We start from the raw sequence: 142,173 nt of genomic DNA, 5'->3' as shown, positions 1-142,173 counted from the left end.
GCCGACATTCTGTTAGCATCCTGGAGACAGAAGTGAGTTTCTTCTGCATTCTGTATGGCAGAATCCCTCTCCTGGCAATAAATCATGCCAAAAGCAAATATCAGTACAGCAGGGCAATCGCTTTGTAGCCGTAACTGGGTCCAAGACAAACTAGCAAGAGATGGCAGCATGTTATGAGGAATCCTCAATTTTGCAAAGAAAAAAGAACACAAAACAAGAATTGCAAACCTTTGAGTTGGTCGTTGATAAAAAAACCAAGGGCTGGAATCACTTGTAAGCTTATTAGGAGAAAACTCTAGGTCCAAATACATAACTTTTGCCAGGGTTAAAGATGCAGGAAAATGCTCAAATATTTCAAAACTGTGATCTGTAGTATTTTTTTTGCTTGAGAGAACACTTCTCTAGGCATTTTCTAATATAGTCCAATGTTCCCAAACTACTACTACTACTACTATTATTATTATTATTATTATTATTATTATTATTATTATTAAAGTCTAATATTCCAGAGAGCTAAGCATCTCATGGAACTATGAGTTCCAGAATCCCAAAGAATTGAGCCACTGCACTTAAAGTGGCATCCAAGTGTTATAATGGTGTAGTGTGGATGCACTCCTAGGCCCCATCTACACAGTCATACAATGTAGCTTGAAACTGTATTATACGGTAAGTGTAGACTCATATAATATAGTTCAAAATTGCATGTTTTTCATGGTGGCCTCTAGACCTGGGCAGCACTAAGACATGTGTGACCCATCTCATATTCTCATTACAGCTCCAAGAATGGTTTTGAATACCTACACTGTTGCTGGTTTTTTTTCCTTACTAAATATAGCCCTGATCAATTATTCAGGATGTATGTTTTTATGGCTGAATGCTCTTGCGCATAGCTGTTGAGCCCCAATTGCTTTAAAGAGTGTGCCTAAATGGAGGGCAAGGGGTGAATGGCTTCCTGGGGCCAGAGGGAACGGAATTGGCCCATAAAACTGGACAAAAACAATAATAATATTCGGCTTCGTTAAATGTGATATCGAGGGCACTGGAATGAATGCCGAGTTGACTTCTTTCACCACAGTTTGGGAGAAAGGAAATAGCGATTCAGATCAAAATTCCTGGAATTGCATTGTCGCAGTTCTTCAGCATGGCTGCATCTCATGTCAATGATTGAGCTCCTTCTCCATAAAGTTATCCATTGCAGTCCATAATAAGAATCCTTTGATGTCATACAGAAGTATGACATTGAAGGTGTTCATCCTATTATGTATCTGCTATCAGTGATAGCGGAACTGCAGTGAAGTAGTGTTGTGTGATAAAGTCCTTAGTCGCCAAATGCTCATTCGGGTAGAAATAAAGATTGTTGTTATTATTATTATTATTATTATTATTATTATTATTATTATTATTACTATTATTTAATGACAAATGGTTGCCCAATGTCAGACCAGAGTGCTGAACTAGATTGCCCTATTATTTATTTATTTATTTATTTATTTACAGTATTTATATTCCGCCCTTCTCACCCCGAAGGGGACTCAGGGCGGATTACAATGAACACATATATGGAAAACATTCAATGCCAACAGACAAACAACATATATAGACAGACACAGAGGCATTTAACATTTTTTTTCCAGCTTCACGATTCCGGCCACAGGGGGAGCTGTTGCTTCATTGTCCAGTAGTGGCTGTACTTCCTCATTCCTTTCCTCATGTTTTGCTGGCAGTTTTTATGATGTTGTAAATTAGTTAAATTAGCCTCCTGCATAAAGCATACCTAAATTTCCCTACTTGACAGATGCAACTGTCTTTCGGGGCTGCATAGGTCAACAGCAAGCTGGGCTATTTAATGGTCGGGGGCTTAACCTGACCCGGGCTTCGAACTCATGACCTCTCGGGCAGTAGTGATTTATTGCAGCTGGTTACTAGCCAGCTGCGCCACAGCCCGGACCATATACCGCCCTGAGTCCCCTCAGAGAGAGAGGGCTGGTTAAAAATAAAGTATTATAATAATGTTATTATTGTTGTTTTTGTGTTCCTCTAAGGCTGAAAGACGGACTAGACAAATGTATAATTATAAAGATCTAATGATGAGGGTTCATATGAGGTTAAATATCTATGTCCATAGCCAGGAAGGGATGGACCCAAGGACAACAAGCATCCATCCAGAATGTTCATAATCAAGTCGAAGCTGTTTTGATCTTTCTTACATCTGGAGAGAATTTTTTGGCCTCCTGGGACTCAAGAACAAAGCCAGAAATACTGCTAGATTGATAGGAAACGATAAACTGCAGATAATGATGCAGAGAAGCAAATAAGTGTCAACAACCTGCTGGTTGAAATCCAGCAGCACAGTAAATGTTAACGTCGTCTGCCTCTTCCAAGAGAACAGCCTGCTCAACTTTTTGAAAACAACAACATGGTTATCCAAGAATATCTGGCACCTGAAAATTGGAAAGTTGAAGCTTCTCAAGTACGAAATTGCAGGCTTGCTTTCTTGTTGTTCAGAAGACATCGGTTGTGTAGGATGAGCACTTCCTTATATCAGGACAGGTTGTTGATCATTTAGTCAGCATGAGCTATACTGGTGGTTGCTCTCCAAGGTCTCAGGAGAAGACTTTCCAATCTCCTGCTACTTGATGTTTTTGTAACTAAAGATGCTTGGGTCTTTGGCCTTTGCTTCCAGAGAGAGATGGTGCATCGCCAAACTACAAATCCCATTATTCCATAGCATTGAATCATGGCAATTCAAGTAGTGTCGAATGGCATTCCTTCTATAGGGAGCAGAAGAAACAGAGAGCTGGTATGACTGGAGGAAGAGAAAGATGTCAAGAAAGAGGCAAAGCATGCACGAATGTGTTGACTTGGAGGAGAGAGGATACTAAATATACTAAATATTCAGAAATTGGAGAAAACAGGACACTAGATGTGGATAGCAACAAGGCAGAGCACTGGAATCAAGCTAGCTCTTCGAACCCGCCTCCAAGCAGGGCCTTTCATTTGCAGCTGCAAAATGTTTTCCCACCATCCAAATGACCTCCCAAACGGAGCTGCTGTTGACTAATTACAACCTGTATTCATGCTTTGATTATTTGACTTCTCTGTTGTAAGTTCAAGCATTACCTTGGTGGCGTGCTGCATAAAAGCCATCAAAGAAGCAAGCCTGCGGAGTAAAAGCAGCAATTAAAAATACCCAGCCTATGTGACATTGAATTCTGGCTGTTTCGCAAATTGTCTTGTCCCGCCAATTTTGTCTTGTTCTGCTTTTGTCCCTCTTCCTTGCAATATATATATATATATATATATATATATATATATATATATATATATATATATATTGAAGCAGTTTCCAAATAATGTGGCCATTGCTATTGTGCAGAGAGTTGGACACTCTCTCTAAGGAAACACTTAACTGAAACAAGATGCTGAAGCATGTGGATGGACGGACTGCATTCCCCCCACCGCCGTGCTGCTTTCCTCTGACAGATTCCATTAAAGAGTGTCACTGAGAAGAAAAGGAAGGAGGCTGGGTCAGACAAGGTTAAGCAGGTCAGGTCATGTTTCTCTTTCTTCCTTCTTTCCCAAAGCCTCGGGATCATTGCATAGAAATTATGCCATTTAATCAGCTGTTAGCAATTGGAGCTTGGCACCGGAGTCAGCGAAATCAAAGGGAGAGGGATCTCACAAAGGATGAGAGGAAAGGACAAGGAGAGCCGTTGCATTCAGTGCGACACAGGTGGCTGGTCTGTCACAGGACTATATGGCAAACCCAGAAACCTGTTGCTTGCCTAGTATAGTGCTGTATCCGTAACTACGCAAGTGTTAGGGATTCATCTTCTTCAAAAGAGGAAGGGGAGCAGGAAAGTGTTCATGAATCCGAGGTTGAGTTGGAATCTGAGGAGGAGATTTTGCAAGTACCCACATTTCAGGAGAGGTGAAAGGAAACAGAGCAGAGACGTTGTTCAGCTAGATTAGCTTCCAGAAATGCAGCGGAGTAATTGGGAACTGCCCTAGCAGCTGTGAGGGGACTCCGGGCTATAAAGCAGAAGCAGGTGCAGCCAGCTCTTACTGGTAACAAACTGACTCTAATGCCTTCGCTCCCCTTGTGCCTGCTTCGAGTCTGCATATGGATTCATTGCTGTTTCTTTGTCTGAAGTAAGACTACTATTTGATTTGGGGATTTATCAGAGACTTAGAATTGTATTTGTCCTAAGACTTCCATGCTTCCTTTTGCATTATTCCACTGAGTGTGCTGTACTTTATGCTTTGCTGAAGTAAAGCAGTTTTCATTTACTTACCACAGTGTTTTATGGCTGTTCTTGAAAGACAAAACAGGACAACAAGGATAGTGATGGGACTGTAACTGTCTTGGTTCTTTCCTATGCAATCCTGGGATCTCTAATAATCTGGTGAAGCCCTCAACATTCTCCACCCTGGAGCTTTAATGCTTACTTCAAGTATTGTTTATACTCATGTATAAGTCTAGAAAGTTAAAAAAAATTGACACAAAACACTTGTGTTGATTTATCCATGAGTCAATGTGAGTACCTTAACCCTTATTAAAAAAGGAACTATTTTCTTCTCTAAACAGAGTGGTGAAATACAAGAGCAGATTCTGTCCTAGGAGAACCTAACATATATTGTTTCATGTTTCGTTGCGCACATGGCTCCTGATTTGGGTGCACAACCTTGCCATTCAGCGCAAGGGTTGCAAAGCACAATGGATAATACTAATACTAATAATAATAATAACTTTATTTTTGTAGCATGTGGTGGGGAGAATATATTATCCATTTTCTTTATAAAAGGAATGGAATGAAACACTGTGGTAAGAAGACGATTCCCCTCGCTTTCCCCACCTCATGGGATGAGGTCCATAAAGAGGAATAGTATGAGGATGATGAGAAGATCCTTGCTGACAGCATCTCATGATCTTCCACAGCAATGGTATGATTTTTGAAAGGAAGCCAGACAGAGGACAGATGTTTTGCTCCTACATAGGCACACTCAAATATGGGTTTTCACCAGTCCTCCAATTCACCAAGGCCCGGCAGCATCTCGCTGTAGTAGCTTAAAGACGTAGAAAGTAGGTCGTGGAAATTAATCCCGCCGGTTCCAGCAATTAGAGTATACAATTGGGTCGAAAGTTCACGCTGAGCCTGGGAATGCAGACAGAGAGAGAGATTCTGTTTCCTTAGAAGCAGATGCGGTTTAGTCTCTAAGCTACTACCGGGAGAAGATCTCATTTACATGGGGTCATTGTTGTTTTCGGGGGTTATTTCAGAGAGGCAGAAGAGGTGTAAAAGAGGTATGATGTAACGGAGGGCACAAGAGGTTCTTAGCCAGTGGATCTACTGGAGCTTGAGTTGATGAAATTGGAAAGGACCCAGACGGCAAACAGTGTTGTAATGTTGTGCCCTCAAACCAATGAAAGGGAAGGAACATCCAGGGAGAAAGCCATGTTCCAAGTGCCCAAATCCCTTACTACATACCCAATGTGTTTCAGAATGCACAATAAGTTTTTTTACGCATTTGCTCTGCGTTTAATTTGTACTGTGCCCTGTTTCTGTTAGTCTCCTTGAGTTCCTATATCAAGGGAAAGGCGGGCTAGAAAGTAAGTAAGTAAAGAATGAATGAATAAATACACGCAAGGAACTCTAAGCCATAAGCATGTCATAACTTTTGGACTCCCCACAATCATGACGGGAGATGCGGTGAACCAGATGTTCACCCTGCCTTGCGTTCAGCCTATTCAAGCTGCCTTCTCTCCCTTGCTTTTGCTACAAGTTAAGCTCGGTGTATTGTTGAAAGGTGATGACGAACCATTTTGAACTCCAGAGGAAGCTGCCAATAAACGGCAGTGTCTATAAAAAGAAACATGTGGTCAGGAAATGGTTTCCTACACGAAGTCAAAGCAGAGCAAGTGTGGACTCCGAGCAGAGAGGTCAGAAATGCTTCCAAGATGACAACCATATGGGGAGCAGCCATCTTCCAGGATGGGCTGTGTGAACCCAGTGCCGCCTGACTCCACCCCAGCCTGGATCTGGCTTGATGTCCATGGCGTTGCACTACGTTCAAGAGACTCAAGGAAAGAAACGTTGCTCCAGCCATTCTGTTAGTAATTATCAATGACGTCATGGATTGCTTCATTTGGCACAAACTTTGGAGAGGTCGGGGAATGAGTTGGGACTAAGTGGCTTTTTCTTTGGCCTTGTTTCTGAGAGTCACATCTTGATCTGCTCCAATCCTCCTCGCTGGGGCCATATTGGTGAGGAGCTCTCCAGTCGCAGAGGTGTGATTCTAAATTAATTTATATTCCTCTTGTCCTCCTGAACTGTCCCACAAAAACGGAAAACAAATAGAGATTTCAAACGATTCCGCCTTTGTCTCTGGACGGGGCAAAACAAAGGCCTGACCCAGGGTTGCTGTTTCAAAGTCTTCACTCGAGATTCCTGAGAATGACATTGGGGCGGTGGGTATGCCAAAGCGACCGGCCTCTCCCTCAAATACCTCGAGTCCATTTATTCCTGAACTCTCTTCAGCGCTATATTGGCAGTGACCCTTTAACATTTCCTAAAGAGCCGGCACACAATGAAAGAGAGGGCGGGCGGGGAGGTGCTCTTTGTTGGCCGTTGCACCGAGTAACTCATTAGTAATGCACTTCTAACAAATTACCTCCATGCCACATTCCCCAAAGTCACCCTGCTGTTTGAGTTCTTTCAGCTGGACGTACTCAGACCCTTTGCGTGCAGGCGGGACGATTGAGTTTATAGCCTCTCTCATGGAAATGTGTGGGCGAGTCGGGATCCTTCCGCAGATTTTCCTACCTATAACCCGGAGGCTGTGTTAAAAAGCGTCCGATCCCTTCTGTTGCATGTTTTAATTGCAATTCCAGTATTTCATCCTATCCCTGATAGTTTTTTTTTTAAAAAAAAAACAGTAGTTCCCAAACTTATTTGGCCTACCACCCCCTTTCCCGAAAAAAATATTACTCAGCGCCCCTTGGAAATTAATTTTTTAAATTTTTTAATAGCAATTAAACAGGAAGATATATGTATTAATGTTTCTACCTTTTTCATAAAATATAGTAAAGAAAGGTGTAAATTAGAAACATGGAAATTTGAAATTATGAAATGATTTTTGAACTCAGAATAGAAATGTAATACAGTTATTCATGGCCCCCAAATGCACCTGTGGCCATCACCGCCCCCCTGGATCACTGCAGCGCCCACCAGGGGGCGGTAGCGCCCACTTTGGGAATCACTGTTTTCAAAGCTAGAGATGTGGTTTGTACATGAGAACGATTGCTCCAAAGTGGTTTCTCTGGAGATTTTGTGTCCACCTTGTCGTTCCCACCTTGGCTCAGAATGAGACCCATTCCACAATGTGGCTTTCTCCATAATATGGTTTCCTCCTCTTTCCAGGATTTCCAACACACTGTTCTCTGACCTCAAAGTGCTGCCTGAATACACTTTCTGTGAAGTTTTGTGGGTTGTTGAATCACTCAAGCTTCCTCATGGTTGGCCTACTAAGGAGTTTTTTTAAGGCTTTCCCCAAAATACAGGGATATTTTTCCCTTGTAAAGAATGTCAACATTGGATCCTATGAATGCTTTGACACTGATATACTCATTTGATCATGTGCCGTTGGTGAATTGTGTCCATTTGGCTATCTGGAAAGTTCATGTTGAAGGTTCCCAAATATGTTTTCCATGAATTTCAAAATTTCTTGTTGGGTATTTCCAGTTTGTCTCACCTGGAGCTAGATCTTCTTGGTTCCTTTCTGGAATAATATGTATTTTTTGCACAACAAGGATACTGGCAAATGATTTCTGTCGAAGCTAGGATGCTTGCATCATTCCTAGTCATTTAGCACTAGTGCACATCTGGAAACTTTGTTATCTGGGATATTTTGTTGTTATTTTGTGGCCCCTTTTCTGGACTATGAATGCTTTGGTTGGAATGGAGACTCAAGTATGCTTTCTTTGTACATCCGATGGCTCCTTAAATTTCTCCCAGCTACTCAACGTAAGACTGGAATTGGTTTGTTTTGGCCTGCTTGGAAGTCAATCTTCTGTGCTATTTTCTGGTATACCGATTTTTGGGTTATTCATTTTTGACAGAAATGAGTTCTGAACGCTGCCTTTGTATACATTTGAGGCTTGCTGCATCATTCCCGAGCAGTCATGTGTGACCGGAGAATTTGGCTGGTTTACTCTCCTTGGAAGTTGATGTTCCAAGCTGTTTTCTCAAGCATGGAGTTCTGTATGGTAGCATACCTGGATGTGGTCATTCATCTCTTGTTGTTGGAACAGTGATGCAACTTAGCTTGCGGTCCTGTTGTATTTGTTTGTGACGTGAAGGGGATCTAGGTAGATAGACAGACAGACAGATAGAAGGAGAGAGCTTCTCAGTTGGAGTCTTCCTCATCTGAACAACCTACATTGGCCCTTATTCTGAACTGTTCTAGGTACCTGGTGATGCTTCGGTTAGGTATTTGATAATGTACTCAGTGTTTGTTTTTGGATTTTTAGGAATGATCCCATTAAAAATGCATAAAAATGTGGGTGAACTACAACTCCTAACATCGTGAGCGAATCCCCCCGCAAACCTCTTTAAATTTTATTTATTTTAAATTGGTCATGTTGTATGTAGACCAAATTTAGTCCAGAGCCATCGTTGGTGGGGTTCACAGTGCTCTTTGATTGTGGGTGAACTATAATTCCCAACATTGTGGATCAATTCCGCCCAAACTTCGCCAGTACTCAGAGTTAGTCATGATGGGTATATATGCCACGTTTGGTGCAGATCCATCATCGGTTGCGTTCACAGTGCTCTCTGGATGTGGGTGTACTATAACTCCCAACACCTAAGGTCAATTCCCTTGAAACCCCTCCAGTACTTAAAGTTGTTCATGTTGGGTTCGCACCAAGTTTGGTCGAGATCTATCATCCATGCTCTCTGGATGTTGGAGCCACCTTGGGAAATAGATATAAACATACATATATAGTATACAATATGTACATAATGCTTCGACTTTTATTATATACATTAACTAGACAAAAAGTATAAAATTTTGATTTTTCTTCAAGTCTTCAAGCTGCTACATTATTCCCATCCCAGTAAACTTGGTTGGTTTATACTATTCAGAGGTGCTTGCTTTAGGCTATTTTTCAGAATATGGATTTTTTTCTCTTATGCCTTTCAAAAAAATATAATATTTTTTTCCTGGAAGACTGGCTGCATCATTGCCAAATAGTCGTGTGTGTGTGTCGCTGGTGCATTTGGCTCCATGGAAAGATTGTGTTCCGTGCCACTTTGGAAAACCTTTAAGGGCTGTTTTCTGGAATATGGATTGGTTTTGGCCAGGACAGGTAGCCAAGTCTACTTTCTCTAGGAATGTTGTGGTTTGTGAGTCACTCCAAGCTAGCCCTGTGTGACTCATGGCTTTGCTACTCAGAAGTTGTGGTTCCAGTTTTCTTCCCTCCTCAAGGATGGAAAACTATTTCCTCTGGAATGTTTTAGGGCTTGTTCCACCATTTCTTTGTAGTTATATATGACTGGAAGGTTTGGTTGGTTTGTCCTACTCAGAAAGTAATAATAATAATAATAATAATAATAATAATAATAATAATAATAATAATACTTTATTTATATTCCGCCCTTCTCCATGAGGGGACTCAGAGTGTATTACAGTATATATAAACAGACACAGGCAAACATTCAATGCCTTGTTACAATACAATGAGATACACAAACAAAGGCAAAGGCTTCTCCTTTCATTTCCGGCTCTGGAGGCGATGCTCATCTCTGGCTCTTGGGGGAGGTGCTCTTCTCACATTTGCATGTTTTCGAACTGCTAGGTTGGCAGGAGCTAGGGCTGACATTGGGAGCTCACCCTGTCCCGCAGATTCGAACTGCCAACCTTCAGGTCAACAGTTCAGCAGCACATTGCGCCATTCTCTCCTGACGTTTCACCCACATCTATGGCAGGCATCCTCAGAGGTTGGGAGGTCTACGTTCAGTTGAAGTACTGAAACCATACTCCATTCCAGCCTCCCCCCAAAGAGGTGTGTTTTGTACATGCTCCAAAGTTTCTGCACTGAGATTGGCACCTGGTTGCGTTTCTTGTGTCTCTGCAACACTGAGAAGGTGGCACCTGTTCATTTGCATTGACTTTTTTGAAATTTCATGTTGGAGCAATGCTCTGCAGGTGTAAAGTCAACTTTTATTTCCTGGAAGAAATCTGATTTTTGCATCCGACTTTTTGTTCGTTGGGTTGGTCATAAAGACTGGGAGAAAACAGGCACCTGGTACCATTCGGCCTCCTTTGAAGTTGTCCTGGGAAAGCTGCATGGGTTGAGTGCCTGTTGCTGCACAGCTGTTGCTAAACGGGACCAAAAAAACAAAAAGAAAGGAAAAGAGACATTCTCGACTTGGTTTGCTCCTTCGATTGGTACGCAGAAGGGCTTTGGCAGGGTTCTCTTCTCCTGCACGCTGTGCCAGTGAATGCTGGGGACTCCTGTGGCCCAGAAGGAATGAGACTGACAGAAAGAAAGGAACGTATTTGCAGGAGGGAGGCTGGCAGTGCGGCTGGCGTGGTGGGCTGTGGGAGTGGGAGGCTGGACCAAGGCCAGGCTGAAGCAGAGAAGAACACTTGCAGCCGTCCGTGTCTGAAAGTGGCCGAGAGCCTAGTGACCTGTTCCGAGCCCAGCGAAACACAGTGGACACATATGCTTTTGACCCAGGTCAGTAGCCTTGCATTGGCCGTGCAGCCGTGGGCGGATGGGGGTCCCTGGACTTCTCCCAAGCTGAAGGGTTGGCCTTTTGGAAAGGAAAAAAGTGAAGACACATTGCTAGGGGTTTTTTTTTTTGGAAAAATAATTAAATTGCAAGTGCGTTCGCTCAGTTTAAGTCTAACATATGAAATTGGCTGTAGCAGCATGTGCTAATGAAATAATCCCCTGCTGCCCGCTGCTCCTTCAAACCTGAGGCTTGTGAAGGCTTGATGGCCAGAGAAAGAACATTTCATTTGTTCGGACAGGAAAACTCCCAGGGCTCGATGGAGATGTTCTTCTCCATGCTCTGTCTTGGGACCTGATCCCATGGAAAATCGATACGGAGATTGACTAAGGAGAAGCCCAGTTCAACACAGCGATACTTCGTAAATACAGACAAGTGAAACATAAGGCACGTCCGGTGCATTAAACATACAGCTCCCAAGCTCAATAGTGCAATGACAACTTTCAAACTTTGGCCATTTCTGCCTTACTATCCCAATCTGTGTGATGCATAGATTAGCTCCGAGACACTTGCTTTATCCTGTTTATCATTGTTGACCCCAATAAGGGCTCTCAAAGGAGATTTCAAGAAAACAGTTGGGTGCAATAGGACCCGGGATGTAATTAAATGGAAAGCATCACCGAGAGCAGAGGCAAAGCTTTTGTGAAAACAAGAACAACAACAAGGCTCAAGTTTCATAGGAAGTTGACGCCACGTGACCAAAGTGGTTTAATGCTGGACAGTCCTCTGGCCTCATTTAGAACGACACAATTTTGATCGCATCCGATTGCCCCCGAGATAGCACAACCCTCGGCTGAAAAATGGTCCCACGTTCCCTTGGCTCTTCTCGTTGAAATGCAAGTGTTTAAATGGAAAGCCCAGCCCGTTCCTAAGGCTTAGAGTCGATTAACAGCTCAACCAAAAAAAAAAAAAAGAGAAATTCAACTTTGAAGCCAGCAAAGACACTGGGAAAATCATTCCCAAGAAACCCGACAAGTTCAGATTTGTTTCACAAGGCGCTAATAAAGATTTAGAACAGTGGTTCCCAAACTTATTTGTCCTGCCACCCCCTTTCCAGAATAAATATGACTCAGCGCCCCCCTGGAAAGGGGGCGTGGCTTAGAGGGGTGGGCGTGGCTCCTGCTCAAGAGGGTGGGGCTGAGCCTCTCCCCTAGTCCAAGATGCAGGGCTGGGAGGGGGAGGGAGCAGGGCTACAAATGGGCGGCCAGGAGTGGGATGGGTGGAGTTACGAGCTCTGAGGCAGGGCTGAGCTTCTATCCCTGTCCTGCAGCGCCTGCCAGGACACAGGGGGTGGGGCTAGAGGAGGGGGCGGGGCCTCTTTCTGAGTCCCTGATGGGGCTGAACCTCTCTATCCCACCCCCGTGTTCTAACTAGCACCGCAGGGGAGGTATACAGAGGCTCAGCCCTGTCTCGTGCTCTTGGGAAGAGGCCCTGCCCCCACCCCTAGCCCCACCCTTTAGTCCTAAAAGGCCTCTCAGGAGAAGTATAGAGGCTCAGCCCTGTCTCAGGCTCTTGGAAGGAGGCCCCGCCCCCTCTGAGAAAAGCAGGAGTTTATGTCCATTCTGCAACCATTTCAAAGCACAGGAGCCCTGGAAGGGAAGTGGACAAGGAGAAATGATGGCTCCCAGAATGGAAAATGATGATCTGCGGGCGAATAGGGAAATAAAATCCCCCCAATGCACCCTTATGATACAAAAGTCCATCCTGGATATTAAACACCCATCATGGATATTGAACACCGGAGGTTACTGCCTCCTTTCTTTGTTTCTCTCTGTCAGATATCATAACTTCTCAGGTTTCATCGCGGGCCGAGTTCACCCTTCCTCTCCAAACTGAGCTTTTAATCCGTCCAGCTGCTAGGGTTTGACCAGCACAGTCTGTTCAGTCCCTTCACTCTTTCGCCTGGGATTCTGGCTTCCCCTGGATGTTTCTTCTCCGACCATTGCTGTTATCATGCTTTCAGAGGGATTCCTAAATGAGGACAGGGATCGTAGCTCAGCTGTTTTGCACACAGAACACATTAGGGTTCAGCTCTTGGCAGGTTCACTCAGAACAGTGGTTCTCAAACTGTGGCTCCCCAGATGGTTTTGGCCTCCAAACGGTGCCAAACCATGCACAGCAAATGTGCAAACTTGATGAAAGTGGGAGGTGCAGCTTAAGCGACAGCATACAAGAAGAGTCCAGACTACAAAGCTTCATTCTGAAGCAGCGGCCTCGGCTTGTTGCTTCTCTGGTTGACAAGGAGCTCTGCTTCTGGGGACAGGCTTCCTGCTGCCTGGTCTTGGCTAGGCTTTGCTGAGCTGAAACCATCAAAGTCTGGTTCTACGTTTCCTGGAAATCACTGTTTTAGCTCACTGTCTCTCTTAAGGTCCTGGCCCTGGCCCTGAGGACATTACTTGGTTGTCTTCTTCTTCTGTCTCTTTCTGTTACAGTGATCCCCAACTCTTCTGAAAACTCTGATGAGACTTTGGATAGACAATCCTTGGCACCTCTTCATTCATTTTCAGGAATGGTGGATGAGGGTCTCCGATGCCTCCCTTTTTATGTTTTGGAAAACATACAAACACTTCCCCTTTCTCCTTGTACAAACCCTGAACTTCAGATTGCTTCGCTGCAACCGACCACCCCTTCCAATCGGAACCAAAGCCTTTCTAGAACTCCCAGGCCTTGTAATAATAGCCTGGACATTAGAATCCTCACGGAAGCTTGGCAAGTTTGTTTTGTTGGATGAATGCCTGTCGTTTCGGAAGCAACTGTGTTGTATTTGCTAGTTATTTGTGTTAATCATTTACGCTTTGATATTTATCACGCTCTGCCATACTTGCAACTCCCCAATGGGATGACTGTGTATAATTTCATCCTTCTGTACATTTAGAGCCATGTGTCCTCGCTCCCTGGAGGAGGATGGAGCCATGAGTAGAATCCTGGGAAGGTAAAGATAAAGAGGAGAGTCATGTACTCTTATGATACCTGTGGTGGGTGCCTGGTGGCAAGGAGAACCATCTCCTGATGGACGTGGCTGTGGTGGATGAAGGTGGTCTCCTTATAAATAAATCAACCATTATCCTGGCCTTGTGGAACACACTCCAAAGTATCCTGGCCTTGTGGAACACACTCCAAAGCTGATGGCACCAAGTGATGGTGGTGATGATGCCTTTGTTGACATGATGTCAGCTGGTCATGCCAAGCCTCCTATCTCCTTGGGCAGAGTGCTCTGGAGGCCACATGGGAGAGACAATGGCCACCTCAAACTCTCTGGCACACAAAGTCTGGTGATAGTCTTGGGTAGAGGCTTGCTGAAGGAAGTCAAAATGACTTCTGTATGTGCATAGAATGGAAGTTTTTGGAACATGCATGTTGTGGTGGCCAGTGCGTATCCTGTGTCAATCCCCCAAAGCAATGATTCATATTAAAATTAACAATTCCAACCTCTGCATCGAAGTCACCGTGGAGATGAGTAATGTTATTCTCCAACTGCTTCGCCAAAAGGTTATGGTAACTTCTGAAAAACCCAGGCTTGCAGTCTACTCCGTTGGACAGCTAATTTAAGAGTGCCATGGGAGCAGCAAAGGCAGACTTTTCCCCTGCTGCATAATAGTCATAATTATGTGCTCTTGCCATGTGTTCGGTGAGCTTCACAGTCCGTCTTGTGCCATTTGAGCTGCAGCCATCATTTGGTTTGCTTCATTGCTCACAGCTCCTTGGGATGCAAGGGAATTGAGCAAACACTATGGTGCCAGAGAAGGTCCGTGTCAAATTAGAACAATCACGTCAGCCGTTCTGTGTGCCTCAAATTCCATAGTGAGCCTTAGGATTCAACAAGTTCATCAACTTTCTTCCACCAGAAAAAAAAGCTCAGTGCATTTAGGAATCCATCAAAGCGAACCATCCAACGCTGAAGGAGGAAGCTGGTGCCATGAATCCAAAATTGCCAGCCAGGATATGACCTGATGAGGATTTGTTTGAAGGCCTCCACCTCCCATCTTTAGACAATTTGTTTTAAATCTTTGTGAGAAGACTAAAGTTCCTCCAACAGAAGCCGCCTGTGTTTGGGAGACTTCTGGGCAAGAAGGTGGGAGGGATATTGGCAGCACCACCCCCAGTCTGTCTCTTTGGCCCAACATTAGATGCCGACCCTCCAAACCAGAACCAAAAAAAGCTGCCCAGGCACCGCACAAAGGGATTTGTAGGTAGGCTTGGTCGCCAGCACTGGTGAAAATGCTCAACTCTTGATGTTGGCCAAGTTTTCCTGCCTGAAGACCTGCTTCAAATGAAGCTCTGAAGCATATAGCAGATGGAAACGTTCCTCCTGTGAGGTGGAAGCAGCCCTTCCAAAGACCTGAAGGAGATGCGGACAGAACAGACTCCAAATGTCACACCTGCCAGAAGACACCTGTCTGTATTTAAACCACATGTGCTTATTCATGAATGCATAGAGGTCTCTGATATGACAGAGCTGTACTCAGGAATATTAGATTACATTACGCCATTGTATCATGTTGCTAACAACTTCATGATTTTTTTTACAAAACTTGATGGATGGATAAATATTCTTCACTTCAGACATCATGTCCCTTTTGATTGTTGGCGTCTTTCTCCCTCCTGTTTGTGTGTAAAAGGTAAGCAAGGCTCAACTCCGCACCGGACCAAGCGGGCAGAATTGGTGCTAAGTGATTGGGGGATGAAGCAATCTTTCCGCGGCTGTGTTTTGGATCTAATTTTGGACTCTGTCTGGAGAAGCAAGCAACTGGCTCCTTTCTCAAACACAAGGCGGTTTGGTTGTATTGCCAAGAGGCGGGGGCAAACTCGGGGCGATCATATTCACATTCAGTCTCTAGCAGCTTGGCAGCCTTCTACAGACTAGAAAAAAAAAACGGTTTCTCCTGATGATATTTGCCTGCATTTGCTACACTGGTACATTCTGACAACAGTACTCTTTTTTGGACTCATATAGAGTTGAGATGTGTCTGTGGGTCACGTCCCACCCTTTAAGCCCCAAGTTGTTCCCAAAGAGCCGATAACAAGGAATATAAGTTTACATTGTGTTTTGTTTTGTTGCTTGTTTTCAATTCTTTCCACTCTTCCCAATGATTTTAACTATTCAGCAGTATGGATATACCTCAACTAATAAAGCTAGCTTAAAGTAATGTTACCATGATGGAGATAGGCCACTGACACAATACACTACCATAGTAGAGAATTGTGACAACGTGAAACAGGTCACAATGCTTACAATATGAGCTCCCACATACAACGGCGTATTCTTGAATGGCAGAATGGGGTTGGACTTGATGGTGTGGTTCTCAAGCAGAGGCTCTAAATAGAAAGATCGAATCCTGTTGTAATTGGGGCATTTTAAGAAAAAGTGTTCCGAGTCCTCCACTTCTGCATCTGCCTCGCGGCACCCACAGGTTCTCTTTGTATAAGGGATATTCAGGCGTCTACCTAGCTTAGACTTAATGTCGAGTTGCTCAAATCTAGCCCGTTTGCCTTCTGTAGTTCTGAATATTAGCCTTTCCTCTTGTTGGGAAGCAATTTCAGCAAGCAGTTGGATTTTAATAAAGTTCCTAGTCAGTGGTACACATGAAAAGTCAATAGGCACCTCTGGCTAGACCCAGGAGAAATTTCAAATCTACTTGGCATTACTTGAGATCAGGAGGTACTAGGAGTCCTGTCTGAAATCATTTTTCATAGGCCATTCAGGGTTCTGCCTTTTGATTATTATTTTTCGCAATTAAAGCAAAGAAAGCTACATTGAGCCTGGCAGTATGACTAAACGCGACAAGATAATAAACATACAGTATTTAATGAACATCTCTTCTTCAAAGCGCTGAGCATGAACATCTTTTATTGTCTGCCTGCTTGCTGTTCGGAGACCAGAAACGACGTGGAGTCGTACTTTGTCCCCAGCTGCTTGGCTTCATTAAGATATTGCTCATGACAATAGATCAAGATCTACCGGTAGATCCCTTGCAGCAGGTTGGCAGGGGTTCGTTCTGGAGTCCTAATTGTTTCACAAGATACACAAAGACGCAAGGAAAAGATGCCGAGTGGGCTGCGCATTCTGTGCCAAGTTGTCCGTTGCCTGTTTCTTCCCTCCCTCGTGCTTTCCCCTTCCCTTTCAAACAGTGGTTCCCAAACTTATTTGGCCTCCCACCCCCTTTCCAGAAAAAAGATGACTCAGTGTCCCCTGGAAAGGGGGCGTGGCTTAGAGGGGTGGGCGTGGCTCCTGCTCAAGAGGGCGGGGCTGAGCCTCTCCCCTAGTCCAAAATCCACAGCCAGGACAGGGATGGGCAGAGTTACAAGCTCTGAGGCAAGGCTGAGCTTCTTTATTATTTTACTCTATTTATTATTATCGTATATACTCGAGTATAAGCCGACCCGAATATAAGCCGAGGCACCTAATTTTACCACAAAAAAACTGGGAAAACATTGACTCCAGTATAAGCCGAGGGTGGTAAATTTCAGAAATAAAAATAGATACTAATAAAATTACATTAATTGAGACATGAGTAGGTTAAATGTTATACAACAAATTTGACAGAAAAAGCAGTTCAATACGCAGTAATGCTATGTAGTAATTACTGTATTTATGAATTTAGCACCAAAATTTCACAATGTATTGAAAACATTGACTACAAAAACACGTTGGATAATCCAGAATGTTGGATAAGCGAGACTCTACTGTATTTACATCAAGCTCAAATTTAAGATAAGACTGTCCAACTCTGATTAAATCATTATTCTCATCTTCTTCAATGTCAATGTGCTTATGTATCCTTTTTGAATATTTAAATAAAACTGTAATTTAAGATAATAATAAGACTTTAATAAGATAAGACTGTCCAACTCTGAATACCTATATACTCAAGTATAAGCTGACCTGAATAGAAGCCGGCCAGGACCCTCACTCAAGTATAAGCCGAGGGGAGCTTTTTCAGCCCTAAAAGAGGGCTGAAAAACTAAGCTTATACTCAAATATATACAGTACATTTATTATTTTACTGCATTTATTATTATTACATTGATTATTTCACTCTATTATTATTAAAAGGATACATAAGCACATTTACATCAGGTCGGCTTATACTCGAGTATATACGGTACTTGCTAAGGTCCTCGTCCCCTTGATCAAGGTGGCTGTAAGTGTTATTTATTGCTTATTTAATTGTATAGTTTTATCTGTTTTAGTAATACAGTAGAGTCTCACTTATTCAACATTCACTTATCCAACATTCTGGATTATCCAACGCATTTTTGTAGTCAATGTTTTCAATACATCGTGATATTTTGGTGCTAAATTTGTAAATACAGTAATTACTACAGAGCATTACTGCGTATTGAACTACTTTTTCTGTCAAATTTGTTGTATAACATGATGTTTTGGTGCTTAATTTGTAAAATCATAACCTAATTTGATGTTTAATAGGCTTTTCCTTAATCTCTCCTTATTATCCAACATATTCGCTTATCCAATGTTCTGCCGGCCCGTTTATGTTGGATAAGTGAGACTCTACTGTATGTTTATTATACTGTTATGTAATGCACTTGTTGTTCTTATGATTGGAAACCGCCCTGAGTCCCTTCTGGGAGATAGGGCAGTACATAAATAATAATAATAATAATAATTATTATTATTATTATTATGTTTCCAGTCCCATCAAGGGTGGGGTGCGGGGTGTCTCGCCCCTGGATCTGTACAAAGGGAAGAACCTTATATCGGAAACATGCCGTTCCAAAGCCTCATTAAACACACATATGTATTGTGCTTTTGTATTACAAAAAACATGGAACTCTCCAACAGTTTCCCATATGGCAGCCAGGGATGATTTGCTGTCAATTATTTTGCTCCGAAGAGGCGCGTTCTGCTCGCCGCCACCTGCCTCTGTCGCATGGGCCGGGTTTGCGTGTTTTTGGGGGAACATAAGGCAAGCAGGGCTTTCTTTCCTCCAAAGAGCTTGTCAATGCATCCGTCCCATAGTTTCTGGGGTGGAAAGAGACGGCTCAGGCGGATAAAGGAGAGCCATGCAAACATGGCACCCTTATTCGCATGTCGGTTGCAACACATTATATTAATATATTATTAATGTTTTATATATATATCTATATATATAAAAGAGTGATGGCATCAGGGCAGCGGACAAAACAACAAAACTACAGGCCTCCCAACCTCAAAATTTGACAACACAACCAATCATTCACGGCTCTAGGTTGATACAACAAAAAGAAAAGAAAAATAAAGTCCTAATTACAGGGAGAGGAATAATAGTTTTTATCCAATTGCTGCCAGTTTGAAGGCTAAGCTCCACCCACTTGGTCTCCTAGCAACCTACTCAGCCCAGGGGACAGGCACAGTTAGGCCTCACTTAGGCCTCTTCCACAGATTATCAGATTTTAACTGGATTATATGGCAGTGTAGACTCAAGGCCCTTCCACACAGCTATATAACCCATTTAGAATCTTATATTATCTGCTTTGAACTGGATTATCTTGACTCCACACTGCCATATAATCCACTTCAGTGTGCATACTAAACATAAAGACAACCATACAACAGACATTCAATACCACCACTACCTCAATAATTTCTCACCAACACCACCAGACAACGCCACAGCAACGTGTGGCCGGGCACAGCTAGTATATATATATATATATTGGTGGTAGTTAAGGTAAAGGGTCCCCTGGGCTGAGTGGGTTGCTAAGAGACCAAGTGAGCAGTGCTTAGCCTTCTAACTGGCAGCAATTGGATAAAAAGAATTATTCCTCTCCCTCTAATTAGGACTTTATTTTTCTTTTCTTTTTGTTGTATCAACCTAGAGGCATGGATGAGGGGTTGTGCTGTCAATTTTCGAGGTTGTGGGGTGTTTACTTTTGTTGTTTTGTCCGCTGCCGTGATACCATCACCCTTTTATATAGATAGATTACCATAGCACAATATTAGTCAATGAAAGAACAATACAATATTTAAAAATAAAAACAGTTTTAACCAACATACCGTACATCTTTCAGGATTTCAATGGGAAGTGTGGGCCTGCTTCTGGTCAATGACATAATCAAGTTAATATGGTTTGATTATTGCTTTCATTGGTTTTCTTGTCTTGTTTTTATTGTTCTGTTCGGGCTTGGCCCCATGTAAGCCGCCCCGAGTCCCTTTGGGGAGATGGGGCGGGGTATAAGAATAAAATTATTATTATTATTATTATTGTTGTTGTGTCCCTTCAAGCCATTTCAGACTTTGGGTGAGCCTAAGTCTAAAACTGAGGGCGGGGCCCTCGTAATTGACCTTGGAAGGCCTTAGTTTGGGGTGCCCTGCTCTACTGTAATAAGCCAAGCTCAATCATTTTTTTTTTTTCGTGTCAGGAGCAACCGGAGTTGCTTCTGGAGTGAGAGAATTGGCCGTCTGCAAGGACGTTGCCCAGGGGACTCTGCCCGGATGTTTTGATGTTTTTACCATCCTTGTGGGAGGCTTCTCTCATGTCCCCGCATGGAGCTGGAGCTGATAGAGGGAGCTCATCCACTCTCCCCAGGTGGGATTCGAACCTGGCAGCTTTCAGGTCAGCAACCCAACCTTCAAGTCACTTAGTCCACTACGCCATCTGGGGGCTCCAGCTCAATCAATCAAGCTGAATGAAAACGAGGCGCCTGTGTGGCTGGCTAAGCCCCGCCCCCGAGCGGCACAGCGCCCCCACCGGCGGGGGAAGGGAATGGGAAGGCGCGCGCCTCAGGAGGAGGGTTAAAAAAAAAAAAGCAAAAAGCGAGGCAACGGCCAGCGGCGGAGTTGGGCTTTGGGCCGGGCCGCTTGTACCACGTGGCGAGGGCTGGGCCAATGAGGGGGCGCGGCGCTCCTGTGGCGCGGCCGCCATGGCTGTCAGTGCGTGAGGGAGGGGAAGAGGCGGCCGGGTGACGAAGGAGGCGGAGGGAAGGAAGCGAAGAAAAGAACCGAACGCGGCGGCGGCGGCGGCGCTGCTGCTGCGGCTTGAGGGAGGCGGTTGCCGTGGCCACGGAAGCAGCGCCAGCTTAGGCCTGGAGCCGCGCTCGCCTCGGGCCCGCTCCGACATGCCCCGCTCTGCCGGCCGAGGAGGAGGAGGAGGAGGACCATGAGCGGGCTGGCGAACGGGGCGAGCCTGGAGGACTGTCACGCCAACCTCTTCTCGCTGGTGAGCCCGGGGAACCGAGGGAGACGGGGAGGCAACGGGGCCCGCCCTGCCCAGGCTGCCCTCGCCAACTGCCTTCCCAACTTTTCCCCACTCGCCGCCCCTTCCCTTCCCTTCCCTTCCCATCCCTTCCGCGCCTCTCTCTGGCCCCTTCCACACCGCTGGATCACATCCACCTTGAATCGCATTAGTGTGGACTCAGGCAGGCCGGCCAGTGCAAAGCAGGTCTTGTGCATCCTCCGCCTTGAGATTCTGACTGATCTCTAGATTTATTATTTATTTATTTGCTACATTGATATCCCGCCCTTCTCAGAGTGAGTGGCTTACAGATTAAATTTACATACAATATTATATTATTTGCATAGCAATCCATTACTATATTGTACTATATCAATATATTGTAATATTATTAGTAATATTACCATGTAAAATATAATACATAATGATATGGCTGTGTGGAGAGGAACCAGGGATCCCAAACCAGGCTGGGTTCTCCCACACAGCCATATAACCCAGAAGATCAAGGCAGAAAACCCCACAGGATCTGCTTTGAATTAGAAGAGATGGCTGTAGAATCATAGATGGCTGGATTACTGTATAGTGATATAGTACAATATAGTAATTTAATGCTTATATTGTGCAATTCTAATAATATATTGTTTTTTTTTCATTTGATTTCTAAGCCGCTCTGAGTCCCCTTTGGGGTGAGAAGAGCGGGATATCAATGTAGTCAATAAATAAATAAATAAATAAATGGCAGTTTGGACTCAGGTAACCCAGTTCAAAGCAGATCTTGTGGGGACCCTTCTACACAGCCCTATATATATATATATATATATATATATATATATATATATATAACCCACAATATCAAGGCAGAAAATCCCACAAGATTTGCTTTGAATTAGAAGAGATGGCTGTATAATCATAGATGGCTGGATTACTGTATAATGATCTAGTACAATATAGTAATTTAATGCTTATATTGTGCAATTCTAATAATATATTGTTTTTTTATTTGATTTCTAAGCCTCTCTGAGTCCCCTTTGGGGTGAGAAGAGCGGGATATAAATGTAGTAAGTAAATAAATAAATGGCAGTGTGGACTCAGGTAACCCAGTTCAAAGCAGATCTTGTGGGGACCCTTCTACACAGCCCTATATATATATATATATATAACCCACAATATCAAGGCAGAAAATCCCACAAGATTTGCTTTGAACTGGGTTATCTGAGTCCACACTCATAATGTGAGGTTTTCTCCCTTGATGTTCTGGGATATAGGTCTCGGAGGCTCCTTCTGGACACCCAATACAATCCCACATTATCTGCCTTGAACTAGAATATATTTATTATTATTTATTTATTTACTACATTTATATCCCACTCTTCTCACCCCAAAGGGGACTCAGAGCGGCTTACAAATCAAATGAACATACAATAGATTATTAGAATTGCACAATATAAGCATTAAATTACTATATTGTACTATATCATTATATAGTAATATTATTAGTAATATTACATTTAATATAGAATATATAATTAATATTATTATGTTGTATTATTAGTAGTATAATATTGTATTGCATTATAATATTATAATCAATATTATATGTATATACAATATATTATATATTTAAGTTATTATAAATGTATATATATATGGCAATGTGGACTCAGATAACCCAGTTCAAAGCAGATCTTGTGGGATTTTCTGCCTTGATCTTCTGGGGCCCCTTCCACACATCTGAATAAAATCCCACATTTTCTGCTTTGAACTGGAATATATAGCAGTGTGGACTCCAGATAACCCAGTTCAAAGCAGATCTTGTGGGATTTTTTCCCCTTGATATTTTGGGTTATATGGCTGTGTGCAAGGTCCCAGAGGCCCCTTCCAGACAGCTGGATAAAATCCCACATTATCTGCTTTGAACTGAAATATATGGCAGTGTGGACTCATGGCCCTTCCACACAGCCCTATATTCCAGAATATCAAGGCAGATAATCCACAAGATCTGCTTTGAACTGGGTTATCTGAGTCCATACTGCCATGTATTTCAGTTCAAAGCAGATAATGTGGGATTTTCTGCCTTGATACTCTGGGTTCTATGGCTGTGTGCAAGGGCTCTGGAGACAGGTTGGCCCCCTCCTCTTTTTGTGTGTGTGAAGCATCTTCTGCAGAGTCCACTATACACCCAGTACTTATCAATCTGTTAAGAAGTCTTTTCTTGCTGCTGCCCTTTGTATCGCTTCCTCTACATTGAGCTCAGGGACCCCCCCCCCCCCAAATACTTAGGGTCGGGACAGTTGAAGAAGCAGCAGCGTGGAGAGACTCCTGTAATCCAGTTAGATGCAGTTCTCTCTGTATTCCGAAACTGCCTCCTAGAGCACTGTATGTTTCTGAATGCCATATCTAGTGTGATTCTGAATGCTTTTTATCTCAAGCAAGAATGCTTTTGTTTTTGTAGACATTCTTATTGGTATATTTCTGTATGGTGTCCTGCAAAATAGAGGCTTTTCTATCCTTTTTTTTAAAAAAAAGTAGTAGATGACATTTTACCAATTTATTTCTAGTTTTTGTATTTTTGCACAATCAGCAATATTTCCCTCTCAGATGGAATTGTGTGAGAGCCCTGTTGTTGATACAGTACTTGCTTCCTTACTAATTTTCCCATGTCTCTTTATAATTTCTGGGTTGCAGATGTGGCTACTGGTAGCGTGGTTAGGCCATGCTTTTAGTTTGAAAAGCAACTGTAGTCACACTTAGGGCCCTTCCACACAGCCATAGAACCCAGAATATCAAGGCAGATAATCCACAAGATCTGCTTTGAACTGGGTTATCGGAGTCCATACTGCCAGTTCAATTGGGATTTATGGAGCCTTCCTCACAGTCACATAACTCAGAATATCAAGGCAGAAAACCCCACAAAGCAGATAATGTGGGATTTTATTCAGCTGTGTGGAAGGGGCCCCAGCCTTTCTCCAGCTCAGGGCCCCTCCTTTCCGGGCTTTGGGGGCCCTTCCACATAGCCATACAACCCCATCTCACAATATCTGCTTTGAACTGGAATCTATGGCAGTGTGGACTCAGATAATTCAGTTCAAAGCAGATGTTGTGGGATTTTTTGCCTTGATCTTCTGGATTATATGGCTGTGTGGAAGGGCCCTGGGAAGGAGTGCCAACCCACCTCCTTTCTCCCACGTTGGAGCTCGGTGTACAGGAGAGAACATCCCTCTGGAGCCTTTACTTACTTTCTATCTGATGTGCAATTGTGTGTGTGTGTAACCACATATACACCCAGAGTAAACATATCTCTTGAGCCCCTCACTCACTCCATCCTTCCCCCCTTTCACATGTGCATATGTATTGTCCACAGGTACATTTCTATGGAGTCCTTCCTTCCTTCCTTCCTTCCTTCCTTCCTTCATGTGCATATGTATATTTACAGGTATGCACAGAAAGAACCCTTTTCTTGAGCCCTTAGCTTCTTTCTGCCTTGTTTTCTCTCTTTCACTTGTTTGTGTATACATATTCACATGTTCATTCAGAGTGAACATCTCTCTTGAATCCCCCTTCCTTCCTTTCACATGTATGTGTGTGTGTAGATAGATAGACAGAGAACATCTCTCTTGAGCCCCTGACTCTTTCTTCTTTTCTTTTCTGCCTGCCTGCCTCCTTTCCAGAGTTGTGGCAACATGATCAGGATTTGCACATGGGGCACCCCTTTTATTTGCTCTTGCTGTTAGTACAAGTGGGTTCTCAGCAGGCTGGAAATCCAAGCGATGAGTGTGGGACACAATAGTCCTCAGGGCTGGCAATGGACAACTTTCCTTCTGTGCTTGGTTTGAATGGCGCTGCCAGGGTCAGCTATGCCTAGGGATCTTTTCAAAGAAGGTCAGCCCAATGTGAGGCAGGCCAACAATGCTTCTCTGACCAGGCTTTCACTGTTCTCCTTCTCTAGCAGGCAGGGGGAAAAGAGGGCTGGGGTTGCATCTTTTTGCCTCCTGGGCCTCCTGTGGAGCGGGTTTATTTAGGACATTGTTTTGTCCACATTGGCTATGATAACTAATAGCACAGATCATCCTAAGTAGAGCCTAGTGTCAGACTAAACGGAGCATCCAGAGCAATGGATTCTTTGTGGGGTGGGTTTGGGAAGGAGGGGCCGAACTGCTGTGGGGTCAATGTGGAAAGGCATTGCTATCTGGTGGGTCCCATGAAGAACCCTACATCTGCTTCCCCTTTTAACACAAAAAAGCAGGATGGGGGAGAATTAGTACAAAAGGATAGTGAGGGTCCCATGTTGCATTTGGGATTTGAGGGAGTCCTGAAACTGAAGGTAGAAAGCTGCTCTCCATACCTAGAGTATGTGTCTGAATTTGAAAAGCAACTGTAGTCACACTTAGGGCCCTTCTACACAGCCATAGAACCCAGAATATCAAGGCAGAAAATCCCACAGTATCTGTTTTGAACTGGGTTATTTGAGTCCACACTGCCATATATTCCAGTTCAAAGCAGATAATGTGGGATTTTAGTCAGCTGTGTGGAAGGGGCCTCAGATTAATAGAAGTCGAATGAATTTGTCCAGGAACTGAAGGGTCACGGGTTAATTTCAGACTGCTTGATGTATGCTCTTACGCATGGGTGCATTTGCTATGAAATCTGACTTACTAGCTTTTTGTCCATGTCCATGACTTAATATTTGTTTGAAATACATTCTTCCTCCCATTTACAGAGTTTCAAGTTACACTGAAATAGAATTTCTGCGTAAACATAGTTCTGTAATGACTCACAGTCACAGAGATGTGCCATTAATGTAGTTGTTACAATATTCATTATTGGGAATGGACTTATTCTTTAACTAACAAAATATGCTATATACACTGTTCTAGCATATCTTTACTCTGAAGCAAATGTCTCTAAATTCACTGAAGCCTTCTCCACAATAAGGATTGATAGCGTCACACTTTTGTTTTACACAAGTCTTACTCATTTTTATGAATCAATCTGTGTTTCTTAACCTTGGTTAAAATATTATTTATTGCTTTGATATTGAGCATATGGAAAAAACTTGTTAATTTGCAATGCTTTCATTGTCTCTATACAATGAAGCATATGGTTTCTGCCATGATGAGGAAAATGCAACAATGAACTCTTGACTTGAGCAGAAAGCATCAAAACTCATGTTTCTTTTTAACTTTGAATACATTGTATTAGTGTGCAAGTATGTGAATATTTTCATAACCAGGAATACATTGTTTCTAATTATCTGTTTTAGCAAATAACATTGTTTCTGTTAATTTGAGATGTTTATTTAAACATAGTGCTTATAAATGTTAAGTTGCTTTTTTTAAATCTGTACATTAAACTTTACCCACTCATGAAGGAAATTTTGTTAAGGTTAAAGCTGTTCTAGATTGTGTAATAGCATACAGCCATTGTTAGAATGATTTCTAAATACCACAGGTGTGTAACAGAAAGTGCATTCCAATAGATGATACTCCATTGTTTGTATTTGAATTTTACTCTCATTAAAATGTGGCAAGAACAGATGTCACTAACCTCAGCAAATGTGTAATTTAGCTAGTATTAGTTCACTGTTAACAGAACAATGGAATTCTGGTATTTTGCTGAATTTTCAAAAGCTAATAATAGAAACAAAGATGGCTCTGGGAAGAGAAAGAAGAATGACAAAGTGCTGAGAATATTTGTATAAGACCCTTTCCTTGTTTTTATAAATATAGGCCAGAGTTGCTTCAAAGGTTGATTATAATCACAAAATAAATGTGATTGACATGGAATGATTTTATATTCCATTCATATAGTTTAGAGGTGATAATTTTCCTGGACAGCAACTCTTACCATACCTCACCATTGACTGCTGGGAATTGTAGTTTAACAGAATCCAGAGAGTTGCATGATGCCCATCTGTTGTAGCAGAATGATATGCTGTGTAAAGCATATATTGTGTACTAAGACCTATATAGCACCATCTGCTTTTACTTACTTAGAGCTTTTCTTGCCCAGTAATATTTCCAGTTTCTGGTTGCAGTCCAGATTATATGCAATTTATTGTCTTATAGACCAATGGAATTTAACAATACGAACATTGCATTTTTGACATTTGTGTCTCCTTTGTTTGGTAGGAAACATGTTTATGTAATAACTGAGGGTTTTTTTTGGTACCTTGACTCTCATCTTGGCAACTATTCAGTGATTTCGGTTAAAAGTACTTTGGAAAATTAAAACCATATGATTTTGTGTTGTAATGGTGCTGTAGACTTGCTTCACATAACTAGATATACCTCTGTTTTGTTGTGTTGAACCCTCAAATGCTACCTCTAGAATTTCACTAACCGGTACTTCCTGAAAACAGACCTTTGATCATTTCTCTCTTAAACTGTGGTGCCCAGAATTGGACACAGTATTTCAGGTCTGACCAAAGTAAAAGAGAGGAGTAACATGACTTCCCTCGATCTAGACACTATACTTCTTTTGATGCAGACCAAAATCCCATTGGCTTTAGCTACTGCTTTGCACTGTTGGCTCATGTTCAATTTGTTGTCCACTACAAGATCTCTTTCTCATATATACAGATGTCACCCATCCTGTATCTGTGCATTTTGTTTTTCTGCCTAAGTGAAGTATCCTACCTTTCTCCCAATCCTGTATTAGCTAACCCTCCCAATTTGATGTCATCTGCAAACTTGATAGGCATGCCCTCTAAACCTTTATCCAAATAATTAACAAAGACGTTGAAGAGTCCTGAAAGGCCCAGGACAGAACCCTCTCTATAGCACGCCACTAATCACTTCTTTCCAGGATGAAGGGGAACCATTGGGGAGAAGCACCCTTTGGGTTCGGTCGCTTAACCAATTACAGATCCACCTAATAATAGCATTGCCTAGCCCACATTTGACTAGTTTGTTTGCAAGACGGTCATGGGGATCTTGTTGAAGGCCTTACTTGAAACCAAGATATGCTACATCCACAGCATTCCAATGAGGCTTGCAGCAGGGTTTTCCTTTGTAGGACAGGAGATAGCAGAGATCCTGGACAAGGAGAGCAGGCTGAATTTCCAGAGAAGCCCATCTGGGGAGATGTGGAATGGTTCTTAGAGAAGTTATATATCAATTAGATTGTGACTTTTCACTATTATATCAGAAGTATTGTCCATTAGGTTTTGTCCTTGGTGTTAAGTTTCATGGGAACATCCCTTAGTGAGTTCAGATAAAGATTTATGCTTCTTAGAAAATGCTCAGCTTGACCTCTGTGGGTACTAATGCTAACTGTTTTGTCTCATTGTTCCTTGGAAGGCAAGGCACCTTTAAAAACCTGAAGTGGGCACAGTGAATGCTTCTTCAATTTACTGCCAGCATCTCCCAGCTTGCCTTGTTTCCCTTTGCCTCCTGTCATTATTTAATTCTTTGGGGCATATTCTGAGCTAGGAAGGTTTAAGCACATGATACTATCAGTAAAAGCAAGTACTGTATCATGTTTCTAGTGTCAAAGTGGTTGGGCTTATGCGTTCTTGCTCTGTGCTGACCTCAGAAAACATACTGCACAGTAACATTTTGGTAAGCTGAGTGAACGAGAACACAGGAAATTTTCTAGGAAATGAATGACTTATGACAAGAATGGCATTTTCCTGATTTTTTAAAAGGAAGAATGCACTTCGGAAGAGTTGAGCTTCACTTGAGTGCTTGTGTTTATAACTTCAGGACTGGGACTGAAGTGCTGCAATTCAGAGATGATGTACATTGTGTTTCAGATAATCTGTGAATTGCAAATAGTGTATTAGTAAATAAATACTTAATTTTAGCAATTCTGGATAATAATATGGATTAAATACTGAATATGTGACGGAACAGTAGCACTTGGGATTGCTGTGGGTTTGCAGCTGTAAAATTTCACATGGGGATAGCTTTCCAGAAATTTTTATTCAATAAAGTATCCTAGAGGTGAATAAATGCTTTAATTTGTGTTCCACGTGCAGAAGAAGGTTTCTCTGTGATGGTTTGGTGTATCATGGTATATAAAAGCCACTCATATAGTCACTGGGCCAGAGAAGTGTATCCTGCATCCAGATGTTTTGTACTTACGCCTGCTGTGTGGATAGATAGATAGATATTACAGTGGACTGCTTGGGTATATGGTGAGAACTGTTGCTTTCTTGCTTTTTCAGTCTTTATATATCTAAACAAATAGAAATGGAAATCCTAAATACATTTGCTAGCATGTATTCTCCTGAGTAACAGTGTATAATATTGTATTGTATAGTGTTCAGATCTTGAAATAGCCATTGGCAGGCATACTGTTTATTGTGGTTCAAATAAGAAAACATGTTAATTTTATTTCAGTTGTTTCTTTCATTAGCATAGCAGTGATGCCACTCTTTAGCAGTTTGCCTTTGATGGTACTGTTTTCCTTAAGAGATTGTTGTACACATTCTCATTGTTAAGAGAGGGTAATAAACTTGTATCTTATTTGCTCGTGTGCTCATCTGTTAGATGTCTTGGCATCGTTGTATTCCCTGTGGATGCAGCAGATATTGAATTGTCTCTGTTTCCTTTTTGTCATTGTTTCAACTGCAACACTTCCTAGTTGTCTTTCTCTTCTTTCCTCTCTGTTTTTCCACAGTCGTTTTGAGTCTTTTTTAGACATGTGTGCTGGCTACAGTATATATGGTAAAACAGCCTCAGATTCTTTCTATGAGATTTAATAAGTATTCATTAACTCATTTGCATGTTGATTTTTCCCCCTGAATGTTTTATAGATCTGCAAAGATATGCTGCAAAACTGTGTCATTTTTTCTTCAAAATCCAGTTTTGAGGATTGGCGTGCAATCATATCATGCTTCCTGGATATTCTGGCCATTGTAGCAAGTAATGTTTGACTTCAAGGGTTAATGATAGTATTCTATACAAATGATGCTTTACAGGTCATTTCCCCAATGTATAGCCTCAAAATGAACAATCGGGCACAATGTAGCAGCCAGTGGCCCTTGTGTGGTTTCTGCAGCAGTAAAACCTGTTGTTCTTGTTTTTAAAAAAATTATGCATGGGAATCTATGGGTCTTATGTACTCAGTGGAGCACCTAACCTTTGTTACATTGCTCTGTTTGTCATCTCCATGACAGGTAGATGCTAGTCATTATTTTGTATTTCTTTGTATCTGGAGTGTTTCCTGCCTGAAAGGGGATGGCAAACATTTCCTTTTTCAGCATTTGATGAGGAAATGACTGCAGGTTCTTCAGAACGGTGGCATATCCTAACTGTTGTGAAATAATGAGACATTTTGCATCTAATAATTTTCAAGGGAGTGGAGGTGTAGGAATTCTCAGGAGATGAAGCACGGAGCCACTTGCTGCTCTTATCCATGGAAAGGTGGGAGCAGAAGTAGGCGGAAACAACTATAAAGTACTCTGACGAGAGCAGAGCTAATTGTGTATAACTTCTGCTCATTTCATGTAGAATTAGGAAACATATATATCATTCAGAATGGTGGTACTCTTTTTGTCATCTGAAATTGATGTCCTATGTATGTGTTTGTATGAGACAGAGAGGACTGTGGTCTCAGGTCTTCGTTGTAATGGATGTGATCTGTCAATTAAAAATGTCCGGTAGAAATCGTTTGGACAAAACTGTATAATGAAAAGCTGGGTGCGATTGTGAAGAACTTGTTCTCTAGACCTTGAGATGCAGGTGTAATGGAAAAAACAACAGCTACTACAGTACTTTATGTACAGCTTGAGGGAAGCTAATATCTCAGTAAAATGATCCATTTATTGTGTTTTGGAAATATAATTGGGATAGATACACGGATTTGGAAAGACATGTGGCAGTTGGAAATGGTTTGTTATGATGAATGATTCAGTTTTATTGGATTTTCAGTTGAATATAAAATAAATCAGTTTAGTTAGGCCTGGCAATTGAGGAAGTGTAAATAGTACTCTTTGCTTTCAGTTATGGAAATGAATGTCTGTACTTGTATTTGTTTCCAGATAGAAAGAAGGAATTATGGACAATCCATAACATTTTTAGAATTGTATGTGTTCTCTATAAAGTAGCTGAGCTTTAAATCCGCTTTCTGAATGAGAGATGTGGGGGCTTGTCCGGCCTAGTTTTTCATACAGTGCTAACTGAGCTACCTTTCAAGCTGCTATTAAAGGTAGAATCCTACTAAGGTGTTATATTGGATAAAATAGTACAAAACACTTTCATTAGAACAGCAAGGCAATTAAAACAGTAGGAATTGCCAGTAGACCTAGTAGCCCCCAAAGCCAAGGAAAGACATCTCTGCCTTGCTGTGACAATTTCCAAGCTTTACTAGAACTAGTACACAGACTATATTTACACGGCAGCCTTTCGTATGCCAACTGCAAAGGTTCACATTGCAGGTATACCACAGACATTATGGATTTAGGTAGAACATGTAAGGAGGGAGGACTTTGCCCTCTTCCACTGTCACTTCCATCGTCCCGTACTTCTAGGGCAGGAGTGGACAACTATGAAGGGCAGGCATTCACATTCTCTCTCTCTGACTTAAATGCTAAAAGGAGGTGATGTAGCTGAATTAACTTGAAATGGAAAATCATGTTCTTACCATCTGGAGATCCTTGTCACGGGTGGATCTGTCCATGATTGGGAAAGCTTGCACAAATCCTTTTCAGCTAGTGCAGAGCCAACCTATTAAAATACAAATGGAAAGTCTTTGGTGACTTATTTAAATCCGGGTCAGAGATTCAACTGACAAAGCCAGGAACCCACAGATGTCTTTGGTAGATGTGCACTTTAAAAAAGATAGCAGTTTCATTTAATTCAATGAATTAATAAATAATGCGGACTTCATCTATGCTAAAGTGTTCTCTTTAACTCTGTGATTGATTTCATGTCTTGATTTTTCTCTTTCTTTCTCCTGCTTTTTCTCTTCACTACAAGTACTGTATATCATGTAAGATTGTGATAAAAATAACACGCATTTCCTTTTTTTGACATGGGAGTCTACCAACTAGGTTCAGTATCCTTCATTCAAGATTTTCAATATACTTTATTCAAGACTTCTAAAACTTTTGCTTATGTACAGGATCATGTTGTAAAAGACTCACACCTGTAGAGCTGATTCTAATGATCTAAACAGTAATGTACTAGATAGGCTTCCTCAGCTTTATCTGTATCCTCTTGTTCTTATAAGGAACACATCTTCCAGTTGGGGGAGCCCGTTGCTGTGGTGTCCCTAGTAAATGCATTTGTGGAGTCTAGGGCAAAGCATTGCTTTGTATTGCAGGCAAACCACACATTTAACCCCACAGAGGCTGTATATGCCCACAACTACAGCAGAGAACATTCTACTCCCCCAAGTCCAACAATATCTTGAAAACCAACACTTTCACAGATGCTACTTCATTGCCTGCACTTCAGCTTGCAACCTCAAATATTCCTTAGCAGAAATATTAGACTGTAATTTTGTTTGCTTTTTTCATCAGTTCATGTTTAATTTGGAGAGACAATGTGGTGTAGTGGATTGAATGTTGGACTATGTCTCTGGAGACCTGGGTTCGAATCCCTACTTGGCCATGGAAACCCACTAGATGACCTTGCTTATATTTTGGTTCTGTGTGAAGAATAATTAAAATGCTTCCGGTAATTATGGAGGAAACGTAGAATGCCTGCTGCCCTGTAAAATAACCGCTTGGCTGTTGTTCCCTATGGATTCTCTACTTTGAATTTTCATGCTTTTCTCTGCATACCAACCAGTTCTTGCTAGAATTCCAAACCTGACAACCATTTTGAACTTAAGTACACTTACAAGCACTTACAGAGCACTGACAGATTATTTGTCATTATGCCAAACATGTTAAATACTTTGTCGCATAAACAGGCTCCTTGGTGCTAACAGGCACTTAAAACACTTTGTCGAGTACGCTGATAATTTGTGCGTGCTCCGGGGCTGTGCATCCCTTTCTAGAAGATGTTAGGTACATAGTTGCATCATAGGGGTTCAGCAGAGCTACCACATCTCTATTTTTCAGTCCCATTCCCTTCCTTAGTTCATCTTTTTATTTCTAAAAAAATACTGTCCATTTTCACACACTGTCCTGGATCCAGTGAATTTTGAATGCAACACGAAAGTGTTTTATTAACATCTTCTTAAATATAGCTACAGTTTGTCACAGTGTATTGAATAAAGAAGATAACACACGGTGGGCCATGAAATGATCTGGAAAAGTGCTTGTGCAAGTAGAAGGACCTATTTGGGCTTTTGATGCAACATTTTTCTAGGTTGGAAACAGCCCTTAAATGAGGGAAATAAGGAGCCCGTTCTCTTCCGAGACATTGTGTCCAAGTGCATTGTTCTATGAAATTCTGTGTACTCTTGAGTGAATTCTACATTTGGGTAGATGATCTTCGGGGTGGAGACTGAAGGCACAATCTTCATAGTAGTGATTCTCTTCCCACCTGGACCTCCATTGTGAGGTCATTGTCCTTGCAGGTGTCTGATCCCTTGCAGAGGGATGCTCGGCTGCGGGAGTCTTTTGGCTCCCATCCAGCCAAGAAACAGTATGATGACTTTCTTCAATTATTCCAGTTTCATGCTTTCAGTGTTGAGAACAGAATTCTTGCAGCTGAACGAAGGACTATGTTTCTTAGGTGCAGAGTTTATACAATGTACACAAACCATTTGAAGTTCATTTGGTTGGTGAAAGTTAAATGGGACTCGACTGCTTCGAGCAGCAGCTACTGGGAATGTAATGGGTTTCTTTCCAATCAGAAGGGATTTTCTCACTTTTTGTTCCTTGACAAGGGAATGTTTAGGATATTGTGCTTCTGCCCTTTGGCGTGCCACCTGTCTCTTGGAAAAATGCCAGTGTTATTGCTGAAAGATTACAGCTGGTTGGATTATATCTCTGTGTGCTGTTGTGATTATGTTGCAGCCTGCAGTTAAGCACTGAGCACCGTTTGGTCATGTTGCAATTACGAAGGCTGGTCCTTCCCAAGTACAGTGTTAGGCACAAATAGAAATGTTAATGACACTGCATTGTACCTGAGAGTTGCCTTGTCTGTATGGTCTAGATTGGGGATTTTATATACTTTATTCTAAAAATAAAAATGTGTCTTCCACGACCCAGCCTTTGTTTTCTTTAAATTGGTCACTAGTAAGTTACTAATTCTGTGGTTTTTGAAATTGATTTGATAAGCTTTAAGATAGGTCCCCCCTCCATCTTAAATTGTATATGGATTTCTGATTTAAAGTGACCCCATCATGGGGTTTTCTTAGCAGAGTTTGTTCAGAGAGGGTTGGCTTTTGCCTTCCTGTATATCTAAGAGAGTATAACTTGCCCAAGGTTTCCAAAGTTACAGTCCAATCCTCAAACCACTGTACCATGCTGCCTAGATCAATAAACATTTTGGTTGCTTCCTCTCCTTTTTCCCATCAGAGATGTGACCTAAATAAAGCCAGTTTCGATTTATAATACATTCAGTATATATTTGCATTCAAGACACTGGATGTTGTTGTCCTTGAACAATTTTGAGGTCCCTGAGCATGGCACAATGGTATAATCTCATTTTAGTCACAACTCACAGATGCTGAGGAACCCGAAGGAGTTTCATGTACTTACCCCCTCTTATCTGCATTTAAGATTAAAGTCTCCGTCTTCATCAGGTGAGGCGTGTTGGCTGGCCCTCAATTTAGCACATAGCCAGCATATTAGCTTGCTTCGTTTTCAGTGTGTAGAAAGAACCAGATGGAGGTTCAGATATTGTGCTTCCAAATTAACATGTTAGTATTTTGCATGAAAAGTATGACACATACAAGGTAACTCACAACAACTAACATATGATAAGGTGGCACACTACTGTGTATCCTAAAGTGACACACTACATTAAAAGATTTAAAGGATATTGATGCTCAGATTATTATCATAGTAGTTAGAAACCTGTGTAGTTTTGCCAAGAGAAGATTTGGATTCCAGTTCAGGTATATATCCCAATTAACAAAACCTTCTGATTAAGAAGCTCCTTTCTACAGAATCTTTTCTGGTGCAAGAGCCTGTCTCTTTTCTTTCCATGCTATTTCTGCCTGTGTTACCAAATATTCTTCCAGAGACTTAATGCCCAGGAACACATTGACTTTGTTAACTGGGATATATCTTCCTTGCCTACCTGTTTTAAAAACAAGTGGATTTAATGCTGTATTTTTATTTTGCTTGTTTCCTGCAGGCAGAACTCACAGGCATCAAGTGGCGCAGGTATAACTTTGAAGGCCATGGAGATTGTGGCCCGATTATCTCGGCACCGGCTCAAGATGATCCAATTCTTCTGAGTTTCATCCGCTGTCTGCAGGCCAATCTGCTGTGTGTCTGGCGCCGGGATGTCAAACCAAATTGTAAGGAGTTATGGATATTCTGGTGGGGAGACGAACCAAATTTAGTGGATGTGATACATCGTGAACTGCACAGTGAGTATTTTTCTTTTCCCTCGGTCTCTCTTTTCCATTTCAATTTACAGCGATTCTACAGTGAAAGCTTATTTTGCTAGTGCTTTTGAATATCGATTCAAACATGCTTACTGAACTAAAACAGAGAGAGAAAGTGTCTAAAAGCCTCGTGACCATAACATTTTTTAATATAGGAACTTAATTGTCTGTGATTTTGAAGATATGGAGAAGCTTTTCTTGCATTCTATGATAAACTTAATTAAATGACCATGCAATTGCCCTTTAGCGTGTTTCTTTGCTGCTTTCTGCTTTGTCCCTCTCTTCTTCTTTCACACTGCATAGAAAGTTTAATCAGATTCCTGAGACTACGGGTACGTTACAAAATTTATATCACATAGCTTTGGATGAACTCGGCATAGTCCTGTCATTCGCAGCCAGCGTTCCTAGACCAGTTGGAATTTGCTGGGCTGGATGTTCTGCTTGGAGTTGTGAGGGCCCTTCTGCTTGGTGCATTCTGGACTGGTGGATAGTAGGACACCTGCTGTGGCTCTCTTGCGGTTTTTAGCTGACAACTTGTGCTGCTGGCCTTGGGCCTGTTTTGCATGGAGGCCTCTGTACTCTGCCTTCCTCACCTTATAATCATGTGGCTGAGCTGAGCCTAGCGTTTTAATATTCATTTGCTCTGATAGATTCCGTAACCCTGAGTTGAACTTGTAGGTTAATGAGGGCATAGCTGGGGAATATTATTTTTATCTTGCTCTTTGCATATAGACAAAGGCTCACAGTGGCTTTTACATTGTTAATTTGTCAGTTCCCTGCACTTGGGGTTAGCATTTAAAGAAGACAGAACACACAAGGAAAGGGGACTGGCAGTATGGGAGGCGATTAGGTCCAACAGATACTGCCTTTTCTTCTCTCTACCCATGGCCAGGAGGGTGCCAGTTGGGATGGAGCCTTTGGGCCTAGGCATGATGAAGCTGTGCCTGTCACGTCCTCTGAGGCCAGGACAGTATCTGTTAGGATGGAATATTCATTTCCTTTTCAGTTTTGAAATTTGTTTTGCAAATATCTTTGTGATTATGAGTGTTGCAGCAAAGAGTGAGAATATCCCTGTGGATGAGGCAATGGGGCAGGTTTCTCTCTCTCAGTCTTTGAAAGGTGGTGGCTCCCTTTTGATCAAGAATTTTTTTCTTGGCTCTCATAGCACTTGTATCTTTTGCAGTTTTCTTTAATCCCTTTCTAGAAAGCTGCCCCCCCCCTTTTCAGTGCTTTCTTCAATGCTTTATTTTTTTCTTTATTTACTTAACTTCCTTTCCCTTCTCCAAATAGGGATATGGTTCACCTACAGGATACCCATATTCATATCTCTGTTCAGCTGCTTCATCCACTTTGCCTTAGGGACCATTTTCAGTTCAGTGTTCAGCAGCTCAGCTTAGCCACTGCCCCCAGGGTTTTTTTGTGAAGTGCATGGGGCGTATTGCTACACATCTGTCAACAGGGAATCTGTTTTCCTGCATGTAGACCACTAGTTACTCATTATGTTCATGAATCATCCTCTGTCGGCTCACGTTGCCTTTACACTTGAGCAGCTCAAAGGTTTGGGTATCTGTTCCAATGCATTAAAGTTTCCCTGCATAACAACTTGTCACCAAGCAGTCATAGATGCGTCTCTAGGTTCCGTGGCTGTTTACACTTTCCTGGTCTATGGGAGTTCCTGAACCTTCCTAGGTTTAATTCAAAGACAAAGCCATGTTCATCTCGATAAGTTTAAAAAACAATTTTAATGATTGTGTATAAGCAGATCTATCATTTGGAGCTTAGTAGGTATCTAATGCTTCCCGCCCTGACTTCCCATAAAATACTTGTCTTTTACTATGGTACAGGCATCATAGAGAAGACAGACAAAACTTTGAGTGGAGTCACACTGTATTGGTGCTTCGAGCTGTGGATGACTCTCTTAAGCTGGTCTGCTTTGGTGATCTGTTTAAAAATTGAATGGGAAGGTTGTTTTATAAGCGGGCACCCTCAGGGCCTAAGTGGTTTTCCCATCATAAATAATTTCATTTCCCATTTTATTTGTTACACCCCATGTATAGAACTTTCATATCTGATGTCCATCTTTATTTTGAACATTGCTTTGTTTACCATGCTTTATAATGCTATATGTGTTTAATTCTGGATTTAAAAAAACACACCACTGTATAATGCTGTTTGTTGCACTTATTTGCATGATTTTTCCCCCCAAGGATCATTGTTAGATTTTGTGACCTGGAATATTTTATGGAAGCAATTTTGAGAGTCTTTGTCATCTGGAAGGGTGGAATAGAAAGGAAAAAAACTCTTCTAAAACAAAGAGAAATAAAATAAGCACATTGTTGAACTTGTAACAAATACGGTGAGAACATTCAAATGTCTATTTTTTTCTGGTAAAATAAGCATTACAGAAGGTAGTTGGTTGCATTATAGTGGTCTGCGGTCATCAACGTGTAGTGTCGTGGTTGTTACCCTGGTCTGTAACATACCAGTGTTATGACTGGGTCTTTACAAAATGCATGTCTTCTCAAATCCCAGATTGTTTACTTGGCATGGAAGCTGAGAATTCACAGAGCAGGGATGATTTCTGTGTGTCTCTTGGCCTATTTTATGCAGGTAGCGATGTGTTCATGTATAATTAAAGAGACAGCTCCGAAGTGCTGCATCAAGCAATTCCACGGATGTTTAATTTTTAATGAGGCACCTGTTTGGAGTGGAGGCATGGGTGACATTCCCACTTACCCAGCTAAGCTTTAATAATATGTTTTCTCTTCATGAAATGTAGTTTATTTGTTTTTCAAGTGTAGTTTGCGGCTGAAATATGTTCAGTGATCATCTTATTGGGAAGGAATTGCATTTCTACCGTTTCCTTTGCTACTATAAAAAGGTGTCTGTGGCTTCTGTGTAATGCTTTAAGTAACCAAATTATCCAACTTGCTGTTTCTGGGGTTAACTGTAAGCTTGAAAAAACATATAACATCTGTGGCGGTGAATCTGTCGTTGCGTTTGTACTTCTGCACTTCAGATGCTTCTGAAAGAAACAATTACAGCACCTGTTGGTTGAGATTTATGTGTAAGATAACATGAACTTTGCTACTAAGCATGTCTCTTAGAAAAGAAAAATCTTCTCAAAATAAATGGGTAGTGGGAACATTTGTGGAAAGGGAAGAGAGAAGATCATTCTGAAGGCAGTTTCCCTGGGCCACATCTTGAAATGTAGCTGCTCAAGTAGAATTCATTGTGTGTTGCAGTGATATGGGATTATGGGAAGCATTAAATAACTAAACTCTTCCAGTATCCTAAATCATTTAGGATTTGATCGCATTTACTTGAACTACACAATTGTGGCATGTTAATTCCATGTAATATTTTACAGACATGCTGGGTGACAATACAAACACAGTAAAATACATTTGATTTGAATGTTTGTTAGTATCTTTGCTGTTGTTGTGTGTCTTCAAGTTGGGTCAGACATATGGCTATCCTATTATGGCATTTTCATGGGAAAATTTGTTCGGGGGGGGGAAGCCTTTGCCTTTCTCTGAGGCTGAGAGAGTGTGACTTGCCCAAGCTCATCCAATAGCTCTTCATAGCCAAGCAGGAAGTTGACCCCCTGAATCATTGGCCCCATCTACACTGCCATATAATCCACTTTCTGTATCCACATTTTCTGCTTTGAACTGTGACAGGACTCTAGTTGATAATAAATCAATAAACAGTATGTAGGTGGCAGCAATTTGTTTTATTTTATGCATTTGAACAGTCTTACCAAACCGGAAATAGTAACTGTCTCATTTTTATGTCGAGTTTGAACTCGAGTTTGAACTCTCTTTCACTTAGAAGGCCTGTGCCTTAATCCCAGAAATCTTAGAGCAGGCTGCATTTCAGTGATAAAGGATATGTACATAGCATATGCCAAAAGATACTCTCAGTTATTGCTTTACACCTCAAAGGGCTGGAAGTCTAGAGGCTGTTTAGCTCCGACTAATGTAGCTTTACTGTTGTCAGTACGCTAAAGTTTGAACGTATTAAACGCAAGACTTACCTTTTGCAGATCAATGATATCCTGCCTTCCTTGCAGTCCTTCAACATCTGCTTGATGTTTTTGATGCAGAATAAGCAGGATTACTCCATCCTGGCAAAAAGTCTTGGTGCAGCTTCCTGGTCATTTCCTGGATGTCTTATTTATTTTTCATCTATCACAAAGTTCCGGTAGTTTCCTAAACATGCATATTTAGCTTCCTTCCTCAGAAAAATGAAAACTGGGAATGTACAAAGGAATTTCAAAGAAATTTGGGGTTTATTGCCACATGTTAAGGTGCACTAACTTATAAAATATCCACCAGGGTGTTTTTAATGTCATTTTTAAAAAGTTTGTTGACTGTAGACAATATTTATCTTTGCGTGTGAAGCTAGTTTCTTTGTCCTGATTATGGTGCCCTCTTGCAGCTGCCCTCCAGGTTGATCGAGATGGATTAATTTTAATCAAAGCAATTTAAATCACAGAGAGAAAGTGCTGATTTGTACCACATTTCTGACCCTCCAATTAATATATTTCCTGATCAAGCATGCTTATAATTGGTTACTGTAACAATTAAACATTCATAAACAAAGGTGCCTACTTCCTTTGTAAAGTGCTTTTTATCTTAATAAAAGCTGTACCTTACTGTGGCTTTTGGATTTATACTGTCAGTGTATTTATCCACTTAAGTCTGAAACATAATCTGTTCTGACTGGGAGCTGTACATAGGTATAGAGTTTTTCCTTGTTCCATCTTTTAAACTGGAGTTGCTGGGGATTGAACCGGAGATCTTCAGGGTGCAAGGTTGAGAAGTCCTTGAGCTGTTGTCTTTGTCCAAAACCTATCTATCTCTTGTCCCATTTCCACTGTAGCAGTCCAACGCCTCTACTAGGGACAAAAGGAAGACTTTTTCTGCTAATACTTTGTAAGGCCTTTAAAAATGTACATATTTACAGCCTACTTTATAAATAGATGAGCACTGTTTAAGGGCAATGGCTACAGCATACTTTACATGTCTGTGTCCTGATGCAAGATTGAGGGAAGTGGAGGAGGCTCCGCTGTGCTTGTCAAATGACCAACGCTCTGCGAACGGGCCTGGTTCATAACACTATGATTTGGAATGTATCCTGGATCTCCATTCTCCAGCAGTTGCCAGCTGTTCTCTAAAGTTCTTATATGTTGCTTCCTTACTTATCACTGTTCTTTACTTCAAGTGAGAACCAATGTATAAGTGTTGTAGAAGGTCTTTGACTAAGTTTACCCCTTCTTTTAGGCTAAAATCATGTCTTTTTTATTTTGCATATTTACAATAACTACATACCACCCAGTAATAAAAATTCTGTGTGCAGTTTTCAAGGAACAGCTGTTGGTAATGGAGATGAGAGCTGAATTAGGGTTGCAATGCTGTAGAAATATGTCTCTGTGTGTGCAGTTCACCCCCCCCCCCCCCCCCCAGTGCTTTCCCTTAATATAAGTGCATGCCCTCATCCCAAGGTGCTATTAGCCATGAGTGGAAAATAGGGAAGTAGCTTTATTTAAGTTCGCTTGGCTGGTGAAATAACATTTTATTCATTGGATTTCAGTTTAACTGAAGATAAATCAAATACAGTCCTGTTGGGGTTTGGTGCGCCCTTTCTGATACCTAGCATTCATTGCTTTGGGGTATATTTGCCCTTCCCAAATCTAGTTCCCATTCACACAGGGTCCTCTTTGGAGCTACACTTAGATTTATTAGATTAGAGCTTTCCGAACATTTCATGTTGGTGACACACTTTTGAGACATGCATCATTTTGCGACACAGTCATTCGGTTTCACTAGTAATCCGAGGGTTAAACCAACCTTTTATAAGAGATACAAACACATACATAAATTTTAATAACAAAATTTATGGGAACACAACTTATCTCAAGAAAACCTTTCATTTATATTTTTAGGAAAAATGATTTTTTCCTTATTTCACATAGACTCAGATGTTTTTCATTATTGTTTTTAAATCTGTATATTGCATATTGCTAATTTATTTAAGTTTTAACTGCTTATGTTTTAGTCTCTTGTCTTGTTGTCTATTGGCATCGAATTCTGCTAGTTTTATAAGCCGCCCTGAGTCCCTTCAGGTGAGAAGGGCAGGATAGAAATGATGGAAATAAATAAAATAATAAATTATGTTCGTGTAGCACACCCACACATTGCAGCCAACACACGAATGTGTCATGACACACAGTTTGGAAAGCTCTGTATTAGATTTAGGTTTATTTAGATTTAGACTTGTTTGTTTTTGGAACCAAAGTAAGTCCTTTAGTCAGGTTTATTCATTTATTTAGAAGACACGTGAGAAATGGATAATAGTGTATCCTTTGCTTAGTAATTTTCTAAGTAATTTTCTAATTTCTAATTTTTGAAATTAGATAGTGACATTTCTAATTATGGACTCAGGTATCTAATTACAAACTTCAGAAGACAGCAGTAACAAACCCGTGTCCAATTTGGCAACAAATAGAGGAAATTATTTCAGTGTTTTAACTTAAAACTTCTTAGTTGACAATTGAACGGTATTGGGAGAATTATTAAATACATTTGGAATTGGAGTGTTAAGACTGAGCTAGGTCCAAATTTTGCAAGTAAATAAGATCAATAGGTGAGTTATTGAACTATATAATTATTCCATTCCTCTCTAGAAGACATTATATTGAGGTATAAATAGAACACTGTTTTTCCCCATTACTTGAAACATCAAACAGTCACTAGAAAATGTGATATTGGACTCAGTATCGAAGATTAAAAGCTGTAAACTACCTTTGTTGCCTGCTGCTTTCCTCTTGGTCTAGGAGAGATCTCATATGTTCTCATTGCAGCGGAGTCAGTCTCAGATTTGGGATATCCTCTATGATGCAGCTGAGTCAGCAAAGAAGCAGTCTCCCTCCCGAAGTTCATAGAATCAGAACACTTTCTTCTGATCCTGAGGAATTATTAAAAGCTCAATAAGAAAGCTGGAAAGCTGAAAAATAGCAAGTGGTGGGCTTTTTGTTCAGTGAAGTCTATATAATATTGTAATCATAACATCCAGGAAACATGACTAGTTTAGGTTACTGAATCTACCTGTAGGAAACTATGTGACCATGAATCAGCTACATAACAGCTGTAGTGGCTTGCTGTTGTGTGTGTTTGTAATACATGTGCAGTTGTTGATGCAGCAAACAACTTGAACAGCCAAAGTTGTGCATGGGGTTGTAAGGATGCAAAGCTGCTCAGCAAGTGACATAATAATGTTAACCGGGAAAATTATACAGTTCATGTATTACATAGATTAGTATTGTATCGCTTATGTGTGTTTGAGAGTTTGTCTCACATCTGCTCAAAGTGTGTACTGAAACAGTGACAGAAGATGGCTAGTCCCCCCTGTATACCCCATTATTTTGTAACATAAAATTAAATACATTAAAATATACATTTTTTGTTCACTCTAAGGTCCCACTCTTAACACATTATACTTGAAGTAATGAAACACAGCAGAGCTACTTTCTCTTTCCTCTTGTTACTTGTTTTTGTGTGTGTGTACCTGTGCATGTGTGCTGCATTTTGCCACATGATGGACCATGGACATGAAAATTTGATATCTCTCTTTAGACCCATAACAAAGATAAACTGTTAGAATTGGATGGGAAGGACACAACTACTTTCTTCTGTCTTTATTTATCTGTGATGGTTAATTATGAAACTGAATCAGTTACTGCCTTATTTATATTTTATTGTAGAAAACCGTCAAGGCTGTATGTACCAGTGTCAGTCAGAGAAGCATTTGTTGGAATCTCCTTTGCTTAGAGGTGTTACGAGACTCTAGTTCGATTGTAATTTGATTCAATTACTCATTCTTCTTCCAGAACTTGGGTTTTGATTAATGTCGCTTTATAATAGCTACTTCTAGCATAGTTTTAGATGGTGTTCTTGTAGTGTTTTACAAGCCAATAGTTGGATCCCTTATGATGTGTCAATTTACATACAGTCAAAGAAGGAGCAAACTCATCCCCACCATTTAAATTACATTCTCTCAGTTGCCTCCTAGGATCGGATTAACCTCCATTTTTAAGCCCCTCTTGTGCCAGAGCTAGAATAACAAATGTGATATGAACTGACATCTGGAAAAGCAATGCTGTAGAAATTTCACCTACATTTCAAAATTTGGTTCTTGTATGTAAATGGCTACTTTATTTATGTGTTCTTTCTTTTACGGAAATAATTGCCAAATAGACACACAAATGAAGTCAGTGAGACTCTCTTGTTTTCTTTGTTCAAACCCACAATGTGGGGAGAGTTAAAGAAACGCCTGATGTTACAGCCCACGTGTTTTCAGTAATGCCATGGATTAATATACATTTGTATGCGTGTGTGTGTACAAGAGATCTTGGAGTAAGAAAAATGTTATAAAATTACACTTTTAAATTATTGAGATGTTATCCTGAAGGGACATGATTGATTTCAAGAAACTGCAGGGCATTTTTACTTGATGTTTCATACTGCTGAAATTGATTTTCAACTAAATATGGGTAGCAAATGAAAAGAGACGATTCAGTATGGGTTTTCAAGGTTATCGGGACTCCTTTAAATGTTTAATCGACTCCCAGAAGGATGTTCTATTCCTGAAACACACACATTTTGTGTTGGTCTAGGTGCCAACCATTTCAGCCCCCCTCTGTCCTTTCCCAAAATGTCGTGTGCACCTTTGTGAGAATTCTGAAGGTGTTTTCAAATTTCATTTTCCATGCATTCAGATAGCACCAGCCTGGAATTTCCCTTTCACTGAGAAAAATGTAAAATTGAATTGAAATTGGCTAACCTTTTTTGTTTTGATCATGTTTTATTGTCAAGAACAAAATTATCTAGATTTTGGAAGAACTTTTGGTGCTATTTCTGTGATAAACATGTTACTGGATTTATAGATGTAAGAAATAAGATTGAGTAGCTATCGCTGACAGTTCTCAACCAAATTCACATTGACTGTTTTTTCAAAAGACGGTCCTGACACTTATGTGACCCATTTGGTTGTTGCGTCCAAAGAGTTCCCTGACGTCTCTGTATTCTAGGTCAGCGGCAGTGTGTAGGTGGCAAATCTGATTTGCTACGTGGCTTCTGGTTCAGTTGTGAACCATATGAGGAGACAAGGTCTGTTGAGAAGCTCATCTTCACTCCTGCTTTTTCAGTTGCCAAACAGATCCTTCTTTCCTCTCTCAGTGCCCCATAGGTGACTTCCCTGCTCCCATATACTTTTAAGCACGTTCTCTGACTTTCATGGAGTTGCTGTTGAATTTTTCTCCGTTTTGCTTTCCAGAAGCTCTGCAAATGGCCAAGATTAAGCATGTCCATAGAAATACATTGATTTGAACCAATCCACATGAATAATAGCGGCAGTAGTAGGTTGGAATAGCTTTTTGTGGCTTTCTAATATGCTTAACAGTTTGTGTAAAAGGGCCTTTAAATTGGAAGCAGTGGTGTTTCTCGGATTATTGCAAGCCCGAGAAACTCAAAAGGAGCCTGTGAATGGTTGAGAAATGTGACCCTTTTGTTGGCACTCTGTTCCTCTGCAGAGGCTTGCATTGTAAACAGAGCAGACACTCTTCTTGCTGTGTTCAAGAGGCATTTCATTGATTTCTGTCAAGAAGAAAAGCTTTTCTAAAGTACTTCTCTTCAAGCCCTGTAGATTATTAAGATCCGTTAGTAGCTCGTTGCTCTTTCTTTGGGAAAAACTGGCAAATCTGATACTTTACCAGTTCACTTGGCATCAGATTAAGTGGAACCGTTGGGCCAGTAACAGACACCAATTTTGATCTAGCATTTTCAAGTCTTCTGTGTACTGGCTGGAGTCACAAAAAGAATCTGAGCATTTTCATTTTCTTTTGCTGGCCTAATGTGAACTCTCGTGTGTGTGATGTTTTTTCTAAAGTTATGAATGCACACTGACAAAACCAATGATGTTGCAAGTCTAGGAATTGCTCTCAGTGGTGCAGTAACTTGTCATACTCCAAAACAGTAGACATTTCTGCCATTCACCCATCCTTTCTTTTTAATTTTTTATTGACACAGAAAAAGTTTCATTTACAGTGTTCCCTCATTTATCGCGGGGGTTATGTTCCAGGACCACCCGCGATAAGTGAAAATCTGTGAAGCAGGGACTCTATATTTATTCTATGTGTGGAGGAGAGCAAACCTACAATGCAGTCTGTACTTTATTTTAGCAGTTACAATATACAGTTCTCCCTTTCCCCCCTTCCAAAACCCTTTGCACACTTCAAAAAACTTGCAAAACAGCGAAAATACAGCAATAAATGGTATACATTAATATTTATTGAAAACCCGTGAAATAGCGAGGGTGCAAAAAGCGAACTGCGAAGTAGCGATGGAACACTGTATGTATAACTACACACACCAACTCTACACACTGTATAGTACAAGCAACCATGGTGTCTTCTAGTCACCATGGCTACAAGATTAATATGCATCAGGAGGAATGTTGTGGTCTGTACCATAAGATAAACGGGATGTCCAAATGCAATAAACATATATATGAAGAATAACGTCTTGCATTTGATTGAGAGATCAACTGCTACAGGATGCTATATAATATTTATTTATTTTTAAAACATTACCTTTGAATTTGAGTTTCCTTTCTGCTGCAGCTATTCTCGTGCAAGGAATTAGCTCTGCATTCATTCTTGACTCCTGTAATGGAAGGTGTCACATTTCCAGCCATGACTTATCTATGGAAACAAAATTCATTCCTTGTAGCCCTTATCTTTCTTATAGTCTGAGCAATATGTTTATGTGAAGATGTGCTCTTCTAAACCTTTTAGCACAAATCCTTCCCGCGTGTGAAATACTGCAAATCTTACAAATGGAAGAAAAAGGGAACTCGAGGAATGAGCACTGAACATAATTGTTCTGCTTCTCTAAAACTCATTTTCCATGCTGAAAAGGCACTTCCCTGGATCAAAAAGAGATTTATTTTCTGTTAGAAAAAGAGTTCAGCTTCACTTTATGTTCTCCTATTCAACACTGCCTTAATATTCCCATCAGGTAAGATCAGAACTATCCCAGTAACATCCAAATGAAGCCCTGGCCCTGCAAACTTCCAGAACTGATTTTTAGTGCATCTCAATGACCCTTAGAGCAATAAAAAATCATTATAGCAGGCTATTGAAGCTGGAGTGCCTTGCTGTCAATCACTATAGCTTTCTCTAGTTTCATGACACTGAGGTAGTTTAAATATGAGCTGGGAAGAATGAGGAATTTGTGTTGCGTTCAAGGTTCAACTGACTCCAGTTTGTACTTCCTGAACTGTCCATGGCTCGGATGCTGTTTGTGAGCAGGAATTCCCCAGTTGCCAGGCAGCTCTGGATATGTATTGAAGACAGTAATAAATGTGAAAGGTGAATTGGCATAACACACCACTTAAACACATTCTTATTGGCAGCTGAAATGTGTTCAAGCAATGCAAACATGGATTTACCCACCCACCCTTTTTTTCAAGGAACAAACATTGGAATTAGCCAGGTAATTGCTATGAAAAAGGGGACAGGTCTGTGGATACAAACTTCATAATTATGTATGGTTTCTAAATTATATAAATGAGAATTGGCTTAAGTTGTATGAATTAGTTTTAGTTGTTCAAATTGGTATCAAAATGCATTGACATGATTGTGTGTTCTTTAAAAATATGAGTGTGCATTTGTTTGTTGTGTGCCTTTGAGTCATTTCCAACTTACTTACAAAGGCAACCGGATCACGGGGTTTGTTGAGAGGACACTGATGCCATTGCCTTGCTCCGTGGCTGAGAGAGTGTGGCTTACCTAGAGAGCTTCCATGTGGTTCCTGTGACAGAGCAGGATTCAGACCTGGCCTCCAGAGTCATAGAGCAATGCTGAAACCCACTTTGGCTCCTTTAAATGAAAGCCACACAACTTGTTTCCTTTCAGTGCTATGACGGTCCATTCTATAAATTGCTTTAAATAAAAATTAATTAATAAACAGCAGATACACCTACTGGCTGCTGACAGAGCTAACAGAGGAAAGCGCATTTTCAAATGTTTGCATTCACACCTGACTATAAACTGACGAGGGCAGCTCAAAGAGCATAAATTACGGTCTTGATTAAATCCTATTGCGTCTCATAAAAGTGAGCTGACGCCTTGTTTTGAAGTCCTTTATCAATCCAGATTTGTTTTAACCTAGATATTTCAAACACGATTTACATCTAGAGAGTAAAAGTTCCCTGAATGCTTGCTGCAAAAATATACCATCCCTCTGGGCACATGCCATTAAATAAAGATGTGTTTGCTAGTGCACAGGAAAGAAAGGTTTTAAACAAACTGGCCCACATGACAGACAAAAGAATGACTCTGATACTAATAAAAGACTTTGGGAGGAGAGTAGGTAAGCTTTTAAAAGTCTTTTAAGCTTGACTTTCCCTTTCCCTTTGTGTTGAAATTGCCTTTTCTCAGGTTTTTATGAATGTAATCTACATTTCATTATGAATAAGAGGCTAATCTTGGGGATCACATGTGATAAGTTTAAGAGAAGGGTTCTAAAATTTTCTAAAAGTATAGATGAAAACTATTTTACGTTTTCCCAAGACTAGTGAAGGGAAAACATTTTGAAAATAATAATACTTTAAATGCAGTCTGCAAAACATCTTGGAAAAAGGTGTATTATTTGCATAGAAACAGTCTCATTCAGTCACAGTCTTTAATAATTATGTTTCCAGTATATTGATTATGGAGTTGGAAGAGACCACAAAGGTCATCCAGTCCAACCTTCTAAAGTTCAACATGAAAAATACTAGACTTTCCATGACTGTATCATAAACAATAGAGTCCTCCTTTCCCTGCATGTTCTCACAGAGAAGTCAGCGTCCACTAGGTGCAGAAATATATCTCGGGTTTGAATATTACATATACAGTAGAGTCTCACTTATCCAACGTAAACGGGCCGGCAGAACATTGGATAAGCGAATATGTTGGATAATAAGGAGAGATTAAGGAAAAGCCTATTAAGCATCAAATTAGGTTATGATTTTACAAATTAAGCACCAAAACATCATGTTAGACAACACATTTGATAGAAAAAGTAGTTCAATACGCAGTAAGGTTATGTTGTAATTACAGTATTTACGAATTTAGCACCAAAATATCATGATATATTGAAAACATTGACTACAAAAATGCGTTGGATAATCCAGAACGTTGGATAAGCGAGTGTTGGATAAGTGAGACTCTACTGTACAAATTTTTGTCCTCTAATTCTCTATACTGTCTTACACAGTTCTGTGCAGTTCCTGACATTTTGAGTAAGTAAAATCTTGTCTTAGAAATCATCCAAAGAAAATGCTTTTTCTATTTTCTTCAAAGCTTCTGATTTTTTTCTACTGAAAAAAATTGAAAACCTGTCCTCAGTGGTGTAAAAAAAGACAAAAACTTCCCTATTCCCTCCTGAGCATTTTTCTGTTTCATGCCCAGGCCATGAATGAATGAATGAATTTTATTATTATGGCCACAAACCAAGAGTGTAAAACTGTAAAACATCAAAAACAGAGTTTTTTAAAAAAAAAAAAGCGTTAACATTACGACCAAAATTCACAACGTTAAAAGTAGAAAGTGCATATTTCCCAGACCTTTATCTCTCCATTTCAGTGCTAATCAAGTTGCCGTTCCACTTTAGCGATGGTAGTTTCTCTGAATAGGCAACTAGATTTAAATAATGACTGTTATTCCAGGGAGTGCTTGCGTTGAATGTGAAAGTACTGTGTAGCAATCATACTTGTATGCGAATCAAAGTGCCCTACCACACACACTATCTAAATTGAATCTGCTTAAAACATGCTGGTAACTTTGGGGTCGCTTTTTCTGAACACAAGTTTTGCTTGATTTCAATTTCATAAATTGTGAAAGCATTTTAAAAACCTCTTAGTTAGGAACATGCACTGAGGAAGGCGCATGTATATTTGTGTTTGTATAATACATCTCTAAGGTCAATATACCTTTGCATGGCTTGGCATTTCAGGCAAGGTTCTGGCAGCATAGTCCTGTGAATTTTTGAATTCTCGGAGGATAGTATTGAAGGAAGTATGCTTAGGTTTATTTTCCTGGAGGGTTGCATACTGTATGAGCCCACTCTCTTTGTAGTAGCGTGGTGACGTTAATCTTTTGCGGTTAATTGGCCAGACAGCTGAATTGTCTGCTTTTTTTTATTTCTCTGTGTTAAAGTGGTGTCAAGAAGCTTGACATTTCTATTTTTTTTCTATTTAGGGATCAGTTGGCTAAAGTTTGGCCCTCAGTGCACATACTTGGAATTAATATTCCATTTACTTAAACAAGACTGTGTAAAATGGCAATTTGTTGTGAAAGATGCTTTCCCCTACCTTTTCTGTTGTGCATTTCACCCATAATTGCTAGATTACATGCTTAAAGTTCGTCTTACGTTAGAACAGGGGTCCTCAAACTTTTGAAACTGAGGGTCAGTTCACGGTCCCTCAGACAGACTATAATTCGAAAAAACACACAAAAAATTTCCTATGCACATTGCACATATTGTATATACTCGAGTATAAGCCTAGTTTTTCAGCCCTCTTTTAGGGCTGAAAAAGCTCCCCTCGGCTTATACTCGAGTGAGGGTCCTGGCCGGCTTCTATTCAGGTCAGCTTATACTTGAGTATATAGGTATACTGTCAGAGTTGGACAGTCTTATCTTATTAAAGTCTTATTATTATCTTCAATTACAGTTTTATATAAATATTCAAAAACATTTAACCTACTTATGCCTCAAATAATGCAATTTTATTAATATTTATTTTTATTTTTGAATTTGACCCATACTGCTGCATTTCCCACCCTCGTCTTAAACTCGAGTCAATAAGTTTTCCCAGTTTTTGTAGTAAAATTAGGTGCCTCGGCTTATATTCAGGTCGGCTTATACTCGAGTATATACAGTATCTTATTTTTGGTGCCGAAAGCATGAAAGAACAATACAATATGTAAAACGGAGAACAATCTTAACCAACATAACCTTATCAGTTTTTCAACGGGAAGTGTGGACCTGCTTTTGGCTGATGAGAAAGTCAAGTTAATTAGGATTGTTGTTGTTGTGTGCTTTCAAGTTGTTTCAGAGTTAGGGCGAACCTGAGACTAAAGTTTAAGGTGGGGCCCAGGTAAATGTCTTGGAGAGTCGCATCTGCCCGTGGGCCTTATTTTGGGGACCCCTGTGTTAGATTTTTTTTTAGTTAGAATAGAATAGGATATTGTCTCTCATCCACTTGAGTTATCCCTGTAGTGCAAGGGAAGAATTGGGAGATGTTGCTCTTTAACATAAGAGAATGCATACCCGATGGCTTCTAGGCATCGCTCATGACACTGGGAGTGTGACAATCCAGAGGCATTCAGCACTCTGCCCTCTTACCAGCTTAGCCAGGCTGCCGGGAGCTATTAATGATCAGCATATTTCCTTAGTCGTATATGAAGTGCTGAGAAAGTATGAAAAAGGTCAAGTGAAATGAATTTTATTAACCTTGAACTCCAGTGTCTCAGTAGATACCAATTAATGATTATTTTGTGGTCTGTGCTGCCTGTTGTTTGGTGATGTGATGCTTCAACTGACAAACAAGAGAGGCGTTGCTCTACATCAGTATGGAAATGAAAATGCCACGCACAGGCAAAGGAAAGTGATGGACATGGCAGCTGTGAATCAGGATCCTTTTGGAAATCTCAGAAGCATAGCTTGTGGTATTAACTGTGGCTAGGGCAAACCATGTTCTGTGCGGTGTTAGAAGCAAGGCTCATGGACTAGAAAGCTGAATGTAGTTGATAGAATGCATATGGGAATGCCTTCCAAAAGTTAATTCTAGTTTCCTTTTTTCTTTAACCATGCTCACTAACTAAGTTTGGTCTGGACATCCGTGTTTTGTAAATGAGAAATGATCTCAGGGGTCCCACAGTCCACTTGGCTAGCAAAATGTAGGTGTGTCTGCCCAAGAGAATTGGTTTGACTATAGACCAAAGCAAGCGTTAGCCTCAGGGAAATGCAAAAGGCTGAGATGCTTGCTGACTGAGTTCTCTGAAGCTAATGTGCAATGGCATGGGCTGCATGGTCATCCAGAACACAGATCTCAGCTTAGGGCTACACTGGGATGGCAGGGATGGCAGTGTCAGTTCGAATTCCCATTAAGCCTTTGTTGCAGATAAAGCTTTCTGCTTGATTGTTAAGGTCTCTGTTTTATAGATGCTTAGGAGAAGTACTTTATATTTGGGAAAAGAGAGCAAATGTTGTTCTTCACACTCAATGACAGTTACTACACAATTGGCATTAATAGCATTATAAGAAAGACTTCCAATGCCAGCTTAATCAGACAGTCAATTGTACTAGACCTGTTTTCACCAGGATACGTTAATCCAGAAAAACATTTGTACTGTCTGTTTGTATTAACCTCAGAGGTCTAAGGTAATAATTTTTATCAGTGCCACACTTGGTGTCATTATATCCATAAAGAGAGGTGGCAGGATGGCTTGGAATAAATCTTTTAGGATTCTCGTTTTAGGATTTATGGACATTTAAGTACAGAGGCAAGCAATTATAGAACTTTATGGATTTTTCAGATAGTTGGAAGCAGAAACAGGAGGACAATAACTGCTTCTTTTGAGTCTTTTAAAGTGGCATGCAATGAGCTTTATGTGCACATCCCTTTCGTTTGATTGCATTGCATACACATTCTGCATTGAGCGTCTATACTGGAGTGTGAAATCTACCATGTGAAATTCTCCTACATAGTTTAAATCTGGACCGCTATTTATATGTGATGAATTTCTTATGCAATCAAAATGAAGACCTTGCCACCTTTGTCTATGGACAAAATGTTATGGTTACATGCTGGTGACTGCTTTAGATTATGTGTATCCAACCTTGCACATCACAATTGTCTGAACATCCTTTAAGCACTCGTCCTGCAAGCAGACATGATTAATCCGAGTACATATGGCATGCTGGCTGCTTTCCAGTTCAACATGAAATGCAGAAATGAACATAATAGGTTCCAGGGACTCTTAGTGTGACCTCTTGTGACACTCTGATGTGTCCCCAATGACAGATCAAACCTTAGAAGACTCTAGGGCCCAATTCATTATTTGAACATACTTTCCCTACCTTTTTAGACATATAAAGAGTCTTTTCTAAAAAGTAGACATGACTGGTCAGCATTTGGGATGTGTGTGGTGCACCACTTCAAGACTGGAGGAGAGCAAAAATGCCTCTCCGATGATGGAAAAATTTCGAACTCTACTTGGTGGTATAGCAGTGCTTCTTTTCTACATCTAGGTAACCCAAATCCAAGAATCTATAAATATCTCACAGGATTCTACTTGTGGGATTTTTATCTTCATTTGCTTTTACCTTTTTCTGCTTTAACTGGTTATGAGCAGTGGCATTGAAGCTCCTCCGTGCTGAATCTTTTTGGTGGTGTCCATGATTTCTGTAGGTGTTGCCCATACCCTTCCAAACAGACTGACAGTCTGTGAGGATTTGATGGTCTCAGCTGTCCTCTTCTAAGGGAAGTCTGCCAATTTTGCGTTGTAGCCTTTTCTGTCCCTGTACAGAGAAAGAGCATGTGCAAAATGCTGGTAGCATAAATCTATGTGTGTTCAGGTACTCTCTGTCAAAGAAACCACTTGTTTCCTTCTATTGACTCTCTCAGATTTCTTTGATTATGTAGCGATTTTACTTTGTATTTTACTGGATGTCAGTTCCACCTGTCATTATACTGATTCTGAGTATTATTTCAGAGACTGAAAGGTGTTGATACGGAACCTCTTCTAGTGCATTCAAGGGATAAAGCTCACAGGTCCTGGTTTACTGAGAGTTATTTTGCTCACCTCTGACTTTACTAGTACACTGCACACATTCTGCTATTTGTGATCTGGTATTTTGGTTGGCTTTTTTGAAAGACACTGCTAGGGAGGTGGTTTCAGGTTGTGAAAGACGGGATCTTAACTTTGGTCTGGTTTATGTAGACCGATAAAGATGTGCAGAGACCTGTCTATGGAAATGAATAGGGTCTTTGGTTACTGAACACAGAGTTTGATTTTTTTCTTTATTTTAGCTGAAGAGTTGTATGTCTTTAGCTGATCTTGGTTACCCTTCCTTTTTTCCTTCGGTACAGTGGCTGTCTTGGAAGTGAGTCTGCTTCTGAACGGTTTCCCTCCCCTTATTGTATGAGATGGGCATTTGTCGTTTCCAGCACAACCTCTTCAAATAGTCTTGAGAAACGAACCTTGAAACTTCCTTTCTGGGCCTGATAATAGCACTGTGTGGAAACGTACTTTAGATGTGCTGTTTTTCACAAAAGACAAATTGGCTTTAAAGAACAGCGTGTGAAGTTCCTTCTGCTGGCGGTGTGTCCTTCATTCGAGAGACAGCACTGTTTTGCACAATCTGATCGGCTGCCAAAGCGCTTGCCATACACTGGTGTTGTTATTTTGGTCTGTGCACGTATGTGTAAGCATAGGATACTTTAGGTATAGTCGTTTGCATTGGTCCTGCTTGTTATTATTTACAAGGAGAGAGAAAATAATTATCATTAATATAAAGCTGTGAACAACCACCAATTCAGACTTGGGTGGATTGATTAAATCTACCAGCTATATTTATATTATGTGAAATAATGTGGTCCCTTAAGACTAAAAAGAGGACAATAAAAGAGAATAAAGTGTGATGTAGTGCCATGTGTGACAGACTAGGAGAGAGGAGATACCGGTTCAAATTGCTACTCAGCCATGAAACCCATGGGCTGACCTTAGGTCAATCAGCCACTGGAAGAAATTGGGATAAATCAGGAGTACAATAGAAACTGTCCTGCCCTAATTGTATCTAGATATTGCCCCTTGGGAACGGAGACTTGTTGCTTGTAATAAAAAGCTCGGTGTCCTCCCGTCCTCCCCCCAGAGATCATACAGATAGGAATCATGGATGCATTCAGCATGCATGTTGTCTGTTCTGTGTTCCCATCACCAACAGTTCATACAAAGTGCCGCAAGAATGACGACAACATGAATAAATGTTTCCATCCACCTGCCATATTGGAACTGAAAGTCGATTTTGAGATGACTGCCCATAAAAATGCATTGAAGATGTCACAAAATGATTTTGTATAGAGAAAAGCCAGGGGAGCAACTACATAGAAATCTAGGTACAGGACAACTGCAATGCCGACAACGTGCGGAAAAAGCAAACATGAGGCATTGTTTTGAAGAGTTGCACAAACAACATTTCGAAGGAAGCCAATTACTGCTAGACATGAAAAATACTGGGATAGATCAAACGGATAGCAGGTGAAAGATAAATGAAGTCGGAGAGAGCCTTCAGCAGAAGCTTCACAACAGACCGATTAAGTAGCATTTTATTGTGTTTGGTTTCAGGGATGGTTGTGCACGTGGGTCATCAACACGTTAAAAAGCCTTGTTTGAATATATATTGAAAAGGGGATATTGGCTGCCTTTCTAGTTTAGTTATCTTCTTAATTAAAGATGAATGTAGTATGAATTTGCTTGTGAGAATGTCTGTTACTTTCAGCACTCGATGGGAAAACGAAAGGCTGCAAGAAGGAGCTTGGCTGGTTTCACTTGAAGCATGTCTAATGAATTGTGTTTCTGTGTTCTCTCGATCCCTCTGCCGAGTGCCCTCCGTGAGAGAGCTAAGTCTCCTGTAAAATGCTCTTTAAGATGATTGTGGCGAGTCTCGAGCTGCTGGATGTGGGTTTTGTTGGTGGAGGAATGCTAATGAGGCAGCTGCCTTTCAGCCTGTACAGCTGCTCAGGGTTTCTTGCTATTGCTGGAAAAGCGGTGATGGACAGCTGCTCGGATCTTGGGTGTAAAACTCTTTTCTTAGGGACAGGGGTTGTCAGATACTGCGCTGACAACTTTAACGGTACCATTGATCAAACAAGCTTGTATTGGAGGATGAAAAAAATTTCCTGCATTTGACCACTCAGAAAATCAGCAACAATGTAGGCGTATTCGTGCACACCCTTAAAAAGAAGAAAAGGTTCTTTTTCTGCACTTGTTGGAGATTACAGACTGGCCAAGCGGTTACATTTTTTGTCTTTTAAAGTGCATTTTAGTAACAGGGACCTGATACTGAAGTACAATCCCTCCTTCTCTCTCAGCTCTCGGATTGTGAGGCCGGCAGAGTGGCAAGTAAAACTGTATCTGAGGTGATGGCAACCCCCTTTACCCACAAAGGAATTCAAAGTATAATTTTACAGAGGCATCAGTGACAACATAATAACATACAATCACTTAATTAATCCCTTAAGCATTGCATTTAATTAGATATTTTATGGTCCTAATGCTTTTTTTCCAGGATCAATGTACGATTGTCCTCCTATTTGGGACATCAGTTTCCAAGCTATATAGAAACTTCTGCATTTCCCACTAAAAGGATAACTTTAATAAAAAATAAAATGAAAGATCGTGTACGTGTCTACAGTAAATGAACTTTCTGATATGTTTAATGCAGATATTCACCAACAAATTTGATTTTTTAACTGACTTATAAAAGATGAAAGAAACGTGGACGGCAAAAGAGTCTATAAGTATGGGAGGAAGAGTTATCCCTCTCTGACCTAGAGCCACTGTTCTGATCAAGATTGTTTGCTTTTAGCTGTTTTAAAGTTTATCTTATTGTTTAAAAAAGTTTGGAAGAGTGACGTATGTAAAAAATAGAAACGTATTTCAGGTTTCTGAGATTGACTTTTTAAAAAGGCCTGGGTTTTCTTAGTAGTGTGTTCCAGTGCAGTTCAGATGCAACACACATCTTTTTGTCTGTTTATTCGCTCACTAGAGCTTTGGGAAGTTTCTTCCTTCTGGCAATTGTTTTCTGTTCTATAAATGTTGTGGTATTTAAACCACTGCTATATTCCTGCATGCAAACAAACTGTAATTTCTGTTACTTGTAATAAATGCGTAGAGTACTGTGTTGTATAATTAATACAACATGTCGTTGTTTTTCTGTTTTCTGTCTGGCCTCTCCTTATGTGTTTCTGTTTTGCCTCAGCATCTTGTAGGTGGTACTGATGCCGGGAGAGAGATGTTTCCTCCCAGCAATGCTTAACATTTTAAATAGACAAGAAAGCAACAGTGTTTTGTATTAAAGTGGTAGAGCTCCCTCCTTCCCTGCCCTCCTATTGCTGGCAAGGAAAGATATTTTTAAACTTTGAACGGGCATTTGGTAATTAATTTGTTATGAGGAAAGAAATTTTATGTGTGTGTATGTGTGTTTTTTACTTCTCCTTCCATGACCCATTTTGACTACTGCTGTGGCTGAAAGTTAGTAGAGGACATCCACTGAGAAGATGGAGCTTGTACTCATCTTCTTCAAATGAACTTCACTTTGTACCTCTCTATTCACTGGCCCATGCTAGGTTTTGTGATGAACAAGGACTGTTGTATGGTTACAGCACTAGTCTTTTTCTGTAGTACATTGTATTGAACACAGCAGTATTTTGATAAGTTGGTTGAATGTGCTGTGAGCAGTTTGGCATTCCTTTCTGGTCTTCTGATTCGAATAAAAGTCCCTATGGTTTGTTCTTACTCTGCTTGAAAATCTCTTTGTTCCATAACGCTCTCTTCAACCTGTTGCACGTAGTTTGTCAAATTTCATAACCAAAGAGGATATAAATGAGAGACCATCTCCTGTTATTTCAAAAGTATGTTTTAATTGTCACGAACGATTCCCTCCACTCCCCATCATATTCTAACATAGTATTGTTTTTGCAGTGGTGGAAGAAGGACTTTGGGAGAATGGACTTTCATATGAATGCAGGACACTTCTTTTCAAGGCAATCCATAACCTGCTAGAAAGGTAAGAGCACAATGTTTATATAGTGAATATAGTGTTACATTTTTTGCAGGGGTCCTCCCATCAGTCTCCTGCCCTCATTCAAGCCCGTTGTTTCTTTCTTTTGCCTGCAGTTTTACTTGTCACAAAATAGCTGTTTACAAACCTGATGGGAAAGCAGCAGTGTTTGTATTACTTGGGTAGAACTGGACGGTCTGGCAGTTTGAAGCATCCCTGTGGAATTAATGTTAGAAAGTGGTGTGAAATATTCTGGGCTGCTGTTTATATCTTCACTGTCAGGAAAGATCAGCTGTATGCCCTTGTCTTGTGGCCACTCCTTTATTTCTTTGCTACTTGCAAACGGGATATGGGCTAGGAGCCACAAAAGGCATGAGCAAACACAGAGCTAATAGAATTAGGCTCTTCTTATTTCCAGGATCTTCACAGGCCTTCGCTGATAAGAACTTTCTCTTCAAGTTCTGGAAGAGGGCTGGAAATCCAGTAATAAGAACCTCCTGGAATTCTTCTTGAACTTCTTAAACTCTGTGGCTTGATTCCTCATATCCCTGTGCCTCAAAGCAGGTGAAGAGACAACAGTTTGGGAACAAATGCACAAAATGCAAAAAGATGAAAAGTAATATATTGATCTTTGTATTAAATGGCTCAAAAAAGGGGACAGATCAGGCACACAAATATTCCTAAAGATAAAAACAATCTAGTTTTCAGCAAAAGGGGTCTAGCCCGTGATATAGTCCAATAAACAAGGTAATTTGGATCTGAGATCAGCCCTCCCAAACCCAAAACATGGATACTATGATGGACCCTTCTTGTGTCCCAGCTTCCACCACTCAAATATACTATACCACTCTCCTCATAATGCAACATTAGCGCTTTGGAAGGCCTGCAGTGAAAGACAAGCTTTGATCATATCGGCAAGCTTAAAAGATCAGATTTATAAGAATTGTCTTGTGCACTTAGGCATTCTTTACTAGTCCAATCTGACTGGGAAAAAGGTAGTCTCATTGTGCTTAATGGGCTTCATTCCAGGAGAGCAAATGATACAAGATTTCACTTGTATAGACAGTATAGCTTGCAGAAAGAATCACCCCCTTGGAAAGAAAGGTTCCCTTCTATATGCCCTGTTTTTATGACTGTAAATGATTTCCCTTCTTGTTGAAATCTCCTCTCAGAAAGGAGGTTAAGTGATCACCCAGAGTAATGAAATCTTAACCAAACATTGTGCTACCCCGCTTGTAAATACTCCACACTGGAAAGTAAATAGTCACTCTTCCTCTGCTTCAGAACCAACAGTTGTCTGACATCATAGTAGTTGGCAGATATTGTTCGTGATTTGTGTAATTCCATTGCCCATCCTATTTTTAAAAGCAAAATAGCAAAAAAGCAATGAGCAGTGCAACAAGTAACAAATGGGTTACCTTTCCCAATGTTGTTATGGAAAGCAACAATGGATAACATTTGCAAATGCTAGATTAGTAACATGAGTGAGTTACTTTTTAAATACAGTTTCCCAAACTTTGATCTGTGTATCTTTACAAAGCAAAAGAAAAAAGTGATGGAAAGTCTGTATCAGAGCTTGGAAGTAGCAAGTTGCAAGCTTTATAGTGATCTGTAACTAGTTATCATTGTAGGGTCAATGATCTCTCTTCTTACCTGTCTTCAGTCATCCACTCTCAACTCTTTTTCACGACGTTTTTTTCACTCTCTAGAAAAGGTTAGTGCTTTTCCTCAATCTTCTCTCCCTCTCTTTTACTTTTTCTTTAAATCTTCTCTCTATCTACCCTAGCATTCATTCTATCACTCCTCCTCTAGACCGCACCTCCCTCTTTTTGAGTCGCTTAAAGAGTTGCCGAGGAAGTCATTACAATACATGACACTTCCTAGAAGTTCTGGAGGAGAAAGGAATCTTCCAAGCTTGCTTCCAGCTTTGTTTCTAGTTAGGGAAGGCCTGGCACCCAGTGGTTTAAGATATTACTGCAGACTACAAACAGAGTTTAATGAAACAGTTAACATGTTGGGGAGCCTACTGTATATATAGAGAGGTAAACACCTCTTTCAAATGCCTACCAAGCACAAATCCAGTTCTTCACCAGTCTCTCCCCTGTGTTCTCTTTAGGTTATATTATCCTTAATGGGAAATGAGGACTGGTTCTGCCCCATTCAGAAGATTCCCCTTTTCAAATATGTCGGCCGTCTACACAGTTGGAGCCAAGCACAGGCAGGCTTCAGTAGCTAGCTGGGCAATGCCGTGTGGATTACAACTGAAATAACCTGCTTCCCCACTGCCTCTTTTAAAACCGTCTTCACACCTTATTTGTGGATCTCAAGGTTTCCTGTGCATATTTCCAAGGAAGCTTTTACTTCCAAAGAGCCTGACATTTGCTAACTAGTACCTCAGTGTTGCATGTAGAAATATATGTATTGATTGCAGTCAGCAGACCCTTTTAATATGCATTTAAAAAGCTAAATCTCAAGATGCTTAAGTATGCGTGCTAAGTTTAGTCAGTCCATGTTTCATCATTGTAGAAATATGGCGGATGTAGAGACACAATCTCTATATCGATTTCTTTTGCATACACAACCCTATGACACAGACTTATGTTGTAGTCACATATTTACTTGTGGGCTATCATTTTAACATTTAAGTTCTGTGTGGGAAACTTTGCTGGGGGTAGTTTGGCTTTTTTGTGTGTGGCAAAAATGCATTCACATTTGTTTGGAGGGGCTAGGAGTATGGGGATACCCATGAGGGGCTGCAAAAGAAGGGCTGGAGGTAGGTCCCTGAACATTTTTCATGCAAAAGAAAACCTGGAATCTAAAATCTCCAAAAGTGAAGCCTTGTCTGTAGAAATCAGTTGTCAACAGGTAGAGCCATAATAATGTGAACAGTCAACAGGAGCATGACTCCTATGGCTAACTGTGGAGAAGACACCATTTTTTCCAAATGGCGCACAAAAAGTAAGGCACAACGCATACCATTTGAGCCTGTCTTTTGAAGAGACAAGTCATGCTTTCCCGTGTAAAGGAGTCCTCCATAACACACTGATGTTCCACTCACATCTTTCTCCTGGGAAACACATTCCAGCATCAGCAGTATACTAGCAAAGCCTGTGTCCTGCCTTTGTGTGTTTCTAAGTTACAAAACCATGATTCCACCCCATAATTGGCACCTTTCACCAGACTATAAGCTTTTAAAGGGTGATAGGATTGAGAGGTAGAACTGCCACTTCAGGGAATAATAGGTGTAATAAAAGAGATGCCAAAAGAGGGGGAAGTGTACAGCATCCATTGTTCTTTTTTGTGGCAGAGATAACATGGGAACCTGCCATTAGCCATAACTACATTGCGACCAGTGCCACTAGAGAGTAGACAAAATCTAGTATGTGTACAGCGAAAATAACAATGTACAACAAAGATTTCATGCACAATAAACGATAGTGGAAAATAGCCTGGGATAAAAGCAGTCGTTTCTGATCTCATACAATTTAAGAGTAAATGAAGTACAATCTGCCAGGAGCTCAACTGTCCTGGATGATACCAGACTAAAATACAGTTTGCCTTAGCCTCATGTGGCAGATGATCTCTGCTCTCCATTGGAGCAGTCCCAGATCTTATTGTTTTTGCTATCTGGGGTTATTTGTGCAATGCAGTTGGCTTGAAAATATTCCTAATCAATTAAGCCTAAAAGCCAAACCCGAATTTTGCCATTTTCCGATGCCATTGTATATAATGGGACTTGGGCATGCATGGAACCAAAGCCCAACAGGTACCAAGGGCCCACTGTAGTTTGTATCGTTACTAAAAATGCTCCTGAAATTGTGTCTAAGAATTGTCAAAGTCAGAGCTGAACAGATAGCCAATAAATCATTTAAATTTTGACAATAGAATAAGATCATTTTAGACTACTGTTAGTTTTGTTGCTCTAATAACTCTGACCCTAAGTATTCAGGTCCAGGCTATTTGGCTGACTGCATCCCCTTAGATGAAACTGCCTGGGGTCTGAGATCTTCAGAAGAGGCTCTTTTCTCAGTCCCACCTCCATCTCAAGATCAGTTGGTGGGAACGAGAGATGGGGCCTTCTCGGTGGCTGCCCCTCAACTTTGGAACTCCCTGCCCAGGGAAGCCAAAATGGCCCTCTCCCTGCTGTCCTTCCAGTGGCAGGCTAAAACTCTTTTTATTCAGATAGGCTTTTAAAGATGAAGGTTTTAAAGATCTAGTCAGGGGGTGCTGTGGTTTTTTTTAACTTTGAACATGTTTTAATTGGTTTTTAACTGGGAATTTTTAAATACTGCTTATATTTAATCTTGTTTTAATGTGTGCATATTTGTATATTTTAAGTTGTATGCTGATGCTTTTATGTTAAGCCGCTTTGAGTCTCCTGCGGGAGAGATAAAGTGGGGTATAAATAAATAAATAATATATTATATGATTATTATTCTATTGTGTAACTGCACAGCATGATCATAGTGTATGAAATCATTGCTATTGCGCATATACAGTCATGCTATAATGTTTTGCTCTTCGTTCCACTGATTTTGTACAAAGATCAATATATTAATTCCATCCTGTGTGCATTTCTAGTATTTGACTGAAATGTTAATCCCTTGTGTTGTGATACAGCCATTGGTGTTTTGTGTTGAGCATGTCTCAAGTCTCCTTTACGTTGTTTTTGACGTATTATTTGTTTGCAACAGAACACCTTCAGTTCAATGGCCTAATGAGTCAGTGTTAATTATTTCTTCATTGGCTGTTGACTCAAAATGTGCTAGAACCGTTGTGTGGGCTTGCCTTCCAAGGCAACTTAAAATATTCACGAGGAATGCATAAAATACATCTCAAATTGTAATTGAAATTATGTGTACCCTCTCTTTATCAATAGATGTCTAGTACTGACTTTTGCTGCTTCTGTTTTGTTACCAATGATACCCATAGATTTTCTTCCTGAGATTCAGTCAGATTATGAGTTGAGACAGAAAGACGCTGTCCATTGTCTTAGCTATCACCATCTGTCATTTGGTTCTTGCTCTCCCAGAAATGTACCTGGATTTCCTTATTCTCCTTTTCCATCCCTGTTCTCCTTTTAAAATGGTAAGCCATTCTTCTCAAGTGCACCCTGAGAGAAAGTGAGTGCATTGACAGGGAGGCTATGAATGCGGTACAGAAAATGATACCTTCCAGTGCTCTCTAAAAGCTGTATTTAAATCAACATGTTTTAATGTATCGACCAATTAGTATGCACTTGCTTAAGAAATATCCTGAATTACAAACAGGGAATGTGATTTAAATTGGTATTTTCTCATGTTAATTTAAATACCTAAGTGTCCTGAATCGGTTTGCTGTTTACATAGATCAGCTACAGTATTGATTTGTTAATATTTTGTTTAATCCAGATTGGACACCAAGGTCAGTCTGTCCATATAGGCATATACTGTTTTCTTGTCTCTCTTTTTTCAGGCTTGATGTAAAGTTTCCTTTCCGTGTTTTATTTCTTTTATCATTAATCAACCTTTCTTAGGTTCACTTTATCCCTTTCCCAGACTGTTGTCCTGTTTCCATTTACCAAGGTGCTACTCTTGACCTCTTATAGTCCTATTGGGTGTAAGTCCCCAGAGTCTTTGGCCTTGTTAATGTGGTCAAGATGAAGGAAAATAGCAAAATCTGTTTTCCTGAAACATTAATAATTTTGCTATAATTGTGGGCATGTTTAGCTTGAAAATAAATCTCCTTGAGGATGACTACTTCCTCCAGTCCGGACTAGAAATGGATAGGGACCAGTTCATTTAAATGGTAACTTGGGGGCAATGAGGCACAAGATTACTACCATTATTGCGTAAGAGTCTAAACAAGGATGAGAAAAGCTTGGCACAGTGAAGATGACGGGCTTAGTATTTCCAGCACTTATTGAGTAATTATGATTTGTGTGTGTGTCCTTTTTTCCCTCCAAAGATGCCTAATGGATAAGAACTTTGTAAGGATTGGGAAATGGTTCATCCGGCCCTATGAGAAAGATGAAAAGCCCATTAACAAAAGGTAAGGATCCCAACTACTTGGACATAAACTACTGGCATTGATAGTTCATGATGAATATCACAAAGGCCTATGAGTGAGGTCAATGGCCAAATCTTTCCAGCCCTTGAGCAGCCTTCAGACTTGTTGCCTGTTCTAGGGCAGGTTTTTTTTTTGTATCTGTTGAAATTTTGGTTGACCTTCTTCCTTCTGATTTCAAACTGTGTTTTTAAGAGTTGACTGAAGGAGGTGTTTGGTCTGTCTTCCCTCCTTCAGGACATTTACATACCCGTTTCTTCATATTTTGGAATACACGACTACACATTTCTCAGTGGTCCAGCCCCTGAAGGTCAAGGGAAAGTTTCAAATGACATCAACCTTACACCTATCTGTTTCATTCAGGAAAATTGTTTTTAGTTTATTGTAGGAGCATGGATTTACTGCTGGATTACTGAGGATGGGGCTTGATCTCTGGAGGCAACTTGCCCCAACTTGTTGCCTTGATTAGCCAATTAAAAGTATTGCCTTTTGAGGTGAGCAGGACCAGAAGATTGCCCTATTTATGATTATCGCACATGAGTATCTTAGAAAGACCACTTGATCCAAGAGTTCCCAAAAGTCATTACTGAGAACGAGTGGTTAATTCTGTAAATGAGAAAATATAGATTGTGTGTAAGATCTGTCCAATTTGTCCAGTGACTGTGTGCTTTTTCTTTCTAGTATGTTTTTAAAACTTGCAGAAACTCAGTCGTTTTTTCTTTTCTAGAAAGTACTGGAAAACAAAGTATCCTTGAAATTGCCCCAAATTGATTGAATGCCATATGTGTTACTGGTCGACAGAAAACATTTCTGTAACATCATACTTGAAGGTTCTTTTATGCTCTCTTATTCCTCTTAACATTCCTATCATAGCAGTACAGACGTAGGCTAATCCTAGCCAGATAATACAAACACAATTGGCTCGGAAATATTGTGTGCGGGGAGACATTAATTGGCCATTCCAGACCAATCTCCGGGTGATTTAGCTTCATTTTTTCAAAGTCTAGTCCTAGTGCAGGGCTCTTATTCAGAGCTTGGCTTTGCTTAGCAAGCAAGATTCAAGTAAAAATAGCAACACTGCTTAGTTTCCCCTCCTCTCTGGTACCCTGTTGCTGTTTGTATTCCCTGCTGTGAAGAAAGGCAGGAGTGTGCTCTGGTTTCTGAGGTTCTGTTACTCCAGCATTTACTTTGTTTATCAGTTGCTTAGTTTAAAAGTGGAGTTTTGCCCCCGAGACTGCCATTTTTTTTAATTTTGCAGTTTACAGCCTTAGCAGCAAAAGCGGCAGCAACACACACGTGATTTTAATGTGAAAGAGAGAGGTCTTTCCCAGTAATTTAGTAACGGTCAGGGAAAGCTTGGAGAGACATTGGATGCACTGCTGAGCAGACATATGGTTCTGCAATACAGAAGATTCTACTCCCGCTTGCCTTCATACTTGTGCCATTCCTTAGCTGACATGTCACTTCCTTAACTAAACCGATGATAAGATTGAGCACAAAAGCTCCAAAGCCTTTGGAATGAGAGAAAAGTCCACAAAAATAGTAATCAATTCCCTTCCTTCCCTTGGTGGTAGCTAGTCCCCCCTTAATCTTTTATATCCCTCTGATTGTTGATATTGTCATGGATGTGCAACAGATGTTCCTTTTGCTCTTGTTTAACCCAAGTGGGTTTAAATAACCTGAAGATCCATAGATTGCCAAGAATGGACCAGAAGGCACATACAGACATGCAATCCATGTACAAAGTAGATAAATTCAATTGGGAGTCTTCTTTTAAGAGAGAGATACCAAACTCCAAAGTTTTGGTTGGATGTCTGAGATATAGAACCAAGGTGAAGTAGACCATATATACGAAGAAACCATTGAAATATATGTTCTAGCCTCCTGGGTTTTTGTTTATTCAGATAGTCCTGTTGCTAAGATGCTGAATTAAAAATGTGGTATGCAGCTTTGTGCTATACCAACTAGGAGAAAAATAGACTTGTTCTATGAACTGTGTCCACTGTGTGCAGGATTTGTACTTGAACTTTGGGGATGAAATGGCTCTAAGAAAGTGGCTTGCCAGCTTTCCTTCACTTAGTGTTTTTATTGGCAAGGACAACACTTATTTTGTTTCTGGTGCAATTGTTTCAAGAGGTCTTGTGTTTGTCTGAGGACTGACTCATACAATGAATGCCAAGGTGATTTTGACTAGTCAGAGAGACCAACAAATGTTTGATGTGCTTTGTCGTGACAATTCTATACTGACAAGTGGCAATGATATGTGGACGGCACTTCAGATCCTGGCTCTTCCCTTGCCCACATGCTTCTTGTGTTCTTATTGCTCTTTCCAATACTGCTTCAATTGTCTGCTTTTTATAATGAAGTGCTGGGTGTATTTGGTTTGAAGCACACAATGTCCCTTTTGAATATGTTGGGGCGTCCTAAAGAAAGTCTGCTTGAGAGCATTTGTTTGTTGAGCTTCACGCAGGATCTATTGATCATGAATCCCTTCATGATCATGAGTCCCCTCGGGGAGATAGGGTGGCCTGCAAATAAAGTTTATTTAGTTATTTATTTGATTGGAAATATTGTATTTTTCATGCTTTCCTGATTTTTTCCCCATGAAAACCCTGCATCAGTTTTAAGGATTGTATGCAACAGTCTTTCCAGGTTAATTATGCAAAAGGTGAACTAATGTGTTGAAGAGGTAGTAAGCTTTTCGCTGCTGGCCCTGAAGGTCTCATGTTGCATATTGATTTCTACAGAAAGGGAGCCTGTGTGCATAGATTGCAGTGAGTTCCAAATTTCAAGTTGTATAGACTTTCTGAATGTATGGTACATGTTTATTTGAGTACCTCCTGATATAGTCTGATATATTTTTCTGAACTGGGAAGGTTCACCTTTATATTTCATCCTGCAGATTATAGTGTCTGTGACTTATATTGAGTGGACTAATACTGTGGATGACTGTTATAGTTTGTTTCAGGAGAGCAGATAGCAAGCCCTTTCAGTTTACGAATTCAGTTGCTTGCCATACTTACCATTGTGACTTTGTATATTGAGTTTAAAAGATTAAATTGTCTGTTGGTGTTTCTAAGAGTTCAGCCTAACTTTTCTCATGTATAATTTGCAGAGAAGGTTTTCCTGTATACATGAAGGGTACAGGTAAAAGGCAAGCTGTTTAATGTTAGAATGTTTTGATTATAAAATTATGTTTCAGTATTTTCATTGTGACAGTAATGCAAACAATGCATAGTTCACAAGCTGACGGTGAAGAATGCATATTCACTTTCTCAGACTTCTTTCCTTGCTAGTGTTATATAGAACTGCTCTAGTTGCCTTCATGGGAATGTCTCTGTTTACTCAAACATGGGAAGCGTCTGAACATTGCTGAGCAGAAGGGGAGGACCGGGTGCAGGCGGCGTTATCCAGCTACTGAAGTTCTAGGAATGTTTAAGCCGCTTTCCTCATTAGACACTCAAAACTGGCAGAGTATGTAAAGGATAAGCAAAGGACCCCAATGTGCCATTAATTAGATTTGTCAGGAGTCCCAGTTGTGCATCCTGTCACACAGTGTTGTCACTTACTGTATCCATAATGAATTGTCTTAAGGGCATCAGTAAACACTGAGCAGCTCCTTTTTAGTATCTGAATGGCTATTCTAATGCGGTTGCGCCTGCATGAAAGCTTGAATTGTACATCAGGAAAAAAATCTTTGTTTTGGGGAAAAGCTTTGCTCCTTAAAACCAATCCTTTTGCATCCTTTTGGTAGTCCTGACTCATGTTAACTGTCAAATCAATTGTTAAATGATGAGTCAACACTTACATAAATCCCATTGATTACTTGTGTTTACTGTACTTGGGATCTGAGGTAAAATACTGTTCAATTATCCACTGGAATAACCTTCAGAGCAAGGAACTTAACCCTTTTAGTAACTTTGTGAATTAACTTTTAGAACTGATGCAACTTTTTAGAATTCTTGCACATACAAGAATCCAAGTTCTGCTTATCCAAGGCTCTGGATTATCCAAGCTATTTTTGTAGTCAATGTTTCCAATATATCATGATATTTTGGTGCTAAATTCGTAAATACAGTAATTACTACATACCATTACTGCGTATTGAACTACTTTTTCTGTCAAATTTGTTGTATAACATGATGTTTTGGTGCTTAATTTGTAAAATCATAACCTAATTTGATGTTTAATAGGCTTCTCCTTAATCCCTCCTTATTATTCAAGATATTTGCTTATCCAAGGTTCTGCCAGCCCATTTAGCTTGGATAAGTGAGAGACTACTGTATTTACATATGACAAAAACCTTGGAAAAGGATGTTATTCCCTTACAAGCCATACAGTTTTAAATATATAAATGAGAAATGTGGTGCCCCCATACATTTCATTACAATTTGTGGATGTGTTTGCATCTCTTGTAAGGGGTTTGTTTGTGAAACTGAATTACTGTGTCGCAAAATGTTGCAGTTCTAAAAAGGATGTTGAGAACATGCAGTGTTTAGAAAGCTCTATGGTAGAGCATGTCTTTTATTGTAGAAAGTTCCTTTCTAGGGAGGGCTGGGGAAGACCCCTGTCTAAAGGGCTGGCCTAGGCTTGGTCCATTGCAGATACTTAAACTATTAGTGGGTCAAATAGGAAATGATCAATAGGGTGATTTCTGTTCCCATTGAGTAGCTCCTGGAGTAGTAGTGCCATTGTCCATGGTATGCTGAGCAGCCAGCTCCCTTACTTAGAGAACCATTTGAGCGTGTAATAAAACCCCACCATGTCCTGATAACCATTAAATCATGTGAGTTGTAGAAAATGCAAACTCCAGTAAGTTAATTGCCTGAAGTGAAGGAAGCCATTTCTAAAGAAGAGGTGAATTACAGCGTCATTTGAAGGTTTTTACTGCTTTGGCGGCTTTGATTTACACATTCAAGGGAACAACACCACACCATGTCGAAGTGTCGGGTGCTTAGCATTAAATATTAATTGCTCGGGGTTTCGGTGAGAGGGAACCTCAATCAGCGTTGCGTGTCTCGAGTTAAATAAGATCACAGGGACCATCTTTCTTTGTAGCAACGTTAGACATATGAAAGCTTGAGAAAATTGAGACGCATTTTCATTTTTTTCCATTGAAAAATCTGGAAACTTTTGAGGAGTGTCGGGAAAGCAAAATCACAGATGAAATATTCTTTTTAAAATGAGTAAACTGTCTTTCTAAAAACAGGACTGGAGTGGCTTTTATGGTGTGAAGTGTTCAAGTCTATTGATTAAAAGAATAATTCCTATTCCTATTGTAGACCTAGACTGCTCAACCAAATTGCATTTTTGTGCCTAATGAATGCGTGATGCATCTTCAAGAAAGGAACGTTTTGGGGTGCCTTCATTTAATTAGGAATGTAACTTAGCATCTTGTTAACTTAGATGAAGTACCTTAAATCCTGCCCCAATTAAAATGCTATCCAATGTTCCATTTGATAATACACTGTTGAGGAGTTCAGTATTTCACATGCTGCGTTTTGTATCCAAGGATGCCACTAATCTTGTCTAAGACTGACTGCATGAGATTATTTCTTTTCAAGTAATGCTATTTATTAGGTTTATTACAAAGCTTGTGGTTTTGGTTTTCATGTTTTCCTAACTTCATAGATGGCAAAACCACAGACAGATGTGATTAGTTACAGTAACATAGAATGCAATATTTTTCATTTCTCTCTCCCTCTCCCCCCCCCCCTCTCTCTCTATATATACAGTAGAGTCTCATCCAACATTCGCTTATCCAAGTTTCTGGATTATCCAACACATTTTTGTAGTCAATGTTTTCAATACATCGTTATATTTTGGTGCTAAATTTGTAAATACAGTAATTACTACATAGCATTACTGCTTATTGAACTACTTTTTCTGTCAAATTTATTGTATAACATGATGTTCTGGTGCTTAATTTGTAAAATCATAACCTAATTTGATGTTTAATAGGCTTTTCCTTAATCCCTCCTTATTATCCAACATATTCGCTTATCCAACATTCTGCCGGTCCATTTATGTTGGATAAGTGAGACTCTACTGTATATACTGTGTGTATATATATATATATATTTGCAATTTTGCTAGTCTCCCATTTCCATCCTTACCTAGAAATTGACAAGTATGTGTATTCCAGTTCCTGGAAAACTCAAAGGGAGTAAACATTTCTGTGAAGTCTCATTCTTTTTAGATACCAGGACTTCAAAGATCAGCACCAAGGCTTATGGTTGGATCTGGAAGTTGATACAAATATAGCAGGTTAAGCTGCAAGGAAATTACTTTCTGTGGCCTTTTCTTGTAAATAGACAAACACCTGCATTCTGAGCTAGTTGAATTTTTGAACTTCTTCCAAAGGTCGTAGGGATCTTAGCTGATTTATCAGCCTAAGCTGAGGGAAGTCACTCTGGCAACTGTGAAACGGTAATGCCGTCAATGCTAAACGTGTTTTCACACGAAGCGTCTCTCTAATGATCTCTGTATTAGATCTGTGATTGATTAATGAACTTAATTGCATGGGCTGTCTGATTAATGCTTTCAGGTCTTTGCAAAAGGGCTATTTCTTTAAAGGATATAACATTACTGATAAAATATTACCGAGGAGCATTCCATTTCAATCCTGAATGGAGTAGGACCATTGCAATGAAGGGGGACTCAGAGTCACCATGTAGGTAAATGCCACCTGTTTCAGGAGGTATTTGAGACTGAGAACTAAAATGGGTTTTAGGTCCTCTAAATAATTTAGTTTCTGAGGTTTGTGAAATACATGGACACATAGCCTCTTTTGGTGTTTTAGTGTTGTCCTTTTTAATAGGTTATGTTAAATCTCGGAGCCGAGAAAATCTACTCCCATGTATACCTTGCCTTTTTCTGGCAAGCTGGCAGTGGAGCAGCTGTCGCTCTTTGTTCCATTTTGCTTCTTCTGTATCCTGGCCTGTGGCACTTGTGCTCATTCTTCCCCTCTCAAGAGTATTGTCAGTTCTAAATTAATGTTTCTGCCTATATGCTTTTTCTCTAGGGCGGGAGGCCTAATGATAAAACATTTTTGGTATATATTTTTGCCCACTGGGCTGACATGTTCTTATTTGTATGAATAGCTTATGTACCCGGTGTTGCCTGGGTATACATTTTCTAATGCTGTTTATTAGAAATGCCCATTGTTAGGTTGGAATCTAACTCCCATCATCTGCTGTAATTCCCCCCAACTTTGTATGGATTTTAAGATGGATTAAGATAGGCCTGTGTACCATGTACATTGTGGGTGGGATAGGCATGGTTCTCTGGATATGAGTGAACTACAACTCCCATCATCTGTCTATCATCTGTGTGCCAAGTTTGGTCCAGATTGGTTGTGGGAATCACAGGGCTCTCTGAAAGTGGGAGCCGTCTTGGAAATTGCCCACAAACATAGATACATACACATACACACAAACATGTTTTCACTTTTATTATATAGATACTAGATAGATAGATATAGAAATAGATAGATTAGAAAATGATTTCCAATTCCTAGGCATTGGGACTGTCTGATGGTGGTTATTGTTAAAGTCATAGGGTTGGGTTTGCTTTCTTTTTTCATACACCAGCACTACATTTTAAGCCTGCTGAAGCACCAGCTTTATCCTTTTTGAACAAAGCTTTTAACTTGATTGGATATTCATGTACCAGAATGATGGTCTGCACACTGTCTCGATATGGACGCAAATAGGATTAAAACGCTGCGCCCACCCCTCAAGCATCAGAGGAGAAAATTACTTCTGTGACACCTTGTTTGGACTTGTGCTTCATAATCCACTTGTAATTTACAGTGACCTTGCCTCAAAGTTTATTATGTCGAAACAAGTGTAGGCATTGTAAAAATTGCAGGCTTTGTTCCGTGTTTCCAGATGTTGAGAATTTCAGTAGAGACACTGATACCCAATGATGTGGTGCGGTGCGAAATAATTCACAGGTTCTGGGATGGAAATTAAATGGCCTTTAAAGATGTTAATCTGACTGATCATTAAAAATATGAGAGCGAACAAATTGTGGTAGTCTCATTAGACATAATTGCTTATGCGCTTGTCATATAGGACAGTAAGCAGCCTGCATATGCCACCAATGATAATTGCTGGAGAGGATAAAATATAATTGGAACTAGTAAAGGCAAAGGCTGTAGCCCCCCCCCCCCCCCTCTTCTTTTAAACAGCTTGATCACCTAGCTGAACAGGCAAATCAGTTTTAAACAGAAAAGGTGTTGCTTATTCTGGCTGTAGAAGAAACCATTAAAAACAATTTTAGCTGCATACCATATCAGCTACATGACCCCACCTGGCCCACATCAGTCCATCTTAAAGACTGTAGCTATCAACAGTTTAGGAAAACAACCTGAAGTTTTTAAAAGGGACACGGAAAGACCTTTTTATCTTGGAAAAACCATTCACCTGTGAACAGGTTATCTAGGAAGATAGTGACATCGACTTTCTTGATGGCTTTCATAAAGATCCCCATACAATATCTGCCAAGGTGTTTTAGAGATCCAATTCCTCAAGTTAAGAGCAAGGGTTGTGCTCTTTCCAGATCAAGGGCTGGTATATGGATTTTTGCTCAAGCGGTGTGTGTAATAGGAAGACTTGCTTTTAAACATCACTCCTGTAACACTTTGTGAGCCATGAACTCTGGAGAGAGGTGTTCAAATGTCTGTTATCGGTTTCTAAAAGTACTTGAGTACCCCGTTGTTTAGTGCTGCTTTTAAGTAAGACACATAGTCCTCCTAGTCTCTGGCCCCTGCAATACGGTAACCCACAAACTCAAAGTATCGTGCTGATCTTTGGATCACATAGGGTAGGATTGATTTTGAGAGCATGTGTATCACATAGCCTCCTGAACTTCTGTGGGCCCTTCCTTCATCGTGTGCATTGGACCTTGGATTTCTGAGTAAGCTCACCTCCCTTGCTATTTTAGAGCAAATGCCTCATCTGCCCTTTTAGCTCTTCAACCACAGTGGTTGAGGACCCAAGTTCAAGCACTAAAGTGACCCTCAGCAGCAACTATTTCATTGGAGTCCTTTTGCGATGTGTGTTTTCATGTTTGAGGATGTGAGAACCATTTAAAGGAAAAAAGGGAAGGGATACCTATCACGTCATACGTCACAACTTTCCCTCAAAATTGATCTTCATTCCTTTTCCTTCCAGACCATTCTGGTCCAAAACATCTAGTCTTTCCTGGCGAGCTGAAGAACCGTTAGGAAAGCCTTGGGCAGTCATATTTTCTCTTCCAAGGGAGGAATCCATTTGAAGCTACTGAAAGTATAGTTTCTCAGTGAGACAACAACGACAAAACATCAAATAAACTACAACTTTCGAATGGAAACAACGCCAATCAATTAGAAACATGCCAGTGCAACACAGTGTCAAAATACAAGACTGATACGATGTTAAAAAGAGCCTTGAGAAATCAACAGTTTTCAGTATGCGAGTGCTTGGCTGGCGTTCAAGGCTGCCTGAACGAGGAAGCTCATAATCCTCGGCAAGAGGCTTTCAGAAGTTAGGATTAGCACTTGTTTTGGCAAGTTTATGCTTTGTCAAAACTTGTGCCATTTCTTGTGGTTTCCTCCGCATCCTCCTTGCCGAGGTGATTAAATAAGTAAATGTTGATGATGACAACATCTAGAACTTGGCGCTCTTTCTCAGAAACGGGGTTGACTTCAATTAAGGAGGTACTGTTACATGAATGAGTAGCTTGTATCCAAATGCTGAGTAGTTATTCATATCTAAGAGCAAATGTCTTTATCGCCTCTCCTTCCCCTGAGCAGAAATCTGCAATCTCTGAGGGACAAATGAGGTGTGGCAGGAAACCTGTGAATTATAGTAGCTGCACTACCCTTCCCCTTTGGGTGCATTTCTTCTGCAGGGCAAGGCATAGCTTGCTTGCAGGATGGATGAGGAATGGTTAAATGTGGTTGCCCGGATCTATAGTTTCAATCCAGACCATGCTTCTGGATGTATTCCTTTTAAAAACTCCACTTTGTGATTCTGCCTCACTTTAGAGTCATTCTTTAAATGATGATACTTGCAGAAGTGTGCCGGAGCATAGTGGAAGGAGATTCAGCCCTCTGATGTCAAGCTCTTTGATCACCCTAAACATTTTCCCCAAAACGCAGACATTTCTAGGTAGAACTGTCCATGGTTTTGAGAGTTTTGAGATAGATAAGGAGGACATGGATGCCCTAATGGATTTGGTCCTATGTATTCGTTGGGGAGCTCATGGAATAAGTTGTTCATGGAAAAGGACAAAATACCAGCACTCAGCGCATTGTATAGAGTTGCACTTCCAAGACATGGAGAGACTGCAGCGTTTCAACTGTTTCTTCCCCAGGAGACGCACACGCAATGCTCGAGACAAAAGGAATATTTTTGCTTTGTTCTTGTGCAGCGTAAATGGCGCTGTAACTTAAACATTTGACTTTTCATGTCAAGAAGAACACAAGTCTCTCTTTATTTTTCTCCCTTTTGAATATAGAACTGTTGTGATTGTAGCACTCTTCATTTTTCAACCAGCAATTATTCATAGTGTGACATTGAGACATTAGCTGTTGCCATGGGAACCGGCTCTAAGTAGCAAAGATACAGGCATGATGTCAGTAGAAGAGCATTGCCTCAAAGCAAGGATGTGTCCAGGTGTTTTATTTTCTCCAAAAAATGAAATAAAAGAATTTAAAGTTGGGACTGACTTCCATTCCCCCTTTCCATGCTTTATGTGAGCGAATCGGCGTGATTCTTTAGGGTTTACCATTGTTTGAGCTCATCTTTAAAAATGGCAGACAAGTGAAACATTGACTTGTTCTAGCATGATGGCTTTGACATAATTGGGAATGTTGGGAAATAATTGGGAATATGGTATCCTGCAGTCTCATTGGCCTGCTTGGGTTCAAATCCCATCTCTGAGGGTGATGTGACTCTCTGGCTGTAGATACACATCCGTGTAAGCAGAGAGAAAGATTAGCGGTGTGTTGTCATTCACTGTCAAGGACACAGACATCTCTGTTTTGCGGTGTTTTTCTCTGTGTATATGTATGGATGTGATTGAGATTCAGTGGGTAATGTGTCAGGCTCCATGCCCCTCTACTACAAAGGCAGGCATCTTTTATTCCTACTCCTTGCTTAGTGTGTGTGTGTGTATGGGGGGGGCTCCATTCCTATTCTGTTCTGTGGTTCTCTGGCGCCATACTCAGGAATACCTTGACTCTTCTGTAACCCTTTCGCTGCCTAGAGGCTTGTGTATAAATTAAAGCATTGTCTTGCTTCAGTTTCATTTTCTTTTTACACAGCCTCAACAGTCTTAGCATAAGGGGCCCAGACAGCTCTTTTCTGGTTTTTAGACCTTAGAAAAACTCTCAGTGACTTATGCCAATCATAATTTTAACGTAAAATTGACTGCTCCAACCCAGGTGAGAAGCAAAACACCCTGTCAAAAATGTATCTGTCTGCTATGATGTGTTATAGCCTCCCCTCTCTTGGCATCTTGACTTGGAACGGGATCCCGCCTTTTGAACGGCAACCAAAAACACACTCTGAAATTCTGAGGCATATATCACCATGTGCTGATGAGTTTTGCCTGCCTTTCCCTTTTTGCTTCTCATGGATCCCACCCTCTTATGCATTTCAACTGGAGACTCCTGATGAGCTGTGTCTGCTATAGAGACACACACACAAGACCTTCTGTTGTATCATTAGAGATTGTATTGGATAAATGGAACTGAATTGCAGTGCTTGATAGAGAATCTAAGGCATGTTTTGAGGACACATCATTCTGTTGTTTTGTTCAAGCTGAATTGGTCTGGTCATTGCCTGGACAAGAGCCTGCTTGAGAACCTTCTGCTTGTCCCTTTGAGTTCTGTGGTGGCAAATAGGTGAGCTATAAATAAGAGAGGAGTGTGGAATTTCCAATTGGCATATTTTTGAGATGTTTCACACACAATCCTATCAATTCATGTAGTCAGTTGTGACATCCTGAAAGGACTTTTTAAGAATTGCTATCTTTGACAGATCTTGTGGATGTATTCAGATGCATCCTATTTGTAGGAGCTCCAGTACATACCTGTGGATCTTGCATGGATAAAAGCTTTCCTGTTCACTTAATGGCAGCTTTTTTTCCCCTCCTGTCTGTTGGCATAGAGCAGGGGTCCTCAAACATTTTAAGTGGAGGGCCGGTTTACGGTCCCTCAGAGTGTTGGGGGGCTGGACTATGATGAAATAATGAAAACTTAGGATTGTTGTTGTTGTGTGCCTTCAAGTCATTTCAGACTCAGGTCAACCCTGAGTCTAAGGTTTAGGACAGGGGTCAATGTGTGCCTTCAACATGTCTTATTGGTGTTGAAGGCATACAACAACAACAACAGGGAGACGCAACAACAACAACAACAATAATAATAATAAAAACAAACTTTATTTATACCCCGCCACCATCTCCCCGCGGGGACTTGGGGCGGCTCACATGGGGCAAAGCCCGGTCAACATAGTTCACAGAAGTAACGACATAAATACATTTGCACAATATACACAAGTGAAAACACAATAAGGTAATAACACAAGAGTTAATACAACAATAATAATATCAAGCAAACCTTATTGTTTTATCGCTGTATTTTAATATGTTTTTACCAATGTTTTTGCTATTTTTATGTTAATGTTTATTCTTTTGCGCGTGGTTTTTGCTGTTTGATGTGTTTTATGTTCCTTACTGTATTTGTTTGGGCTTTCGCCCCATGTTAGCCGCCCCGAGTGCCTTTGGGGAGATGGAGGCAGGGTATAAGAATAAAGATTATTTATTATTATTTATTGTCTAAAGTTTAGGACAGGAGCCAGGTAAATGGCCTTGGAGGGCTGCATCCGGCCCACGGGCCTTAGTTTGGGGGGGGGGGGGGGCTGCTTTTACTGGTGTTGAAGCAACCAGTGTGTGCCTTCAACACCTCTTACTCGGGACCCTTGGCATAGTTTGGGGACCCTTGGCATAGAGGATGCAGTAAGTAGAGAATCCCTTTGATTGAGCCTAGATTCTTTTAGTCCCAATGGTGCCCAATGAATTTTTCAGAGCATTTGCCGTTCTATTAGAATTTCCTTTCCAAAGCAAGAAGGGGATCATTGCAACACATTTGAACCCTTCTATTAATATCAATGTTCGCTTCTTATTGTGTCGTTGGATATGTTGGCGACGTAAATGACCAGTGGTGCAGTTAATGTTTTTGCCTGTTCGATCAGTCTGTATCGGCAATCTCAGGTCAGAGGGTATGCAAATCTGTCTCGGTTAGAAGTATGGCTACATTGCACTAATTAATACACTGGCAGCTGTTAGGGGTTTAATTGCCAACTCTAGTTAGATGTCACACTCCAGTCAGTTCAAATGGCTTGCGATTCCTACCAGCGCGAGATGGGGGGAAGTTAAGAGGATTGCATTGCAGCGGCTAATTGGATCATCCTGACCTCAAAACTTCAGCTGTTTTGTAGATTTTGCTGCGCCGCTAATATTGACAGTGTTTTATTTCCAATAAATTTGTTTGAGCTGGCGGAGCTCCTGAGTCATCACTTCGCTTTGTTCAATGCCAAAGCGCCGAGCGCTCTGTCAAAAGCTGACCCTCTGAGTTTTATTTGAGAATTTCAGGCTCCTTCAGAGCAGCAGGAATCAATACTTGTTGCTGTCAGGTTCTCTGATCATAGCTTGTAACAAATAAGCAAAGAAATCAAATTTACATGCAACTGGTTTCTGCTTAAATATGTCATTTTACATTGATCCAGTTTTAAATAAATTGGGGTCAGTTTAAGGGATGGTATTTAAGTTGAACCCTGTGACTTATGGAAAGAGTAAATAAGGTTGTGAATCCTTAACCAAGAGAAGTTCTTGTGGATTGTTCTCCTTGCTTTTATAATTCTGATGCAATTCAGTTTTGAACCATCTTGAAGACAGTTTTCTGTCCCCAAATCCAATGCTTGTGTCTTTGGAAGTTATTCTAGTTTAACACTACACTGTTGATTTGGCCTGAGGAGTAAGTGTTTAATCCATGAGTTTACTGATAGTTGTTGTTGACAGTTTTATGGGAGAACTCTAGAATATTGTTACTGGAAGTCTTAGGAGAATTTAGTTTTCTTGCTGCTGGAATTACTCAGCTTTAATATGCTAGTATTATGAAAAACACATTCCGGTTTCTGTATAAGACTGGATTGTCTCCAGGGAGTTGCAGGTACTTTCCCTATGTTCTCAGCAATGTAGGAGTCACCCAGGTTTGATGCTATTGCTACAGGGACCTGTGTGAGGTAGGTCTCCATTTCCATGAGAAAGATCAACCTGAATAATCCCGTAGACACTGGAATTACACCGCAGTCGTGGCTCCTTAATGCTGGAGTATGTGTGAAGGCTATCACTCATTGTTTAGACTTGATGGGCCATATGTTTATCCTCATAGAGGCCTTTATTAGGTTAGTCACCTCTTGCCCCCAAATACTTTCAGTTTCTCTGCCAAAAGAGGTTGTGTCCTCAGCTCCCTTTCTTGAGGAAAGGGGAGAATGTATCAATGTACTGTAAGAGCCCTGGAAGATAGAAGAGAGCTGATGTGAAATTGACTTTTTATGTACTCCCTCCCCTTTTATACGAAGCACTTTCCAGTCCAAGTTGTGATATGAAAGATTATGGTTTCTAGAGCATTTTGACATCCAATTTACCTTGCCTTCCCACTCTGGATGTGTTGGACAAGGGACAGAATAGAATTTCTTCAGTAGACTTGAAAGCATTTAGGCTACAAGAAAACAAGCTGTGTTGCAGCTAAGATTTCCAGTCAGCTAAGGAAACATTTGTTGAATAATCACCTATGTTTTTACATATTTATGTTCCTGTGAATCTGAACACATGACCATTTATTTCTGCTGAGAAAAACAGTAACCTTTCTTTGATATAGCTCTGTGATCAGTACAACCTTCTGGCACCTGAAATTATAGTGTGCGTAGTGATGCTTCTTTATATTCTTGGGATCTTGAAAGCTTTTTCTTTTGTAAAAACAGGTGCCATCAATGCTGGCAAAAGGAGAATGAGTTGGGGCCAGTCTAATCTCCTGTGCCCTTGATATATGATTTCAGCTCCACTAAAATTGCCATTTCGGGGCCCGGAGTGCCAAGCTTCCAGAGGACCAGATAAGACACAGACAGGCTGAAGGCAAAATCGGAGGCTTTATTCTCAATGGACAGAGAGGATGTCAGTGGAGATAGCCCTCCAAAGAACTGATATATCTCAGTGTAAACATGCAGAAATATTTATAGCACTTTGACAGCAGTTTGAAACAAAGGACTTTGCGCTGTCCTGAGTGCTGATTGGTCCAAGTTGTGGCAAGCTAGGATCTGCAGGCTGGTTGGCTGAGATGTGTTTTCTGTTGTTGCCGATTGGTCTTCAAGTTTGGAGGGAAATTTAATAAATTGTCATTGCTGAGTTTGAGGTTTTGTGGTTCTGCCTCTCATGGGGTGTGCAGAGGAATGAATGTGGGTGGGTTTGAAATAATGAATGCGAATGATGGTAGTTTCCCCAGCATGGCGAGGACAGTGATCTGTGCTGGTGAAACAATGGGTAGAAATGGGTGTTAGCCAGCCTGAAGGGGTTCCCAGGAGGAGCATAAAGGAGGATCTTGGGCAACTTCTGTGACCTTTGGCGTGGTGCCATTGTTAGGTGTGTGGAGGCATCGTTAGTGGATTGTGGTAATTGTGGGGTTATCTTCTGGAGCCCTAGGTGTGGCAACATTCCAACAAAATTCACGAAAGGGCAATCAGAGATAACCATGTAGCTAGCTATATTTCCCAATGGAGCCACGACTCCTCATTCATAATTCTGGGGTCTAATTGTCGATAACACCCTTGCCAGATATGTTGATGAAGCAAGTTTGATTCACAAAAACAGACACATTCTTTTTAGCGTCCTAGCTTATTCTGAAGTTACAAACTATAGTCTTTTTGTTTGGATGAGATGGAAAACCTGGTTAATTAAAGCCTTCCTGATTTTATTATTTGTATTGCAAAAGATTATTTACAGGTTTTTTTAATCATGCAACAGATCTGACTTCTAAAACACTGTTGTGATCATTGGATTGTGGTTAACTGTATCCTTCACTTTATTTTCATTTTAAATACTACAAGGGAGCCACCTGGAGGAAAGCCAAGAGAACGATTACTGTGGACAAATGAATGGGGTTTTAACTATTTTTATTGAATACAAGATAACATAATCTTTGAGCAGATAATAAATGTCTATTGTTGGTATTGTAGATGCTTTCAATTCATGGGGCCAACTGTTTATTCGCTGTCCTGTAACCTGCCTAACTTCTCCTGTGAAGGTGCAGATTCTTTTATTGTAGTGAGATAGTGAACACATTTTCATATTGTTCTGTATTGTAATTTATGTTCAGCTTTCCAATAAACTTCATAATGTGTTACATAATGTGTTTTCTGTATGATGCTCTGATTTGTATACAAACTCCTTCTGCTACTTTCCTCTTTGGGTCTTTTCCTTCATAAGCCTGCTGTTCTTGAGAGAGATCTTGATATATGCATTTTTTTTTGCTACTCTCATTGAAGTTGAAAGTGCATGTAAGGCCACAATCAGGCATTATGCATTACAAATTCTGTTTTAGTGATCCCCTTAAGCTATCAAATACTTCATTCTCTGAAGGACTGTAGTCATGATTAAATGCCGTGTTATCTTTTTTTCTTCTCCTGTCCAGTGAGCATTTGTCCTGTGCCTTCACATTCTTCCTTCACGCGGAAAGTAATGTGTGTACAAGTGTGGAGATTGCTCAGCACTTGCCAATCTATCTCATCAACGAGGAACATCTTCGCATGGCTCAGTCCTCCCCTGTGCCATTCCAAGGTAGGCTTGTGTGTTTTTCCATGTATTATCTATGTGAGCAGGGGGCAAAGAATGGGACCTGTAGGCCATGTTTGCATCCCACAGGGATTACTGCTCCCATTCCTTCTCTTCCGCCCACAAATGGCCCATTGCTCTTCCCTGATGCCTACTGCATGTAGCCATTTTGCTCTAGTCCTCTTCTCCAGGGTTAGAAACACTTCTGGTTTTAAAAAATGCCTTTATGGGCCTAAAGAAAGGGTGAATATGGGGTGAAATGGCCCTCCCCAGAGGTTCAGTTGCACTATTAGGCATTTTGTTGTTGATTTTTTGAAAGTAGGGGTGTTGGAGACTAGCCCGGAGGGGAAGTAAAGGAGAGAATTCCAGGACAGCAATAAAACAAGCCTTTTATTATCACAGCTGATGATAAGGCAAAACAGCTGTAGGTACCCACATTTTGTGGGTCTGTACCATGCAAATGGCCGTCGCAACATGCGTAGCAAACAAATAATTTTATATCTCGGCTTATCTACAATTGACCAATGGCTGAGGGTCTTCCTCACCTTCCACACCTACTTGGCACAAGTGATACCAATGACCTAACTTGTTTACTCTGAGCTTTCTTCTCTCTCTGAAACTTCCTGAAGAAAGGCACCAGCTCACAGGAAGGGAGGGACACAGGCCCTGTGTTGCACATACTACTTTGGTTCATACAAAGTACTTATATTGTCTATATAAAGGCTACATGATATATGCAGAGGCAAAGCTATATAGGCAATAGCCTACTATTTTCTGACTTATGGTCCCTACAGGGGTAAATGTGAAAATAGGGCTGTGGTAGTTGAAGGTCTCCAACTCCTGAAATGTGTTGATCCCTGATCTCTGTGTTGTGGTTGTTGTCTCAAGCAAAACCTTTATCAAAATGTCTAAGGTACTTTTTCTTGCTACTAGCATTGCCCAATCATGCCAGTCATTTTCATCAATTCGTTAAACCTCAGAACAGCTTTTTCCTCCCGTTTTCCTTTGGAACAAACTCCACGTGGAACAAAGTGGCCTCTCAGACTGCCTAATATAGGCAGAGTTGTTTTTTAATCCCTACTCTTTGCCAGAAATGTGTACTGAAATTGTTTATATCTTATTTCACTGCTCTTCAACTACTTAGTTGAACTACTTAGTTCAAGTAGGTTACTTTGAGGACCAGTTTCCATTTTATGCTATTTTCTTTTTTCAAAACAACTTGTTGAATGCAATGGATTGAATATTAAAAGAATTTCCAGGTTTGGGGGATTCTAACTCTGAATTCATAATCTGGAGCAAACGTGACCGCTCTCACTTTTGGTATTTCAACCTGTGACAGTACAGCTCCTCAGTGGCTACTTTTTTTCTTAATCCTTCACTCCATTGCCTTTTTTCTTAATCCTTCACTCCTTTCTTCTTTCCTCCTCCATTTTAATAGATGCCTTGAATTCATTTTTCTTTTCGACGCTTGCAGACAGATCCAGCGACAGTGTGTTTGCTTTCTTGCCTTGCCTTGAAATAGCTGGTCTAATTGAACATGTGTGATCTTAGATTTGGATAAAACGAGATTGATTTAAATCAAGGCAATGTAATTCTCAACCCCCTCAACTTTCAATTAAGTTTCTTATTTGGTGATGGATGCGTTTCCTAAAGAGATACGCATACTAATTGGCTGCTGGAACAATTAACAAATACTGGTTTGCAACTAAGAAGCTAACACATAGCAGCTCGATCCCTAACCTTTGACCCTGTGCTCCCTGCAGTTTTGTAAGAAAGATTCATTTTCTCAGAGAGACAAGGGAGCCAATTGCGAAAGAATGGATTTTTGTTTGCCTGTCTCCGAGCACTTAGAAAACACTTTAAGCAAGATTATTTGCTTGAAGAAGATGGCCCATAGCCCATAAATATGTTTAAGCATGCTTACCTTTTGGCTATAACCATGGTGCTGGAAATGAGGAGGAACACATTGACCAGGCTTTCCAAGCTAAGTCAATATTTTGAATTTGTGGCCAAAATACAGTCCGTTCAATAGAAATATGCAATGTAAATAAATAGCATGTCATATTTGTAATACTGGTACTCTCTCATTCCAAAAGGCAGATGCACAGTGAGTTTAATAGAGGTAGTAAATAAATGTTAACATCCATATGATTTCATTATATTTATTGTTTTAAAAATGCTAAATACAAGTGACATACTTTTAAAAAAGACAACAGACTTCTTGAAACTCAAAGCCCCTTGTCCTGCTTTGTAATGCTCAGAAGCACACTAGCTACTAGTTTATGGGACTCCTATATTAGTTAAAAATATTTACAGAGCTGGATAGGGATTGGACAGTGTTTGCCATAATGTGTTGTGTGCTGAAGGGCATTTCGACAGGTGAGAACACAGTGGAGATCCTTTGGAAAGCATGAGGTTCTGCAATGTGTGGAAGAGTGGCCCAGTGTTGAAGAAGCAGATGCGTAGAACTGGATAGGGCAAGGAATGGGGAGAAAATCCATCTCCTTAACATGCAGTTAATTAATTTGCATGTCATTTGTGTGAAAAGCTAGCTGCCAAGTTAGAGGGCGTCTTGTCCTACTTACTCTGTAATCTTCTTACTCCAGAGTTATCCTCCGATTTGACATTCTCAAGCCTTGAAGCCTGAAAAGCATCCGTTGGGCTTAAATAATGACCGGGGTGGGAGACCTAATTAATTTGATCTACTTCTTATTTGTTGTCACGTGTTCAAATCTGTCTGCTGTGCCACAACTGAGGGGACAACATGTTTACTCCTGAAATCTTCTGGCAGATTTGCAAGGTTTAGGATGGGACAGGCAACTGTGGCCCTCTCAACGTGGTTGAGTTGCTGCTCCACACATTCTTCCAAATTGCCCGTGCTCCTTAGGATCTGTGGTCAACACTTGGAGGATCACAGTTGCTTAGGAGCAACCATTACTGGGTAGAATAAAATCATTTTCCCCCATTGAAAATGTCTTCCTTATATGTGTGTCTATAAGCTAGTTTTCAGAACTTCTCTTGGGCTCCATGTTGAAAGAAAGGCAGGATAGAAAATGGATTTTGAAACAGGGATTTGATGGCTTTTGCTGTAGTGTGAGCTCCTATTGAGGCTCCACACTGAATGGTCTGCTTTTTGAAATATTGGTTCTGTTTTTGTTTTCTTAGTGCTGATAAGCCCATATGGTTTGAGCGGTACGTTAACGGGCCAAGCCTACAAGATGTCTGATCCAGCAACCCAGAAACTAATGGAGGAGTGGCAATATTTTTACCCTGTGGTGTTGAAGAAGAAAGAGGGCTTCAAAGAAGAACAGCGATACGATGATGACTTTCCAGTGGCAGTAGAAGTCATTGTTGGTGAGATTCAACATTTCACTGGAAGGAAATCTTGCCTTTTCATGTCTCTAGTTCAAAAAAACACATCGTCACCATAACCAATAAGCACTTTTTACTATGGCTCTGTTGAGAACTTAGGAATTATTACCTTACTTTAAGAAGATGCTCTCTTTATCTCACAGTTGATAGTGGCTGAGATCCTGCATCCCAGAGATGCACAGCTTTGGACTTATGCCTTAGTTTTGCAGCTTGTCACAGAATTCCGACACTACACACCCAAATGTGCATTGTGCATTGATGAGATTGATATATAAGGTCCAATGTTACACAACAGAACTGCAGGCACACTTCAATTTTCATGCCCTTCAACTGAATTTGCCAAAAATACCACCTGATTGCTTAAAGCAACATATGCTTGCGCAAGACACAGCAGGATCCCAGCCAAGTATTTCAAATATATAAACAGTTCCATTTGTTATGTAGTTATGGTTACAGTTTTAACACTAATGCAACATAAAATCTTGCTTCTGCTAATGAAAGGGAAATGCTCAAAGAAACACAGTCCTATCCTGACTCTTGTTCCTTCTTCACTCCCCCCTTAACAGGAGGTGTCCGGATGGTGTATCCCTCAGCTTTTGTTCTCATTGCTCAAAATGACATCCCTATCTCTCCAAGCACTTTGGTACCCGGAGCCCACAACAGCATGGCACAGCAGGGAGCTGGGAACATGAAAGATGCCCACAGCTGTGGAATGTTTCTTACGCCACCCATTTCTCCAGAGCAGATTGTCATCGGTGAGCAGAGTTCTCAGTGGTGCCCCTCCCCCCTTTAAAAAAAGTTTTGGCTCTTTTTGGTGTTTTACTCTTGGGAAGTTTTGGCTGTGCCAGACATAAGAACAAGGAGTTCTGGAAACATGTTTGACTTTGTTGAGGATTCATGCCATTACCTCTTTTCCCAGCAATTCTGGCATATAGCTAGAAGGCAAAGCAATCTCAAAGCTCCCTCTACTGTCCCAGTTGATATTTAGAGCTGTATCTTTACTTTGCTTGACAGTACATTACCAAAAACATGAATGACAGACTGTGGCTGGTGCCACTGACAACCGTTTATTTTGCTTTTTTAAAAACTAAACTTGTGTGCAAAAATAAAAATATTGTGTACTTTTACAGAACTGAGTGTCCTGTGTAAATCAGTGCCAGTTTTGGATTGTAACACCAGCAGGTTTTAATGCAACATTCTCTTTGCAGGACTTGGTTCTTGTGGCTATCAAACTTGTAAAATTACCATATATACTCGAGTATAAGCTGACCCAAATATAAGCCGAGGCACCTAATTTTACCACAAAAAAACTGGGGAAACATAGACTCCAGTATAAGCCGAGAGTGGTAAATTTCAGAAATAAAAACAGATACCAATAAAATTACATTAATTGAGGCATTAGTAGGTTAAATGTTTTTGAATATTTACATAAAGCTCTAATTGTCCAACTCTGATCAAATCATTATTCTCATCTTCTTCAATGTAAATGTGCTTATGTATCCTTTTAATAATAATAGAGTAAAATAATACATGTAATAATAATCATAATAATAAATACAGAAAAATAATACATGTAGTAATAGAGTAAAATAATAAATATAATTATAATAAGATCAGAGTGAAATAATAAATGTATTATTATTAATAATAAAAATAGAATAAAATAAATGTAATAAGTAGCAACAATAATAGAGAAAAATAATAAATGTACCATATATTCTCGAGTATAAGCTGACCCAAATATAAGCCAACCAGGACCCTCACCCGAGTATAAGCCGAGGGGAGGTTTTTCAGTCTTAAAAAAAGGGCTGAAAAACTAGGCTTATACTCGAGTATATACAGTAGTCTTTGATCCAGTTTACTGAAAATCCATGAGGGTCTCTGTTGGAGGGACAGTGGATAGCAAGTCTCCAAAGCGTATCATTTCTGGCAAATAACTCTTGTGGTTGCGATTTCCTATGGTGTTGCTCATTATCTTTCAGGTGACAGCGGAAGCATTCCCAGCATGGTCAGTTATTCCGCAGCAGCCCCAGACGGGATGGGCTCTGTGCAGGGTTCAAAGATCTCTGAGAAGATTCCTTCAATATTCCATAAACGTATTATTCAGAGGACTTGGAAGGAATGGATCCTCAACAAGTCACAATCCAAGTAAGAACATAGTTGAGCGCCCTGGTCGGAACTTCAGCACTCATCCCCTGCTCACGGTTAATCACTTACTCCATAGGCCATGCTCTCCTCACTTATATTTTAATAGTTTTAATAATGAAATGTATAAGGAGTGCATACATCACCAAAGCTTTAAAAATGATCCTTTGCAGAATTTTGTGCAGTGCTGTCTGAGCTCTCCTTAACTTGGGCGAAAAGCAGCAAAATAATTTCATTTTTTTCTTCATCTTCTTACCTGTTCCATGAAGGTTTTTTTTTCTTCTCCACTGGGCATTCAGATATCAACACAAGTGTGGAGACATCTGAAAGTTCAGCACAGTGCTGTTTTGTGACCTCTGACATGTAGATCCCCAGAGGAACGGATTGCTGAGTGATGCCTTAAAGGTGCTTCACATGCCCTGAAGGGATTGTGCTTCAGAAAATAAATTCATCAGTCTTTTCATAAGTCAGAACTAAAAGAGAGTATTATGGGAGCCATCAGTATCGGAGCATTTCTAAAGCTTAGGGCTATATGGTCCTAGGCTATATGGCTGTGTGCCCAGTGCTGCAATCCCCAGTCTTGAGTTTTCTAAAGAAGAATAGAACATAGGATAATAAACTGCGGCCTAAGTTCTGTTTCCTAGGACACTGACATTTTTCCCTCTTTCTCTTCCCATCAGAAGAGCTCCGATGATGAAGGGAGGAACCCTCACCAACTGTGCTGCTTGGGATTTTATTGATCCCGTCAAAAGGGTTTATTGCACTTGCTCTAGGTCAGTCGAATAATTTCAATAATACGTATTTACATTTTATTTGAATTAGTGATGCGATGCAAGGAATATTTGTAAATGGTTGAAAAATGTGTTTGTCTAGATTGAAGAAACTGTACAGTACAATTCACCGTTTGAAGATGTGTTCTCTATAAGAAATGTTTATATTTATTTATTTATTTGCTACATTTCTATCCCGCCCTTCTCACCGGCCCGTTTAGCTTGGATAAGTGAGATTCTACTTTAATATATAATATATAATTAATATTATTATATTGTATTATTAGTATTATATTGTATTACAATATAATATCAATATTATATGTATATACAATTTATTATTATATATTATTGTAAATTATATTGTGTATGTATGTAATTAGCATAACATGTTTACTTGCTCTTCTGTGTCATTCACACAGCGAGGGTACTTTAGAGGGGGCTGTACTAGTGAGGATGCACTACAATGTGTTGCACCCTAATTTTTGTGGCATAATTTGGCCAAAAACGGTGTGTGTTACATTCAACTAAATACAGTATTGGCAACTATATAGCCTCAGGGTTCACCCCCATTTTAAGGTTCTCCCCCATGTTCTTATGGCACTTTAACTTCCTCCATGTTTACAAGTCACTTAGCGCACTTTTGCCCAGCTTATTTTACAACTCTATTGCAGTGTTTTTAAACTTGTGTTTATTAATTATTGTGATTTTATTTTATGTTTTTAATTTTCATTTGTGTGTTTTTCGATATCTGATGTTATTTTATGCTCGTTTTGTATCTGTAAGCCGCCCCGAGTCACCTTGGGGAGATGGAGGCGGGGTATAAAAATAAAATAATTATTATATTATTATTATTTTCCTTGATGAATTCTTTGTATTTTCTCTTCCAGGCATAGACTCTTCAGACAGCGATATTTGGGTTTCTGCCGGCTACCGTCATTATCACATTCCAGTTCTTCTACTTCGCTGCCATTTGCATCTAAGCACAAAATCACAGAGAGGCAGGAGAAACTGGACAAAAATCAGAAGAGGTCACTCCTGCCATTTCACTATCGGCCAGCTGTTACTGAAGAGCTTTGTACGGAGCAAGATCCACCAGTACACAAGTTGACCTTGGCAGGGATGGAGCCTTCCTTGGAAGCCTCCGGCATCCGTAAATACGAGAAGCCGTTCTCTCTCCCACCTCGACACTCAAGCAAACAATCCCATTTGAATCCCATGGATTCTCCCCACTCCCCCGCGTCCCCTCTGCCCCCCACCCTTAGTCCCCAGCCAAGAGGGCAGGAAGCGGAGAGTTTGTACCCACCGTCAATTCCTGTGACTCCCATCCTCTACCACAGTGGACTAGAGCTCCAGCCCCTACTCAGCACCGAGGGCAGGACGGTCCATGGAGGACAGAGGCTACCTCTTACGGAAGACGTCGGTGACACTGGTGTGTATTCTGGGCTTGTACGGAACCAAGAGTCACTGAACATGTGGCAGGGATATACTCTTCCCTCCAGTGGAAATACAGAGTTCAGGCCTCCGGAACTCCATTGCGAGAGATATGACATCCATGTCAACACACCCTTTCAAAGCACTGCACTGAAAAGGTAAGGGCTTGCTGATTGTCCCAAATGTTGCCATCTGGATTTGCTTGAGGTGACAGTGGTTGGGTCGGCCCCAATCCTTGAAGCAAATGTGCTGACAGGTCCGACCTGTGTGTGAACATGAGTGAACATACCATGCCATAGAAAAAACATGACTGGACCACTTGTGGACAGTTTTTGTAGATAGGATTTTTTAAAAAAGTTCTGTGTAACATGAGCACTTCTTGGAAGGATGGCAGGACAAATGTAGTAGGGGTGAGAAATTTGTTTCAGGTAGTTTTTGATTTAAAAAATATCAAAATTTGCCATTTCTTTATATTTGGCATAGGAGGAAACTGGGATGAAAACATTTGGAATGCAGGAGAGATATTTCGTGTGTGTTAATGTCTCCCTCTTGAGGCTGATCGGAGTCAGTTTTCTGGTGGAAAAATGAGAGCTTCTGCTTTGAACGTCCTAAGAATTTTGATAGGCAGTGCCTTTTTGTAGTTCATTAAAAGGCTTTCACACATTGCTGTTTGTAACAGAAAGCTATACATACTAATGGCTATATGTACTAATATTTATCCATGGGTATAAACTCTCAAAAGAGTGGCTAGTTCATTGTTTGTTCAAGATCACAATATATTCATTTTAATCACTTTATTTCATAGCCATCAACAACCTAATTCTGCTTAGTATGTATTGGACTTTTACAGCATGGCCAGTGAAGTTACATTTTTAGTCCCACACATCTTGAGGGCTCAAGGATGGGGAAGGCTGCCTTAAAGCATGCAATATATTTGTATAGGCTTGTGAAACAGTTGAAATAATTGGCTATTTTTATGAGGTATGAAGGTGAGATTCTCTTAAATGGAATTTTGGGATGCACTCAATAAAGAGAAATACCATTTACAAGCCACTATATAATAGATCAAAGGGATCCCATTACAAATAAGAGCAATTGCATGGAATGTTCAAGGAGAGCTCGATTACCGAGCCTTGTAAGCATTCAAAACATTTATCTCCTTTGAGGATGTGTTGTGACTGCCTGTATACAAACTTAGAGTGGTAACACAGGATGTTCAGAATGTCTTGTCCCAGTGTTTTGTCTCTGAAGTTGGAGCTAGACATTTCAGAGATTCCTATCTGCAGTTACCACCTCCTCCTCTTCACTTTTTCAGTCAGACATGTTTGGTAATACAAAAGAGCCACATTTCCCACTATGAGTCACTTTTTGCTGGGGGAGTACAGTCATATTATGGTATAGTAATAGCTTTTGTATTACTCGATATAACTGGAGGAGGAGGAAGAGGAGAAACGGTATTGTTTCTGGATAGTAGTTAGGCCTCCCTCAAGTAAGGAGTAGATTTGGCTGAAGATATCAACAGGGCATACCCGTTGAGTCCACACAAGGCCTTAACATATCTTAGGATTATAATTGCCTGAAATAACAATAATAATAACAGCAGCAATAATACTAATGGCTGTCCAAATACCTCAATTGAATTGTCTTCTTTAAACTTGTACACGAGAGAACAGAGCCCTCTTGTGTGTCACAACTGATAAAGCCTGATCAGTTGTAGGCCCAAAGAAATAGCTGCAGAACTTAGAGTAAAGATGCTTTTGAGAATTTAAATAGGCATTTAATGAGAAATGATTATATGAGGATGCAATAAATGTTGCATTGTCAGCCCTTGAAAGTAAACCCTTTGAATCCTCTAATTTTGATCTGGATGAGTGGCTGTTTTATTGATTTCGGAATGGTGACCAAGCAACACTTGATTTCAGGAGCAAGAGGAATATTCCTGAAGATGAAGAATGTGTATGATTGAGATACAGGAATTTTTATCGCGGCGAAACGAGAGATAGAGAGGTTCAAAATGGTTATGGCTTTCAGGGGAGGTGATTGGAAGACTCTGACGGAAGATATGAAAGACATCTGGATTGGAGAAGTTACCCACCTGAGTCTTGCAACCACCGAGAAGAAGGAGGGAATGTTGTAACTCAAGATAACTAGAAGTCCACAATTGAAAACTTTATGCCTTTTTATCAGAAAGAAAGCATCTGGGGAACATACCACTTGTTTTTAAAAAAGATCGTGCTTTCAGGAAGCTTCCAAACTCCATCTTCAGTATGGCAAGCTGTTGGGGGTGTAATGTCCTGGTTGGAAACTGAAAGAAGTGATTACTTTTTGATATTGATTCTCCCCGAGATATCTGCTAGATGACTATCTGTTTTGGGATTATTGGGATCCCCGTGGAGTAATCAGCCTTGTTACTGACCTCTGCTTGATTGGCAAGACTTGCAGATTTTTCCTGTTGGGACGATGCCCAAAGCAGCTATTTTTTATTTTTTTTAAAAAACAACAATAATAATGGTATTCAAATGGCGATTTGATTGCTTCCATTACCTCTTCAGCTCCTTCAAGCAAGACCTTTTTCCATGTAAGAACAAGATTTTCTTATTAATGAATGGCAGTGTCTCATCAGGAACATGGATTTGAAATAAACTGTGAGAATCACCTTGTCCAGCCCCTGCTGATACTGCTCTGAATTAAATTAATTCTTGGTCATGAGATGTCATGGGCTCCTTCTGGCATGGAGTTTGTCCAGATGAAAAAGAAGCACAGAAACAATGGGGATTCTGCTTCTCTGTGTCACGACACTATCTAAAGTAAATGCCGCGGCTGAAATCCTATATTGAGGAGATGGAGTATGAACACTTATGGATATATGGGATGGTTATGCAATGCTGCTTTGTTAGAGAATGGTGATGTCAAGCCAAATGTATGCAGTGTACAATTCTTAGTACACAATTGCATGAGCAACTCTGCCTCTGCAGTTTTGAAATGAACGCGGGTGGATAGGATTAATGTTATATTTTTCCCTTTTCTGACCAAGGTTCCTAGGTTATAAATAAATTAGCCAAACCTTGCATAGTCTGTGTTACTTGTCATAGTTTTTTCATAACCAGGTAGCGGAACCTTGGGTCATGCTGTTAATTATAGTGCCATTGAAATACATTTGTTGTAGATGTAACCTTCTGGACTTTGACTCTAATAATATTTTAGGTACAGTTCTCCTTTAACTTGAAATGGCTAACGGACACTACAATCGAATCTAAACCTGAGAAAATGAGTGGATTATTGCCATCTTTCCTTCAGCGTTTAATGTCGCAGAAGCTTTTATATACTGTCATGTTTCTGACCATTGAAAGGATGTACCATTAAGATGTTAGTTTTTGAGTGGCTGGACTAGAATCTGGGTTTACAAATCCACCAGAAAATGCTGAATGCTAACATGAGGATGAATATGCGGAAACACAGAAAAACTTTATTTCCAGTATATGAAAACAAAAGATGGCTTCATTCTCTTGTGGGAAGAAAACCTGTACATCTATAGGACAATGTTTACTGAATGTTCCCTTGTTTTCTTCATTTCCCCACCCAGGCTCTTAGCACAACCTAACAAAAGATTTAAAATCGTGGAAGAACCCTCCTCTGTGCCAGCGATGCATTACTTTGACCTCTATCCTCTAAACCGGCGGCGGCCTGGCAAAGGTTTGAGAGACGTCAGTGATCCTTACACATTTCAGGACGGAGACATCAAATACAGTTTCACTCGTGCGAAAAAGGGTAAACTTGGAGCTGACAGAGAATTCCTGAAGAAGAATAAGGTATTTATGTCAAATTAGAGCCCTGATCTTTTTTGTATGGAAACGTCTCCTTGATTTATTTCCAGTCAGGGTTTTGGTGGCTTAAAAAGGTTTTTTTAAAGCACAATCTTCATGTTTTCTTGGTATCAGGCTTAAAGTTACCTCACCTATACAAAGTTTTTCATACATGGCTATAAGAAAAAACATATTACTCCAGTGTTTACGTATCAGCCACCTATTCCACCAGAGTAAATTGATGGTTTGTTCTGTGTTTGCAGTCAGATGACGGAACTGGGCCAAAGGATATTTCTGTAGCAGGTCACTCTACAAGCATGTCAGATGGGAAAGATGCAATGTCTATTTTCAGGTCGGCTCCTAAAACAGGTAAATGACTGTCTTCACAATCCTCATTGAGAATGATAAGAACGAAAGACTTTCATTATATATTTTAACTAAACTGGATGAATGGGTTATAATAATGGTGTTCAATATCGGAATATGTTAACATACCCCCAATGAGCTTTTCAATTGATGCTCAATTGAATTACTTTCAGGCAGAGGTGGGTCCTCAAACTTCTTAAGCAGAGGGGCGGTTCATCGTCCCTTAGACTGTTGGGGGGCTGGACAATAGTTTGAAAAAAACATGAATGAATTCCTATGCACACTGGACATATCTTATTTGTAGTACAAAAAAAAACCTGGAAGAGCAGTACAATATTTAAAATGAAAAACATTTTTAGCCAAGATATACTTACTAGTATTTCAGTGGAAAGTGTGGGCCTGCTTTTGGCTGATGAGAGAGCCAAGCTAATAGAATTGTTGTTGTTGTGTGCCTTCAAGTCGTTTGAGCTCAAGGATCTTGGAGGGACTTAGTTTGGGGACCCCTGTTTTCAGGAGCTGCAATACATGGATATTGTTTCTGATTAGTTTCTTGTTGTCCTCATTCACAGAGAATGTGCCTTAATTTCTGAAATCCTCAATGCTTTTTCTCATCCCTGCTAGACACCCGGCACGATAATGCTGCAACTCGAGCTGGTTCCAGTAGCCTCATGCAAGTCACAGACCTGGCTCCTTCGCTGCATGATTTAGACAACCTCTTTGATAATTCTGATGAAGATGATAATGAAGTAAGTATGTGATGAATTGAGCTGCACCATATGTGCATAGTAGCATCATTTGACCTTTGAAATAATGCCTTCTGTTTCTAGGATAGGGGACTGAAGAGTTCTTGGGCTTGGACTCTCCTTTCTTTGATTTGGTCCAGAGTGGAGCATTTATAAGATGTGAAAAATTGTTCTATTGCAAACTTTTATGACACTGAACATAGTTCCATTTCTAATAATGTGGCCTATGGAACCAGAAACATTGCTTTGTACTTATTCTGATCAGCAAAGTAGCCACAGCCCGTTGCCATCCTTGTGAAAAACAAATGTCAGTACATATTAATTAAAAAGGCACATAGCCCTTGTTAGTGGTTTTCTGCTCTTCAGAAAATGGCATTGGCTAGACTGCAGCAATTCTAATTTCTACCTGTTGCCCATAGAAAACTAGAATAATCCTATCTAAGAAATTAGAGTTGCTGCAGTCTAGCCAATGCCAGTTTCTCCACCGGTGCCCCAAATAACCTCAGCAACAGGTCTTAAAACCAAGGAACAAAGAAATTGTTTTGCGTTGGGCTGAACAACAACAACAGACTCAGTGGGAAGTCACTATGGGATCTACCTTGCCTCTTCTGCTATCGCTGAATTTGTAGAGATTTCTTACCTCACAAGCAATGAAAACAAACTGAACACAGGAACCTGAGTGATAGCTGCGAAGAAAATCTGTTTAACAAGTTTTTATTCTAATGGAGTAAGTTGCAGTATGGGCAGCTTAAGCCATTGCTGTTTTGTCCTTCTAGGCTGTTTCTCCTTCTCATTGCTCAAAAGTGCCTCTGCAGGGGACTGAAGAACGCTCTCTGGCCAAGGACACCAGAACAGCAGTCCCTTACCCCCCAAGTAAGTAGCAGATGACCACAGTCTTTTTTTCATAGCCTTCTCTTACAATGAAACTGGAAAGCTGGAAAATGGACATTTCACTTTCCCCAAATGAGGACAACTCATTGACAATGAAAGAACATTATTTCTCCTTTGCTGCATCATTATTTACTGAAAAACACAATGGGACTTTGCTTGTTGCATCACACTGGTTTAGAGCCCCCCAATGATAAATAATTATCTATTTATTTATTTATATATTTATTGACAGTATTTATATTCCGCCCCTCTCACCCCTTAGGGGACTCAGGGTGGATCACAATGTACATATATATGGCAAACATTCAATGCCATTAAACAAACAACACACACACAGACAGACACAGAGGCTATTTAACTTCCCAGCTTCTGGCTTTGGGAGGGTTTGCTCGATTCTGGCCACAGGTGGAGATGCTGCAGGAGCTGCTGCTTCATCATCCACTGTGATGCCGAGTCCTTTTGATGATGTACTTCCTCATCCGGCACACAGGCTGCTGGAAATTTTTTGTGATGTTGTAAATCAGTTAAATTAGCCTTCCCGCATAAGCGGTCCCTAAATTTTCCTACTTGACAGATGCAGCTGTCTTTCGGGTTGCTTAGGTGAACAACGAGCAGGGCTATTTTTTATTTTGATTGTTGGGTGCTCTGACAGGGACTGGCCTCGAACTCATGAGTTCTTGGTCATAGTGATTTATTGCAGCAGGCTATTAACCAGCCTGTGCCACAGCCCGGCCCATATAACTTTAACATGGAAGTGCACTTTACTGCACACAAATCTATTTGAAATGGTTTTCTCTATCTTCACTTATTCTGTATCGAAGGAAGAGTTAAATGCATTCATGTTCAAAGTGCTGTTCCTTATCATCCCTGAAGTGTTTAGGTGGAGTCAGAGGATATAGTAGTTGTATGGAACTTTTGTACTACTCACTGCCCAGCTTCCGAGCTGTGCTCCTCTTCCATCGTGCCAGAGTCACAGGGAATTGTAATATCCTGTGAGATTTGCAGAGGTTCTTTGCGTCTCTCACTTAATGTGTTTTAGAAATGTTTTATGTAGATTGGGAAATAGTGTTTGGTGTGATAACAACAGGCATCATTGTGAGTTACATGTTCCTTGGCTTCAGCGAGAAGGATCCCATGACCACTGCAAGCGGTACTTCCCTTCTGCTGCAAATCATGGTTGAACGTTATCTCATTAACTCTGACTGGTAATGAGAACAAATGGAAAGGAAAAACCATGGTGTCACAAGGATGAGGCAGAAAGTTTTATGGAGCCATAAAAGCAGCGCTGATTTACTCAAATGGAGAAGTATGGAGTACACAGAGATTGGATTTTGACAGTTTTAGTAGATCGAGCCTTGCTTAAAATATGCGAGGCTTTCTCAAGCATGACACATATGAAAATGAATAATGAGCCTTGGTCAGTTCTGCGGGTTTATTTAATTGAACTCTTTTCTTCTTCTTTTTAATGACACTGCATTGCAGAAATTTGCTGGGGGGGGGGGAACTCCCTAGAGGAAACGGCATAATGTGGAGCAACTTGGGAAGTGTTAAATAGATAAGGCTTGCCCTTTTCCATATGCTTTTCCTGATGTAGCAACTTCCACTAAACAGTGAGAAGAAGAACAGGCGCAAGTGTGAATCGATGAGGAAAGGGCCGTCCCTCATGGAGGGTTACTTCTTGGCTTGTAGTTGATGCTATGGTCCCACCACAGAACTGAGGAGAACATCAGGAATCCTGTTGTGGAAGGTTCTGAGTAGTTCTGTGTAGGTTAAGGACAACCCATGTAGGACTAAATGAAGAATCAGGTACAGATAACCAACCTGTTACTTTCTTCAAAAATTATTGGTGGGAAATGTTCTATATCACAGGCGGTGACATGAATGTGGGCTCTCCATGGGATCTGACGCTTCTGTGGGTAAACTTTATTGAAGCATTTTCTGAAACTAGCTATGAGTTGGGTGTCTTTCTGTGTGTGTGGTGGAGGTTTTGAAGCAGAGGCTGGATGGCCATCTGCCAGGGGTGCTTTGAATGTGATTTTCCTGCTTCAGGGGGTTGGACTGGATGGCCCATGAGGTCTCTTCCAACTCTGTGATTCTGTGGTCTCTTTATTCTGACCCTTCATTGTTCTGTAGTTTGAGTCTCGCAGAAGGCCTCTTTTGTCATTTGTCAACCCTGAATTGCCTCCTCTAGCTGTGGCCGACCTGCAGAGGATGTTTCCGACTCCACCATCCTTGGAGCAGCACCCTGCTTTTTCTCCAGTGATGTGTTACAAAGATGGCATTGGCTCGGAGACACTGACTACACTCGGGATGTTGGAAAGTCCAGCCTTCAGCATGACTACAAATCAACTCACAGAGTTTAAAATCGAAGTGGAAGATGGACTAGGCAGTCCTAAACCGGAAGAAATAAAGGTAGCAAGTCAAAGCTATGAATAGAACTGCTGTATGATTTTGATAGGACGTGTAAGGAAGTTGTTCCAATCACATTTTACTTGGTGTGTGTGTTTTTGTAATTGGTAGACTCAGAAGAGCATAGCTGGGGCATTGCTGTGGGAAGGAGCCAGTTCTCCCTTTGCCCTTGCCCTCATGCCAATGTTATTTTGCACTTTATTGTCCATTTCAACCGTGAAATACCTTCCCCATTCCGGCACATCCTGTACTGGGTTTTATGAATTAGTCTCCTGTTTTAATATTGTATGTTTTATGTCAATTTTATCAATTGTTTTACTGATAATTGAGGTTTTATTGGTATAATTGTTTTATTGTTGTATCATTGATATTTGATTGTTTTATCGGGCTAGGCCCCATGTAAGCCGCCCCGAGTCCCTTCGGGGAGATGGGGCGGGGTATAAAAATAAAGTAGTTATTATTATTATTATTATTATTATTATTATTATTATTATTATCTCAACTTCTTCAACTTATCTCCTTTTGTTCCACCTCTGTTCCTTTACCCATGTTGCTGTATACCCTGTAGTCATTGAAACCCCTATCTTGAGAATGATGCTATCCAAGATAGAAACAATGTACAGTCAGCCCACCACATTTTTGGGTTTGATTATTCACAGATTTGATTGATATGATCTCTCTCTAGGACACTCTCGGTCCTTCAGTGCAACTCTGGGGTCACCTTCCTCCACCAGTTGTGCTGGAGGACCTAGAGATTCTTAGAGAGTGTTCCCTGAAGTTAAAAAGTGGGGTTTTTCATGGTTTTCCCACTTTCACAGGGGTCCTGCACCCCTAAGTCCAGCAAATGTGGTGGACCAACTGTTTCGTCACTCCTGCTGACCGTTATTTTTGGAGAAGGTGGAAGGGGGGGGGCACATTCTGAAACAAGAGATCTAGAGAAGGGTCTGCTCTTTTTGAAGATTTATTTATTTATTTACAGTATTTATATTCCGCCCTTCTCACCCCGAAGGGGACTCAGGGCGGATTACAATGAACACATATATGGCAAACATTCAATGCCAACAGACAAACAACATATATAGACAGACACAGAGGCATTTCCAGCTTCATGATTCCGGCCACAGGGGGAGCTGTTGCTTCACTGTCCAGTAGTGGCTGTACTTCCTCATTCCATTCCTCGTGTTTTGCTGGCAGTTTTATGATGTTGTAAATTAGTTAAATTAGCCTCCCGCATAAAGCGTACCTAAATTTCCCTAATTGACAGGTGCAACTGTCTTTCGGGGCTGCATAGGTCAACAGCAAGCCGGGCTATTTAATGGTCGGGGGCTTAACCCGACCCGGGCTTCGAACTCATGACCTCTTGGTCAGTAGTGATTTATTGCAGCTGGTTACTAGCCAGCTGCGCCACAGCCCGGCCTGGAGAAGTTATGTGATCATTCATTCTCTCATACATACGTACTCACATAAGACATATAATGGACTTCATCAGCCCTGTAACAGTAACAATGCACTTGTTTGGATTGACAGGATTTCTCCTATGTGCACAAGACGTCAACCTTTCAGCCCTTTTTGGGCTCCTCTGCATTTGCGCCTTTGAAGATGCTCCCAAGCCAGTGCCTGCTACCTCTGAAGATTCCAGAGGCCTGTGTCTATCGGCCATCCTGGGCTCTTCCTCCCAAAACCGAACATCTTTCTTTACCACCTAACACTACATTCATCCGGGATGGTTATACGTAAGTACAGCAATGGAGACAGGATATCGGTGTGCGTGTTTGTATATTCTTACAGGAAATAGGCTTAATATGCTTACTGTGTTAACATTCATCAGCTTTACCACTTACTCCTGATCTTTGCTTTGCTCATAATGAAGTTGACAGATGCCTATTTCACAATGTCAATTAATAATTAGGCTAAAGTGATCAGACATCATTTCAGCGCTGATAAACATTTGACAGCCATCATTGTAGTCATCTGAAATTCATTCTGTATTTCATTTTCAACAAAAGAGAGATAAACGATAGGAGTGGGTGCTTCTGTCATTCCTGCTTAAGATTCGCAAGTGCCCTACAGAAACCGCATTTTCTGCATGGGAAACACTGTTTTCTGCTCAGAAAGTATTTCTGCAGAAAAGTACTACCGTATATACTCGAGTATAAGCCGCCCCGAATATAAGCCGAGGCACCTAATTTTACCACAAAAAAACTGGGAAAACATTGACTCCAGTATAAGCCAAGGATGGTAAATTTCAGAAATAAAAATAGATACCAATAAAATTACATTAATTGAGGCATCAGTAGGTTAAATGTTTTTGAATATTTACATAAAGCTCAAATTTAAGATAAGACTGTCCAACTCTGATCAAATCATTATTCTCATATTCTTCAATGTAAATGTGCTTATGTATCCTTTTAATAATAATAGAGTAAAATAATACATGTAATAATAATAGTAATCAATACAAGAAAATATTACATGTAATAATAAATAGAGAAAAATAATAAATTCAATAATAATAATAAGATCAGAGTGAAATAATAAATGTAATAATAATAATAAAGTAAAATAAATGTAATAGTAGCAACAATAATAGAGAAAAACAATAAATGTAATAATACCAATAATAATACAGAAAAATAATAATTGTACCGTATATTCTCGAGTATAAGCCGACCCAAATATAAGCCAACCAGGATCCTCACCTGAGTATAAGCCGAGGGGGGCTTTTTCAGTCTTAAAAAGGGTTGACAAACTAGGCTTATACTTGAGTATATACAGTACCTTTTGCACAGAAAACACTGGGCTCTTAAAGGAACTGCCATCAAAAGGAAAGAAAGAATCATGATGCCCTTGACACTATTTGGGCAGCAATTTAATTCCTGGGTTGGTTTTATGTTGTTGGTTATAGTAACTATCTTCTGATGCCTTTGCTGATTATTAATTGCAGGTATTTATTAGGATAACAATCTTTTATTTCCAGTGTAATCCAATTAGAACAAAGACTATTACTGCAGGCGTCAGCCAAACAAGAGATTGCTAATCAAGATTTATAGGTCACCTTTTATTGCTTCTCTGTGGCACTTGCTGTGTTTAAGCGTCTTGAACAGGGCTTTCTTCCTTTCGTTTGACTGCTACTCAAGTCTGTTAAGAGATAACAAGGAAATTGTTCCAGTGAATCAGGTTGCACAGCACTTCCTTCTCAAATAGCTGGCAGAATGGGGGTTCCAAATGAATATTTTAACCTGAAAAGGGACACCAAAGCAGTATGTCTGCAGGTTTCCACTCCATCAAGGAAATGATGGCTGTAAACGGGCCCATTTTAAGAAAACTGTTTTTATTAGCAATCTGAGTAGGAATGATTATGGAGAGCTCTCTCTGGGAAAGCCCATGACCACATGTGTGTTGGAAAATGGTGACTTGTTTTGATGGCAAGAGGCATGTTTTGATGACATGTTGAGGCTCAAATTAACAAAGCAGGCAAATCGCAGAAAATACACGAAATCTTCAACATAAAAAACACTCTCCTTTTCATAAGGTTTTGCATGTGCATTGAAATGTAACTGATACAACTTTAGTTACAGAATGTGCATACCTTGGCTTGCTTTGCGAAAAGTCGTCTCAGAGAAACTCAAGATGTTCCACACTTTCACTTGCAAAGTCGGTTTGTAGCCATCTTTGTGTTTAAACATTGGAATGATATCAATATATAACCCCCCCCCCCCTTATTTTGTTATAGCAACATACCTAGTGTTGGGAGCCTAGCGGATCAAGACTATCTTCAGATGAACACTCCCCAGATGAGCACTCCTGTGACACTAAACAGTGTGGCGCCAGCCAGCAATGGTGGAGCAGGAGTCCTGCCTTCCCCAGCCACTCCCCGCTTCTCTGTGCCTACGCCACGCACACCTAGGACCCCAAGGACGCCTCGAGGTGGCGGCACTGCCAGTGGACAAGGATCCGTGAAATACGACAGCACGGACCAAGGCTCGCCGGCGTCAACGCCCTCTACCTCCCGGCCCCTCAATTCCGTGGAGCCGGCAACTGTCCAACCCATTCTGGAGGCCCATAGCCTGTACGTCACACTCATTCTTTCTGACTCAGTGCTGAACATCTTCAAAGATAGCAATTTTGACAGCTGCTGCATTTGCGCATGCAACATGAATATTAAGGGGGCCGACGTGGGGCTGTATATCCCAGATTCATCCAACGAGGATCAGTATCGGTGTACTTGTGGATTTAGTGCAATCGTGAACCGCAAACTCGGGTACAACTCTGGGCTGTTCATCGAGGATGAATTGGATATTTTTGGCAAGACGTCCGACATTGGCCAAATTGCAGAGAGGAGGCTGATGTTGAGCCAGTCCCCTTTAACGCCTCAGCTGGGAGAGGGATCCAAGAAGGTTCAGGAATTCCCCATTAGCCTTCTCCTTCTCCTTCAGAGTCAACACACCCAGCCTTTCACCTCCATGAACTGCTTATACTACATGTCTGCAACTAACCGGCAAACGCTCCCTTCCACGAACTGGAACTATGACAGAGTCCGGGCCGAAAGCAATGATTCCTGGGTGGAGTGCTTCAATGCCCTGGAACAAGGCCGGCAGTATGTGGATAATCCTATCGGTGGGAAAGTGGATGAAGCTCTTGTCCGAAGTGCTACGATTCACTCTTGGCCTCACAGTAACGGTATTGTTTTCCTTTTTATTTGGGAAAATGTTTGGGATGCTGGAGTGTGATGCTATTCCTGTGTAAAGCTGGAAACACACGTGAGCAAAACAGAATTCATACAAATTCTAAGAAATGAGTGAGAAAGAATTGCCAAAACATTTGGACTTTCTGCTTTTAATGCTTTCAATTTCTGGTTTTAATGTTTTTTTTTAATGTTTTAAACTCCTGGTCTGTGACCGTAATAATAAAATTCATTCAAAAGATTTGGGGAGAACAGCTCAGCTTAGGTCTGAGGTTAAATTTCCAGTATTTCCAGTTAAAAGGATCAGATGACAGAGGATGGAAAAGATTGCTGATCCCTTGCCAGTATTGCACAACATACTATTCAAAATCAGGTTATGTTGCTCTCTGTCCCAGCAAGATCGGGCAGCTGCTGTTTATTTTTCAACAGCATTTACATGGAAGCAAACAGATCAAGCACGTGTGATACCATGAGCTGGCCAGCTGGTTAGCATAGACACTTCCATTCAGGCAGGCTTTTAAAGAGTAAGGTTTTAAAGCTCAATTCAGGGGGTGCTGTGGTTTTAGCTTTGTATATATTTTTATCTGTTTTAAGGATTTTAATTGTTATATTCTAATGAATACCATTGATGTTTATTCCTATTTCAATGTTTTATATTTTTGGATTTTAAATTGTATTGAAATGCTTTTAATGTAGGCCACTTTGAGTCGTTTCTGGAGAGAAAAAGTGGGCTCTCAGTAAACATCACAATCACCATAATCATCATCATACACAATCATATGGACAATGGTTCCATGAGTGACTCCAGCTTTATGGTTGTTTTGCAGTTCTGGACATCAGCACACTATCCTCCCAGGACGTGGTGCGCATGCTCCTTTCTCTCCAGCCCTTTCTGCAGGACGCCATCCAGAAGAAACGGACTGGCAGGACCTGGGAGACCATCCAGCATGTTCAAGGACCCCTCACTTGGCAGCAGTTCCATAAAATGGCAGGACGTGGTATGATCAACATGTTCAGATTCATTCGCTTTGCTTTGCACTAGTGCAGAACATTGCAGCTTTCCAAGTTTTTTTTTTTTATATAAAAGATCCCAAGATAGTGCAGATGTGGGATTCGAAGCTGTGTTCCTTATCAGAAATTATCCAGTTGGTTCTTGTGCTGGTCATGCCATGCATCGACTGAAGGGTTGTATTGATTGGGAGAAGGATTGCATATCCACAGCCATAAAATTCTTACGGTTTCAGAAGTAAGAAGTAATGTTATCCATTTTGACTTGTGGAAGATTGAGCTCCATCTGAATTGATTTTCATTATGTAATAAAAACTCTTAGAAAAATCAGCCCATGGTACCTGATATCAGTCCATGATCAAAGTTCTGTAACTGTCGTTTCCATTCAGGTTCAGAGGAATCCCCCGAGCCCCTTCCCATTCCCACGTTGCTGGTGGGTTACGACAAGGACTTCCTGACAATCTCTCCGTTCTCCTTGCCTTTTTGGGAGAGGCTACTATTGGATCCATATGGCGGCCGTCAAGATGTTGCCTATATTGTGGTGTGTCCAGAAAATGAGGCCTTGCTTAATGGAGCCAAAACTTTCTTCAGGGACTTAAGCACTGTATATGAGGTAGGCAGTCCCCAAGACTAGGATATGACGTCCCTCCTGCAATTGCATTGTAGAAGAAGCTCTAGCAAAAAAAAATCCCTTGTCTTCATTGTACGCAAGGGAGTACTATTTATGAAACACTTACATGCATCAAATAATTGTGGTTATTAGTTTAGCATCGTATAATTTATTTCTGCCTGTGCAAAATCAATGTTACATTGTGGAGGGGATTTCAGTTTACATTTGTATGTGAAGTGAAGCGTTAAACTGAAATATGGGTCTGATACTCACATTGATACATCTAGTCCATTGATTTTCTTGTTCATTCTCAGAGACGTCTGCCTGTTTCTCTAGTAGTATTTTAATTATCCACTAGGAAGCAGTAATGATTAAGAGGTGAGGTGTGCAAAAGAAACACACATTCAGTTAGTGTTCCCCCAGTTGCAGGCATTTGGGAGACAGAAAGCCTCTGATTTTATTGGAATACTCTTCTATTGTTTCATCCAGAGAGAATTTAGAGTGCCTGAGACCCATTGAAAACAATGTTATGGAAGCAGAAAGATATTAAACTCCTATTAAACTAAAAGTCAAAATATTTTTTGTTGGTTGCGAAGTAGGCATATGGACCTCTAGCTGTAACTTGTGCATCTTTTTTGCTACTGTAATCAGTTTCCTTCCTTGTGCCTCCAGATGTGTCGGCTTGGGCAGCATAAGCCCATCTGTAAAGTGTTGCACGATGGGATCATGCAGGTGGGAAGGACGGCCGCCCAGAAACTGACAGATGAAGTGGTGAGCGACTGGTTCAATGCACCCTGGGGCAGCGAAGACACTGACAATCATTCCAAGCTCAAACTTTATGCGCAAGTGTGTCGTCACCACCTAGGTACGTATGCAAAGGTTTCTTATTTTCAGCAGGTGTGTGTTGTGTTTGACAAATCTCTTTAATGTGGGAGCCAACCTGAGGTTGAGCCTCTCCCAAAGGTTGACCTGGGAATATGACTATGGTGGCACAGTGTGTTAAAGCGCTGAGCTGCTGAACTTGCAGACCAAAAGGTCACAGGTTCGAATCTGGGGAACAGAATGAGCCAACCTAGCAGTTTGAAAACATGCCAATGTGACTAGATCAATAGGTACCTCTCCGGCAGGAAGGTAATGGCGCTCAATGCACTCATGCCGGCCACATGACCTTGGAGATGTCTATGGACAATGCCGGCTCTTCGGCTTAGAAATGGAGATGAGCACCAACCCCCAGAGTCGGACACGACTGGACTTAACGTCAGGGGAAACCTTTATCTTTACCTTATTCTAATATACTGAGGGTTCTGAAGAGTTGTTCGAATGATGGAACAACCTGTCTTGTACAATCAGTCCTCCACGTTCACTGGCATGAGGGATACAGGATTCCTGTGAAAGTGAGAGAATGTTCAAGGCTTTCTTTTCAGAGCCATCTAATCTCTGTCCATCTGTGTGTTCTTTCAGCACCTTACTTAGCAACTTTGCAACTTGATAGCAGCCTGCTGATGCCACCTAAACAGACGACGCCATCGAGCCAGGAACGAACAAAACCTGGGCGACCAATGGTCCCCTCCCACTCGACCCCTTTTGCTGTGCCTGGGCCTCCCCCAGTGGGCAGTTCTTTCACATCGACACCTAGCGCTAGGACCACGAACCTCCCAGTGGGCAGCTCTTCAGCGCCGCGGTTATCAGCATCCTCCTTAGCTCCCAGTATTAAGCCGGCAAACACTACCTCTTCATCCGGGTTCAGTAGTGGCCTCCCTCAAGGTCAGAACCTCGCTGCAGGAGCAAATCCCACAGAGAGATCCCAAGGAAGTTCCCTCTCAGGAGGAGACACTGAAGCAGGACACAGCTCATCTCAACAGAATCAAGAAGGGACGGAAAGGTAAATTAAACGTGCCAAAATGCAGTCAGCCCTTTCTATAGGTGCTAAAATAAACATACGCCCATATTCCCAGCAACCAACTACAGTTCTAGGTGTGACAAGCTTGTCTAGTGCTCCTAATAGCATTAGCATAATAATATTATGCTATACTAATAATATTATGCTATACTAATAATATTATGCTATACTAGCCTCCGGTGGCCTAGGGGATAAAAGCCTTGTGACTTGAAGGTTGGGTTGCTGACCTGAAGGTTGCCAGGTTCGAATCCCACCCGGGGAGAGCGCGGATGAGCTCCCTCTATCAGCTCCAGCTCCATGCGGGGACATGAGAGAAGCCTCCCACAAGGATGGTAAAACATCAAAAACATCTAGGCGTCCCCTGGGCAACATTCTTGCAGACGGCCAATTCTCTCACTCCAGAAGCAACTCAGCTTGCTCCTGACACGAATATATATATATAGATAATATATCAATAGATAATGTAATAAAATATAATAATAATACACTATTATAATTGTATGTTATATATTACACGTAATATTACTAATAGTATTGCAATATACTGGTATAGTACAATATAGTAATATATAATGCTTATATTGTGCTATGCTAATAATATAATTTATTGTATGTACATATAACTTGTAAGCTGCCCTGAGTCCTCTTCGGGGTGAGAAGGGCGGGATATAAATGTCACTAATAATAATAATAATAATAATAATAATAATAATAATAATAATAATAATAATAATAATAATTATTATTATTCACACAGTCCTAAACACTTGGGAAGTGTTCGACTTGTGATTTTGTGATACAAAATCCAGCATACCTATCTTGTTTGTTGTGTCATACAATGTTGTTGTGTTAATAATAATAATAATAATGAATTTTGGAACGTACTTACTCCTAATCTTTTTTTATACTGGTTTTAAACCACTTCATTGGGTGTGTTGCAATAGCAGATTCCCAGATTAGCTTAGTGTTTACACCTTATTTTATTTTTTTTGGTTATTTAATATTTAATGTTTATTTTACTTAAGTGATATTTGTCTTTACTGTTCTAATGTAGCACAAATCCTATGTAAAATCATACTACGTATTTTTGACATTAATATTGAAATCTGAAATATATACAGAATATATATTGAATGAGTATCATGAGTATGAAGGTGTGTTTGACATTGTTTGTAGGTTGTCTAAGTATATTAAAATATAATATAAAATATAAAATGTAATATAAAATACTACATCCCAACACATAATTAAGCTGGCTCGAGGCCATTGATTTCAGTAGGCTTGTGTATATGTACCACCATTGTCATCGCATTACCTGCCTCTCCAATGTACATTGATTGATGTCTTCATGTCACCACACGTAAGTTTTTAGTAAACTTTTAATTCCATCTTTTTTTTTATAGCACTGCAGAAAGGGAAAGAATGGGAGTTTCCCTTGATCCCGAGCCTGTAGATAGTCATGCCTATCCTCCGGCTGTCGTTATTTATATGGTCGATCCCTTCACCTACACAGCGGAGGAGGAATCTGCTTCTGCCAACTTCTGGGTCTTGAGTCTCATGCGATGTTACACAGAGATGATGGACAGCCTTCCTGAACACATGAGGGATTCTTTCATTCTCCAGGTATTCCTTCCTCCAGCGTTGCATCAGTGTGTGTGTCTCCAGAGGAGAGCTTTGTGTTCCTAGACACCAATAATATTCTTAGCTTTTCAGCCAAGCAGTGGTCTTGCCAGCTCTTAATGTGTCTTATTTATGTCCATGCGTTTGTAGCTTGTTTTTTAAGTACATGGAGTTTTGCCAGCGGAAGCCCAGGCAACAATACACGATGATTTGAGCACAGCATATTTTCTTTCTTAAGCTACTTTCTGAGAGCACAGTTTGCACTGATACTTCAGGAACGATGTATATTTTATGGATTTATTGTGGCTTTGGAATGGAAGTTAAATTTATGGCACAGCGCATATGCCGTAAATAGGGTACAGTGCATACATACACTGTAATCCTGTAGAACAGTTGAAATGAAGTTATTGCGCTAATCCCATTTACTTTGATATTAAGTACAGTACAACCCCCATATATGAAAGGAATACATTGCTGGACTTTGGAATCACAGATAAAGTGAACCCTGCTTCAAAAAGAAAGGCTTCTGGCCCAAAAATATCTGACAAGGTTCTTCTTGAAATCCAGTAAACACTTATTTCATGCTTTTATGTCAGCAGTCCCATCATATCGAATCCCTGCCTATACTCTGAAATGCCCGGACACAGCTTTCTCACTGCGTCTTCTGTTTGTGAGAATTCAGCTTAAAGATGTAGCTTTGCGGGGATCCTTTTGAAGGCTTTGGAGTTAAAAGGGCATCGTGTGCACTGATGAAAATTGCTTCTGAATTACTTTAGTGGCACAATGGAGCTCTTTTCCTGACAGTAGATTGCCTCTTGATCCTTGTAATTGCCGTATCAGAATCATGCTTGTGTGAACTTTCCCATGGCCATGGAAGTCTAGGATGGTGTTGTCTTGTTTTGTAGGGAAAAAAACTTTATAAGGCTTGCTTAGAACACTGCAGAGTTTGCCCTCTCCTCAGCAAGATGTCATTGGCTGTTGTGTCACAGAATAGTGTGCCTCTGTAGTCCCTGAGCTTCTTCCAGTCCTGCATTTTTTAATAAAACATTTTTTTGGGAATGTCTTAAATATCTGATCTGTGAAGGAGTCTCAAACTGAGCCTTCTAATTTTGACTTTGTTCTTCCTCCCTCGCGTTCTAGATTGTGCCTTGCCAAAACATGCTGCAAACCACGAAGGGCGAGCAGGTCCTTTACCTTCAGCACTTGAAGTCCCTGGCGTTCTCCGCCTACTGCCAGTGCCGGCGACCACTGCCCACCCAGAACCACATAAAGTCTCTGACAGGCTTTGGGCCAGCTGCCAACACTGAGACAACTCTCAAGAACCCCGAGGTAAAAACACTTCAACCCAGAGAAGTTCAGAGATGTCTGTGGGCCCTCCCACACAGCCAATAACCCAGAATATCAAGGCAGAAAATCCCACAAGATCTGCTTTGAACTGGGTTATTTGAGTTCACACTGCCATATATCCCAGTTCAAAGCAGATCATGTGGAATTTTAATCAGTTGTGTGGAAGGGGCCCATGTGTCTCTCCAAAAGAGCAGATATTTGAACTGAATAAACATCACCTTTTTGGGACTCATGTTGCCACGAGGAACAAATAGGGCAGAGGAAATAATCCGCACAGCTGGACATCATGGCTTGAGAAAACCAAACTGCTAACGGTACCAAACCTGTTTCGATGTGTGAATCGGAGATCAGTGGGATGCATTTCCCCCTTTCGATTTCCGAAGCCTCAATACAGAAGGATTATTTTGGTGTTACGAAATATCTTAAGGCTTCTGAGATTTTCTGATTCTGTTCCTTCAGCTTTCATAGATCGATACAAAAAATGCCAGCTAGAGTTTTCGCAGGTGGATCATTATTGTTATTGTCCTCGTCGTCAGCATCATCTATTTATATAGCAGCATTGCTGTAGATGGCACTTTACAAGTGAAAGAACAAAGTGCCCTCGGGCTTACAATCTAATTGAAGACATGACACAAAATGAAAAAGAAGGTGTCCGCCTGGGAGGAGAGAGTCCAGCAAAGACTGCCTCTTCTTCTCTCCCTCCAAGGCCAAGGCCGTTGCAGTCGGGGTGGATCTAGGTGTTGCGGAGCTGGGCCTACCACTTCTTCTCTCCCTCTGAATTACTGAATTAAGATCGGATGTGGAGTACACAGGCTGTATGCTCATTCTTAGTGTGTTTGAGTAATTTCGTACAGTGAGGAGCTTCCATGAAGTAGCTTCTGCACGTAGATCTTGAACTGTTTGCACCTTGAATCGTGGGAGTGTACAACAGTTGACTGCCATTTCTACTTCACCTAGATAGCTTGATACAAGTTGTGCCTGTAAAAGCGTTACGTTGTCGTCGACACCGTCTACATCTCGTATTCCTGTTATTTCTCAAATATGTATGTGTTGTTCTCTTTCTACAGTGGCCCAGTCCCATTCAGCTGTACTCTCCACCATTTATACTGGCTCCCATCAAGGACAAACAGACGGAGTTGGGGGAGACCTTTGGAGAAGCCAGCCAGCAATGCAATGTGCTTTTCGTTGGGTATTGTTTGTCTCACGATCAGCGCTGGCTCCTGGCTTCCTGCACTGATGTCCATGGCGAGTTACTGGATACCTGTGTGATCAATATTTATCTGCCAAACAGGTAGGGTAGTAAGCAGTTGAGAGCATGAAAAAGTTTCAGATCCAGTCCTTGACATTTTCATTTAAAGCGATCAAGTATTTTAGAACACCTTTTTCTTTTCTTGGAAAGTGCTGTCAGTTGGAGAAGAAAGTCTGTTTAATCAGATGCCATTGATGAGCAGTAGAATCTTCCAGTGTAAGAATATTTTTGCTGTCTTTTTTTCTGCCATAGATCAAAGAGAAGCAAAGTTTCGCCCCGTAAAATTGGCTTGCAGAAGCTGTGGGAATGGTGCACTGGGATCATCCAAATGTCATCACTACCTTGGAGAGTTGTGATTGGCCGACTTGGACGCCTTGGCCATGGAGAGCTGAAAGGTAATACAGGCCATGAGTATTTATTTGCACTTTAAGCAACAGCATTATTATCATTATTATTACTACAAAGGCTGGGTGATCATCTGTTGGGGGTGCTTTGATTTTGCTTTTCCTAAGGAGGTTGAACTGGATGGCCTCTGGGTTGCTCCTATTACTGAGAGAGATGTATGTATGTGTGTATATGTATCCACACACACATACATATATCTGTATACGCACACATATACACACATACATACATACATACACACACACACTATATATAATATAATATATAATGTAAACATTTCCTGGGGCTCCATGCAAAACGTTTGCTTAAAAATAAAAGTTGAAAAACTTTGAGAACCCCTGCTGTACATGCAGCAGGACTGGGAACTTGAGCAGGATGGATAGGGAAACGCATGGGAAACTGCAGACACATGGCTCATAATTCCAGAGTGGGGTCCCTCACCAAGGGAGAGAGTAAACAGTTCTGAGGTTTATCTTTTGAATGACCTTTTCCTCTTGCTCTCTCTTTTTCCAGATTGGAGCATCCTGCTTGGCGAGAGTTCCCTGCAGACAATCAGCAAGCAGTTGAAGGAGGTGTGTCGGATGTGTGGCATCTCCTCGACCGACTCTCCTTCGATTCTCAGTGCCTGTTTGGTGGCTATGGAACCCCAGGGCTCATTTGTTGTGATGCCAGGTAATGTGGGCACAACTGTCTGCAAATAATGTTACCTGCGCTAATATCCCCGCCCCTTTGCTATGTCTTTGTTGTTTTGTTTTCCAAACAACACTTACTTTGCTTCTTGATGTATCTATGGCATACGTTGAAGGACTCGTATTGCATGATGAACACTGTGAGCCAGTACAGTCTTGAGGTGGGAAGAAGGAAGCTCCCTTTCATTGCTCTGCAGTTCATTCATTGCAATCTGAGGGCTTGTCTAACTGGACTTTACCATGGATCCAACCAGATGTCCCTCCTGGACATCCACACAATGTCAGAGACTTCTGGTTGGTAACGCAGGGCAAAACTGGTTAACTTGGTTAGGGTTAAGATTTCAAGTAGTTGGGGAATGGTGTGGACCGTTTCCATGAAATTCAGAGATCAAAACATAGTTGGCAGACAGGCAAACTAGCCACTGGTTTCCAGGAAGGCTGCATTTTGAAGGTCCAAGGCTACTGGTCATAGCTTCAAACCTCTGGGAGAATGTTTAGAGCCCATTCCCATTTATTCCCAACACTAATATTGCTTGTCCTAAGTTCATGTCTTTACTCACTCCATTTTTGAAGACGCCTTACTCAATCTGACACACGGTAACTCTCCTTTGCTTCACTTCCAAGATGCTGTCACCATGGGATCTGTCTTTGGGCGCAGCACCGCTCTCAATTTGCAGTCATCCCAGCTGAATACGCCGCAGGATGCCTCTTGCACACACATCCTAGTCTTTCCCACCTCTGCAACCATCCAGGTTGCCCCAGCAAATTATCCCAATGAGGACGGGTTCAGCCCCAATAATGGTAAGTCAGTGACTAAGCCAGAGGGAAGGGTGAGTTTTCTCAAGCAGAGCAGGGATAAGGTTCTTGATCACTCTTCATGTCCAAGGCGGCTGTGAAAAAGTTGGATTGATACAACATCTTGTTGGATTGATACAACAGCATCAACATTTACTGTATATACTCAAGTATAAGCCTAGTTTTGCAGCCCTTTTAAAAAGACTATTTTTTGGTTTGGGGACTGAAAAAGCTCCCCTCGGCTTATACTCGGGTGAGGGTCCTGGTTGGCTTCTATTTGGGTCAGCTTATACTCGAGAATATATGGTACATTTATTATTTTTCTCTATTATTATTGCTACTATTACATTTATTTTACTCTATTTTTATTATTATTAATACATTTATTATTTCACTCTGATCTTATTATTGCATTTATTATTTTACTCTATTTATTATTACTTATATTATTTTCCTATATTTATTATTATTAGTATTATTATTATTGCATGTCTTATTTTACTCTATTAGTATTAAAAGGATACATAAGCACATTGACATTGAAGAAGATGAGAATAATGATTTGATCAGAGTTGGACAGTCTTATTTTAAATTTTAGCTTTATGTAAATATTCAAAAACATTTCACCTACTGATGCCTCGATTAATGTAATCTTATTGGTATCTATTTTTATTTCTGAAATTTACCACTCTCGACTTATATTGTAGTCAATGTTTTCCCAGTTATTTTGTGGTAAAATTAGGTGCTTCGGCTTATATTTGGGTCAGCTTATACTTGAGAATGTATGGTACATTTATTATTTTTCACTTATTATTATTGGTATTATTACATTTATTATTTTTCTCTTTTATTATTGCTACTATTACATTTATTTTACTCTATTTTTTATTAATATTAATACATTTATTATTTCACTCTGATCTTATTATTATTGCATTTATTATTTTACTCTAGTTATTACATGTATTATTTTTCTGTATTTATTATTATTGTTACATATATTATTTTACTCTATTATTATTAAAAGGATACATACGCACATTTACATTGAAGAAGATGAGAATAATGATTTGATCAGAGTTGGACAGTCTTATTTTAAATTTGAGCTTTATGTAAATATTCAAAAACATTTCACCTACTGATGCCTCGATTAATGTAATTTTATTGGTATCTACAGTAGAGTCTCACTTATCCAAGCCTTGCTTATCCAATCCATTTTTGTAGTCAGTGTTTTCAATATACAGTAGAGTCTCACTTATCCAACATAAACGGGTCAACAGAACGTTGGATAAGCGAATATGTTGGATAATAAGGAGAGATTAAGAAAAAGCCTATTAAACATCAAAATAGGTTATGATTTTACAAATTAAGCACCAAAACATCATGTTATACAACAAATTTGACAGAAAAAGTAGTTCAATACGCAGTAATGTTATGTTGTAATTACTGTATTTATAAATTTAGCACCAAAATATCATGATATATTGAAAACAATGACTACAAAAATGCGTTGGATAATCCAGAACATTGGATAAGTGAGTGTTGGATAAGTGAGACTCTACTGTATTGTGATATTTTGGTACTAAATTTGTAAATACAGAAATTACAACATAACATTACTGGGTATTGAACTACTTTTTCTGTCAAATTTGTTGTATAACATGATGTTTTGGAGCTTAATTTGTAAAATCATAACTTAATTTGATGTTTAATAGGCTTTTCCTTAATCCAATAATAATAATCCTTATTATCCAAGATATTCACTTATCCAAGCTTCTGCTGGCCCGTTTAGCTTGGATAAGTGAGACTCTACTGTATTTTTATTTCTGAAATTTACCACCCTCGGCTTATACTGGAGTCAATGTTTTCTCAGTTTTTTTGTGGTAAAATTGGGTGCCTCGGCTTATATTCGGTTCGGCTTATACTTGAGTATATACAGTAAATTTTGATACAGATATTTACTGATGTAGTTTACTCCACAAAATCTTCTTTTGTTGGGGATTTTCTAAACTACTCTGGATCCGGGAGTTTGGAGAATAGGAGTTCTTTTCCTAGGGACTGAGTTGAAGTTTGAAGGGGGTCTGATTGAATTAAGGAGCCCGACTTTGATGTGCTGCTGGAATTCAGGTGGCCTCCCAGGCAACACCTCCCCTTCATGCATCCAGGTTGATGCCCTTTTCCAGCCCCTGACTCCCTTCTGAACGCAGCAGTGGTTCCAAATATTTAACCGGCATTAACCTGCCCTTTAGGGTTTTGCATTCTAATTGGAGTAATCGTCCCAAAAGGGTGTTAGATTTAATTTTCTCAACTCCTGCTCCTTGTTTAATAATTAAAACACCCCTGTTGCTCTGTTTGGAAGAGGAGGAAGAACAAAAGAGGGTAAGGAAAAGAAAGGTTTTGCAAAAGGTGGCAGTGAAAATATCCAGCATGGTCTTGCCTGCACCGATTCGTTTTTGGACGCTTTAATTCCCCACTTTGTATGCTTTGGAAGGGGCAGAACTGTTTGCCAAATATTAATACACCCTTTTTCTAATTCAACTCCACATTGGAAAATATTCTCATTCTTGAGGAACGGTTTACTGCTGCCAACTTCCTTTCCGGCAGTGATACAGAATGGAAACAAATCCAGTAGAGTCTCAGTTATCTAATTTATTTATTTACAGTAGAGTCTCACTTATCCAACACTCGCTTATCCAACGTTCTGGATTATCCAACGCATTTTTGTAGTCAATGTTTTCAATACATCGTGATATTTTGGTGCTAAATTCGTAAATACAGTAATTATTACATAGCATTACTGCGCATTGAACTACTTTTTCTGTCAAATTTGTTGTATAGCATGATGTTTTGGTTCTTAATTTGTAAAATCATAAACTCATTTGATGTTTAATAGGCTTTTCCTTAATCTCTCCTAATTATCCAACATATTCGCTTATCCAACGTTCTGCCGGCCCGTTTATGTTGGATAAGTGAGACTCTACTGTATTTATTTCTGGTATTTCTACCCCGCCCTTCTCCCCTAGGGGACTCAGGGCGGCTTACAAATTGGCAACACAGTGCCATCACATCAACAATACAATAGGCATTAAAAACTAAAAACATTTAAAACATCATAAAAACCAATATACAATAATAAACATTACAATGCACCGAGGTAATGTCCTTTCATTCACTAGACCTTGTTAATCCAGAGTCTTAAAAACCAGCCGTGCCAAGCTCGAAAGTTTATTCATCTAACCTTCACTTATCCAACGTTCTGTATTATCCAACACAGTCTGCCTTTAGTAGCCAATGTTTTTGTAGTCGCTGTTTTCAATACATTGCAATATTTTGATGCTAAATTTGTAAATATAATATTTACTACATAACATTACTGTGAATTGAACTGCTTTTTCTGTCGATTTGTTGTAAAGCATGATGGTGCTTAATTTGTAAAACAATAACGTAATTTGATGTTTAATAGGCTTTTCCTTAATCCCTCCCTATTATCCAACATTTTCACTTATCCAACGTTCTGCCGGCCCGTTTATGTTGGATAAGTGAGACTCTACTGCAGGGGTCCCCAAACTTTTTAAACAGAGGGCCAGTTCACGGTCCCTCAGCCCGTTAGAGGGCCGGACTATAGTTAAAAAAAACAAAACTATGCACACTGCACATATCTTATTTTGAAGTAAAAAAACAAAATGGGAACAAATACAGCCTTAATGTTAATAATAATCATAATAATGAAAATAATAAAGAGGGTTGGAAGAGACTCCTTGGGACATCTAGTCCAACCCCTTCTGCCTTTGTGCATCAAAAGCACAAGCAAAGCACCTCCGACAGATGGCCACCCAACCTCAATGTTAATAATCATAATAATAATAATAACAATAATAATCATCACACAGCCCTAAACACTTGGGAAGTGTTCAACTTGTGATTTTGTAATACCAAATTCAACATCTATATCTCGTTTGCTGTGTTATACTGTGTTTTTGTGTCAATAATAATAATAATAATAATAATAATAATAATAATAATAATCTTGTTTGCTGTGTCATACAACGTCGTTGTGTCAATAATAATAATAATAAAGAGGATTGGAAGAGACCTCTTGGCCATTTAGTTTAGCCTTCTTCTGCCTTTGTGCATCAAAAGCACAAGCAAAGCCCTCCTTAATAATTAACTAAATAATAATTAAAATACCATTATAAACAAGCAAAGCTTTGGAAGGTGTGGGAGGTAGCGGGAGAGGAGGAGGGAGCCACTGCCACGAGGGCCGGATAAATGGCTTCAATGGGCCACATGTGGCCCCCGGGCCGTAGTTTGGGGACCCCTGCTCTACTGTATGTGAATTTATACACTGAAGCGACACAGGAAGATTGCCTGAAAAGCCAAATACACAGATACACAATGTTCTTAACGCACTTCATTTGAAGGCCTGCATAATTCTAGTCCAAAAAGGAATTGGGATTTTGAGAAGGGAAATTAAAGAAAAGATTCAGGGAGACCAATTCAAGTGACCAACACCAACCATCCATTGCTCAATCAAAGCTCTTTCACACTTAGCTAATGCATGGAGAGACGCTGGAGGAGATAGACAGTCCATTCACCCTCACGTCCTTCTTCCCAGGAAGTGCTATGCTTGGAGAATGCCGATGATTTTGTTGCCCCAGACTCCACAATAGAGCTTGATTGTTAGTCAGGTCTAACAGCTCTCCTCTTACTCATGTTCCCTTGGTGTTTCTTTATGTGGCCATCCTGAAGAGGCACTGTCTGGCTTTTCCCCGGCGTCTTTCGAATGTCTGGATCAATCCAAAGTGTTTTGGATTGTGCTTGTCTCCACTCTAGAACTGAAACGAGGCAATCAAATCCAGACCTCATACAAATCCGTCCCAATCAGCCCCATTGTGATTCAGGCAAATGGATTGTACGGTCCTGGCTGAAAAGCCTGTTAGAAGCCAATGTCTTCCATTTCCAGACAATTTGATTTGAAAACTGGAAACAACTAAGAGCAATTGAGAGATCAGATGAGCAGTCGTGATCCCAATGAATTGAATCAGACCCAGGCTTTGGATGCAGATGTTCTAGTTTCATAAGCACCAACCCTCAAATATAAGACTGTGCAACTGATTCAGCCAAATCTTGAGCCACGCCAGTTACATTTGAAAGAATTTGTCTAAGGATTAGATTGTTTCAGAACAATTCATTACCAGAGTTACATGGTAGTGTAGACTAAAAGGAGCCCCCGGTGGTGCAGTGTGTTAAATCGCTGAGCTGCTGAACTTGCAGACTGAAAGGTCTCAGGTTTGGATCCAGGGAGCGGTGTGAGCGCTCTCTGTTAGCTCCAGCTTCTGCTTACCTAGCAGTTTGAAAACATGCAAATGTGAGTAGATCAATAGGTACTGCTCCGGCGGGAAAGTAACAGCATTCCATGTCGTCATGCCAGTGGCCACATGACCTTGGAGGTGTCTCTGGACAACGCCGGCTCTTTGGCTTAGAAATGGAGATGAGCACCAACCCCCAGAGTTGGACACAACTTTAACATCAGGGGAAAACTTTACCTTTGCCTTGAGACTAAAATAATCCAGTTCAAACTAGATAATGTGGATTTCCTTCTCTGATAATCTGATTGTCTGGCAGTGTAGACGTGGCCTTAGTGAGCCATTTCCAAGATCACCTGGATCACAAAAGATAACATGACTGACCTTTTCTTTTGCTCTTCCCTCCCTTTTGAGATGACATGTTTGACCTTCCATTCCCGGAAGATATGGATAATGACATTGGGATCCTCATGACCGGGAATCTGCATTCATCTCCAACGTCATCTCCTGTCCCTTCGCCTTGCTCTCCTGGGGTTGGAGTGGGCCCATCTTTCCAGCATAGCCGGGTAAGTGCCTTTCGCTTCCATTGATGCAATCCTTAATATTTTGGAACAGAAATTCTCCAAGTGGTGAAATGTTCTGCAGGTCTTGTTTCCTTTGTCTCCAGCTCAGCAGTGTTCTGTAAAGTGGCTTTTAAGAAGCCAGTTCCAGCATCAAAGCTTGAACGTGTTAATTAATTTTGTTAATTCCAGAAAGGAAAGAGGTTGGGTTTTTTTTTTTCAGTTAAAAGGTTTGACATAATCTTGGAAGTGTTTAGCAGAGCTCCGCACTTGAAACTTTTGTGGTACAAGACACTCACGGGGCTGTTATGTACGTCCATCATCCTTCCCTTGGCAAACTCACAGGGCCAAATGGCAGCAGCTTGATGTGTAGGGTTATCAACCACGAAGAGTGTTTGTTGTCTCTATCAAATCATAGCCATTTTGAAAGATTATTTGCAACACTGCATGGCAATTCAGCTACAAATGAGATGGGTAGTCAGGGAGCTTGGTAACCCGAGGAGGCCTCCGCTGTGTGAATGCCTTTTGGATCGACTGGCTTAACCATTAACACGAAGCTGGTAATTGAGATGTAATTTTTGTTCTTACAAAAGCAGCAGCGTGTGATCGTTTTCCTTGGGTCAAGGAAGGGCACCCCTTCATCCATGGGCCTTGTAATTGATTGCTGCAGTTTGCAAATGAGTCTTGCTTCCTTGGCCGGCCGTTGAGTTTTCAACCAGACCAAGCCATGGTGCCTTGTGAATAAAGAAATGACTTAAGCAAGGTATTTTTAGGGGGCCTTTTAGATTTGGTGGTGCTAAACTGCTACAGTCCTCCCTTTCATCTCAGGCACTTGCACAAGTTGGCTTCTGAGTTGTTTTGTGAAGTCAATACATTGCACAAAATTCACTTGGTTTTTTTTTAGAAATAAAGGCTTAATAATAATAATAATAATAATAATAATAATAATAATAATAATAATAATAACAACTTTATTTTTATACCCCGCCCCATCTCCCCAAAGGGACTCGGGGCGGCTTACATGGGGCCTAGCCCGATAAAACAATCAATATTAGTAACACGACTATAAAACAATTATACCAGTAAAACATCAATAGCAATAAAACAATCGTTAAATCGTTAATCATTAAATCGGCTTCTGTTATATTACCAGTAGTACCAAATACTATTTATTTATTATTTATTACTGACATTTATATTCCTCCCTTCTCACCCCAAAGGGGACTCAGGGCGGCTCACAAGTTATATATACATACAATACATTATATTATTAGTATAGCACAATATAAGCACTATATAAGCATTACCGTATATACTTGAGTATAAGCCGACCCGAATATAAGCCGATGCACCTAATTTTACCACAAAAAAACTGGGAAAACATTGACTCCAGTATAAGCCGAGAGTGGTAAATTTCAGAAATAAAAACAGATACCAATAAAATTACATTAATTGAGGCATCAGTAGGTTTAATGTTTTTGAATATTTACATAAAGCTCAAATTTAAGATAAGACTGTCCAACTCAGATTAAATCATTATTTTCATCTTCTTCAATGTAAATGTGTTTATGTATCCTTTTAATAATAATAGAGTAAAATAATACATGTAATAATAATGATAATAATATCAGAGTGAAATAATAAATGTATTAATAATAATAAAAAATAGAGTAAAATAAATGTAATAGTAGCAACAATAATAGAGAAAAATAATAAATGTAATAATACCAATAATAATAGAGAAAAATAATAAATGTACCATATATTCTCGAGTATAAGCTGACCCAAACATAAGCCAACCAGGACCCTCACCCGAGTATAAGCCAGGGGGGGCTTTTTCAGTCTTAAAAAAAAGGCTGAAAAACTAGGCTTATACTCGAGTATATACAGTATATATTATTATATTGTACTATACAACTATATTGCAATATTATTAGTAATATTACATGTAATATAAATATACAATTATAATAGTGTATTATTATTACTACTGCTACTACTGCTAATATATTTATTACCCGCCTCTCCTAGAACTGATCTACACATTATGATGTTCTTTTCACTTGATTTTTATATGGTTATTGGCAACATAATGATCAGTACAAGTATTTCTAATCATTCTAGGAAAGGTAAAGCTGGTTAATCTGGAACATAGGTCGCTCGGGTTCTAGCTGGTCTTTCTCTCTCTCAAGAAAAATTATATCCTGTGGAATAGCTGTGCTAGGTTTGTTGCAGAAAAGCAGAGGGCTTCTTTAACGTTCTGCAAGATCCTTTGTTGTGTCTTGCTGAGGGTTTATTTTCCATGCAAGAATTTCAGGATTGCATAGCCTGACAGTACTAAAAAAGGACCTCTATTCTTGAAAAAGGTGGGTGGAATTATTCATCCTCTCCTCCCTTCCCACAAATCTAGTTTTCTGCCCTGCCTTCATCACCAAACTGCTGCCAAGTGTCATACACAATTAGCCAAGAAAGATTGCCTCTTAGTCGTATCTTGAGATAGGTGAGAATCATCTCTTGAGATAGGTGGGAACCCAACAAGAACAAGGAGTGCAAGAAGACTTGAAGAGAGGCCAAGGTCAGCTGTCGCCGCCTTCTCCATCTGTAAGAACCTTCCAATGCAGAGCGCCCCTCCCAGTCACCCCATAGCCCCGTCCCTGATACCTTGCTTTGATGCCTAGCTTGTCTTTCCTTTTTCTTCCTTGTTTCTACAGAGCCAAGGGGAGCGTCTCCTCTCCCGGGAAGCTCCCGAAGAACTCAAGCAGCAGCCGCTTGCGCTGGGGTACTTTGTCTCCACTGCCAGAGCTGAGAACCTTCCTCAGTGGTTCTGGTCCTCTTGTCCACATGCTCAGAACCAATGTCCCCTCTTTTTGAAGGTTTGTTGAGCCTCTTGTATCTGGCAGGGAAAAAGAAACCTCTTCTTTGGTGGCATCTGTCGCCTGAACGCAGCCTTCTCTTATCGGCAACAGAGTCAGCCGCCATGCCTACTAACTCATTTGCAACTGTTTTGCATGTGCCTATAGAGAGCTGGACTCAGGGAAGTGTTGGAGTTACACTTGGGACATCCACATAAACCTTTCTTGATGGTTTCTGTGAGGTGAAGTCTAAGGAAAGCCTGATATGAGACTGTAAGGGACTAATAACCAGGCAGCGGGGAATCTTTTTATCCCACCGCTGCCACCAAATTGTAAGGGATGCTATTAACAACTGCCACCAATTTGTAAAGATGCAGCCACCAAAGAGTCAGAGAGGAGACCTTTTACTTTTTTTCTTTCTTCTTCTTTAGATGGTAGTGTAACTTAGTTTATAATATATGTGATATAAGCTTAGCTGTTGGAGGAGCAATAACAAGTTTATTCAGGCACAGAGCTTAGTAGTTACAATTCTCACTTAGAGGCACTTTCATTAACAGTTACAATATTAGAATAAGATGAGTCAAACTCCCTAAAGTGTCACTTCTTTAACTTAAAGTAGTCAGAACTTCGTTCTATGCCATTTTTAAATCACAATCACCCCTGTGATATTCGATCACAGATCCTCTGTTCCTTACTAGGACACAGCCTACATAAAATAAGTCACCAAACTTATTTTAAACAGACTCAAAATGACCAGTTGAGTCCCTTGATCCCCTCAGCCTAGGATCAATCTACCCTGTGCCTCATCAGAGCACAGACTGAAACCCTTTTTTAAAATACTGCACTTCTTCAACAAAACGGCAGTTGGCTCCGCCTACTTCTCCATAGCAACCAGCCTCTAAGTGCAGAGAAGCCATAACTGCAATACTCACCCTTTTAAAACACAAACATACAATTAAACATAACATCTGTAAATCAAAAATTCATACTTCATTACACAAACTGTACGTGGATGATCTCCAGTTCAATCCGTGGCATCTCTAGTTTGAAAGAATATCAGGTAGTAGAACTGAGAGAGAGCCTCTACTTGAGATTCACATTACTATTCCTGAAAAAAAAAAAAAGGTAACACAGGGTTAGATGGAACAATGGCGTGATTTAATATCAGGCAGTTTTAAATGGAATGGTGAAGATATATAAGCGAAAGCAAACACCTGTTTAGATTTCTTGCCTTGATGTCCACCTACACACCCTTCCTCCAAGAAGCTATGGGTTGCATCCCTATTTGTAACCCATGTGGTCTGAAGCGGATGGAGTCCGCTTTCCCCACTAGGCCGTAGGAAAGATGTTTGAAGCTACCTTTCAAGCAGATCAGTCTGGGATATTGGTTTGCTGAGTCCGGGGTGGCTCTTTGCGTATCTAGTGCTCATCCTGAATGCTTGAGGAAACGGCTGCCCCATGGCATGACCCCTGTCTTTCTCTGAACAGGCATCACTGCATCATCACATCTCTGTTGCACAGATGGACGAACTCCTCCCTCCTCGGAACTCGCAGAGGGTTCCTCATCCCTTGGACTCTAAAACCACATCAGATGTCCTGAGGTAAATGCTCTTCAGGTTTTGCATTTCCGTTGTTCTCCCTCAAGGCCTCGAATGTGGGCTTTGACCAACTTTCTGCTCACAATTCAGTTTGAAGGAGCCTATTCAGCAGACCTTTGAGATAGGTGTGTGTACAGAATACAAAGGAGGGGATTGTTGCTATTATTACTATTTTGGGAGGCCACTGCTACATACTTCTGCAAAACTTTCCCCTCTTAGCAGCCAGAAAGGAGTGTGGTAAAGGCGGTCCCTAATGTTCCTGATGAAGCTAGACTGGCAAGGACATGACGTTGTCCTTCTTTGAGCCTTAGTGATAGCCCATATATTGCTGGTCTTTTTCCAGTTGGTGGTGCAGTGTGTTAAAGCACTGAGCTGCTGAACTTGCAGACCAAAAGGTCGCAGGTTCGAATCCGGGGAACGGGGTGAGCTCCCACTGTTAGCTCCAGCTTCTGCCAAACTAGCCGTTCGAAAACATGCCAATGTGAGTAGATCAATAGGTACTGCTTTTGCGGGAAGGTAACGGCACTCCATGCAGTCATGCCAGGCTGGCCACATGACCTTGGGGGTGTGTATGGACAACGCCGGCTCTTGGGCGTAGAAATGTCCCCAGAGTCGGACACGACTGGACTTAACGTCAGGGGAAACCTTTACCTTTACCTTACCTTAAAATATTATTTTAGATCTAAGGGAGTGAGCCCTGCCAGACATCAGAATTACCTCTTGGAGAAATCGTCTTTTGGCTATCATATTCTAGCTCCAAATTTCTCCAGATAGGGCTGTGGCACACAAGCTCCAATTCCCGGTCGTCGCCTGTAGCATGAGAAACTGCTCCATGCATTGGACTTACAGGAGAAAAAAGCTCATGTATTTCAACGTAAAGGTCTAGGAAAGCACAGATCATGGAAGGGAAGAAGCCGCTCGCTTTGGGGCCGGAGCAGCTCAGTTGCTAAACTGACGTGCCTCTTTTGTATTTCTTTCTTTCCCTTCTGCTCTAGGTTTGTTTTGGAACAGTACAATGCACTCTCGTGGCTCACCTGCAACCCCGCAACTCAGGATCGCAGCTCCTGCCTTCCTGTCCACTTTGTGGTGCTCACACAGCTATACAACGCCATCATGAATCTCCTTTCGTAACTAAGGCAGACCTGACTGGTGGTCACCTCCAACTTGAGAAATGTCCCATGGCCTATACGTTCCAATTGCCCTTTTCTTGAGCTTTTGAGGGCCCATGCAGCCAATGTGCTTCCTGTGGAGTCACAGAAAGCTTTGTTGTTGTCTGGACTATACCAGGTGGAGCATGCCAGCACTTTGGATGAGCATTTTGGACATTGGGTGAATCCAAGCCTCAGTGTCGTGCTAAATTGGTCGCTGGATGTTGTGGAACGACATATCCCAGAAGACGGCGTCTTACCTTTGAAATGCACAGCCTTGTCTTTCGGAAGCAAAATGCTGCCGTGGCCAGTGGCCTATCCTTGGACACCACAGGACGGGCGTAGCTGCATCGAAGAACCCATTCTCATTGTTTATAAATGGTGGGCTTTTCTGTCTGTCTGGATAAAGTGGATTGCTTTCATGCATTTTTTAACCTGTCCATAGAGTTATGAAAAGTCTGCAGATCCTCTTCTGTTTGTTGGCCGTTTTGTTTTTAATTTATTTATGGGGTTATTAAATTATAGGGCACCAGTGTGTTATTCAGAACTATTTAATGACATACCTCTCGCTCTTCAGATCTGGGGCTGAATCCATGAAAAATCCAGAAAGGAAGTGAAGTAGGAACATAGAAGAATTGCCATTTTGGTTGGTGGACACTGAGAATGAAGGAACCCAGTTTGCAGTAGGGTTTGAATAGGTCACTGAGAACAGCAAGAGACAACAGGCATTTAGGAGCATTTATAACTGTGAAGCAAAGTGAAGGGAGAAGCATTTATTCAGAGGGAAGTTTGACAATTTGAGGACTGATTCCTGAAGTCTGAGTGACCTATCAACTGGGACAGACTTGTCCTCTAGTGACATAAATGTCAAAATACTATATAACACACACCGTTCGTTGTTTACACGTGTGTCTTTTTCAATTGTGATGAATTTTTCTGTCTGCAAGATGAAATATTCTTTCAAGGATATCGTTTTTTAAAACCAGTTTCATTCCATTTGTACTTTAAAATGAAATACCACTGAGACAGGAAAATTGCTGGGTTTAAAATGTGTGCTGTTGAAAAAGTGTTTAAAGCAAATCCTGTTATTTTTAATGACTTCTGGACTGTAGGATCCGAGAGGTCTATAGTCTAAGTTCCTGTTTCTAATGTTTGCTGTTGCACTCGAAAAGAGGAATCAAATAGGTCAGGTGGCTGTTCTCGGAGAGTATTTTGCTATTTTTGAAGTTCTTCCAAAAGTTTGTCTTGTTCTGGTTAAAAAATACATAAAAATTTATATGAAATTAAAGAAATATTTTTCCTTAAATGGCGATGTAATATTTAAATCAAATTTATAATTGAAAATAATAATAATAATAATAATCCATGCCCAATCCCTTGGAAGGACTAGTCAGAAAAGAACCGGGTTTCTTAATACTCACTTTGAGGGAACCGTTGCAATGTACAGAAGAAAATCCATATGTATCCAAACCATTTGTATCTAATGTATACAGTGTACATTTGATTTTTAAAATATTGCCTATTTTTTCTTAATCAGAAAGAACAGATTACCAAGGCCTTTTGAAGAGCGTTAAAAGAAAAAAAGATTGTAAACTTGTATTTAAAGAAAAAGTTCAGAGGAAAGCTATGTAAAGGTACATTTTCCCACTTTGGGTGTTTTGCCAGGTTCACCTGACTCTTGGATTATTGTTGGGTTGACTTTTTTATGTGATGTTTTTATCAAAGGGGTTCTTTTCTTCCCCAGAGTTCCAGTTCTAATGCAAACATTTAAATATCCCTCGCCTTACAACAAAGGGGAGGGAGGTCGTGAGGGATAATTCTCATCTACTGTTGTTTTTATTTAATTTTTTAAGTTAAGAGAAAACTGTTAACATATTTATACATTTTGTGCAAAATAAATAAATGGCAATAGATTTTAAAAGAAAAAAGTTGTGTATTTCAGTGTGGAAAAACAGCTCTCTCACACAGTGAGGAAATTCTTCCTGATGTTCAGGTGGGATCTCCTTTCTTTCCTGTCGTTCGAAGCCATTGCTCCGTTGTGTCCTAGTCTCCAGGGCAGCAGAAAACAAGCTCCCTCCCTCCTCCCTGTGGCTTCCCCTCACGTATTTATACATGTCTCTTCCCTGCCTTCTCTTCTGCAGGCTAAACATGCCCAGCTCTTTCAGCCGCTCCTCATAGGGCTTGTTCTCCAGACCCTTGATCATTTGAGTCACTCTCCTCTGGACGCTTTCCAGCTTAGAGTCAACATCTCCCTTCAGTTCAATTGGACACAGTTGATTCCATGTGTGGTCTGACCAAGGCAGAATAGAGGAGAGCCTGACTTCCCTGGAACTCCTATTGATGCAGGCCAAAATCCCATTGGATTTTTTAGCAGCTGCATCACATTGTTGGCTCATGTTCACCTTCCTCCCCACGAAGACTCACACACAAAAGACAAAGTACGTACATCACTCCTGTCCCCAATCAATGTAAGTGTCTGGGGATGCTCAAGACTTGCTCGCGTTCCCATTTCGGTTCATTTTTGGCCCAAATAACAATATCACTGGTCATGGATTTGGCACGAATGTACCCTGAAACGTAAGCCATGCTCGTACGTCTTCACCAGGAGTCAGCGTTTGATGACAAATCAGAAAACGACTTGTAGATGCAGAGCTGGTGCTCCAAGCTCTGCCACCAATGCCGCCTCCTCCTCCTCATAGAAAACGTCAGGATGTGTAGGAGTTTCCTCGTGAAAAGGTCAACCCTGCTACCATACGCAGGCTGGTTAGTGAACATACTTCTTGGGTAAATCAGTTACAGTGGTAATCTCATTTGCCCCTGGGGAAAGGCAGGGCAAGGTGTAGCAGGCGCAAGAAGAGGGTGAGTGGCAAATGCTGGCAGGTGAGAATCCGTTCCTTGCAGGCAAATTGGCCAGGCTCAAGAATTGACGCCATGCAACACTGCTTTGCATGGTCGCAGATTAATAACAACTCGGCAATTATGGTACGTGTACGTGTTACCATTCCAAGAACTGTTCCAAGAAAACATTGTAGAATCTATGGCCTTGCCTATGCTGTCCATAGCTGAGCACATCTGAGCAGCTCCAGATTGGGGATGGCTGTCTTGCACAAAGAGACAAAAGGAAGCTGGTTTAGCATTGGAAATGTCATGGCCATTCACGGCCTCCCTGGGACCTGCCCGTTCTTTCTTGCTTGCAAGGCCCCTTTGCACTCCCTACCCCACATCCAGTGCGTGCACACTTGTTCCAGCTCGTCCTGCTGTCAAATGTGGCCTGGCTTGTGTCATTGCACCAAAGGCCTTGCCTGCTTCACTTGCGGAACGATTCGCAGCTCACATGTGTCTCAGGAAGGCCCAGGGGCACCAAAGTCGTTCAAAATGGGCACTTTACCAGGAGGTACTTACTTACCTTTAATGGCTTCTTTGTATAGCTGCAGCTTGGCTTTTAAGCTGCTTTGCTAAATTGTTACTTAATCCATATAGGCTTCGTTGGCCTCCTGTCGGACAAAGAGACCCGGCCTTTGGGTTTTGTGATGGAATGGTCAGAGTGGCTTTTAACCACAGCGACAACAACAACAATAATTATGAGCCTGAAAAAGGAGGTGGGAGAAAAAGTCACCCCCACCCACCCCTTTGGATGCACCTGACCTCAGAAAGTGGTGCGGACTCCTGCACAATGAGTTCTGTTTCAATGTCTGGTTTTGCTGGAGTATTGACTTGCCGTTCCCCTTCTTACCATCCACATGGGGATTGGATGCTCTCCCGATCTGCTTTCTCCTCGAGCAAATCAAGCCTGAACTCTCCCTAGATTAAACTAGTGGTGTTGTGGCCATATCACGAGAAGACATGACCCATGAGAAAAGATCATAATGCATGGAAAAATACAAAGCAGTGGAAAAAGAGGGAGACGGCCTTTCAGATAGAGAAACTCAACCAACTCTGCGTCTGCAGGACCTGCAAGTGGTCTCTCGCTCATGGGGTCACCATAAGTTGAAATCAACCTACTCAATTTAATGTTGGTGACACACTAATGCTAAGTGCGGTTTTGTCGAATGCACAATTAAGAGCTCCACTGCCCAATTAGAAGACAGAATCCGCATAGTGGTGCCAACACATCTGTGTAAGAAAGCTACTAACTCAGGCCTCTCATCTGTCCCTGTTTTCCTCTTCCATCCAATTATTATGGCCAAAGGAAATGGAACAGCAAGTTGCCAAACACTAATGGAGCTGATGTTTTCATAATCTCAAGTGGCCAACAATTGGAGCTGTTTATTTTACAGAGGAGATGGGAATCAGAGGTGGAAAAGTACGACAAAGAGCTTCCAGAACGTTTGTGCCAATTCTATATTCAGACCTTGCTCCAGCCAATGGGCTGATGTTTATCATTGCCTATCTGCAGATTCAAAACAGGCCGAGAGCAGGGGGGAGAGAGGGGGCTTTGATCTGTCTCCCCACACTCTCTTGGGCTTCATCGCCTTGTACTTTAAGCTGTAATTGTATGCCTTCAAGTTGTGTATGTCAACCCTAAGTGAACATGTATGTATGTCAACCCTAAGGTGAACTTATCTTGGTTTTCTTGGCAAGGTTTGTTCAGCCGGGGTTTGCCAACATTGCTTTCCTTGGAGGCTGAGACTGTGACCTGCCCGTGGATTTCCACAGCCCACAATGCACAATATGGGCTTCTTCATATACAATAGGCATCTTGTCCATCTTTCAGACATTCAATATCGGACACAAATGACCAACGGCTTCCATAGTGGAACTGACACATGTATACGAAAGTGCTAGAGTTTGGGCCACAGTGGGTAGAGCTGAACCCAAGCCTTGAGATTGCAAACTTTGCAAAAATCTGCAAGCTGTGATCCTTCTTGCCGCCATAGCTGTGAAATAACTGGCTTGTGTTGGGGATGGCTATTTACAAACAGTATGAATTCTAGAAAGAGATACACAGTCGTTTCTGTTTCACTCCAGTAGAGGTCAGAACAAGCCAGCACTGTTCAGTGGAAGGCCACAAGATGCCCAAAACAAACACTATAATGATAATAATAATAATAATAATAATAATAATAATAATAATTTCTAATGCCATTTCTGCCAAATGGTGGAACATAAAATTTATGCACGAAAAATAACACTATAAATATACAGACCGTCCCCAAGTTACGATCAAGAAAAGTCCTGCAGGTTTGTTCTTAAGTTGAATTTGTAAGTCGGAACAAGTACATTTTAAAGTGTAACTCCAGCCAAATACACATATTTGTAAGCTTTGGATAGCACAGGGAAAGGTGAACACGCCTGTGGGGTTTGTTTTGGAAAGGCAAGACTTTTGAGGGATTGTAACCTTTTTGTTAGGAATGATCTTCCCAAAAAGAGTTAGAAGCTCTTCTCTTTAGTGGTAGATATCCACTAGCATTCATGGAAGGCAATTGAGGTTTCTCCGTTGTTAGACTGATATCCCTGGTTTTCTCTTTGAACAGTTAGAAACAGAGATATGCCAATGCATAAAATATAGAGCAGATCTTCGGAAGTGTTATTTCCGTTGCCAGAAATGAACATCTACTCTGGCATAAAATATATTGCTTTTAAATCATGCTCTCAAGAGACCAAAAATAAGTAATCTTTGTTCAGAGTTAACATAGTTGATTTACTTACAAACCCTCATGCATTCAGCATACAGGTACATTGATTACTGGTTTAAAGTTGAAACAGTCTGTTCTTTAGGTCTTCTGTTTCAGTCTCTTCTCTGTTGCGTACAGACGAATACTCTCTTCTGATGCATAATGCACTCAACTAACTTCTCATGTGTACTGACTGCTGTACTAGACTCAACTGTACTGATTTCTAAAGTGGAGTCTCAGTCTGAATAGTCCCAGATCTGGTCTGTGAAGAACCCATTGGTGTGAATTTCACTGCTTTCCACTGCAGCTTACGTTGAGAAGGCAGAGGCAATACTTGAGACTCGAAAATCGACAGGAAGCTTCCCAACAAGGTATGGAAGCCCACCACCACTTTGCCCATTGCCTGACGCTGGGCTTTTCACTGTTAATGGCAACCGAAATAGCTCAAGAACCGAGAAGTGGGCTATTCCCATAACGTAGCGTTTCCCCCCAGTTTGTGATTATTCATGACTCGCGTATTGATTGGGGTATATACAAATTGTGCATTAAGGAGTGCCTAGTCAGGGCACTTAGGTGCCTTCTGCCGTGTATTAAAAATCCAAATCATCGCTGCAAAAAATAGCAAACGCTGATGCCGAGTTCAGTTGCATTGCCTGGCTCCCAAGCACGGAAGGCATACGAGCGCCCTCGGAGACATCGTTTCTGCTTTAAGAAAGTTTTGTGGATGAGAAGGACGTTTTTCAAACAAGTCTCCGAATTCAAACCTCCTCTGCCCAAAAGGGCTGGAGCCTCCCCAAACGTCAACTCCCTAGATTCCATAGCACTGGGCCACAGAAGTTAAAGCAGGATTAAACTGAATCCATTCTACAGTGTAGATGTACCCATGGTGGCTGAAGAAACAGATTGACTGGAACTCCATAGTCCAGGGGTCCCCAAACTAAGGCCCGGGGGCCAGATGCGGCCCATCAAAGCCATTTATCCGGCCCCCACGGCACAAGGGCAGAAGGGGGTTGGGCTAAATGGCCCAAGGGGTCTCTTCTTCTCTTACAACCATTATTATTATTATTATTATTATTATTATTATTATTATTATTATTATTATTATTATTATTATTATTATTAACATTGAGGCTGGGTGGCCCTCTGTCAGGGATGCTTTGCTTGTGCTTTTGGTGCACAAAGGAGTTAGACTCAATGGCCCAAGGGGTCTTTTCTAACCCTCTTTATTATTATTATTATTATTATTATTATTATTATTATTATTATTATTATTATTATTATTAAATTTGAGGCTGGGTGGCCATCTGTCAGGGGTGCTTTGCTTGTGCTTTTCTGCACAAAGGCAGAAGGGGGTTGGACTCAATAGCCCAAGGGGTCTCTTCCAACCCTCTTTATTATTATTATTATTATTATTATTATTATTATTATTATTATTATTATTATTATTATTAACATTGAGGCTGGGAGGCCATCTGTCAGGGTTTCTTTGCTTGTGCTGAGGCTGGACTCAGTGGCCTAAGGGCTCTCTTCCAACCCTCTTTGTTGTTGTTGTTGTTGTTGTTGTTGTTAACATCAAGGCTGTATTTGTTCCCGTTTGGTTTTTGATTTTACTTCAAAATGAGGCATGTGCAGAGTGCATAGGAATTTGTTCATAGTTTTTTTAAAAAAAACTCTAGTCTGGCCCTCCAACGGTCTGAGGGACCGTGGACTTGGCCCCTTGTTTAAAAAGTTTGGGGACCCCTCCCATAGTCCATAGGCTACCATCTCCAATAACCAGCCACGGAAAGTGGTACCAAAGTGTTCTAATGGTGTAATATTGACATTCCCAAGATATTGCTCTCCTTTTCAAAATAGATACAGTCAGCTATCCTGTATACAGTAGGGGCCAGCGCAGCGGGTTAAACAGCTAGCTGCAGGAAATCTGATGCCATGAGGGTTGGCAGTTCAAAGCCATGAGTCGGGGTGAGCTCCCAGCAGTCAGCCCTAGCTTCTGCCAACCTAGTAGTTCAAAAGCATGCAATGCGAGTAGATCAATAGGTACCGCCTCGGCGGGAAGGTAAAAGGGAGCCCCATGCAGATATGCAAAAACATGATGGCAACAGATGGGAGATATCTACGGACAATGGAAAAGTTGAGCATTGCTTCCAGACGCCGGAGATGAAAAAGGGGGAAGACCTCTACCTCTGTCTGTTGTATTGTATGTTGTGTAAAGCGCTTTGAATGTTTGCCTTATATGTGTTCTGCAATCTGCTCTGAGTCCCTTTGGGAAGATAGAGCAGAATATAAATAAAGTGCATCATGTATAAAGTCTATAGGCAAAGGTTTGGCCCTCTTTACCCAAGGGGACCTTTTTGCCACACATGATTTCCTCTAAGAAACTCCAGAGACATGGGCTTTTTTTTGTTCCTTTATTATATATCCCATCTTTTTTTCCAACATTAGGTCCCAAAGCAGCTTACAGTTGGAACAATATGCAATACAAAAGTTTGAAGAAAGCACGAAACCAACAATCCGATTGCAACATCAATTGAAAAGCGATTCAAAAGGCATTGAACATTCATGATACCCAAATCAGCACATCCTTTTACCAGTGAAAGGTGCGTTTCAATAAGACAATCTTCTGCTGTCGGTGCAAAAAGAGCAAAGAAGGGCCAGTTGAGTGTCTCCGGCACTTGGGAAGAGGCCCCGCCCCTCCCCTGGCCCCGCCTCCATGTCCTAATAGGTGCCATCACCGCCCCCCTGGATCACTGCAGTGCCCACCAGGAGGCGGTAGCACCCACTTTAGGAATCAATGCACTAAGGACTTTATCACACGAGTGCGCTATTCCAGCCCAGTCGCATTAGCGTACAGAATGGATACATTCTATGAGCACCCTGGAAAAAGCACTTCTCTTCAATAGCACAATTGTGCTGATTCGCTATTCCATAGTCCCGTAATCATACTTAGTAATCCCACCCTCCTGTCTCATAGTGGCTCCTTAACATGTATTTATTTTAATTTTTCTTTCAGTTGTGCGGTTTCAGCATTCAAAACAACCAAAAGGCAAAATTATGTATACAATAAAGGGAGGGAACATTGCAGGGTGGCGAGAGAGGGCTACAAAATGTACGTTGCTAACCTTTGTTTGCCTGGTGTGGAGGCAAAGAGGCAACTGTTGTATGCAGTTCTGGTCTCCGCACCAATAATAATAATAATAATAATAATAATAATAATAATAATAATAATTTATTTGTATCCTGCTTTTATCTCTGTTATTGAGATGCCAAAAGACTCGCAACAATTAAAAATATATACGATTTGAAATCTGCAGCATTAGACCTGAAAGGGCAATCGGGTTTCACATGAGCAAGTGTGCCTGGAAAGAGGTGCTTGCCTTCTGCATTGGGCAGCCGGAAAGGAGAGTGGCTTGGATTTTGCTCTACACCCCTCTCACCTTGTTTTGGGGTTCTTGTAAGAGCGACCGAGCTAGTGGAAAGATAAACAGATTGTCAAAACGATCAAACATTTTCTGAACTTTTCCTTCTGATGGAAACCAACTTTGTGGATGCTGTACTGAAATGACAACTGACAGGCAGCACGAAAATATGGACAACAGAAGACTGAAAGCCAACAAATTAGATGGGCTTATCTGATTTCATGAGTTATCCTCCTCCTCCTCTTCCTCCTCCTCCTCTTCTTCTCCTTCTCCTTCCTCTTCTTCCTCCTCTTCTTCTCCTTCTCCTTCTCCTTCCTCTCCTTCCTCTTCTTCCTCCTCTTCTTCTCCTTCCTCTTCTTCCTCTTCTTCCTCTTCTTCCTCCTCTTCTTCCTCTTCTTCCTCTTCCTCCTCTTCCTCTTCTTCCTCTTCCTTCTCCTTCTCCTTCTTCTCCTTCTTCCACTCGGTCTGCTCCTCCTCTCTTCCTTCTGTCCTCCTCTTCTTTTTCTTCCTCCTCCTGTCCATCCTCTTCCTTCTCTTCCTCTTCCTTCCTTCTTCTCCTCCTTCTCCGCCTCCTCTTCTTTCCTGCTTTTTCCCCAGTTTGGGACTCAAAGGTGTCTTGCAACAGATGAAAAAAGAAAATCACAAAGTTTAAATGGGATTCAACACAAGAGTACACATACACAATCCAACCAAGCACAAACCATCCAAACAACACGAGCACAGCAAAATGAGTAAATAGACAACCCAGCACATAGCACAAGACTATCTATCCCCAAAGCTAAGTCCAAACAGAAAAGTCTTCACCTGTTTCCAGAAAGCGAAGAAGGAGTTGTCCCGTCTAGTTCCAGAAGCTAGGATCAGCCAACAAGGAGGTCCTCTTCTTCCTTCATTCCTTCCAGAAGATCTTCTGAAGTTGTTTGGGACAGAGAGGACTTCCACCAGATGACCTCAAAGCACGGGTCCAAGTCTTTGTAGAAAGATTAGGGTGACTAGAAACCAAGTGAGCACCAGATTGACTGGGAAAAATCACGACTGGACAAATCTGGCTTCTAGAAGATCTTTGGTCTGATCAGCAAAGGAGCAGAATTGATGTTCAGAATGGGTAGCCCGAGACACTCAGCTTCCCTGAGACAACTAAGCAGGTTGATGTAAATAGGCAATGGTTAAAAAGATGAGAAAAAAGCCAGGGAGAGGAGGGGGACCAAGCCTCATATACCAAGAAATGGCAAGGCTGGCCATAAGAGCACTCCACACGATAACATTCGGCTGTAGGGCCCACTTGTAAATGTCTTAATTCCTTTAATGCCCACATCTACTGGGTACTTACAGTAGTAAGAGATGGTTCTAATGTCTATGGTCTTTGGGCTAAGTAAGCATATGTGCCCGCCACAAGTAATTTGCAACACAGAATTTAAACCTTAGATTGAAAACAAACATCCTTGAGTGCCTAAACTAGCCATTTAGTAATTTCAAAGAAAAATATGAAATAGGCTTGCATAACTGCTTGAAACAATCATGAACAAAAATTGAGCCAAAAGAAAAGGGCAGAGTAATTTTCTTTCAGAGCCATTATTAATATTTTCCTATATAAATTAGACCTGTAAACAGGAGGACAATGGGAGGTGTAATTATCAGCTAAGTGGGGAACGAAAAGCTCCTTGCTGCCATGGACATGCTTTGGCTTATTTATTTCCCGCATAATCTTTTCATGCTGTAGAAATTGCTCAGTTATCCTTTTGCAAAAAATACACCACTTCTGGCGACTGGCTTCTTTGGCTTTGGCTTATCCTAAAATGCACTGTTTGGTTGCGCCAGACTCTTTTGGTGGCATTTTAATCCACTCCGTTTTGGATGAGATCCTACATCACAGTCTTAAGTTTTGTAACTGGATGAATTCGCAACTACACTGCAGAAGCACGACATACTCCTGTTAGTGAATTGCGAATCTGTGGATTTGGGTCTTAAGGGTACGATTGCTCCAATGAACACTGGATACTTCTCTTGCACATTGGACTCTTCTTATGCACATTGGGTGTTCCTGTTGTGTTTGGGTCCTTCCTTACCAGCCTCCGGAAGCACATTGGGGAGTGTCCTGGTGTGAATTGGTGCCCATTGCACACCAGATCTGGGTACATCAGTCATGGTGTCATTGTGGAATGGGCACCCTTGTGTTGTAACATCACAGCAGCCCCTAGGTCAATTGTTCCCAACCTTTTTTTTAACCAGGGACCACTCTCCAACATTAGTACGAATCCATTTTTGGTCAACTTTAGATTTGGTTTGGTTATCTGGGGCGCTGATTCAGAAAATTGCATGAGATAGACCACATCAGCTCTAGTTTCTGATACAGAACATATGCCATCCAGTAGTTGCCATCTGCACGCCCACAGAAAACCATATTTAATAATCTGATATGGTCTATCCAATGCAATTTTCTGAATCAGCACTCCAAATAACCCCAGGAACAAGCCTAGAAAGGAAGACACCAAGGTGCCACATGGAACGGCTCCGCTCAGGGGGAGGGAGGAAGGAAGGAGGAGGAGAAGCAGCAGTCAGGAGGCTTGTTGTCGCGTCTGCCTTTTGTGGATAGTCAGCCTCTCCTCTCCCCAACATCCCCATTGCCTCAGCACTAGAAGAAGATTTTACAAGACCAGTTGGTCTCCTTGCAATGGTGTAGTAATGGTGAGGCAGCGGACCATATTTTAGTTCTTGGGGACCACTGGTGGTCTACGGACCACATGTTGGGAACCACTGCCTTAGGTGAATATGGACAATATGATATTGCTCGATTCAATGTTGTGTAGATATAAGGCCATTTACTAAGACATAAGTCCCAAGCAGAATACCAGTCATTTTTCCTTTTTCTCTCCCCCTCTCTAGGGAGATTAGAACAAGACACTGTAAAAGTGCTGCTATTCCACTTTAACTGCTATGGCTGCCTCCTATGAAACCCTGGGATTTGCAGTTTAAGGAGGTCCAGGACCTCTCTGGCTGAGAATATTAAAGGCCCCTCCCTAAACCACAAATCCTAGGAATCCATAGCAGTTAAAATGGAACCATAGCGCTATAACAGTGTTTCGTGATAATTTCCTAGGGTTATCATTTTATCCTGTAATAGCTTGCCACTTACACAGAGGGTGGCGAGCTTTTCTTGGACTCAAGGCTGAGTTCAATTCCAGAGAAGGAGCAAAATGTAGGGATGGAAAAATATTCAAATACATTCAGAGAATGATGTAAACATATGTATTTTTGAGTATCAAGACACCCCGATGAGAAGAATCCTGGAATGACAAAGCTCTTTGTAAGGAATAAGGTCGGTGTAAGGTACAGAAGAGCAAGGAGACAGCAGTGACAACCTGTGGCCCCGAGGATCTTTGTGGCACCACGGCTTCACCTTTAACTTCCTCACCTTTTGGCCCCAAGAGCATCAAACTTTCCTGAGAGCCGCTATTAAAGGAAACGACTTTCCATGGGAAGGATGATTAATAGGCCGCCCCACCCCAAGGAAACTGTAGGTGGTTCAGAGGACAAGGTGGCTTAATAAGGCTTTAAAATGTGTCCTGACATGAGAAAATCACAGGTTGTCATTCAAGGTGGAACGATAATGACACACACATCTGACATACAAACAGTTATAGCTGTAATATTGGGAAATATGCTCTTATATGTCCTCCCTTAGAACGGGAGATAAAAATGGATCGTGGAATGAAAGGGACGTCTGAGTATTTTGGAAAGAAGCCCGAAAAAGTGTCTCCAGATTACTGCTGAATAATACCGGCAGTTTTTTCTCTCTCCCATCCTATTTAAAAGGATTGTAGTCTTACTTGTGTCTGGGAGACATTTCATGAAGATAGAATAAAAATATTGGAAACATTGATATAAATATTGGCCAAAGTCCTGTATTGGGTGGAGTATGGGTACCACATTAGGTACCACTTTAGAGCTATTGGACATAGTCTTTGGACCTTATCACATTCACTTCAGACAACACATTTTAAAGTAGGCAACCCATTGTTTAAGAATAGTAGATGAGAACTAGATGCCTACTAACTCCATCTCACATGCTTGTTTCCTTGCCATATTGAATAAAATAATGTGTGTCCGACTTATCACATAGCCAAGAGATGACCCCCTCCTAATCCAGCCAATGTTGTTTTCTTCTTTTAAAAAAATGTTTTGTCAGTCTTGTGCAACCATACCAGTTTGTGGCCTCCATCCCAAAGGAAACAATCATGGGAAAACAGAAAACACTCATGGCTTTGCTCACAGCCTTTCTCTGACTGCCACCAAAAGTGTAGTGCCAGTCATTTTGGCAAAGGAGTATTGAGCGGGATGAAAAACCTGTCCCCAAAGCACGCCCCAAGAGACACATCACTGGCCCAGAAGACAAGATGCAGACGGGTCTACCCATCACACATTTAAAAGCTCTGTTTTCGACGCCATATCCAACAAAACGGACCTTGCGTCATGTGAGAGGACCTGTAGGTGCCAGTTGGCAAACAGCACCAGCGACGGGTTATTCGTTCGTGTGATAAGGTCCTTTGAAACCCATATATCTTTGGGTGCACATTTTTACTCTTGGAAACTTCCAAAACAGGCAAATGAGTCTACTTTTTTGCTTAAAAAAGGAGCCAGGAGGAGATGGGGACCAGAAAACAATCTCAGGGGCCACATGAAGCCCAGGGCTACGTTCCTCCCAGTTCAGAGCTTTCTAAAAAGCCATTAATGTGGAATAATCAATAACATTTTATGATGGGATAGGAGAATATTTTAGACCAGCTGTCTAAAAGAAACTCTTTTATTTGGTGTTGAATTTTTCTGACACTTTAGGAATTGGCCAAGATTTTGCGATGCACCCCTGTGTCTTGGCATCAAGATGGAGGCTCGTATTTTTAGCTTTTCCAGTTGCCTAATATACATTGGTTTGGGAAAGAGAAGAAGGCGGGGAGGGAGCTGGGAGAAAGACGAGCTCCTTCATGAACCTGTTCCCGGTTCTCTGGGTGAAGCATCAAAGCCTGGCCCCTATGGCTCCGAGGTGAGAGAAGGATTCCCTGGGGCTGGGCTTCTGTGCTGGGAAGACACTCCGCACCAGGCTCATAAACCAATATTTGGAGAGGCCAGGATGCCGAACAGAGAAGGGGGAGGGCCCAAAAAGACTCTGATGAGCTGCAAAGTACGTCTTTTTGATCACAATCTCTGACAGGGAACAGCGCTATTTGGACAGTAAATCATCCTGGCTCCCTTGAAATACCTGCTCTGATAAAAGGGAGCCTTTGACAGACAGGAGAGTGAAGACATTCGGGTCAGCTTGTAGGGAAAAACCTTTCATTCCAGGCAAAACATACATACAACCCCGTACAAATGGAGGTTTGCAAGAGCAGGTACAGGCAAGCAGCCCCGACATGAGTGTGATGCCGAAGGTTGGAGCAGTGTCTCCTGGGAGAGCTTTGGGCCGTCATGCTTCGTTTTCAGAGGAATAGACCCCCTTCCACTTGTTTGCTGAATCGACCATTTCTGGTTCCATCACAACAAGAAGGAAGCTCCATATTGAGAGGAGCGGAGCACAAGACAGACTCAGGGAGGACAACAGTATTGTGGGGTTTCCTTCTTGCCAAAATGTCCTACATGGATCCCATCTTGTGTGTATTTATAGGTGTGATTTGGATTCTCTGCCTCAAGCGCCAAACTGTCTTGTGTCAGACCTGACTATGGCTTCTAAGGATTTCTTGCCTCCTAAATTCCTGCATTCCTGCCCTCTAGGCCTGAAGGATTTTAGTCCCTCTTCTCGGTAATGTGGTAAATCTCAGCCATTCGACCAGAAAAAAATGTCATTCTAGCTACATATTCACTCTGCATGGTAACAACAAGGTTCTGGTGTTAGCTTTCCTCCAGAGATGCTAGTTTTCTATGTTCGGGGATGAGGATGATTTTCGCTAGCCACCTGCAAAAGCAGATTACAAGGTATGGCAAGCCAGATTAAAAAATGAAGATAAAGTAAAATACAATGCTGAATCTGGCAGGAAATGGTTCTTAAAAAGTACAAAATACTCTACGGCATAAATACATCCCAGTCAACCCATCAATGAATCAATCCCAGGTTACTGTTCTCTTCTGAATAATCCCCTGCGGGAGAGGAACACTTGGGCCAAGATCAATTCAAATGTGCTAAATCAAATGTGCTACATCTCCCAGGATTCCATAGCATTGAGTCATTTTGTAGGGACCATAAGCCAGAAAAATAGTAAACTATTGCCTATGTGGCTTTGCCGGTGCATATGCCCCTCCCTTCAAGTGAGCTGGTGCCTTTCTCTAGGAAGTTCCAAAGGAAGAAGAAAGCTCAGAGTAAACAAGTGAGGTCATTGGTATCACTTGTGCCAAGTAGATGTGGAAGGTGAGGAAGACCCTCAGCCATTGGTCAATTGTAGATAAGCCTAGATATCATCATCATCATCATCATCATCATCATCATCATCATTTAATTACTTATTAATCGCCCTCCATCCAAGATGCTCTAGGTGATTTACAAGATTAAAGATTTACAAGATATAAATTATTTGTTTGCTACGCACATGTTGTGATGGCCATTTGCATGGTACAGACCCACTAAAGTGGGTACCTATGGCTGTTTTGCCTTATCATCAGCTGTGATAACAATAAAAGGCTTGTTTTATTGCTCTCTTGGAATTCTCTCCTTTACTTCCCCTCCGGGCTAGTCTCCAACAGTTTCAAACCATGACGAATGACAAAGAGACAAGAGAGACAGACAGAACCAAATTTACATTGGGAATGAAATTCCTTTTTGAGGAAAAAAAAATCCTTGAGCAAGAGAAGGAGAGATGGAAAGGGTCGGAAGTCATAGCGACAGGATGAGAATCCCACTGAAGGACAAGCGGTCGGATCCATATAGAATCACATCTGGAAGGGCCATATAGTCTAGTGCTCTAGAGCAAGGGTTCTCAAACCTTTTCAACCGTGGAGCCCTTTTTGAAGCAAAGGTTTCCCACGGAGCCCCCAAAAATGTTTACAAGGGCTCCCCGGAGCACACTTTGAGAACCTCTGCTGTGAAGCAAAGACATGACTCATATTGTTTGGTACGATTGAAGACAGAAGGACAAGAGGAAGACTGCGTTCATGATGGATGGACTCCATCAAAGAAGCAACGATTGTCCTGAGTTTGCCAGGCCCGAGCAGGGCTCTTGACCTGGAGATCTCTCATTCATTCGTGGAGTCACCATGAGTTGAAGCCAACTTGACATTGAGAATAACAACCTCAAAGGCCACAAGAAGGGAAAATACACCCTAGATGTCTTCTAATCGGTTTGCCACAACAGCACCAGATCTATGGAAGCTGTACGAATTAGCATTACACCTGGTGAACGCAGGTATTCTACCACGTTGGATGGATGTCATGGAAAGAATGAAATATGCACCAATATGATTTATAGGGGAAAATCATTTAAGATATTTGGGTTGAAAGGAAAGAATGAAAGGGGAATTCCTTTCTTTTTTTATCCCCCTTTAATAAATCACTGACTCAAGGGGGGGGGGGGAGAGAGAAAATATGAACTCTTCAGACACACAGGGACTTTCCCTACAAAAACAGGAGAGCATTATGCCCATTGGAACTTTTGAAATCTAAGGCAGAAGAAGCACCGGTCCTTTGGATACATTCTCAACACAACGAGGGGAAACCCAGCTTCATGGGAACAAGGGTAACTTGAGGAATGTAGACCCTCAACTATTTTGGTGATTGTTTTCTCCGTGTTTTCTCAGTCCTCTGCAAGGTTTTCCCCACATTGGAATATTGGAAATAAGCTCACAGGGGAAAAACCCAGCGTTCTTCAGCCCTAAAAAGCCACAGCAATTCTTTTTCAGACACCCTTCCATCCAGGAGGGAGGCATTCAATAAAGCCAACAATTCTTCCTATTCAGATCATATAGATTACAAGCACTTTGAGTGGAGTGACCTTCCTCCCCTCCGCATACCTCTTTGCGCAATATTTGTCTCTATAAAGCACCTGATCATAATAGCAATCACTCTGGTATTTTGAAAGCATTAAGCCCAGGCTCCTGGCTATCAAGGCCGCAGTGCTTTAGATAAACGGATCCCATTGCCAGCTTTCAGGACGCTGCTCGAGTTTTCCTTTCAAAAGTATATGCATGCACAAAGGGACACACATATTCTCAACCTTGCAGATTGAGGAAAGGGAAGGGAATTCGGTGGGATAAAGAAAATCCAGAGCTTCGAAAAGTGACTTTGTTATATTGGCAGAAGTGACCATCACGTCACCACACTTCAGACTGTGGCTGCGTCCACACTGCAGAATTAGACCACAATAACTGCCATGGCTCAATGGATTTGTAGTTTTGTGAGATATTTACGTAATCCTTCACAGTCAGAGAGCTCTGGTGCACAAGAAACTACAAATCCCACATATCTTCTAGATTCAGATTTGACTCCTTGACTGTCACCTCCTGGCTCCTTCTTCCTACTAGATCTTGGCCAATGGCATGCACTCCACCACTCAGCTATGGCTGGTTTCCAGTGTTAACACCTAAACTTTGGGAAACCATGTGAGCCACTCATTTACCAAAATAAAAAGAATTTAGAAACGAAGACCCAGAATAATAGAATCAGAGAGTTGGGAAAAGCTCTTGTGGGCCATTGAGTCCAACGTCTGGTTCAATGCAGAAACTCCAGCTAGGTCAACTCCAATTGTTCACACTCTTTTTGAAGATGTTCAAAGTAGGAGATCTCACCATCTCACTAGCAATTGGTTTCAGTGTCCAACAGATCTTACTAAGAATACGTTTCTTCTCACATTCAAATAAATCTACTCTCCTGTTCATGGCACCTGAAGATGTCCAGAGAAGGAGACCCTATCGCCTCTCTTACTATCATGATATTCCCTTCAATGTTCAGTTGCAATTAACTGAAGTTCATAATATCTAGGTTCTTCTACTTTTTCTTCCCACAATACCATCCCTCCTGTGGATCTGTTAGCATCTCAGGTTTGCTAAAGTTCTCCTCAAAGCCTACCAAGGTCTGAGCCTGAACCCTGCAGCTCTGCCCCTCCCGTTCCCTGGGGTAGCCCTTGTTTTGGCACAGATGGGCCAGGGCCACCAGCGTTTTGACAGGCTGGCAGTTCATCACCCAGATAAAAGGCTCCCTGCCTGGTATTTGTTGGAAGAGCTGTCACAGGTGAGATTGTGCAGGTTTCTGAAGGCAGGTGAATTCCAGAGTCAAGCGTGACTCCAGGGCAAGTTGCGGAGGGTTTCGAAAAAAAGGGGCAAGGGGATGGACGTTTTTCAAGGTCCCCCTCAAAAGGTTCAAAAATGCCTTCGGAATGACAACTCGACTCAATTCTGACAACTGGAGAGTGATCAGAAATCCACTCTATCAATTATATTTCATAGTGTAAACTGAACCTTCTATGAATGTGACATGAGACAAACGGCAGGGTTCAGAAACTGTTTCATACCCATGATATTCGTGGCAAGAACCTAGATGCTGTTAGAACAGGCATGGGCAAATTTTGGCCCTCTGGGTGTTTCGGACTTCAACTCCCACAATTCCTAACGGCCTATTACTGTTAGCAATAGAGGGAATTTAAGTCCAAAACTCCTGGAGGACCTTCACAGCAGGAGGCATATTTGGTACAAAATGTGTACATGGTTTTGTTGTGCAGAAAACACACAAACAGCATTTGACAGAGCTTTAACTGCCGGCTCCATACCATGGACTCCTGGGATTTGTAGTGGATACAGTTATAAGCATGCCTTCTTTTTTTTCACCTGTGAAATATGGAACGTATTCAAAATCTGTATACCTTGATTCGGGTGACTTCTCCCTCCCCAGGGCAGAAATGGATCTGTGACTCCCACTCTTTGTGATCAGCTTGATGCAACACAGAGATCGAGCACTCTGTTTATGTTTGGTGCAGACGAGAGCCCGAACCAAAGCTCTCCAGTGGCAACTCTTGGAACGGGGGCATCTGTTGTGAGGTTTTATGGGAGTAGGAGAAGCAAGGTCCCCCGTCTGTCCCTGACCCCCTCCCATTCACTCTGCCCTGTTCTGATCTTTATTGAGCCGTCTGCTGGGGAGCATCAAAGGCAAAAGCGGGCCAGCGATTTGTCCTACGACAGCTCTATAAAAATTATAATTGCCCAGTAACCTTCTGTCTGTGAAATAAACCATCTTCCTGTTTTGTCCCCCCCCCCCACACACACACACTTAGGCTCAGTGGCAAGGCAACTCGATCAAACCTGGGGAGAATAGGCTGAGCTGGCCTCCAGCTCTATGTTGAACCCAACGCAAGGCAGAGAGAGGAAAGTTTTGTCCCAGGTGACAGAATGGTTTCCCTCCTTCCTCTTCCTCTTAGATTGATAACCTGCCTTCCCCTCAACAAGTTGTAAGGAGTTTGCAACTTATTAGTAGCAACCAATCAAGTTTTGAGGGAAGTTCTTTCTGTTCTAACTTCTCATTTTGATTCTCATTTCATCTCAGAACCAAGGCTGGGAGGCTGGGACATTCAGATCACACCATCTGGAACTATCCGTAGAAGATCTGACCCAAGACATTGGCTGTCTGCAGACAGGGTGGGATGGGCGAGATTCCTTTCCACAGGAATGGGACACTTAAGTGGTCTTAAGTCACACCAACAACCAAAAGTGATGTTACATCACTTCCAGTTTCATTTTCATTCAACTTGGGCAGTGATTCTCAGCCTGCGGTCCCCATATGTTTTGGCGTACAACTCCCAGAAATCCCAGCCAGTTTGCCAGCTGTTAGGATTTCCAGGAGTTGAAGGCCAAAAACATCTGGAGACCCCAGGTTCTTCTGACCTTCTGGATCAGTGATGCTCAGCCTGGGGTCCCCATATGTTTTTGGCCTACAACTCCCAGAAATCCCAGCCAGTTTACCAGCCGTTAGGATTTCTGGGAGTTGAAGGCCAAAAACATCTGGGGACCCCAGGTTGAGAACCACTGAACCTGGGGCTGATTTTTAAAAATTGGTGATCCTTCCAGCAGCAGCTGGAGGCTCAAACCCATGTTATTCCAGCAGGCTTTTCAAGCGGAATATTTTTCAAGAACAGGCTAGGGGGTGCTGTGTTGCTTGAAAGCGAACTGTTTTAATAGCTTTTTAAATCTTTTTAATTGCCTCGTATTTTTTTAAGCGAACTTT

The 142,173-nt window shown here is 41.0% G+C and overlaps 1 protein-coding gene across 1 annotated transcript; it reads left to right on the top strand.

Annotated features, from left to right (window-relative positions):
* Positions 1-20,700: 20,700 nt before the first annotated feature.
* med13l (mediator complex subunit 13L) lies at positions 20,701-123,885 on the top strand. The gene is made up of 31 exons (XM_062958339.1): positions 20,701-20,959; positions 35,179-35,416; positions 57,252-57,336; positions 63,277-63,360; positions 80,114-80,259; positions 83,419-83,607; positions 84,192-84,380; positions 85,608-85,773; positions 86,451-86,543; positions 87,431-88,132; positions 91,558-91,783; positions 92,041-92,146; positions 92,765-92,889; positions 93,663-93,759; positions 95,969-96,189; positions 97,714-97,919; positions 99,920-100,866; positions 101,698-101,868; positions 102,268-102,491; positions 103,161-103,353; positions 103,950-104,370; positions 105,792-106,011; positions 107,149-107,337; positions 108,423-108,646; positions 108,857-108,999; positions 109,523-109,681; positions 110,323-110,499; positions 116,214-116,365; positions 119,071-119,232; positions 120,700-120,812; positions 121,805-123,885. Exons 1-31 carry the CDS (start codon positions 20,900-20,902, stop codon positions 121,938-121,940), a joined length of 6,564 nt encoding a protein of 2,187 aa, XP_062814409.1. The 5' UTR covers positions 20,701-20,899; the 3' UTR covers positions 121,941-123,885.
* The last annotated feature ends 18,288 nt before the right edge of the window (positions 123,886-142,173 follow it).

This window comes from Anolis carolinensis, chromosome X (assembly GCF_035594765.1).
Source record: "Anolis carolinensis isolate JA03-04 chromosome X, rAnoCar3.1.pri, whole genome shotgun sequence".
Taxonomy (NCBI): Eukaryota; Metazoa; Chordata; class Lepidosauria; order Squamata; family Dactyloidae; genus Anolis; species Anolis carolinensis.
Note: the sequence above shows the minus strand (reverse complement) of the source record. Positions and strands in the feature narration are given on the sequence as shown.

Bases quoted from the DNA above. Each gene is read 5' to 3' on its own strand.
- med13l (XM_062958339.1), top strand. From the start codon at position 20,900: ATGAGCGGGCTGGCGAACGGGGCGAGCCTGGAGGACTGTCACGCCAAC. The intron at 57,337-63,276 runs GTAAGAGCACAA...TTCCCTCCAAAG, and splicing joins ATCCATAACCTGCTAGAAAG to ATGCCTAATGGATAAGAACT. The intron at 96,190-97,713 runs GTAGCAAGTCAA...TTGGATTGACAG, and splicing joins CTAAACCGGAAGAAATAAAG to GATTTCTCCTATGTGCACAA.